Source organism: Salvelinus namaycush, chromosome 15 (assembly GCF_016432855.1).
Source record: "Salvelinus namaycush isolate Seneca chromosome 15, SaNama_1.0, whole genome shotgun sequence".
Taxonomy (NCBI): Eukaryota; Metazoa; Chordata; class Actinopteri; order Salmoniformes; family Salmonidae; genus Salvelinus; species Salvelinus namaycush.
In genome coordinates, this window is record NC_052321.1 from 5,673,341 (window position 1) to 5,817,519 (window position 144,179).

Sequence of the window (144,179 nt, forward strand, 5' to 3'; positions counted from 1 at the left end):
CTTGAAACATGTTGGTATTACAGACTCAATCAGGGACATGTTGAAAATGTCAGTGAAGGCACCTGCCAGTTGGTCAGCACATGCCTGGAGCACACGTCCTGGTAATCCGTCTCGCCCCGCAGCCTTGTGTATGTTGACTTTTTTAAAGGTCTTACGTCGGCTAAGGAGAGCGTGATCACACAGTCGTCCGGAACAGCTGAAGCTCTCATGCATGCCTCAGTGTTGCTTGCCTCAAAGTGAGCATAGAAGTGATTTAGCTCGTCTTGTAGGCTCGTGTCACTGGGCAGCTCGCGGCTGTGCTTCCCTTAGTCTGTAATAGTTTGCAAGCCCTGCCACATAAGACGAGCGTCGGAGCCGGTGTAGTATGATTCAATCTTAGCCCTGTATTGACGCTTTGCCTGTTTGATGGTTCGTCGCAGGGCATAGCAGGATTTCTTGTAAGCTTCCGGGTTAGAGTCCCGCACCTTGAAAGCGGCAGCTCTGCCCTTTAGCTCAGTGCGAATGTTGCCTGTAATCCATGGCTTCTGGTTGGGGTATGTAAGTACAGTCACTGTGGGGACGATGTCCTCGATGCACTTATTGATAAAGCCAGTGACTGATGGTGTACTCCTCAATGTCATCGGAAGAATCCCGGAACATGTTCCAGTCTGTGATAGCAAAACAGTCCTGTAGTTTAGCATCTGCTTCATCTGACCACTTTTTTATAGACCGAGTCACTGGTGCTTCCAGCTTTAATTTTTGCTTGTAAGCAGGAATCAGGAGGATAGAGTTGTGGTCGGATTTACCAAATGGAGGGCGAGGGAGAGCTCTGTGTGTGGAGTACAGGTGATCTAGATTTTTTTTCCCTCTGGTTGCACATTTAACATGTTGATAGAAATTTGGTAGAAGTGATTTAAGTTTCCCTGCATTAAGTTGAAGTTTCCCTGCATTCCCTGCATATAACCAAATTCCAGTGGCTTCTATTGTTTGTTTTCTTGCACAAGAGTTTGTTAATAACAGATTTTTACTAATAATATATACTGAACAAAAATATAAACGCAACATGCGACAATTTCAAAGATTTGACTGAGTTACAGTTTGTATAAGGAAATCAGTTAATTTACATAAATAGGCCCTAATCTATGGATTTCACATGAATACAGATATGCATCTGTTGGTCACAGGTACCTTTAAAAAAAAGTAGGGGGGAGTGGAACAGAAGACCAGTCAGTATCTGGTGTGACCATCATTTGCCTCATTCAGCACAAAATTGCTGGATATTGGCAGGAACTGGAACAGGTTGTCGTACACGTCGATCAAGAGCATCCCAAACATGCTCAATGGCTGACATGTCTTGTGAGTATGCAGGCGATGGAAGAACTGACACATTTCCAGCTTTCACGAATTGTGTACAAATTCTTGTGACATGGAGCCGTGCATTATCATCAGTGGCGACCCGTCATTGAGGGCAGGTGGGGCTCTGTTTTGAGCCCCACATATTTTACAGATTCTTTTTTTTTAAATGTTTTTTTTTGAGGGGTGGCTTGCCTGTTTTGCATGTTATTTTGTCATTAATATGTGTCACGTATTAGTTTGCAAACAATGTAAAACATTTTTAAAATGTAATTTAGTTAAGTAAAAATACTTTAAAGTACTACTTAAGTCGTTTCTTTGGGTATCTGTACTTTACTATTTATATTTTTGACTACTTTTACTTTTACTTCACTACATTCCTAAAGAAAATTATGTACTTTTTACTCCATACATTTTCCCTGGCACCCAAAAGTACTTGTTATATTTTGAATGCTTAGCAGGACAGTAAAATGGTCTGATTCAAACACTTAACAGAACATCTCTGGTCATCCCTACTGCCTCTGATCTGTAAATTATGTCTGAGTGTTGGCGATAGCCCCTGGCAATGCGTAAAATAAAAAAAATATGAAAATGGTGCCGTCTGCTTTATTTAATATAAGGAATTTGAAATTATTTCTACTTTTACTTTTGATACTTAAGTATATTTAAAACCAAATACTTTTAGACTTTTATTCAAGTTGAATTTTTACTGCAGGACTTTCACTTTTACTTGAGGCATTTTCTATTAAGGTATCTTTACTTTTACTCAACTATGACAATTAGGTACTTTTTCCACCACTGTGTAATAGCTACTGTAAATTGGACAGTGCAGTTAGTTTAACAAGAATTTAAGCTTTCTGCCCATATAAGACATGTCTATGTCCTGGGAAATGTTCTTGTTACTTACAATGTCATGCTAATCACATTAGCGCACGTTAACCGTCCCTTGGGAGGGGACACCGATCCCGTAGAGGTTTTAAGGGGTTCTTTTCCAAGTTTTAAATATTAAACATTCAACATTGGCCATGCTGTCAATGAAGCATGAGTTGTGCAGCGCTCAAAACAACTGTTAACTCAGAACTGCGAAAACTTCAGTGAGTTCAAGACAACTGTGAAGTCGGGAAAAAATTAGCTCCGACTGGGAAAATACATTTTGAACAGTTATTCAACTCGGAATTCCAAGTTGGGAACTCGGGCCTCCTCCTAGAGCTCCAAACTGAAGATCAATGACGTCATGATTCAACCATGTTTTTTCCCGAGTTCCCAGTTGTCTTGAAGACTTTGATGACAAAGTTTGATGACAACACTTTCCCACCTTCCTGTTCAAGTGAGCACAGGTGAGTCCAAAAATGTCTTGGAAGCTGCTGCATAAATTATGTAATATGCCAGGGAGATATGTATACTGTAGCTAAGAAAGTGATACTAAGTGTATGTTGTGTAGTAAGCTGTTAGTAGCCCATGTGCCTCACCCTAATAATTTTGTCCCTTTTCCTCTCCTAACTTAGCCTACTGTTCTGACTTACTGGTGCATATGTAGCCTATAGCCTGTTTTAGAGAAATGTCATCATTGAATATTGTAACAGCTTTCATTGTCTGCTTTTATGCCCCCTTTATTTATCCTATGGTTCTGACTTTGTGTACAGTGTTGAACAAGATACAGTAAAACTTTACTTTACTCCTCTGTTTGGGCTGAAATACCAGGAGGTGTGAGTACATTTGTGTCAGAGTCTTGGGCATCTCTTAACCCTCTGCTTCAACCAACAGTTTCTCTAGAACACTGTCCAAAATCCAACTGAAGACTGGTATGTGGCACATGATGTGGAGGCTCCTTGATGACTTAATGTGTGTGGTGATTCTGCTGGCCAGGTTCTCATCACTGATTCTATTCTTGAAGTACTCTTCCTTCTGTAGGTCGTTGAAACCTCATACCTCTGTCACCTGGTCCAAATACTCAGAAGGGATCTGATTGGCTGCTGCAGGTCAGGAAGTTATCCAGAGGAGAGCAGAGGGGAGCAGATTCCCCTTGATGAGGTTTGTCAGCAACATGTCCACTGAGGTTGACTGTGTGACATCACAGCAGCTATCGTTTTTCTTGAAGTCTAGGGGCAGTCGGCACTCATCCAGACCATCAAGGACAAACATAACTTTGTACTTGTCAAAGTTGGAGATTCCAGAATGCTTCACATACACAAAACAGTTTTCCACAACTTGAATCAAACCTTGTTTTTTTCTCTATCATCATGTTCAGCTCCCGAACAGGAAGTGGAAATATGAAGTGGATATCCTGATTAGCTCTTCCTTCGGCCCAGTCCAGAATGAACTTCTGCGCAGAGACTGTTTTTCCAATGCCAGCGATTCCCTTTGTCAGCACAGTTCTGATAGGTTTATCTTGTCCAGGTAAAGGCTTGAAGGTGTCATTGCATTTGATTGGAGTCTCTTGCGTAGTTTGTTTTTTGCATGCCATCTCAATCTGTCTCACCTCATGTTCATTACTGACCTCTCCACTTCCACCCTCTGGGATGTACAGCGCTGTAAAGATCTTATTGAGAAGACTTGGGTTTCCTAGGACAGCTATTCCTTCAAACACACACTGAAACTTCTTCTTCAGCTTGGATTTGAGTTTATGTTGTCAAGAAGCACATCTAAAGACAAAACCGTGTATAAAACATCAATAAACAGACTTCTGTTTCATGTTCCTCAGGAAGTGAAGTGTGATCTTCAGAGCCCCATTTCTGGCCCTGCTCTCCTGCTTCTCATCTTCAGCATCCTCTCTCTGACTCTCTAAGCATTCTGGGAGATCTGGACTCAGAATCCTCTTGAAACTCTTCAGTTCTTTCTTCACTAAAGTGATGAGAGTCTCTTCAAGTGACTGAGAAAGAGATGTTAAGATAAGTGTTCATTATTTTAAACATTTAGGTGTAATTCATTCTGCACAAGCAACTGAAACCAACCAATACAACAAATGTTAATTAAAAAATCATATTTGGCCTTCTTATCAACTGTTTTTACATTTAGGGAAACCCATTCAGACTAAAGATTTCAGTTCAATTATTTTTTTATGTAAGACAGCTCACCGCGAATTTTTTATTTTACCTTTATTTAACTAGGCAAGTCAGTTAAGAACAAATTCTTATTTTCAATGATGACCTAGGAACAGTGGGTTAACTGCCTTGTTCAGGGGCAGAACGACAGATTTCTTACCTTGTCAGCTCCAGGATTCGATCTTGCAACCTTTCAGTTACTAGTTCACTAGGCTACCTGCCGCCCCATGAGGAATATCGAGTCCAGGTCTGTTGTATGACTTTGGGAAGACTGACCGCTGGAAATATCTGCTTCTGATCTCTCCTGTTGGTCTCTGTAAGAAAAAGAATTTGACTACAACTGACTAACCAGCTTCCCCCCCAGAACAATGACACAATACTTCTGTTTAGTGGAGAAGTCTCCCTCTCTGATGTTTATTGGTTTTCCCAAAGACTGTTCACTCTTCATCAACAGACAGCTGGGTACAGGGGAGTCTGGGCTCTTGTGTCTGTGCATCAAAGCTGGGACCGAGAGACTGAAAAACAGCTTCTATCTCAAGGCCATCAGACTGTTTAACAGCCATCACTAACAATGAGTGGCTGCTGCCAACATACTGACGCAAATCTCTAGCCCCTTTAATAATACAAAAATGGATGTAATAAATGTATCACTAGTCACTTTAAACAATGCCACTTTATATAATGTTTACATACCCTACATTACTCATCTCACATGTATATACTGTACTCTATACCATCTACTGCATCTTGCCTATGCCGTTCGGCATCTTGCCTCATCCATATATTTATATGTACATATTCTTATTCATTCCTTTGTTGTTGTGAAATTGTTAGATTACTTGTTACATATTACTGCATGGTTGGAACTAGAAGCACAAGCATTTATGTAACGGCAGCCTTCCTCCTCTTCGTCTGAAGAGGAGGTGTAGCAGGGATCGGACTAAGACGCAGCGTAGTTAGTGCTCAACATGATTTAATGACAGACGATAACGTGAACACTTACAAAATACAAAAATAACAAACGTGGCAAACCGAAACAGTCCTCTCTGGTGAAATGAACACAAAGACAGGAAACAACCACCAACAAACCCCAACACAAAACAAGCCACCTAAATATGATTCCCAATCAGAGACAACACAAAACACCTGCCTCTGATTGAGAACCATATTAGGCCAAACATAGAAACAGAAAAACTAGACACACAACATAGAATGCCCACCCAGCTCACGTCCTGACCAACACTAAAACAAGTAAAACACACAAGAACTATGGTCAGAACGTGACAGTACCCCCCTCCTGAGGTGCGGACTCCGAACGCACCACCTAAAACTCTAGGGGAGGGTCTGGGTGGGCATCTGTCCGCGGTGGCGGCTCCGGCGCTGGACGAGGATCCCACTCCACCATTGTCTTTGTCCCCCTCCTTAGCGTCCTTTGAGTGGCGACCGTCGCCGCCGACCTTGGCCTAGGAACCTTCACAAAGGTCCCCACTAGACTGAGGAAACTCCTCCGGACTGAGGGACAGCTCATGACAGAGAGGTAGCTTAAGACAGAGAGGTAGCTTAAGACAGAGAGGTAGCTTAAGACAGAGAGGTAGCTCAGGACAGAGGGGCAGCTCCGGACTGAAGGGCAGCTCCGGACAGAGAGGCAGCTCCGGACAGAGAGGCAGCTCTGGACTGAATGGCAGCTCCGGACTGAATGGCAGCTCCTGACTGAATGGCAGCTCCTGACTGAATGGCAGCTCCGGACTGAATGGCAGCTCCTGACTGAATGGCAGCTCCGGACTGTAGGGCAGCTCATGACTGTAGGGCAGCTCATGACTGTAGGGCAGCTCATGACTGGAGGGCAGCTCATGACTGGCGGGCAGCTCATGACTGGCGGGCAGCTCATGACTGGCGGGCAACTCTGGCGGCTCCTGACTGGCGGGCGGCTCTGGCAGCTCCTGACTGGCTGGCGGCTCTGGCGGCTCCTGACTGGCGGGCGGCTCTGGCAGCTCCTGACTGGCGGACGGCTCTGGCGGCTCCTGACTGGCGGACGGATCTACCGGCTCCTGACTGACGGACGGCTCTAACGGCTCGGGACTGACGGTGCGGCTCTGACCGCTCGGGACAGACGGGCGGCTCTGACCGCTCGGGACAGACGGGCGGCTCTGACGGCGCTGGGCAGGCGGGCGGCTCAGACGGCGCTGGGCAGGCGGGCGGCTCAGACGGCGCTGGGCAGACGGGCAGCGCAGGCGGCGCTGGGCAGACGGCCGACTCTGACCTGCTGAGGCGCACAGTAGGCCTGGTGCGTGGTGCCGGAACTGGTGGTACCGGACTGGAGACACGCACCACGTGGCGAGTGCGGGGAGCAGGAACAGGGCACACTGGACTCTCAAGGCGCACTATAGGCCTGGTGCGTGGTGCCGGAACTGGTGGTACCGGGCTGTAGCTACGCACCTCAAGGCTAGTGCGTAGGAGGTGGCACCGGATATACCGGATCGTGAAGGCGTACTGGCTCCCTTGAGCACCGAGCCTGCCCAACCTTACCTGGTTGAATGCTCCCCGTAGCCCGACCAGTGCGGGGAGGTGGAATAACCCGCACTGGGCTGTGCTGGCGAACCGGGGACACCATGCGTAAGGCTGGTGCCATGTACACCGGCCCGAGGAGACGCACAGAAAGTATGAACATCCTTTTTAGTGTGCTATTGTTGTGTGCTATTGTTGTGTAAATGTCAGATTAGCCAACTTCACAAAATGTATTTCCTCCCTTTCTCTCTGTCTCTCTCTCTGTCTCTCTAGAACACAGCAGCCTAGCAACGTGTTAGTCTACACTCTACCCATTCTACCCATTCTATTCTCTAGAACACAGAAGCCTAGCAACGTGCTGGTCTACATTCTACCCATTCTATTATCTAGAACACAGCAGCCTAGCAACGTGCTGGTCTACATTCTACCCATTCTATTCTTTTGAACACAGCAGCCTAGCAACGTGCTGGTCTACATTCTACCCATTCTATTATCTAGAACACAGCAGCCTAGCAACGTGCTGGTCTACATTCTACCCATTCTATTCTCTAGAACACAGCAGCCTAGCAACGTGCTTGTCTACATTCTACCCATTCTATTCTCTAGAACACAGCAGCCTAGCAACGTGTTGGTCTACATTCTACCCATTCTATTCTCTAGAACACAGCAGCCTAGCAACATGCTGGTCTACATTCTACCCATTCTATTCTCTAGAACACAGCAGCCTAGCAACGTGTTGGTCTACATTCTACCCATTATATTCTCTAGAACACAGCAGCCTAGCAACATGCTGGTCTACATTCTACCCATTCTACTCTCTAGAACACAGCAGCCTAGCAACATGCTGGTCTACATTCTACCCATTCTACTCTCAAGAACACAGCAGCCTAGCAACGTGTTGGTCTACATTCTACCCATTCTATTCTCTAGAACACAGCAGCCTAGCAACGTGTTGGTCTACATTCTACCCATTTTATTCTCTAGAACACAGCAGCCTAGCAACATGCTGGTCTACATTCTATCCATTCCATTTATAGAAAAGCCCTAGATGGACTGGGAAATACATTACAATTCCAAGCACTATTACTGTACAAATTTGACAAAAATCTTTGCAAATTGCCATGCAAAATGTAAGAATTGTTGCCACAAAATCAAGCATTTTTGCCCCTAACTATAACAAAAAGATTCCGAAAATTCCTGGAGGGACTGACTTCATCATATTATCTACCTACCTTTGTTCTTAACATTTAGTCCTTCTTTTAAACAGTTACTGACAAATTAAGACTTTTCTATAAGAGCTTTTTATCTGAAGGAAACATTGTTCAATGTGATTGTATGTCTCCAGAATAGACAACCCCAACCCTGTCTGGTTGTCAGTCAAACCTTAACTCAAGTACAGTAAATCTGACCTCTTAATTCCCTTTCTAACTAAAGCGTTCTATGTAAGTACAGCACATGGATATACTGTATTACTCTGGTGTTACACAAACAGACACACACACCAGCAACTATCACACGTGTACACACACACACGTGTACACACACACGTGTACACACACACACACACACACACACACACACACACACACACACACACACACACATACACACACACACACACACACACACACACACACACACACACACACACACACACACACACACACACACACACACACACACACACACACACACACACACACACACACAATTTTACAGTTGTGATCTATTTGCACCCTCTGTGTTGAGGTCTGCTCTCTATCTTGTCTCCATCCTCCATCTGTTTCCAACTGAGTACACCAAGTTTGGTACATTTGACTCATTGCCAACCTTTCTAAAAATGAAGTTGTTAAAAAGGATAATCCGAGTTAACTTCAGAGAGTAGCCATTCCATAAGGGAAATATGCAAATACATGCTGAAACAGGCCAATAGAATCTGGTTTCCTTGTGCTTGGCTCTGCTCACCTTCTTCCTTGTTTGGCGCACTGTGTGAGAGTCGAGGTGTAGGAACCAGTTGGTCCACATTGTGTCACCACTGATACACTTCCTCCCTGTATGAACACAGATCAGACCTGCAGGGCTCAAATGCGACCACTTGGGCAGCCTGGTCTCATAGACTTGACGTAACATAGTAAATGTATATCTGGGACACTCAAATTAGTATGATATGTTATGTTTGGTATGGTTACATAAGACAGATGGTTATTTAAGGCAAAAATGAAAGAAGAGTGGTTTGGTTGGGGTAGATGGGTAGGTGTATAATGCGAATGTCTAGCAACCCAAAGGCTGTGAGTTTGAATCTCATCACAGACAACTTTAGCATTTTAGCTAATTAGCAACCCAAACTTTGTGAGTTCCAATCTCATCACGGACAACTTTAGCATTTCAGCTGATTATCAACTTATTAACTACTTAACCCCTAACCCTTAGCCAGCTAGCTAACATAAGCCACCTAGCTAGAATTCGTAACATATTGTATGTTTTTCAAATTCTTAACATATAAGACGAATCATAATTATTAACATATCATAAGAAATTGGTGATGGAAAACAACAAATTAATACATACCATATGAAACATAACATACAAAATAAATTGATTTCCAGATTTACGTAAAGAATAATACGAAATTCTCAGAGACCAGGTTGCAGCCAGCTAGTCAGCCAGTGGATGATACTATGGCAGTGCCAGAAAGCACAACACATTTCAATAATAATTCAAGAGCAGCCTTGTAACTTTGTCCTCCCTACGATCCTCATCCCTGCACACCTCTACCGTCTTGCTTTCTGCTAAAATAATAATATGCATTATGGAAAGATTATTGGAATTTGTTTCAGGATTTTCCATAAACAAAGTAAAATTATACAGTTTTAATATGAGCACAAGCATTTCAGAGGTACAGTTTTGTCCAGAATAAATTTGTTATGTCCAACTAATGATTTTACTCTTTATTATTTTACCAATTTAACCAAATTCCAGTGGCTTCTATTTTTGTGAACAAGTGTAACGGGCTTCCTCCTTCTCTTCATCCGAAGAGGAGTAGCAAGGATTCGACCAAAATGCAGCGTTGGAGTTATACATATTATTTATTACAAGGAACAGACGAAGACGGAAAAACTCTTGAACAACAATACAAAACAACAAACGAAGTAGACAGACCTGGACTACGAACTTACACGTAACGAAGAACGAACGAACCAGTACTGACTACAAACAAAACGAACGAACGATACAGTCCCGTATGGTGCAACAAACACAGATACAGGAAACAACCACCCACAACAAACAATGTGAAAACACCTACCTTAATATGGCTCTCAATCAGAGGAAATGAAAACCACCTGCCTCTAATTGAGAACCATATCAGGTCACCCATTAACCAACACGAAACACATAACATAGACTGCCCACCCAAACTCACGCCCTGACCGACTAACACATACAAAATAACAGAAAACAGGTCAGGAACGTGACATAACCCCCCCCCTCAAGGTGCGTACTCCGGACGCACCACCAAAAGTCTAGGGGAGGGTCTGGGTGGGCATCTGACCACGGTGGTGGCTCAGGCTCTGGGCGAGGTCCCCACCCCACCATAGTTAATCCCATCTTCCGTATTCCCCTCTGAATGACCACCCTCCTATTCCACCCACTTAATTTAAAGGGTACCGTCGAGATAAGGGGCAGCACCGGGATAAGGTAGCTCAGGACAGAGAGGTAGGTCAGGATAGAGAGGTAGGTCAAGATAGAGAGGTAGGTCAGGATAGAGGGGCAACTCCGGACTGAAGGGCAGCTCCGGACAGAGAGACAGCTCTGGACTGAGGGGCAGTTCTGGATGGCTGGCTCTGGCGGATCCTGGCTGGACGGCTCTGGCGGATCCTGGCTGGACGGCTCATGGCTGGCTGACGGATCTGGCTGCTCATGGCTGGCTGACGGATCTGGCTGCTCATGGCTGGCTGACGGATCTGGCTGCTCATGGCTGGCTGACGGATCTGGCTGCTCATGGCTGGCTGACGGATCTGGCTGCTCATGGCTGGCTGACGGATCTGGCTGCTCATGGCTGGCTGGCGGATCTGGCTGCTCATGGCTGGCTGGCGGCTCTGGCAGATCCTGTCTGGTTGGCGGCTCTGGCAGATCCTGTCTGGTTGGCGGCTCTGGCAGATCCTGTCTGGTTGGCGGCTCTGGCAGATCCTGACTGACGAATGGCTCTAGCGGCTCCTGACTGACTAACGGCTCTGACGGCTCGGGACAGACGGGCGGCTCTAATGGCTCGGGACAGACGGATGGCTCAGACGGCACTGGGCAGACGGATGGCTCAGATGGCGCTGGGGAGACGGATGGCTCAGATGGCGCTGGGGAGACGGATGGCTCAGATGGCGCTGGGGAGACGGATGGCTCAGATGGCGCTGGGGAGACGGATGGCTCTAATGGCACTGGGCAGACGGATGGCTCTGGCCGGATGAGGCGCACTGTAGGCCTGGTGCGTGGTGCCGGAACTGGAGGCACCGGGCTAAGGACACGCACCTTCAGGCTAGTGCGGGGAGCAGGGACAGGGCACACTGGACTCTCAAAACGCACTATGGACCTGGTGCGTGGTACCGGCACTGGTGGCACCGGGTTGAGGGCACGCACATCAGGACGAGTATGGGGAGAAGGAACAGTGTGTACAGGGCTCTGGAGACGCACAGGTGGCTTAGTGCGTGGTGCCGGAACTGGAGGCACTGGGCTGGAGACACGCACCATAGGGAGAGTGCGTGGAGGAGGAACAGGGCTCTGGAAACGCACTGGAAGCCTGGTGCGTGGAGTAGGCACTGGTGGTACTGGGTTGGGGCGGGGAGGTGGCGCCGGAAATACCGGACCGTGCAGGCGTACTGGCTCCCTTGAGCACCGAGCCTGCCCAACCTTACCTGGTTGAATGCTCCCCGTCGCCCGCCCAGTGCGGGGAGGTGGAATAACCCGCACCGGGCTATGAAGGCGAACCGGGGACACCATGCTTAAGGCTGGTGCCATGTAAGCCGGCCCAAGGAGACGTACTGGAGGCCATATATGAAGAGCCGGCTTCATGGCACTTGGCTCAATGCCCAATCTAGCCCTACCAGTGCGGGGAGGTGGAATAACCCGCACCGGGCTATGAACACGTACAGGAGACACCGTGCGCTCTACTGCGTAACACGGTGTCTGCCCGTACTCCCGCTCTCCACGGTTAGCCTGGGAAGTGGGCGCAGGTCTCCTACCTGCCCTCGGCCCACTACCTCTTAGCCCCCCCCCCCCAAGAAATTTTTGGGGTTTCTTCCCGGGCTTCCGTGCTAGCCGCGTACCTTCATATCTCCGCTCCTGGGCTGTGGCTGCCTCCTTCTCCTCCCCAGAGCGGCGATTCACTCCCACCTTAGCCCATGGTCCTTTTCCTTCTATGATTTCCTCCCAACTCCAGAAATCCTGCAATCCTTGTTTCGTGGACCACTGTTCGTGGTCCCGCTGCTTGATCCGGGTTTGGTGGGTGGTTCTGTAACGGGCTTCCTCCTTCTCTTCATCCGAAGAGGAGTAGCAAGGATTCGACCAAAATGCAGCGTTGGAGTTATACATATTATTTATTACAAGGAACAGACGAAGACGGAAAAACTCTTGAACAACAATACAAAACAACAAACGAAGTAGACAGACCTGGACTACGAACTTACACGTAACGAAGAACGAACGAACCAGTACTGACTACAAACAAAATGAACGAACGATACAGTCCCGTATGGTGCAACAAACACAGATACAGGAAACAACCACCCACAACAAACAATGTGAAAACACCTACCTTAATATGGCTCTCAATCAGAGGAAATGAAAACCACCTGCCTCTAATTGAGAACCATATCAGGTCACCCATTAACCAACACGAAACACATAACATAGACTGCCCACCCAAACTCACGCCCTGACCGACTAACACATACAAAATAACAGAAAACAGGTCAGGAACGTGACAACAAGTTTGTTCATGATTTTCACTAATAATATTCATTAACAATCGAAAAATGTCAGCAAATAAATTTATAGCGTTTTAAAAATAAACGTTTTTTTTATTGTAACGGTAGTATTTCCGTTTTTAATTACAACTGTCGGTTTTAATAACCTGTAATAAAGCTGAAAGAACAATATACCCAAACGAATATTATTATACATCAATTGTAGCTATACTAGATGTGTTTTAGTTTTATTTGTTCTAATAAAAATAATTTATGCATATCAAATTGAGAATAAAACTGATCTCACGAATAAGCTTGCATGTGATTGTATGTGACGCTCGGGGTCGCACATTGCATGAACAATGGCAAACAAAATTGCATCCTCTCCAACCCCATCACATCGTTTGCCTAGCCTAGTGTGCGTAAAGCAGGTCACACACCTGCCCCGAACCAACACCGAACTGTGATCTTTTCTTCCCACATCTAATTTTCGATTGGACAACTTTCTCCCACGTGTGTCGGCCGGAGATACTTAAATATGCCCCCAGAGAGCAGATGATTGTACTCGTGGTTTAGTATTATGAATTGCCTCTTGATACGGACCTATTAAAAGAACCAACTGCCTGCCACAGGATGACATCGTTAATCGGAGGACTCGTCTTTTGCATTTCCTTCCTTGCCCTGGAAGTCCAAGCAACATACCGACTTTATGGAGGATACCATCCTCGGCAGCATCAGGCAGACAGCCCCATCGTGCCACGGCAAACGTTTCAGCGGAGCTTCCAACAGCAACAACCATTTCAGAGTGTTCAGCAAGGTCAGCAACACATTTGGAATGTTCAGCAACCAGCTCAGTTATCTCAGAATCAAAGAACTATTGATTTGGGAGCTTGGTTAATTTTCATGCTTTGTCCATTATTCTGTAGAGAGGCCAATGTTTTCTGTCTATAGTGTGCAGACAGCGGTAGCCGATATTTGGAATAGTCAGCGCAGACTGCTGTTTATATTAAATTATATTTGAGATTATAATATATTTAAATTAATAATTTGCCATTAACGTCCATGTATGATGTGCATTAAAGTTTCGAATGTAATCAAATCTCCTGTATTGGCCAGTCGTCTGGAATTACAGAATAAAGAATTCTATAAATGATTTGATACTGTAAATATACATTCTTATCTTGCCAGACAATAACATACATTTAGAAATTCATTAGTAGAAACATGTTACCAAATAGCACATCAAAGGAAGGACTGTCAATGTGTAGGCTAACTTACTCAGTCCTTTGGGCTAAATTCATCCTTCCGGCTATTATATTTCAAAGTTAAAAGTTCAGAACCCATTAACGTTACATTGTGAGAAATGGAAAACAAGATACTGTATGATGTCGATTACTACTGTAGAAATTTTATTTTTAATCTTTATTTTTCATTTTTCATCAGCTTTTTTGCATCTGTACTCAATTGCTAGCAGACAGGACCGATTCTTAAGGCTAGCAGCCAGCCTCTTACTGATGCTTAAGGCTATACGCGTTTTTTTTGTACTTCACGTCATCACCATGTAAGCCATAGGCGCTGGACCAAAAACAATAACCATTGCTCTACTGCATCTTCCTCCCTGGTGGTGGCCCAAAGCACATGGCGATAATCACTAGTACTAGCAGCCACACAGGAAATGGCCACCAGTCATGTACCTCCAGCTCACCTCCTTGAGGGGTTCATTAAAAATGACTTTTTGTTCTTCTTATACCTGTGACAGCACTGATGATGGGGGTCATCATCAGTGCTGTCACAGGTATAAGAAGAACAAAAAGTCATTTTTAATGAACCCCTCAAGGACTGATTGATTGCTGGGAAGAAATCTGACACCCCTCCCTTCTGTTGGTGCTCTTATCCCTTTCTTTTTCCAGTCTCTTATCTTGTTCAATGATTGAGCAGGTGCTGTGGTAAAAGTCACTATTGTTTTTTTAATGTCCTCTGCAGGTGAATCTTGAGAGAAATAGGATAAACATGTGCTTACTATACTACATGGGATGAATTGACTTCCAAATTTAACCTTTATTTAGCTAGGCAAGTCAGTTAAGAACAAATTCTTATTTACAATGACGGCCTACCCGGGGAACAGTAAAGCGACAGATTTTTTTTTTTTACCTTGTCAGCTCAGGGATTCAATCCTGCAACCTTTCGGTTACTGGCCCAATGCTCTAACCGCTAGGCAATCTGCCGTCCCTAGTTACCATGTTTACTTCCCTCAGAAAAGGTCAGAAACGAAGCTTTGTTTCATCTCGTATCCATTCTTAATCCACTTTACTTCAGATTCCTTTATTACTTCAGATTCCTTTAGACTTTTATTTTTACTGCTTTTTTTTGTAGCATATCGTTGCTGTGTGTAAAGAAGCATGCACGATCACCCGCTTAAAAACTAACGTTCCCATCCAATCTTTTTTTAAATAGTAGCACATGTTAATAAGGTGACTTGCTAAAACCTTAAGCAACTCCAGGCCTGAATGTGAAGCCTGAATGTGTTTGATATATATACTGAATGTACAAAACATTAGGAACACCTGCTCTTTCCATAACACAGACTGACCAGGTGAATCCAGGTGAAAGCTATACATCCTTATTGATGTCACTTGTTAAACCCACTTCAATCAGTGTAGATGAAGACTTGAGACAATTGAGATATGGATTGTGTATGTGTGCCATTGAGAGGGTGAATGGGCAAGACAAAATATTTAAGTGCCTTTGAACAGGGTATGGTAGTAGGTGCCAGGCGCACCGGTTTGAGTGTGTCAAGAACTGCAACGTTGCTGGGTTTTTCCATGCTCAAAAGTTTCCAGTGTGTATCAAGAATGGTCCACCACCCAAAGGACATCCAGCCAACTTGACACAACTGTGTGAAGCATTGGAGTCAACATAGGCCAGCATCCCTGTGGAACACTTTCAACACCTTGTAGAGTCCATACCCCGATGAATTGAGCCTGTTTTAAGGGTGGTGCAACTCGATATTAGGAAGTTGTGCCTAATGTTTTGTACACTCAGTGTATATGACAGAGGATGTCTGGCTAGCAGTTCCCTGTCAAAGTGTGTAGAGCAAACCATTTCACCCTCTGTGGTAAAAACCTATGTCACGTTCTTTTCCCTCGCAGAAACCCACTGCAAAAGCCGCCCCCTAGATCTGGTGTTCATCATCGACAGCTCCCGTAGCGTACGCCCCCAAGAATTTGAGAAGGTCAAAATCTTCTTGGCTGACATGGTCGACACCCTCGAGATTGGCGCAGACGCCACACGTGTTGCCGTTGTGAACTACGCTAGCACAGTGAAGATTGAGTTCCTGCTCAAGACGCACTTCGACAAGCCGGGCCTGAAAGCAGCGTTGGCGCGCATCGAATCCTTAGCGGCTGGCACCATGACGGGGCTAGCCATCAAGACGGCCATGGAGGAGACCTTCACCGAGGGATCGGGCGCCCGGCTAACCAACAAGAACATCGCCAAGGTGGCCATCATCGTGACGGACGGGCGGCCCCAGGACACGGTGGAGGAGGTTGCCGCGGCGGCGAGGGCGGCAGGCATCGAGATCTACGCAGTCGGGGTGGACAGGGCGGACATGAAGTCCCTGCGTCTCATGGCCAGTCTGCCATTGGACGAACACGTGTTCTACGTGGAGACTTACGGCGTCATCGAGAAGCTCACGTCCAAGTTCAGGGAAACGCTGTGTGGTAAGAGAATGAGGCTAGTGCTCAGGCTTAGGTGAGAGATAAGTCATGTTTGCAAGTCCTCCTATAATAGCGATGCACAATTGAATAAGAGCCTCAGTCCTGCTGGTTTTAGTTTCTTTCAGTCCTTGACACCTACTAATGTTACTGACCACCCAGGAAACATACCTGGTTTCCCAGTTCTAAACTAGCTGTTCGATTCCCAGTTCAGTTCTAAACTAGTTGTAGGATTCCCAGGTCTATACTGGTTGTTGGATTCCCAGGTCTAAACTAGTTGTAGGATTCCCAGGTCTATACTATTTGTAGGATTCCCAGGTCTATACTAGTTGTTGGATTCCCAGGTCTAAACTAGTTGTAGGATTCCCAGTTCAGTTCTAAACTAGTTGTAGGATTCCCAGGTCTATACTAGTTGTTGGATTCCCAGGTCTAAACTAGTTGTAGGATTCCCAGGTCTATACTAGTTGTAGGATTCCCAGGTCTATACTAGTTGTTGGAATCCCAGGTCTAAACTAGTTGTAGGATTCCCAGGTCTAAACTAGTTGTAGGATTCCCAGGTCTAAACTAGTTGTTGGTTTCCCAGGTCTAAACTAGTTGTTGGATTCCCAGGTCTAAACTAGTTGTTGGTTTCCCAGGTCTAAACTAGTTGTTGGTTTCCCAGGTCTAAACTAGTTGTTGGTTTCCCAGGTCTATACTAGTTGTTGGATTCCCAGGTCTAAACTAGTTGTAGGATTCCCAGTTCAGTTCTAAACTAGTTGTAGGATTCCCAGGTCTAACCTAGTTGTTGGTTTCCCAGGTCTAAACTAGTTGTTGGTTTCCCAGGTCTAAACTATTTGTTGGATTCCCAGATCTAAACTAGTTGTTGGTTTCCCAGGTCTAAACTAGTTGTTGGTTTCCCAGGTCTAAACTAGTTGTTGGTTTCCCAGGTCTAAACTAGTTGTTGGTTTCCCAGGTCTAAACTAGTTGTTGGTTTCCCAGGTCTAAACTAGTTGTAGGATTCCCAGTTCAGTTCTAAACTAGTTGTAGGATTCCCAGGTCTAACCTAGTTGTTGGTTTCCCAGGTCTAAACTAGTTGTTGGTTTCCCAGGTCTAAACTATTTGTTGGATTCCCAGATCTAAACTAGTTGTTGGTTTCCCAGGTCTAAACTAGTTGTTGGTTTCCCAGGTCTAAACTAGTTGTTGGTTTCCCAGGTCTAAACTAGTTGTTGGTTTCCCAGGTCTAAACTAGTTGTTGGTTTCCCAGGTCTAAACTAGCTTTTGTTTAAAAATCAAGAATGGAAACCAGCAGATGCAGCTCCCGAGGACTGGTGTTGTGCACCTGTACCCAAAAAACATTGACTAATAGTAATAATTATTTCAACATTTAATGTGAAACAGTGATAAAAAAATAAATAATAGATTCCGTATGATAACCCTCAATTGACCAATTAGAAAGTAATTAATAATTTACCTGAATTAATTCTAACCTGATTAATCCTGTTCAAGGTGATGATGTTGTCAGACTAAACCAATCAGCTGTGAGGATGTTTGTTTACAGGTGTGGACGCCTGTGCCCTGGGACACGACTGCGACCACATATGTGTCAACAACAACAACAACAACTCGTACGCCTGCAAGTGTCGAGAAGGCTATACACTGAATGCAGACAAGAAAACATGCTCACGTAAGGACCACAAGCCTCTATCGGGAATGTGGATAGCACTTTGTTCGATAGGTACCTACATAAGGACTTCATAACACATTCATAACCCATGAATAACCCATATATAAGCAAGCATTTCCCAACAACCACAGGTTGATTTTTGTGATACTTATACTGCAGATTTCAACGATTGTTGACATAAGTATTTATGAAATGCTCATGTACTGCTTATGAAGGTGTTATGTCATGTATGAGTTATGAATGTATTATGAAGTACTTATGTAGGTAGCCTTCAAATAAAGTGTTACCGGAATGTTTTTGTGTGCAGGGGACATTTTTACTGTATTTATTGTGTAATACAGAAATGGGAGGGTAACAAAACAAGCCTCGTATTTAGGGGCAAAGGTCAATATTAATGTGAAAGATTTTGTCTTATGTTTACACTTGGCAGCAGGTTCTTTGCAAAACCAAAACCAGAACCAGAACCAAAACCAGAACCAGAACCAGAACCAAAACCAAAACCCAAACCAAAATGGATCAGGTTCCAACGGTTGGTGCACCTTTATTTCAGAATTCATAGGCTAGAAATCCTAAGTGCTGCTGTTATGGTATGCATGCCCAGTGCTTGAAGTGGACTGAAATAGATGCCACAGTCATTCTGGCTGCTGGTACTGTTATATTTATTATTCTACAAGAGGTGGAGAAACTCATGATGTCGAACATTTAAGGTGCTCCCGGAACTCAGTCCCTGTGTGTTCCTGCCAAAGTCAAGCACTGTGCATGCCACTATCCAATGCGTTTACGCCATCTTTGCTAGCTAACATTGCTTTGTCCCCTCTTCACCTTATATGGCTAATACATGGTGAGTTTGTTGTGATGCGTCGGCGTGGCTTATTTAGCATTAAAACCCACAGAGCTGCAGAGTAGCCCGGGCTGCAGGGCTAGAGCTCTCGACCTGCCTTGGTTATCGACGGTTCCAAGAGCGTCCGCCTGGACAACTTTGAGCTGGTGATGAGTCGGTGCTGGCACTGTCCAGTTTGACCTGATCCAGTACACCAGCTCAGTCCGGACCTAGTTCACCTTAAACCACCAAGAAGGCAGTGAGAGGTGTTCTGTACATGGGCTCCGTGTTGGTCCTGCTCCACCTGCTGGACAGGAGCTTCACACAGGGAGAAGGCACCAGGCCAAAGTGCCCCGGGTGGCCATCGTGCTGACGGATGGACAGTTGCAAAACGACATCTCGGAGCATGCCTGGAACCTTAAAGAGCAAGGTGAGAGACCTTTTTCTTAAACAGTATAATGTAACACCATTTTATTGAGTTGAACATATCTGAAATTGTAAGATGACAACTCCAAACTCTAAAATGACTCACTTTTTTTGTTTGTTCATCCAGTACATTTTTTGAGTTCATTATATGAATGTATGTTTCCTCCTACCGTAGCTGTGTAATAATTAAACATCCAACCCGATGTATATCATGCACCCTATCACAATTTTGAGTTTGTCTAAAGAGTGACCTTTGTCCTGTCCTGTCTTCCTTCTCTCTTTTCTCAGGTGTGGAGATGTACGCGGTGGGTTAAACGGAGGAGAGCGAGCTCCTGGAGATTGCCTCTGAGCCCCACAACCAGCATTACGTTCACTCGGCTGACTTTAGCACCGTGGACTCCATAAAGAGCAAGTTCTGCCACTGTAAGGAAGAAGGAAATGGATACGCATGGGAAGGTGCAGCATGAGCTAGCCGCTAGGGGAACAACAGCTAGATCCAGGAGAAGGACCCAAAGGAGGAGCCTGGTCGACTGACTTGTGTTTGGCCTCATACGTTTGTTGGACTGATGCCTGGGTATTTCAAATTGCATGCAGTCACCTGTGGTTTGTTTCACATCTACGGGAGACCTTGAAAAATCAAAGTATACATGATGGGTTTGTGTTATGATGAACAAGTGCTTGAATGAAGGGGCTTGTCTACTGCCTTGGTTAAAGCTTGAATTAATGGCTGACCTACTGCCTTGATTAAAGCTTGAATGAATGGCTGACCTACTGCCTTGGTTAAAGCTTGAATGAATGGCTGACCTACTGCCTTGATTAAAGCTTGAATGAATGGCTGACCTACTGCCTTGGTTAAAGCTTGAATGAATGGCTGGCCCTACTGCCTTGGTTAAAGCTTGAATTAATGGCTTGTCTACTGCCTTGATTAAAGCTTGAATGAATGGCTGACCTACTGCCTTGGTTAAAGCTTGAATGATTGGCTGACCTACTGCCTTGGTTAAAGCTTGAATTAATGGCTGACCTACTGCCTTGGTTAAAGCTTGAATGAATGGCTGGCCCTACTGCCTTGGTTAAAGCTTGAATGAATGGCTGGCCCTACTGCCTTGATTAAAGCTTTGAAGTGATTGTTAACCTTTTGCCAAACCCAATTGATTTACCATTGACTTCCCCTCGATGATCTAAAAAAACTTCACCTGATCTTTGACTAACTACTTGACATTACTTGACTGTATGCATTGTCTGTATTGGAAGTTTTGACTTTACATTAAGTGAACTAGTTGTAACACTTTACATTACGTTGCTCCAATAACCTCATAGTAACAGGGAAATGTAATATTTGATTGCATTGTGCAATTTGTAACTACACAATTCGTTTCCTTGTAACCACTATGGAAAATGATTTTAATAGATCCCTAGGTGTGAAAGAAGTGACACTTTATGTTTCTAGCTACTGTGTAACACAGGGGGCTGCTGAGGGGAGGACGGCTCATAATAATGGCTGGAATGGAGTGAATGGAATGGCATCAAACACACGGAAACCATGGAAACTATGTGTTTGCTGTATTTGATACCATTCCACCTATCCCGCTCCAGCCATTACCACGAGCCCATCCTACTCAACCAACCTCCTGTGCGTAATACTGAGTAGCCTATCATATTTAGATGACCAAAATAATACAGGAAAAGCTAAAAGATAAGTTGTTTATTGGTAACTGCAGTAACTTAATGTCAAGTTTTTCATAAAAAATGTAGCATTTATTCATTATTGCCATTGATGTCTTTTTCAGAGGACGCGAATGAGATGAGTGGGAATGAGCTGAGTGAAGACGCCTGTATGTGTGAGGCTCAGATTGCGTTCCAGATGAAGATGCAATCCACCATAAAGCAGCTGACCAACAAACATATCCTTTTAACCTCACCGGTCGTTTTTATAATGGGTAAGGGTGGTATTTATATAGGGCTTTACACAAGATCTCAAAGCCACTACCACCAGCTGCAATATTGTATGGCCATGTGCATATTAGTCTACTTTGAACTGTTACACTTCCCTATTACACTTCAGTATATGCATTGAAGAAGACAAGTTATTTCCTTGACTGTTATTTCCACTTGATGACCTATCGAGGAAAGTGACCCAGTTTGGAGGCAGGCGTTGATTCTAAAGAAGAGGACGCTGCAGAGAGACCATTCAGAGCTCACCCAGTTAACCTCAATCTAAAATGGCTGTATAGTTTTCCTATTTTTAGCGACCGTCATTATTGACAACAGTCCATTTTGGAGTTATCGTACTGTATACCCTCCTTCAATATATGTGTTTTTAGATCTAAAACAATGTATTTACCATTGAATGACATGGCCAATAATGTTTCATTTGCTCACAACAGATGTCCCCCATTTCATTTTTAAAACTAGGAACAAAGACCAAAGTTGACTTTTTTTTGCACAATATTTGTCTGCCCGTGGTGGCACCTTTCCAGTTTAACAACATTCCATCTTCCACCACATCACCTATAATAAAGAGGAAGCAATACAGGCTCCATCACTGACAAGTGATTTGTTTCCTTATTGTGGTGCAAGATAAATGACAGACACACGGAATATAATTTCTGTCAATATATGGTGTTCTATTGTTCTATTTTCTAGTGTTCTATTTTGGATATTTGTACAAATGTACACATTAAATACATATTTTGAACAAATCTCATATTAACATTGTTTCTGTCCATATTTTTTTGTCATAAAGATTAAAGTGCTACATGCATATACTGTATATACGTCAAGCACAATATAAAAAAACATAAGAAATACCTTTGCTGGCTGTCTCCAAGTCCACCAGCTACTAAACAATTTGTATCGAGAATAATTAACCCCCCCTAAAAAAGGAGAGACTGAAAAGGGATTGTCAAGTTCATATATGCCATTTCGCAGACACTTTTATCCAAAACAACTTTAGGTCATGCTTGCATACTTACATCCAAAGTGAATACAGTTGTAACTACAATTTCATGTATGGGTGGTCGTGTGAATCAAACCCTCAACCCTGGTGTTGCAAGCACCATGACCTACCAACTGAGAGCCATACATGACCAAGGAATTTTACAGACTAGCCCTAATGATAAAAAGTATGCACATAATGTTGCCAAACATTTCCCAGACTGAGCCATTCTGTAGATATTCTAATACATGGCTCTGGCATTTCCCATTTCAGAAGTGTTTACATACACAAATGGGAACAGTGCATGTGTAACGGATGTGAAATGGCTAGCTAGTTAGCGGGTATGGGCGAGGGGACGGACGTAAAGATAAACCGTTACACATGGAGATAATAAACTTGGAGTAAAGAGACAAACATGCAGAAGGGAGTGCAACGAACAAGGACTACAACACAGCACAGATATAAATAATGATGGACTACAATTACCGCAATGTTGAGAGCGGAAGCCTCGACAAAGAGCTTTCCGGTGTGTGGTTACCAGGGATACAGATGAATGCGAAGTCGAAGTGCTGCAAAAAAAATCTGGCTTGTGAATTTATTTTATGAAGGAAACCCATAGCTATGAGATGAAATAAATTCTCACCTATGAATGTATCTTGCGCGGAGTTTGCTAGCTATATTCTAGAATAGTTTGTTTGTAAACTGTTTGACAACGGTGACTGAATCTCCAGCTAGCTAACGTTACTTCCATAAGCTAGCTAGCAAGTTGCTAGCGTTAGCTCTCTAACATCGCTAGCTGGCTAATGTTAGCTTTAGCAAGCAAGTTCTAGTGAACGTGTGTTGAGTCACTTGGCAGCAACGATGTTTATTTATCTCAGTAAGAAGGTAGGCATCCATTTCGGTGACATTTAGCTGTCAGATAGTTTTGTTGATACGCGTGAAGCTTCCATACGTCTCTCACTTGTTGCCTATCAAGACGAGAGCCGCATCAACATGTCATTATGATTAGGCTAATATTGTATTCATCACCATCATGCACACAGTCTCTTGCATGCTTGAGCCAGCCATTTACTACTTGCTAGCTAGCTAGTTATGAGACCTGTAAACTAACGTTAGTCATACTGTGCATGTTACTAACTGGGATAGCAGGAACATTTGTCAGAGCCTGTTGGCATAAGCAATACAATCAATGTCCCTTTTGCCTACAACAGTAACAACCAGTTATAATCAATTTGATCTAAATGCACAATCCTCTTCCCCTCTCAGATTGCCATCCCCAACAACATACGGCTGAAGTGTGTGTCATGGAACAAAGACCAAGGCTTTATAGCCTGTGGAGGGGATGAGGGTCTTCTCAAAGTCCTGAAGCTGGAGACACAGACAGGTGAACAAGCTTTCCAACACAAGTTACCTCTATAAATTGAAATTTGCTGAGAGTACCATCTGAGCTATGTTATGCAATGTTTCCAAACCCATTTGATTCAGATTCATTTGAGTTATTTAGCAGACACTTTTATCCAGAGTGACTTACAGGAGCAATTAGGTTTAGTGGTTCAACGCTCTTAACCGTGATGCTACCTGCCTCCCTGATTCCAAATGTTTGTGAAACAGAGCTAGAGTAGCTAATTGTATGTGAAAAACAGTTTAAAACCAAAATCAGCTTGGCAACAGTAGACATATTCTGCCAGCAGTATTATGTCAATTAGAAAGTAGGATGGTGAGTTTCTATCTGAGCTTTACCCCAGTGTGTTACCTAAAGGGTTCAGACTTTTCTGTTTCCATTGGCACGCATGTCTCACGGGACCATGGCCCCGGCGGACTTGCTCTGACTTGGGGCTAAGGCCTGGCCACCGGTACTTTTCAGCTGGCATTTACAGAACAATGGCTAACTGTGGACTTGTAACACCTTGTCACAAAGCAACTGTCTTGATGATGCAGAGGCTGTTGATTCTGCTCACCCCAAGTCTCTAGTGTCACACTCCCGATGGAAACACAATTACACTAGAGCCTACATTAACATAAAACACTGGTGTGGGGTAAGTCTTAGGTGGAAGTGCAGTATAATGGTGTCAGGGACCTATTTGCTCGGGCTTCTCTGTATTAGGCTACTTTAGAGCTATGATATGATTCAAGAAGCGTGTGATGTTGACAGGCTTATTTAACTCACTATAGGCTAGATAATCAAATCAAATGTTATTGGTCACATACACGTGTTTAGCAGATGTTATTGTGGGTGTAGCGAAATGCTTGTGCTTCTAGTTCCGACAGTGCAGTAATATCTAACAAGTAATATCTAACAATTTCACGACAAATACCTAATGCACACAAATCTAAGTAAAGGAATGGAATTATAAATATATGGATTGGATATATAAATATATGGACGAGATTGGCTTGGTTTAGGCTTGAGCATTTCAAATCATGCAAAAATTGGCACTTTTTGTATCCAGAGAAGAAGAAACACTTAAGGAATAATTACTTAGTGTTAGGAATTACTGTACTAGTATCCTATAAAGAAATTAGGAGTGTCCTATATATGTAAGTAGCCTAACAATAGTGTTGCCGCTGTAATTGTAAAAACACACAAAAAAAAAACCATGACCTCTTGTTCTCTTTGGCGCTGTGAACTTTCAACAGACGATGCCAAACTCAAAGGACTTGCAGCACCCAGCAATTTGTCAATGAATCAGACACTTGAAGGCCACAGTGGTAAGTAAAGTGCTATTATGCCTCTTTCTGGGAGCCAGTGGGACCTCTGAACTCTGTTTGTTGTTTGGTATGACACAGGTGCAGTCCAGGTTGTGACGTGGAATGAGCAGTACCAGAAGCTTACCACGAGTGACCAGAATGGTCTCATTATTGTGTGGATGCTCTACAAAGGTAGGCTACACTGTATAGTCACATGTACTGATAATAATGTATGGGGGGGGTTGGTAAAACACAGGATCCATCAGGATGCCTGTGGTCAGAAAGACTGTAGGCGTATTACACTTGAAGGATATGTCAAGTCAGAGAAACACTTCAGCCATCTTGAAGCCATCTCAGTGTTGTCCATTTCTGTTGACTATTTAATGTATGACATAATGATATGGTGTGGGACTATGTGATGATTATAATGATATGGTGTGTGACTAGGTGATGATTATAATGATATGGTGTGGGACTATGTGATGATTATAATGATATGGTGTGTGACTAGGTGATGATTATAATGATATGGTGTGTGACTGTGATGATTATAATGATATGGTGTGTGACTATGTGATGATTATAATGATATGGTGTGTGACTATGTGATGATTATAATGATATGGTGTGTGACTATGTGATGATTATAATGATATGGTGTGTGACTATGTGATGATTATAATGATATGGTGTGTGACTATGTGATGATTATAATGATATGGTGTGTGACTATGTGATGATTATAATGATATGGTGTGTGACTATGTGATGATTATAATGATATGGTGTGTGACTAGGTGATGATTATAATGATATGGTGTGGGACTATGTGATGATTATAATGATATGGTGTGTGACTAGGTGATGATTATAATGATATGGTGTGTGACTAGGTGATGATTATAATGATATGGTGTGTGACTATGTGATGATTATAATGATATGGTGTGGGACTATGTGATGATTATAATGATATGGTGTGTGACTAGGTGATGATTATAATGATATGGTGTGTGAATAGGTGATGATTATAATGATATGGTGTGTGACTATGTGATGATTATAATGATATGGTGTGGGACTATGTGATGATTATAATGATATGGTGTGTGACTATGTGATGATTATAATGATATGATGTGTGACTATGTGATGATTATAATGATATGGTGTGTGACTAGGTGATGATTATAATGATATGGTGTGTGACTATGTGATGATTATAATGATATGGTGTGTGACTATGTGATGATTATAATGATATGGTGTGTGACTATGTGATGATTATAATGATATGGTGTGTGACTAGGTGATGATTATAATGATATGGTGTGGGACTATGTGATGATTATAATGATATGGTGTGGGACTATGTGATGATTATAATGATATGGTGTGTGACTATGTGATGATTATAATGATATGGTGTGGGACTATGTGATGATTATAATGATATGGTGTGTGACTATGTGATGATTATAATGAAATGGTGTGTGACTATGTGATGATTATAATGATATGGTGTGTGACTATGTGATGATTATAATGATATGGTGTGTGACTATGTGATGATTATAATGATATGGTGTGTGACTATGTGATGATTATAATGATATGGTGTGGGACTATGTGATGATTATAATGATATGGTGTGGGACTATGTGATGATTATAATGATATGGTGTGGGACTATGTGATGATTATAATGATATGGTGTGTGACTATGTGATGATTATAATGATATGGTGTGTGACTATGTGATGATTATAATGATATGGTGTGTGACTATGTGATGATTATAATGATATGGTGTGTGACTATGTGATGATTATAATGATATGGTGTGTGACTATGTGATGATTATAATGATATGGTGTGTGACTATGTGATGATTATAATGATATGGTGTGGGACTATGTGATGATTATAATGATATGGTGTGTGACTATGTGATGATTATAATGATATGGTGTGGGACTATGTGATGATTATAATGATATGGTGTGTGAATAGGTGATGATTATAATGATATGGTGTGTGACTATGTGATGATTATAATGATATGGTGTGGGACTATGTGATGATTATAATGATATGGTGTGTGACTATGTGATGATTATAATGAAATGGTGTGTGGCTATGTGATGATTATAATGATATGGTGTGTGACTATGTGATGATTATAATGATATGGTGTGTGACTATGTGATGATTATAATGATATGGTGTGTGACTATGTGATGATTATAATGATATGGTGTGTGACTATGTGATGATTATAATGATATGGTGTGGGACTATGTGATGATTATAATGATATGGTGTGGGACTATGTGATTATTATAATGATATGGTGTGTGACTATGTGATGATTATAATGATATGGTGTGTGACTATGTGATGATTATAATGATATGGTGTGTGACTATGTGATGATTATAATGATATGGTGTGGGACTATGTGATGATTATAATGATATGGTGTGTGACTATGTGATTATTATAATGATATGGTGTGGGACTATGTGATGATTATAATGATATGGTGTGTGAATAGGTGATGATTATAATGATATGGTGTGTGACTAGGTGATGATTATAATGATATGGTGTGTGACTAGGTGATGATTATAATGATATGGTGTGTGACTAGGTGATGATTATAATGATATGGTGTGTGACTAGGTGATGATTATAATGATATGGTGTGTGACTATGTGATGATTATAATGATATGGTGTGGGACTATGTGATGATTATAATGATATGGTGTGTGACTAGGTGATGATTATAATGATATGGTGTGGGACTATGTGATGATTATAATGATATGGTGTGGGACTATGTGAGGATTATAATGATATGGTGTGGGACTATGTGATGATTATAACGATATGGTGTGGGACTATGTGATGATTATAATGATATGGTGTGTGACTAGGTGATGATTATAATGATATGGTGTGTGACTAGGTGATGATTATAATGATATGGTGTGTGACTATGTGATGATTATAATGATATGGTGTGTGACTATGTGATGATTATAATCATATGGTGTGTGACTATGTGATGATTATAATGATATGGTGTGTGACTATGTGATGATTATAATGATATGGTGTGTGACTATGTGATGATTATAATGATATGGTGTGGGACTATGTGATGATTATAATGATATGGTGTGTGACTAGGTGATGATTATAATGATATGGTGTGTGACTAGGTGATGATTATAATGATATGGTGTGTGACTATGTGATGATTATAATGATATGGTGTGTGACTATGTGATGATTATAATGATATGGTGTGGGACTATGTGATGATTATAATGATATGGTGTGGGACTAGGTGATGATTATAATGATATGGTGTGGGACTATGTGATGATTATAATGATATGGTGTGTGACTATGTGATGATTATAATGATATGGTGTGTGACTATGTGATGATTATAATGATATGGTGTGTGACTATGTGATGATTATAATGATATGGTGTGTGACTATGTGATGATTATAATGATATGGTGTGTGACTATGTGATGATTATAATGATATGGTGTGTGACTATGTGATGATTATAATGATATGGTGTGTGACTATGTGATGATTATAATGATATGGTGTGTGACTATGTGATGATTATAATGATATGGTGTGTGACTAGGTGATGATTATAATGATATGGTGTGTGACTATGTGATGATTATAATGATATGGTGTGTGACTAGGTGAGGATTATAATGATATGGTGTGGGACTAGGTGATGATTATAATGATATGGTGTGTGACTATGTGATGATTATAATGATATGGTGTGGGACTATGTGATGATTATAATGATATGGTGTGTGACTATGTGATGATTATAATGATATGGTGTGGGACTATGTGATGATTATAATGATATGGTGTGTGACTATGTGATAATTATAATGATATGGTGTGTGACTATGTGATGATTATAATGATATGGTGTGGGACTATGTGATGATTATAATGATATGGTGTGTGACTAGGTGATGATTATAATGATATGGTGTGTGACTATGTGATGATTATAATGATATGGTGTGTGACTATGTGATGATTATAATGATATGGTGTGTGACTATGTGATGATTATAATGATATGGTGTGTGACTATGTGATGATTATAATGATATGGTGTGTGACTATGTGATGATTATAATGATATGGTGTGTGACTATGTGATGATTATAATGATATGGTGTGTGACTATGTGATGATTATAATGATATGGTGTGTGACTATGTGATGATTATAATGATATGGTGTGTGACTATGTGATGATTATAATGATATGGTGTGTGACTAGGTGATGATTATAATGATATGGTGTGTGACTAGGTGATGATTATAATGATATGGTGTGGGACTATGTGATGATTATAATGATATGGTGTGTGACTATGTGATGATTATAATGATATGGTGTGGGACTATGTGATGATTATAATGATATGGTGTGTGACTAGGTGATGATTATAATGATATGGTGTGTGACTAGGTGATGATTATAATGATATGGTGTGTGACTAGGTGATGATTATAATGATATGGTGTGGGACTATGTGATGATTATAATGATATGGTGTGGGACTATGTGATGATTATAATGATATGGTGTGTGAATAGGTGATGATTATAATGATATGGTGTGGGACTATGTGATGATTATAATGATATGGTGTGTGACTATGTGATGATTATAATGATATGGTGTGTGACTATGTGATGATTATAATGATATGGTGTGTGACTATGTGATGATTATAATGATATGGTGTGTGACTATGTGATGATTATAATGATATGGTGTGGGACTAGGTGATGATTATAATGATATGGTGTGTGACTATGTGATGATTATAATGATATGGTGTGTGACTATGTGATGATTATAATGATATGGTGTGTGACTATGTGATGATTATAATGATATGGTGTGTGACTAGGTGATGATTATAATGATATGGTGTGTGACTAGGTGATGATTATAATGATATGGTGTGGGACTATGTGATGATTATAATGATATGGTGTGGGACTATGTGATGATTATAATGATATGGTGTGTGACTATGTGATGATTATAATGATATGGTGTGTGACTATGTGATGATTATAATGATATGGTGTGTGACTATGTGATGATTATAATGATATGGTGTGTGACTATGTGATGATTATAATGATATGGTGTGTGACTAGGTGATGATTATAATGATATGGTGTGTGACTATGTGATGATTATAATGATATGGTGTGTGACTATGTGATGATTATAATGATATGGTGTGTGAATAGGTGATGATTATAATGATATGGTGTGTGACTAGGTGATGATTATAATGATATGGTGTGTGACTATGTGATGATTATAATGATATGGTGTGTGACTATGTGATGATTATAATGATATGGTGTGTGACTATGTGATGATTATAATGATATGGTGTGTGACTATGTGATGATTATAATGATATGGTGTGTGACTAGGCTGCTGGTACGAGGAGATGATTAACAACAGGAACAAGTCCGTGGTGAGGAGCATGAGTTGGAATGCAGATGGCCAGAAGATTTGTATTGTTTACGAGGACGGGGCAGTCATTGTTGGATCTGTAGATGGTAAGTGCTCCTCTCTTTAACACGTCTGTCTGGACAGTTTGGTTTGTTTTCCCAAACAGAGATTAAGCCTAGTCTTGGGCTAAGAAACACTTCCAAAAGAGGATACCCTAAGAATTGTTTTTCTAATTCATTCACTGGGTTCATCGGGTTATTTCAGTTTTTAACAGTCAGAACAAGTTGTCATTGCATAGCTATTGATTTCTCACACCCGTTGTATAGTATAATGGTAATGAGACAAGCATCATGACGAATATTCCACGTGGTTGTTTTATAATGGATGTGTTTTTTGTCTTTTTAGGTAACCGAATCTGGGGGAAAGAGCTCAAGGGAATTCAGCTCGCTCACGTGGCCTGGTCGCCAGATAGCAAGATCCTCCTTTTTGGGATGGCCAATGGGGAAATCCACATCTACGACAATCAGGGAAACTTCATTGTAAGTCTGGTAGCCTTTGAAAAAGATAGCAACACCCCAAAAGTAACAATGGATCGCACTTTTTGTACACTTAGTAAAGGTGCACGTTTCAATTGTTTTAGAGTGTTTAATGCAACCCCACTTCTGAAGAGTGGATAACTTAGTTCTAGGAGACTTTGAGATAATCATTATGTTGCAGATGAAGATGACTGTCAGCTGTCTGCATAACGTGACTGGAGCCATCAGTATCGCAGGGATCCACTGGTACGCAGGGTCAGAGGGCTACGTTGAGCCAGACTGCCCCTGCCTGGCCATCTGCTTCGATAACGGACGGTGTCAGGTCATGCGATACGAGAGTGATGAAAGTGAGTGAATTCGTTCAGAACTTTTGTGAAACAGCACAGTTAAAAATATATGGCAAATAGAAATCAAACTGGATGGAACATCAGAAAAAGATGGGTGAGGTTGAGGGTAGAGGAAGGATGAAATAGAACTATTGTAAAATAGATTGTGTTCATAAAATGTATATAGTATGTATAAGCTGGAAGTAGAAGCCTGGGTGTTGTTGTTCATTCGTTTGTTCCAATTAGTAGAAGGGTGGTTAAGTTAGTGGAAAATATAATAAATACGTTTAAAAAAAAATATATATGTATGTGTGTATGTAAAGTTGAAGTCGGAAGTTTACATACACTTAGGTTGGAGTCATTAAAACTTGTTTTTCAACCACTCCACAAATTTCTTGTTTTAACAAACGATAGTTTTGGCAAGTCGATTATGACATCTACTTTGTGCATGACACAAGTCATTTTTACAACAATTGTTTACAGACAGATTATTTCACTTCTAATTCACTGTATCACAATTCCAGTGGGTCAGAAGTTTACATACACTAAGTTGACTGTGCCTTTAAACAGCTTGGAAAATTCCAGAAAATGATGTCATGGCTTTAGAAGCTTCTGATAGGCTAATTGACATAATTTGAGTCAATTGGAGGTGTACCTGTGGATGTATTTCAAGGCCTACCTACAAACTCAGTGCCTCTTTGCTTGACATCATGGGAAAATCAAAAGAAATCAGCCAAGACCTCAGAAAAGAAATTGTAGATCTCCTGGTTCATCCTTGGGAGCAATTTCCAAACTCCTGAAGGTACCACGTTCATCTGTACAAACAATAGTACGCAAGTATAAACACCATTGGACCACACAGCCGTCATACCGCTCAGGAAAAAGACGCGTTCTGTCTCCTAGAGATGAACGTACTTTGGTGCGAAAAGTGCAAATCAATCCCAGAACAACAGCAAAGAACTTTGTGAAGATGCTGGAGGAAACGGGTACAAAAGTATCTATATCCACAGTAAATCGAGCCCTATATCGACATAACCTGAAAGGCCGCACAGCAAGGAAGAAGCCACTGCTCCAAAACCGCCATAAAAAAGCCAGACAATGCTTTCCACATGCACATGGGAAATCATGCACATGGGAAAGCAAAAGATTTTTGAGAAATGTCCTGTGGTCTGATGAAACAAAAATAGAACTGTTTGGCCATAATGACCATCATTATGTTTATAGGAAAAAGGGGGAGGCTTGCAAGCCGAAGAACACCATCCCAACCGTGAAGCCCCGGGGTGGCAGCATCATGTTGTGGGGGTGCTTTGCTGCAGGAGGGACTGGTGCACTTCACAAAATAGATGGCATCATGAGAAAGGAAAAGTATGTGGATATATTGAAGCAACATCTCAATACATCAGTCAGGAAGTTAAAGCTTGGTCGCAAATGGCTCTTCCAAATGGACAATGACTCCAAGCATACTTCCAAAGTTGTGGCAAAATGGCTAAAGGACAACAGAGTCAAGGTATTGGAGTGGCCATCACAAAGCCCTGACCTCAATCCTATAGAAAATTTGTCGGCAGAACTGAAAAAACGTGTGCGAGCAAGGAGGCCTAAACCTGACTTGGTTACACCAGCTCTGTCAGGAGGAATGGGCCAAAATTCATCCAACTTTTTGTGGGAAGCTTGTGGAAGGCTACCTGAAACGTTTGACCCAAGTTAAACAATTTAAAGGCAATGCTACCAAATACGAATTGAATGTATGTAAACTTCTGACCCATTGGGAATATGATGAAAGAAATAAAAGCTAAAATAAATCATTCTCTCTACAGTCGTGGCCAAAAGTTTTGAGAATGACACAAATATTAATTTCCACAAAGTTTGCTGCTTCAGTGTCTTTAGATATTTTTGTCAGATGTTACTATGGAATACTGAAGTATAATTATAAGCATTTCATACGTGTCAAAGGCTTTTATTGACAATTACATTAGGTTGATGCAAAGAGTCAATATTTGCAGTGTTGACCCTTCTTTTTCAAGACCTCTGCAATCCGCCCTGGCATGCTGTCAATTAACTTCTGGGCCACATCCTGACTGATGGCAGCCCATTCTTGCATATTCAATGCTTGGAGTTTGTCAGAATTTGTGGGTTTTTGTTTGTCCACCCGCCTCTTGAGGATTGACCACAAGTTCTCAATGGGATTAAGGTCTGAGGAGTTTCCTGGTCATGGACCCAAAATATCGATGTTTTGTTCCCCGAGCCAGTTAGTTATCACTTTTGCCTTATGACAAGGTGCTCCATCATGCTGGAAAAGGCATTGTTCGTCACCAAACTGTTCCTGGATGGTTGGGAGAAGTTGCTCTCGGAGGATGTGTTGGTACCATTCTTTATTCATGGCTGTGTTCTTAGGCAAAATTGTGAGGGAGCCCACTCCCTTGGCTGAGAAGCAACCCCACACATGAATGGTCTCAGGATGCTTTACTGTTGGCATGACACAGGACTGATGGTAGCGCTCACCTTGACTTCTCCGGACAAGCTTTTTTCCGGATGCCCCAAACAATCGGAAAGGGGATTCATCAGAGAAAATGACTGTACCCCAGTCCTCAGCAGTCCAATCCCTGTACCTTTTTCAGAATATCAGTCTGTCCCTGATGTTTTTCCTGGAGAGAAGTGGCTTCTTTGCTGCCCTTCTTGACACCAGGCCATCCCCCAAAAGTCTTTGCCTCACTGTGCGTGCAGATGCACTCACACCTGCCTGCTGCCATTCCTGAGCAAGCTCTGTACTGGTGGTGCCCCGATCCCGCAGCTGAATCAACTTTAGGAGACGGTCCTGGAGCTTGCTGGACTTTCTTGGGCGCCCTGAAGCCTTCTTCACAACAATTGATCCGCTCTCCTTGAAGTTCTTGGTGATCCGATAAATGGTTGATTTAGGTGCAATCTTACTGTCAGCAATATCCTTGCCTGTGAAGAATTTTGTGCAAAGCAATGATGACGGCAGGTGTTTCCTTGCGGGTAACCATGGTTGACAGAGGATGAACAATGATTCCAAGCACCACCCTCCTTTTCAAGCTTCCAGTCTGTTATTCGAACTCAATCAGCATGACAGAGTGATCTCCAGCCTTGTCCTCGTCAACACTCACACCTGTGTTAACGAGAGAATCACTGACATGGTGTCTGTTGGTCCTTTTGTGGCAGGGCTGAAATGCAGTGGAAATGTTTTTTGGGGGATTCAGTTCATTTGGATGGCATAGAGAGACTTTGCAATTAATTGTAATTCATCTGATCACTCTTCATAACATTCTAGAGTATATGCAAATTGCCATCATACAAACTGAGGCAGCAGACTTTGAAAATTAATATTTGTGTCATTCTCAAAACTTTTGGCCACCACTGTACTATTATTCTGACAGGATCACCACTTTATTTTAAGAATGTGAAATAACTGACCTAAGACAGGGAATTTTTACTGTGATTTAATATCAGGAATTGAGAAAAACGGAGTTTAAATGTATTTGGCTAAGGTGGATTTAAACTTCCGACTTCAACTGTATGTATATAAACTCAGCAGAAAAATAAACATCCTCTCACTGTCAACTGTGTTTATTTTCAGCAAACTTAACATGTGTACATATTTGTTTGAATATTTCAAGATTCAACAACTGAGACATGAACTGAATAAGTTCCACAGACATGTCCCTGAACAAAGGGGGGGTCAACATCCAAAGTAACAGTCAGTATCTGGTGTGGCCACCAGCTGCATTAAGTACTGCAGTGCATCTGCTCCTCATGGACTGCACCAGATTTGCCAGTTCTTGCTGTGAGATGTTACCCCACTCTTCCACCAAGGCACCTGCAAGTTCCCAGACATTTCTCGGGGGACTGGCCCTAGCCCTCACTCTCCGATCCAACAGGTCCCTGACGTGCTCAATGTGATTGAGATCCGGGCTCTTCGCTGGCCATGGCAGAACACTGACATTCCTTTCTTGCAGGAAATCACGCACAGAACGAGCAGTATGGCTGGTGGCATTGTCATGCTGGAGGGTCATGTCAGGATGAGCAGGGAAGGGTACCACATGAGGGAGGAGGATGTCTTCCCTGTAACGCACAGCGTTGAGATTGCCGGCAATAACAACAAGCTCAGTCCGATGATGCTGTGACACACCAGACCATGACGGACCCTCCACCTCCAAATCGATCCCGCTCTAGAGTACAGGCCTCGGTGTAACACTCATTCCTTCACCCATAAACGCGAATCCGACCATCACCCCTGGTGAGATAAAACCGCGACTCGTCAGTGGAGAGCACTTTTTGCCAGTCTTGTCTGGTCCAGCGACGGTGGGTTTGTGCCTATAGGCGACGTTGTTGCCGGTGATGTCTGGTGAGGACCTGCCTTACAACAGGCCTACAAGCCCTCAGTCAAGCCTCTCTCAGCCTATTGCAGACAGTCTGAGAACTGATGGAGGGATTGTTCGTTCCTGGTGTAACTCGGGCAGTTGTTGTTGCCATCCTGTACCTGTCCCGCAGGTGTGATGTTCGGATGTACCGATCCTGTGCAGGTATTGTTACACGTGGTCTGCCACTACGAGGACGATCAGCTGTCCGTCCTGTCTCCGTGTAGCGCTGTCTTAGGCATCTCACAGTACGGACATTGCAATTTATTGCCCTGGCCACATCTGCAGTCCTCATGCCTCCTTGCAGCATGTCTAAGGCATGTTCACGCAGATGAGCAGGGACCCTGTGCATCTTTCTTTTGGTGTTTTTCAGAGTCAGTAGAAAGGCCTCTTTAGTGTCCTAAGTTTTCATAACTGTGACCTTAATTGCCTACCGTCTGTAAGCTGTTAGTGTCTTAACGACCTTTCCACAGGTGCATGTTCATTAATTGTTTATGGTTCATTGAACAAGCATGGGAAACAGTGTTTAAACCCTTTACAATGAAGATCTGTGAAGGTATTTGGATTTTTACAAATTATTTTTGAAAGACAGGGTCCTGAAAAAGGGACGTTCCTTTTTTTGTTGAGTTTATATACAGTGCATTCGGAAGGTTTTCAGACCACTTGACCTTTTCCACATTTTGTTATGTTACAGTCGAAAATGGATTCAATAGTTTTTCCCCCTTATCAATCTACACACTTCATAATGACAAAGCAAAAACAGGTTTTAGAATTTTTTGAACATTTATTAAAAATAAAAACTAGAATATCACATTTACATAAGTATTCAGACCCATTACTCAGTACTTTTTTGAAGTACCTTTGGCAGCGATTGCAGCTTCAAGTTTTCTTGGGTATGACGTTACATGCTTGGCACACCTGTATTTGGGGATTCTCACATTCTTCTCTGCAGATCCTCTCAAGCTCTGTCAGGTGGGGAGCGTCGCAGCACAGCTATTTTCAGGTCTCTCCAGAGTTGTTTGATCGGGTTCAAGTCCGGGCTCTGGCTGGGCCACTCAAGGACATTCAGTGTGCTTAGGGTCATTGTCCTGTTGGAAGGTGAACCTTTGCCCCAGTCTGAGGTCCTGAGCAGGTTTTCATCAAGGATCTCTCTGTATTTTGCTCTGTTTATCTTCCCCCGATCCTGACTAGTCTCCCAGTCCCTGCCGCTGAAAAACATATCCACAGCATGATGGGGTAACTTAGAAATGTCCTTGTTTTTTAAAGAAGAACAAATTTTTTGTCAAATTCATCAGAAATACAGTGAAGACATTGTTAATGTTGTAAATGACTATTGTAGCTGGAAATGGCAGATTTTTTTATGGAATATAGGCGTACAGAGACCCATTATCAGCAACCATCACTCCTGTGTTCCAATGGCACGTTGTGTTAGCTAATCCAAGTTTATAATTTTAAAAGGCTAATTGATCATTAGAAAACCCGTTTGCAATTATGTTAGCACAGCTGAAAACTGTTGTTCTGATTAAAGAAGCAATAAAACTGGCCTTCTTTAGACTAGTTGAGTATCTGGACCATCAGCATTTGTGGGTTCGATTACAGGCTCAAAATGGCCAGAAACAACGTACTTTCTTCTGAAACTCGTCAGTCTATTGTTCTGAGAAAGGAAGGCTATTCCATGCGAGAAATTGCCAAGAAACTGACGATCTCGTACAACGCTGTGTACTACTTCCTACACAGAACAGCGCAAACTGTCTCTAACAAGAATAGAAAGAGGAGTGGGAGGCCCCGGTGCACAAATAAGTAAGAGGACAAGTACATTAGAGTGTCTAGTTTGAGAAACAGACGCCTCACAAGTCCTCAACTGGAGGCTTCATTAAATAGTACCCGCAAAACACCAGTCTCAACATCAACAGTGAAGAGGCGACTCCGGGATGCTGGCCTTCTAGGCAGAGTTGCAAATGAAAAGCCATATCTCAGACTGGCCAATAAAAAGAAAAGATTAAGATGGGCAAAATAACACAGACACTGAACTTTGCCTAGAAGGCCAGCATCCCGTAGTCGCCTCTTCACTTTTGACGTTGAGACTGGTGTTTTGTAAGTACAAGTAACAGACATATCTCAACATCAACTGTTCAGTGGAGACTGCATGAATCAGACTTTCATGGTCGAATTTCTGCAAAGAAACCACTACTAAAGGACACCAATAATAAGAAGAGACTTGCTTCGGCCAAGAAACACGAATAATGGACATTAGACCGGTGGAAATCTGTCCTTTGGTCTGTTGAGTCCAAATGTTGAGATTTTTGGTTCCAACCGCCATGTCTTTGTGAGATGCAGAGTAGGTGAATGAATGATCTCCGCATGTGTGGTTTCCACAGTGAAGCATGGAGGAGGAGGTGTGATGGTGTGCTCCATCCCATCTGGTTTGCGCTTAGTGGGACTATGATTTGTTTTTTAACAGGACAATGACCCTACACATCTCCAGGCTGTGTAAGGGCTATATTACCAAGACGGAGAGTGATTGGGTGCTGCATCAGATGACCTGGCCTCCACAATAACCCAACCTCAACCCAATTTAGATGGTCTGGGATGAGTTGGACCGCAGGAAAAGCAGCTAATTTATGCTTAGCATATGTGGTAGCTATTTTGTTTCAAAGCTGATAAATGAGTCACACAAAGTCAAAGAACTATGAGTCCTATATGGCCTATTTCACCTCGCGCTGCAACACTGCCTGGCTGGGTTTTCTGCGCACGTGAAGAGCTGAGTGAAAGATACATTTTTAGAAGAGCTGCGCACAGGCATAAAAGTTGGTCTAATTTACTTAACTAAAGTCTACTGAAGAGAGACTTTGTCCTTGTGTTTCTTGGCAATTTACATTGTTAACAAGCTCGGTTCTTTTTCTATGTTTAAGTTTCAACTGCTAGGGAAGTGAAGACCACGCTTCTACTAGTCAGACTCAATCTGATAGGCACAAACATGATTTGAGACACGCTACCACGGTAACCTCCCGCCCTTATTAAAGGGGCAGGTGACATTTTTTGTCTCATCTGTGATATTTTTGGTAATACAAATGTCATCATTCAATATATCACATTAGTTACTTCTTACTAGTAGTAATACATGTATTAGAAACATTACAAAGCATGCTCATCCGTTTCTTTGTTGTTTTTTGGTGTAATTTCTGCATCCCCAAAATATTTTGGCTGGTAAAAAATCTGAGTGACTGGTAGGACTGTTTTGCCAGCACAGACTGCAATATGTTCCGGGATGAATCAGCCACCGGCTTCATTAATAAGTGAATTGATGCCGTTGTCCTCACAGTGACCGTACGTACATATCCCAATCAGAAGCCGTGGATTACATGCAACATCTGAATTGATTTAAAGGCTGTCGTTATCAGGGAGCGGCACAATAATGCGGGCGCTTATAAAAAATCCCGCTGTCACCTCCGACAAATCATCAAACAGGAAAAGTGTCAATACAGGACTAAGATTGAGTCCTACTACACCGGCTCTGATGCTCGTCAGATGTGGCTGGGCTTGTAAACTATCATGGATTACAAAGGAAAACCCTGCCGTGAGCTGCCCAGCGACGCGAGCCTACCAGACAAGCTAAATACCTTCTATGCTCACTTCAAGGCAAGCAACACTGAACCATGCATGAAAGCACCAGTTGTTCCGGACAACTGTGTGATCTCGCTGTGTGATCTCGCTGTGAGCAAGACGTTTAAACAGGTTAACATTCACAAAGCCGCAGGGCCAAACAGATTACCAGTATGCGTACTCTGAGCATGCGCTGACCAACTGGCAGGTGTCTTCACTGACATTTTCAATTTCTCCCTGACCGAGTCTGTAATACCTACATGTTTCAAGCAGACCACCATAGTCCCTGTGCCCAAGAACGCCAAGGTAACCTGTCTAAATCATCCTGTAGTACTCACATCTGTAGCCATGAAATGCTTTGAAAGGCTGGTCATGGCTCACATCAACACCATCATCCCAGACACCCTGGATCCACTCCAATTCGCATAACGCCCCAACATAACACTATCTCTATTGCACTCCACACTGCCTTCTCCCACCTGGATAAGAGGAACATCTATGTGAGAATGCTGTTCATTGACTACAGTTCAGTTCAACACCATAGTGCCCTCCAAGCTTATCATAAAGCTCAGGACCCTGGGACCAAATACCTACCTCTGCAACTGGATCCTGGACTTCCTGATGGGCCACCCCCAGGTGGTAAGGGTAAGCAACGACACATCCGCCACGCTGACCCTCAACACGGGGGCCCATTAGGGGTGTGTGCTTAGTCCCCTCCTGTACTCCCTGTTCACCCTATACTGCATGTATAAGCGAATATGTACGACCCCAACACCATCATTAAGTTCACTGATGACATGACGGTGGTGATGACGGTGGTAGGCCTGATCCCTGACGACGATGAGAAAGCCAATAGGGAGGAGGTCAGTAGTACATGGCAGTGTGGTGCCAGGACAACAACCTCTCCCTCAACGTCAGCAAGACAAAGGAGCTGATCGTGGACTACAGTAAACGGCGGGCCGAGCACGCCCCCATCCACATCGACGAAGCCGTAGTAGAGCGATTTGAGAACTTTTAAGTTCCACATCATTAAGAAATTAACATGGTCTACACACACCAACACAGTCGTGAAGAAGGCACGACAATGCCTCTTCCCCCTCAGGAGGCTGAAAAGATGGGGTGGAATGGGGAGTTAGAAAGGGGTGTGGGGGGGTGGAATGGGGAGCGAGCGGAATGGGGGGGTGGAATGGGGACCGAGCGGAATGGGGGGGGGTGGAATGGGGAGTTAGAAAGGGGTGAGGGGAATGGGGAGCGAGCGGAATGGGGAGCGGAATGCGGCGGGGGAAAATGGGGCTTTGTGGAGATTGCACAATCCTTGACAGTTAAATGTCTGCTGTAATGTCTTATTGCCAAATTATGCCAGAACCTCAAGGTCTAAACAGTAAAAGAGATATTTACATGTTTTCATTTGAACATCATTCCAATCAGTTTTGCCTGCTGGGTGGAAACCCCTGGCTAAGTTGGTTACATTTGAGTAAGTTTGGGGTAATATCGTGATAATGACAATGAAGGTCCTTGCTCCACCGCCAATTCACCCTTCCCGTGTAACCCTTTCTCCTGTCCATCTCCAGGCCCAGTGTTCATAGACACATTGATGAACGTGGCCAGTATCCAGTGGAACCAGTGTGGCAGCGTGCTGGCTGTGGCAGGCTCCCTGAGGGGCATGGAGAAGGAGGTCAACGTGGTGCAGTTCTACACCCCATTCGGAGAGGTGAGAGAGCCAGGACATCCCAGACGACCTACCTCTCATAGCATAGCTTTCAGATGTTCCCTGTCAATGTGGAAAGTTGCAGGCAAACATGACTTGTTTTTAAGTTTCAGTCAACCGGCTTTCTGAGTTAGACTGAATCATACTAACCGAAATAAATGAAGTTTGTGTAAATAAAAAGTTATTTAATAAGTTGTATGAATACAAAGTTGTGGCAGATCGGCATTGATATCAAAAGGATTCTATGTGACTCCAGTTGCATAGATCTCCAGTTAGGATTCGGGCCCCTACAGAGTACACAATATTGTCATTAGGCTATATGGCATTTGACCAAAGCAATTTTTACTCCCTTTTGCATAGCATTTGCGAACTTTGAAGGTACCTGGCAAGCAGATGACAGAGGTTGCTTGGGAAGGGGGAGGACTGAGGATTGGACTGGCTGTGGACTCCTACATTTACTTTGCCAACATAAGGCCTGATTACAAGGTAAAACAATCATCTGGGGAATAATCGGCTCCGCTTGAAGGGGTAACAGGGTTTCTTGTACTTTGGTTAAATTCTCTGTGTTTAAAAACTGTTAACACAAGCTGTTTGTAAATGGAGATTAATATGAAATGAAAATGATTTTAGTGTGAGAGGTAAGCCATTTAGGGCCTCATAAAATCTGCGATGCGGAGAATGCAGATGGAATCACGGAATACAGACATTGAAACAGAATTCACCAGTTAAACCGTTTGATGCTTAGAACATAGTGTGGCTGTTTAAAACATTTATTAAACTTATTGCAACTTTTTATTTAAGTTTCTCATAATACATGAACAGAATGCATCAGTGATTTAGTATTTGATACAATTGAGGAAGCAACGAACATGCCATGAGAATGTGTTTGCGGTGCTCTCGTAGCCCTCATACTGCTATCTAACGATAATGTCTTCTGGTAGATGGAAAGGCTTTCATGAAAACCTTCTCAATTAAATGTTAACAAAAAAAAAAGCCTTCATGTCGGAATCATATCATGATTATTTGCATCAATCCGGTTGGCATTTACAGGAACACCTCTAGCCAAACACAACAGTCTACACACAGAATGATAGAGAAACGCCCACACCACACAGACAGAAATGGGAAATATTGCTGGAAATGAATTTGCAAATATTGTATTAGGTTTTGCTTTTTAAGCCAATAGTTGCTAACCAGGGGTGGGATAATGTCAATGTTGTGTTGATTAGATAGTAGCTGAGAGCTTGCGGTGTCTGATACTTTTGAGATTTGTTGATTTGTTGTTTGCGGTGGAACAAATGAAAATTGCATGAAGTTTCAGAATTGTTTGGGGAGCTACTCATAGGTGGTCTGCGAGCTGCTGGTAGCTATCGACCTGTTAGAGACCCCTGAGTTAAAGATCCTAACAAAATGAACACTAGCAGAGATGACACAGCTCTGTTGTAGCAGTACTTACTGTACCTACTGTAGTATTTTATTTAAAATGCTTTCATTCTGTCCAGTAGCAGTGCATGGGTACAATCACTGGGGAAGCCAAGCCATATTGCAACCTGTGTTGTGATAATTGTGTTGTTTGTTCTATAACCCGTTCGTTAATTTGTATTTTTTTACCTTTATTTAACTAGGCAAGTCAGCTTCTTGTCAATATGGGGGCGCTGTTTTCACTTTGTAAAAATTCGTTCCCAAATTAAACTGCCTCATACTCAATTCTTGCTCGTACAATATGCATATTATTATTACTATTGGATAGAAAACACTCTCTAGTTTCTAAAACCGTTTGAATTATATCTGTGAGTAAAACAGAACTCAAGTTGGAGCAAACTTCCTGTCAGGAAGTGAGAAATCTGAAATCGGGCACTCTGTTCCAGGGTCAGTTTATTAATTTGCATGTATTCTATTGGTCGACATGCACTGCATACGCCTTCCCCTAGATGTCAGCAAGCAGTGAGAATTGGAATGGAGTTGCTAGGTAGATCTGAGGCCATATAAAGGCTCTTGGAACCGGGTGTGCACTCTTTTCAACGTTCGCCATGACACGAGACAGACCTCAGGATGGCATTCTGGAAAGCTCTTGTTATAGGCCTTAGATATATCCGGCTCAGATTTTATTCGATATAGGTGTTAAAAACGTCATAATGTAGTTATTTTAAGCAGAGTTATATAATTTTATATCAGTATATTGCGATTTTCGGAATTTTCTTTGTGCTGCGTAATGAAGAGTTGGACACGTCTGGGCCACATAGCTAATGTTTGCTGCTAATTCCTAAGCTGAAGACTACATTCTACAGCCGGAGCAACGATTATTCTGGACAAAGGACAACTTGCCCAAGATTCTGATGGAAGCTCATCAAAAAGTAAGAACTATTTATGATGTTAATTCGTTGTTCTGTTGAAAAATGTTACACTACTATTCCGCCATTAATTTCGGTGCGGTCTCGCTTTAACGCACGCTGTATCTCGTAGTAACGTTAATTTTAAAAATCTAACACAGCGGTTGCATTAAGAACTAATGTATCTTTCATTTGCTGTCCAACCTGTATTTTTTAGTCAAGTTTATGATTAGTTATTGATTAGATTAGGTGCCTCTCCCAAGATTTCTCCCGACATTTTCTTTGCAGCTTGGCTACTATTCTCATTGTATAACCACGATTTGTGCCGCTAAATATGCATATTTTCGAACAAACAATATATGTATTGTGTAATATGATGTTATAGGACTGTCATCTGAAGTTTTGAGAAGGTTAGTGAAAAATGTAATATCTTTTGCTGGTTTATTCGCTATCGCTAACGTGCATGAATCAATGCTGCTGTGTGGTTGGCTATTGTAGTAAGCTAATATAATGCTAAATTGTGTTTTCGCTGTAAAACACTTAAAGAATCTGAAATATTGGCTGGATTCACAATATCTTTGTCTTTCATTTGCTGTACGCTGTGTATTTTTCATAAATGTTTTATGATGAGTATTTAGGTAATTCACGTTGCTCTCTAGTTATTCTAGTTGCTTTGGTTAGAGTTGTGATGGTGGCTGCAATGTAAAACTATGATTTATACCTGAAATATGCACATTTTTCGAACAAAACATATGCTATACAATAAATATGTTATCAGACTGTCATCTGATGAAGTTGTTTCTTGGTTAGTGACTACTTATATCTTTATTTGGTCGAATTTGTGATAGCTACCTATGCAGGAAAAAAATGGTGGGAAAAAAAAGTTGTGTCTTTTGCTATGGTGGTTAGCTAATAGAAATACATATTGTGTCTTCCCTGTAAAACATTTTAAAAATCAGAAATGATGGCTGGATTCACAAGATGTGTATCTTTCATTTGGTGTCTTGGACTTGTGATTTCATGAACATTTTATTATATGATATCCCTGTGGCTTTAGGCTAGGCTATGCTAGTCAGCTTTTTTGATGGGGGGGATCCCGGATCCGGGTTTGTGACTCGTTTAACCTTTCACGAGCCTCAACCCCGGATCCGGGATCACCCCCCACCCCCCCCCCACACTGATTAGCATCGCTAGCATAGCGTCACAATTAAATAGTAGCATCTAAATATCATTAAATCACAAGTCCAAGACACCAGATGAAAGATACAGATCTTGTGAATAAACCCATCATTTCTGTTTTTTAAAATGTTTTACAGGGAAGACACAATATGTAAATCTATTAGCTAACCACGTTAGCAAAATACACCATTTTTCTTTGTCCACCATTTTTTCTCTCCACCACTAGCTATCACCAATTCGGCCAAATAAAGATATTGATAGCCACTAACCAAGAAAAAACCTCATCAGATGACAGTCTGATAACATATTTATTGTATAGGATAGGTTTTGTTAGAAAAATGTGCATATTTCAGGTATAAATCATAGTTTACAATTGCACCCACCATCACAACTCGACTAGAATTACTATAGAGAGCAACGTGTATTACCAATTTACTCATCATAAAACATTTCATAAAAATAGACAAAGCATAGCAATGGAAAGACACAGATCTTGTGAATTCAGACAATATTTCAGATTTTCTAAGCGTTTTACAGCGAAAACACAATAAATCGTTATATTAGCATACCACATGTGCAAACGTTACCCCAGCATGAATTGAAGGCAAAGGGAGCGATAACGTTATCAACACCAAAATATATTAATTTTTTCACTAACCTTCTCAGAATTCTTCCGATGACACTCCTGTAACATCATATTACAACATACATATAGAGTTTGTTCGAAAATGTGCATATTTAGCCATAAAAAACCGTGGTTATACAATGAAAATAGTAGCAAAACAAGCCTGAAAATTTCGGCCGCCATCTTTCAGAGTGATCTAGTTTAATCAATAGCTAATCATATACTTGACTAAAAAATACAGGGTTGACAGGAATCGAAAGACAAATTAGTTCTTAATGCAATCGCTGAATTACATTTCTAAAATTATCCTTACTGTGCAATACAGGGTTCGCCAAGCGAAGCTATACCAAACAAAATGGCGGAATATACGTTTAACATTTTTCGACAGAACAACGATTTATCATCTTAAATATTTCTTACTATGAGCTGTTCTTCCATCAGAATCTTGGGCAATGTATCCTTTCTTGGGTCTAATCTTCTTTTGGTCGAAAGATGTCCTCTGTCCGTCGAAATGCCCACTAACGTTCGACCGGGACCCCGAAACGTGCCCGGCGCGTCAAAGAGCATCACATAGAAATGCCTCAAAATCGCACTAAACGGATATAAATTGCTATAAAACGGTTTAAATTAACTACCTTATGATGTTTTTAACACCTATAACGAGTAAAAACATGACCGGCGCTATATTACTGGCTAAACCAAGGCTTGGAAAAAGCCCAGTCCGACGTCCTTCTTGCGTTGAGCGCAGGGTCCAAAAGAACGCTACTTCCGGTATTTGGTGATTTATAGAGGCACTGATTGCGCAATCGACTCCATTCAAATTGTCACCACTTACTGACATCTAGAGGAAGGCGTGGGCAGTGTTTGTATCCTCATAGGATTTACAGGGGCTTTAAAACTGATCTGGAACCAGAGGCCAAGATTACTGAATTCTCACTCACTGGGAGGAAAAATGCTGTAGAATGAGTTCTGTTTCACTCAGAGACATAATTCAAACGGCTATAGAAACTAGAGAGTGTTTTCTATCCAATAATAACAATAATATGCATATTGTACGAGCAAGAATTGAGTACTAGGCAGTTTAATCTGTAGAGCAAATTATGCTAATGCAAAACAGCACCCCCTATAGTGGCAAGAAGTTATTAAGAACAAATTCTTATTTTCAATGACGGCCTAGGAATAGTGGGTTAACTGCCTTGTTCAGTGGCAGAACTCGGCCTCATTGTATATCACGGTAGCATATTGGGGCGGCAGGGTAGCGCGTTGGACTAGTAACCGAAAGGTTGCAATTTGTAGACAGATTTGTACCATGTCAGCTCGGGGATTTGAACTTGCAACCTTTCGGTTACTAGTCCAACGCGCTAACCACTAGGCTACTCTGCCGCCCCAATACGCCACCGTGATATACAATGAGGCCGAGACAACAAAAAGACAACAGTTACACAGCGGCAGAATAAATTCAACCACACATACATTTGTTTCATCACAAAACCGGAGAGTCCGGTCCACAAAGCAACTATAGCATGTAACAAATAGTTGCATGACCTGCAGTATGGGCAAGCAAGTGAATGTTTCCGTTAAATCAGTTAAACAACTGATTTACAACCCCAGAGAGTTATTGCAAGTCAGCACAAAGACAACAGGAGCACTACCTCCAGCACCGTTTCAACTTCAAACATTATTACATTTTTTAATCCTTTATTTAACCTTTATTTAACTAGGCAAGTCAGTTAAGAACAAATTCTTATTTACAATGACGGCCTACCGGGGAACAGTGGGTTAACTACCTTGTTCAGGGGCAGAACGACAGATTTTTACCTTGTCAGCTTGGTTACCTTTCGGTTACTGGCCCAATGCTATAACCACTAGGCTACCTGTTGCCCCAGGTTAAAGAGTGACTGCCTTTAAAAAGCAATGAATCCCTTTGAAAATGGGCTATGTGGCATCGATATGAGTCAGGAAAAAGTTATTCTAGTTGACTACAAAGTGTAAATAGGATAATTTAGGTCATAAAGTCAGTCTCGTCTAAACTCAGTAGTACACGCTTTTACTTTTTGTTGTGATAGGCTCCCTGGATAATATGCCTACTAGCCTAGCTTCCTTGCATGGGCAACAATGAACCAGCTAAGTTAGCTAGCTAGTTAACGTGAGTCTACTAGGCTACATATTGAACTTCAATCGTCTCAGGCCAGTGGCACAATATATTAATTTATAGTTAGATCAGAATCACCTTTGTAATCTTTGGCCTGTATGGAGAATGAAGTCCAAATCCCCATCTCCGTACATGGCTTAGGAAAGGGACCATTTAGCTAGCTAGCTACTGCAGAACATCAACACAAGCACACCAGAAACAATTACGTTTTGCTTTTGATGTGATTTGGTTGGTGTAGTGGTTAAATTGTCCAATACAATTGTCCCAATACAATTTCCGTTCTGAACCTTTAGCCACAATGGAGAGTGGTGAAATGTTTGTCTTGACGCAGACATATCCAATGTCCAGAGTTGGATTCAAGTTTAAAATAATAATACATCTATTGGTTGTTCTTCTGGATACAAAACATTTATAGAATTCTACCAAAACAAATTCTTATCATTAAACTAAAGAAACAAACAGCATGGTAAACATGATCTTGTATGGTGAAAAGACTGTGCTGCCATTCCAGTCACTTCCAGTAGGCCTTGGAGCAGGTATGCCTTTTAACTGTATTCCCTATTGGCCTGAAGAGGGGGTACACAGACTTGACAGGGGATCAATGGCAAACACACATACATACAACAGGAATGCATCATGAATTGGAAACATGCAAATATACAATATGATCTATTTGGCTCCTACAGTTGGTGTGACTCCAAATCCAAAATGGCCTCCCTTGGGGGTGTTTTGCATCACCAGGACTAACCACAGTTAAGCTAATTGGCTAATTGTTTATTTATTTCAGGTCAAATGCTTGCTGGCATCAATCAAATGTGACGACGGCAACATGTCATACTCTTTTTGTCCAGACAGCATCAGATACATGGTCTACACATACTGAGACAGAGAGGTGCTGTTTCACTGTCCAGACAGCATCAGATACATGGTCTACACATACTGAGACAGAGAGGTGCTGTTTCACTGTCCAGACAGCATCAGATACATGGTCTACACATACTGAGACAGAGAGGTGCTGTTTCACTGTCCAGACAGCATCAGATACATGGTCTACACATACTGAGACAGAGAGGTGCTGTTTCACTGTCCAGACAGCATCAGATACATGGTCTACACATACTTAGACAGAGAGGTGCTGTTTCCCTGTCCAGACAGCATCAGATACATGGTCTACACATACTGAGACAGAGAGGTGCTGTTTCACTGTCCAGACAGCATCAGATACATGGTCTACACATACTGAGACAGAGAGGTGCTGTTTCACTGTCCAGACAGCATCAGATACATAGTCTACACATACTGAGACAGAGAGGTGCTGTTTCACTGTCCAGACAGCATCAGATACATGGTCTACACATACTGAGACAGAGAGGTGCTGTTTCACTGTCCAGACAGCATCATATACATGGTCTACACATACTGAGACAGAGAGGTGCTGTTTCACTGTCCAGACAGCATCAGATACATGGTCTACACATACTGAGACAGAGAGGTGCTGTTTCACTGTCCAGACAGCATCAGATACATGGTCTACACATACTGAGACAGAGAGGTGCTGTTTCACTGTCCAGACAGCATCAGATACATGGTCTACACATACTGAGACAGAGAGGTGCTGTTTCCCTGTCCAGACAGCATCAGATACACGGTCTACACATACTGAGACAGAGAGGTGCTGTTTCCCTGTCCAGACAGCATCAGATACATGGTCTACACATACTGAGACAGAGAGGTGCTGTTTCCCTGTCCAGACAGCATCAGATACATGGTCTACACATACTGAGACAGAGAGGTGCTGTTTCACTGTCCAGACAGCATCAGGTACATGGTCTACACATACTGAGACAGAGAGGTGCTGTTTCCCTGTCCAGACAGCATCAGATACATGGTCTACACATACTGAGACAGAGAGGTGCTGTTTCCCTGTCCAGACAGCATCAGATACATGGTCTACACATACTGAGACAGAGAGGTGCTGTTTCCCTGTCCAGACAGCATCAGATACATGGTCTACACATACTGAGACAGAGAGGTGCTGTTTCCCTGTCCAGACAGCATCAGATACATGGTCTACACATACTGAGACAGAGAGGTGCTGTTTCCCTGTCCAGACAGCATCAGATACATGGTCTACACATACTGAGACAGAGAGGTGCTGTTTCCCTGTCCAGACAGCATCAGATACATGGTCTACACATACTGAGACAGAGAGCTGCTGTTTCCCTGTCCAGACAGCATCAGATACATGGTCTACACATACTGAGACAGAGAGGTGCTGTTTCACTGTCCAGACAGCATCAGATACACGGTCTACACATACTGAGACAGAGAGGTGCTGTTTCACTGTCCAGACAGCATCAGATACACGGTCTACACATACTGAGACAGAGAGGTGCTGTTTCACTGTCCAGACAGCATCAGATACATGGTCTACACATACTGAGACAGAGAGGTGCTGTTTCACTGTCCAGACAGCATCAGATACATGGTCTACACATACTGAGACAGAGAGGTGCTGTTTCCCTGTCCAGACAGCATCAGATACATGGTCTACACATACTTAGACAGAGAGGTGCTGTTTCCCTGTCCAGACAGCATCAGATACATGGTCTACACATACTGAGACAGAGAGGTGCTGTTTCCCTGTCCAGACAGCATCAGATACATGGTCTACACATACTGAGACAGAGAGGTGCTGTTTCCCTGTCCAGACAGCATCAGATACATGGTCTACACATACTGAGACAGAGAGGTGCTGTTTCCCTGTCCAGACAGCATCAGATACATGGTCTACACATACTGAGACAGAGAGGTGCTGTTTCCCTGTCCAGACAGCATCAGATACATGGTCTACACATACTGAGACAGAGAGCTGCTGTTTCCCTGTCCAGACAGCATCAGATACATGGTCTACACATACTGAGACAGAGAGCTGCTGTTTCCCTGTCCAGACAGCATCAGATACATGGTCTACACATACTGAGACAGAGAGGTGCTGTTTCACTGTCCAGACAGCATCAGATACATGGTCTACACATACTGAGACAGAGAGGTGCTGTTTCACTGTCCAGACAGCATCAGATACATGGTCTACACATACTGAGACAGAGAGGTGCTGTTTCACTGTCCAGACAGCATCAGATACATGGTCTACACATACTGAGACAGAGGGGTGCTGTTTCCCTGTCCAGACAGCATCAGATACATGGTCTACACATACTGAGACAGAGAGGTGCTGTTTCACTGTCCAGACAGCATCAGATACATGGTCTACACATACTGAGACAGAGGGGTGCTGTTTCCCTGTCCAGACAGCATCAGATACATGGTCTACACATACTGAGACAGAGAGGTGCTGTTTCACTGTCCAGACAGCATCAGATACATGGTCTACACATACTGAGACAGAGAGGTGCTGTTTCCCTGTCCAGACAGCATCAGATACATGGTCTACACATACTGAGACAGAGAGGTGCTGTTTCCCTGTCCAGACAGCATCAGATACATGGTCTACACATACTGAGACAGAGAGGTGCTGTTTCACTGTTTACAGCGAGATACTGTAGATTCAGCGAAATAATGAAAATAATGAAAACACACAAAAAAAAAAGATGATTAAAAAAAATATATATATATTTGTTTTATTGGTCAAGTATTTGGGGAAAGCCTGGCTTCCATTGGCATTCATGAATACACACCACTGATTTACTCTCCATCTCATCTCTCTATCTCTGTCTCTCTCTATCTCTGTCTCTCTCTATCTCTGTCTCTTTCTCTCTCTATCTCTGTCTCTTTCTCTCAACAGTGGGGCTACTGCTCCAACACAGTGGTGTATGCCTACACCAAGCCTGACCGGCTGGAGTACTGTGTGGTGTTCTGGGACACCAAGAACAACGAGAAGTTTGTCAAGTACGTCAAGAGCCTCATGTCCATCACCACGTCCGGAGACTTCTGCATCCTGGCCACCAAGGCAGATGACACACACCCACAGGTACATACACTGGTACACACACTGTCTGGTACACACACACTGGTACTGGTACACACACAGAAGTACATACACTGGTACACACACTAGTACTGGTACACACACACACACACACACACACACACACACACACACACACACACACACACACACACACACACACCCAGGTACACACACTGGTACACACACACTGTCTGGTACACACACTGGTACTGGTACACACACACATCCACAGGTACACACACTGTCTGACACACGCACACACACAGGCAGGCAGGCACATACACAGGTACACACACTGGTAGTGGTACACACACACCCACAGGTACACACACACTGGTACATACACTGGTAGTGGTACACACACACCCACAGGTACACACACACTGGTACATACACTGGTAGTGGTACACACACACCCACAGGTACACACACACTGGTACATACACAGGTACACACTGGTACAGGGCTCCCGAGTGGCACAGCGGTCTAAGGCACTGCATCTCAGTGCTAGAGGCGTCACTACAGACACCCTGTTTTGAATCCAGGCTGTATCACAACCGGCCGTGATTGGGAGTCCCATAAGGTGGCGCACAATTGGCCCAGCGTCGTCTGGGTTTGGCCGGTGTAGGCCGTCATTGTAAATAAGAATTTGTTCTCAACTGACTTGCCTAGTTAAATAAAAGTTACACATACACATGTACACACACAGACCTGGTACACACACTGACACAGGCAGAAGGACCGGCAGCCTCGCCGGGTCGCCAAGCACTGACTACAACTATGTCGAATGGAATCAAGACTACATTTTCAAAGGGAGTAGTTGTTGATATAGGAGAGGCCTAATACTTTACTTGAATGACACGTCATATTGAACTTGGCTTGACCAAACATCCATATTTATGTTCAAAGCATCAAACTGTTTAACAGTTCCAAGTAAAGTGTTACTCAAATGTGACAAGCAGTAAGAGAAAGTAGAACTTGGAAGTACTGTAAGAAACAACTTTGTAGCTTGATCAGTCTCATGTCAGTATCTCTCTGCGTGTCATGCCTTCTCTTGTTTTCAAATTCATTGCCACAAAGGAGGATGCTGACGTAGAGTCGGGAAATAATGCCATGGTAATGTACACCCTCTGAATATGACCCTGGATGGTAATGTACACCCTCTGAATATGACCCTGTGTGGTAATGTACACCCTCTAAATATGACCCTGTGTGGTAATGTACACCCTCTAAATATGACCCTGTGTGGTAATGTACACCCTCTGAATATGACCCTGTGTGGTAATGTACACCCTCTGAATATGACCCTGTGTGGTAATGTACACCCTCTAAATATGACCCTGTGTGGTAATGTACACCCTCTAAATATGACCCTGTGTGGTAATGTACACCCTCTAAATATGACCCTGTGTGGTAATGTACACCCTCTAAATATGACCCTGTGTGGTAATGTACACCCTCTAAATATGACCCTGTGGTAATGTACACCCTCTGAATATGACCCTGTGTGGTAATGTACACCTTCTATGGTAATGTACACCCTCTGAATATGACCCTGTGTGGTAATGTACACCTTCTAAATATGACCCTGTGTGGTAATGTACACCCTCTAAATATGACCCTGGATGGTAAAATACACCCTCTTGAGTTTGACCATATATGATGAAGGTGATTGAGTTTTGTATGACTGTTGAAGAAATTAATGACTTTGTCTTGTTTTCCCAGTATGTGCTGGTTCTCTGTAACTCCATTGGGACCCCGCTGGATTCAAAATACATTGACATTGGTGAGTAATTTTTTAGAAAGATATGAGAATATTCTGTTTAAAGCAGGTTTTAATAAACTGGAACAGTGTGTTGTTTCGCAATGTATCAACGATAGTTTCGTTCCATTTCCCTAATAACACTTCAAAAGTGGAGACGTCAGAAATGTCAAGAAGTCCACATCAGTGGAGAGACACCTTGCCGTTTTGGATAATGTGAATACTTTAAACACTTTGGCAGGCTTTGTACCAGATTCCTCTGGAATGAGAAAGCCCAACACTTCCTACCGCTGATCTGTCACCCAGTTTCAAAGAGCTGCTGTCTCGTCTGCGGTTCTACCCACCAACAATCCTTCCCTTTCATGGGCTTGTTCATGACATACACCCTGAAGATTCCCTCCCATCTATAGGTCTCCTACACATTCTGTAATATTCCTTCTGCCGCGTTGCAAGCCAAGTCTGTGCTACTGGCCAAACGTTTACCCAAGACCATAGCGGAGGCAGTTCAAAGTCTGTCAAAGTCAAAGCCTAAATGAGATCCACGTGTCAGAGCATGCTGAATCAACAGTGAATGATGTATACTTCCTCTTTGTGGTGTATCCTCCTCACTGTGACCTGAGTAGACCTCTTCGTGGGCCTGGAGCGTTGCATTGAAAGAATGTGCCTGTCACTGTTTTAGTTTCTGAAAATTATAATGTCATTGTTTATTTTAGTCAGAATATTATTTTAGCTGTGAAGTTTTTCCTTGTATCACTGATTTTATGAATGATATAATTACATTTTTGGTTTCTGTTGCTACGTTTTGCTCCGGTGTGTCCCACTGAACACGACCTTGGTTACAGATTTTGATTGAATTTAGGATCCTTAGTTTGCTGAAATAACCTTGGACCATGTCACCTCGACAGATCCTCTGTTCGTGACCATGACTAAGACCCATGTGATCGCTGCGTCCAAGGAGGCTTTCTACACCTGGCAGTACCGCGTGGCCAAGAAGCTAACTGCCATGGAGATCAACCAGGTGTCCAGACCCAGGAAGGAGGGTAGGGAGAGGTGAGTGCTGCCGGTACCGGGCCTGTTCAGAGGATAGATTATGGAATCATGTCAGCTCTATTGATTCTGTTTCTATCCAGGAAGTCCAGGTGGCACAGTTCAGACACCTTGCACAAGAGCAACAAACCAGAATAAGATCTTCTGTCATTTATGAGAAAATATCCAGAATGAAACCAAATAAACTGAACGGAACCACCCCTCGACATGACGTTATTCTGAACTGTTGATTTGGCCTGTGGCACTAATATCATGAAACAAGTGAGTTTTGCAGATTTTTGGGGGGGTCAGAAGATGTTTAAGATTTAGATCAATCAATCAAATGTATTTATAAAGCCCTTACATCAGCTGATGTCACAAAATGCTATACAGAAACCCAGCCTAAAACCCCAGACAGCAAGCAATGCTGGTGTAGAAAATCACTTTATTTGTGAATTGTACACAAGGTCCAACCAAATTTTGACTTCTGCTTAATCCCAACCCCTCTGAAAGACATACAGTGTCTTGCGAACGTATTCATCCCCCTTGACCTTTTTCCTATTTTGTTGCTTTACAACCTGGAATTAAAATAGATTTTTTTAGGGGTTTGTATCATTTGATTTATACAACATGATTTACACAATAAGCTTGGCACATCTAGCCACTGGGATTTTTGCGCATTCTTCAAGGCAAAACTGCTCCAGCTCCTTCAAGTTGGATGGGTTCCGCTGGCGTACAGCAATCTTTAAGTCATACCACAGATTCTCAATTGGATTGAGGTCTTTCATTGATGGCCAAAAAGCTACATTTTGGTCTCACTTGACCAGAGTACCTTGTTCCATATGTTTGGAGTGTCTCCCACATGCCCTTTGGCGAACACCACATTTTTTTTCTTTAAGCAATGGCTTTTTTCTAGCCACTCTTCTGTAAAGCCCAGCTCTGTGGAGTGTAGTGTTTAAAGTGGTCCTATGGACAGATACTCCAATCTCTGCTGTGGAGCTTTGCAGTTCCTTCAGGGTTATCTTTGGTCTCTTTGTTGCCTCTCTGATTAATGCCCTCCTTGCCTGGTCTGTGAGTTTTGGTGGGCGGCCTTCTCTTGGCAGGTTTGTTGTGGTGCCATATTCTTTCCATTTTTTAATAATGGATTTAATGGTGCTCCGTGGGATGTTCAACGTTTCTGATATTTTTTTATAACCCAACCCTGATCTGTACTTCTCCACAACTTTGTCCCTGACCTGTTTCGGGAGCTCCTTGGTCTTCATGGTACCCCTTGCTTAGTGGTGTTGCAGACTCTGGGGCCTTTCAGAACAGGTGTATATATACTGAGATCATGTGACACTTAGATTGCACACAGGTGGACTTTATTTAACTAATTATGTGACTTCTGAAGGTAATTGGTTGCACCAGATCTTATTTAGGGGCTTCATAGCAAAGGGGGTGAATACATATGCACAGACCACTTTTCCGTATGACATATTTTTTTACATTTATTTAAACAAGTCATTTCTTCCATTTCACTTCATCACTTTGGACTATTTTGTGGATGTCCATTACATGAAATCCAAATAAAAATCCATTTAAGTTACAGGTTGTAATGCAACAAAATAGGAAAAACGCCAAGGGGGATGAATACTTTTGCAAGGCTCTGTACAGGTCGGAGTGGAGGACTGCCGGACTGTGCACTCACGAAGAACTTGTTGTGGAGGTTAAGTACCTTTGCACGGCAGGCAATGGCATCTTGGATTTCCAGCTCACTTCCCGACAGATTTTTCTGGTCAGACCCGGGATTCGAACTGGTAACCCTCCGGTTGCTGGCTCCCCTCTCTAACCGCTAGGCTACCTGCCGCCCTAGTCTCTGGCTTGTTTGATCCTGTGCAAGGTGTTGACATTGATATGAAAAATGTCCATTCATCTGCCTGAACCAGTAGACAGCGGGTTGACCAGTGAGTCAGTGATACTGACCTCAGACAGACAGGCAAGAATAGGACCTACTGTCCTGCCAGGGATGTTCCTGTCTGCATGCCAACACATCAGCTTGAAGGAAAGTCTAATATGCTCTCTCTCTCTCACTCTCTGTCTCTCTCTCTTGCTGTCTGTCTCTGCCCACCCAACGCCCTCTCTCCCATCTCTGCACCACAATATCTTCCTGAACCCGCCCATTTCTGTCTGGCTGTTTCTCTCTTTCTCTCCCTGTCTGTCTGTCTCTCTGACCCTCCCCATCTCTGTCTATGTCTGTCTGGCAGTCTCTTTCGCAGTCTCTTTCGCATCCTGTCTGTCTCTGTCTAGCTGTCTTTCTTTGTCTGCCTTTCTCTTCCTGTCTGTCTCTCTTTCTCTCCCTTTCTGTCGGTCTCTCCCTGTCACTCACTCACTCACTCACTCACTCACTCACTCACTCACTCACTCACTCACTCACTCACTCACTCACTCACTCACTCACTCACTCACTCACTCACTCACTCACTCACTCACTCACTCACTCACTCACTCACTCACTCACTCTGTCTGACAGTCTCTGTCTGTCTGTCTGTCTGTCTGTCTGTCTCTCTCTTTCTTGACATGTCTGTCTGTCGATTAAATTCAAGGGGCTTTATTGGCATGGGAAACATATGTTAACATTGCCAAAGCAAGTGAAGTAGATAATATGCAAAAGTGAAATGAACAATAAAAATGAATGGTAAACATTACACTCACAGAGTTACAAAATAATAAAGACATTACAAATGTCATATTATGTATATACAGTGTTGTAACGATGTGCAAATGGTTAAAGTACAAAAGGGACAATAAATAAACCTATATATGGGTTGTATTTACAATGGTGCTTGTCCTTCACTGGTTGCACCTTTTCTTGTGGCAACAGGTCACAAATCTTGCTGCTGTGATGGCACACTGGTATTTCACCCAGTAGATTTGGGAGTTTATCAAAATTGGGTTAGTTTTCAAGTTCTTTGTGGATCTGTGTAATCTGAAGGAAATATGTGTCTCTGATATAGTCATACATTTGGCAAGAGGTTAGGAAGTGCAGCTCAGTTTCCACCTCAGGTCTGCCTACGGCAGCCTTTCTCAATAGCAAGGCTATGCTCACTGAGTCTGTACATAGTCACAAAGTTTTCCTTAAGTTTGGGTCAGTCACAGTGGTCAGGTATTCTGCCACTGTGTACTCTCTGTTTAGGGCCAAATAGCATTCTAGTTTGCTGTTTTTTTTGTAATTTTTTTCCAATGTGTCAAGTAATTATCTTTTTGTTTTATCATGATTTGGTTGGGTCTAATTGTGTTTCTGTCCTGGGGCTCTGTGGGGTCAGTTTGTGTTTGCTTAGGGTACTCTTCTCCGGGTTCATCTCTCTGTAGGTGATGGCTTTGTTATGGAAGGTTTGGGAATCACTTATTTTTAGGTGGTTGTAGAATTTAACGTCTCTTTTCTGGATTTTGATAATTAGCAGGTATCGGCCTAATTCTGCTCTACATGCATTATTTTGGGTTTTACGTTGTACGCAGAGGATATTTTTGCATGCAGAGTCTCAATTTGGTGTTTGTCCCATTTTGTGAATTCTTGGTTGGTGAGCGGACCCCAGACCTTACAACCATAAAGGGCAATGGGTTCTATAACGGATTCAAGTATTTTTAGCCAGATCCTAATTGGTATGTTGAATTTTATATTCCTTTTGATGGTATAGAAGGCCCTTCTTGCCTCTCTGAACGTTCACAGCTTTGTGGAAGTTACCTGTGGCGCTGATGTTTAGGCCAAGGTATGTATAGTTTTTTGTGTGCTCTAGGGCAACGATGTCTAGATGGAATTTGTACTTGTGGTCCTGGCGACTGGACTTTTTTTGGAACACCATTATTTTGGTCTTACTGAGATTTACTGTCAGGGCCCAGGTCTGTCAGAATCTGTGCAGAAGATCTAGCTGCTGCTGTAGGCCGTCCTTGGTTGGTGACAGAAGCACCAGATCATCAGCAAACAGTACACATTTCACTTCAGATTCTAGTAGGGTGAGGCCGGGTGGTGCAGACTGTTCTAGTGCCATCGCCAATTCGTTGATATATATGTTGAAGAGGGCGGGGCTTAAGCTGCATCTCTGTCTCACCCCACAGCCCTGTGGGAAGACATGTGTTTTTCCCCAATTTTAACCGCACACAGCTTTTATAATGTCGTATGTTTTACCCCCAACACCACTTTCCATCAATTTGTATAGCAGACCCTCATGCCAAATTAATTCGGCTTTTTTGAAATCAACAAAGCATGAGAAGACTTTGCCTTTGTTTTGGTTTGTTTGTTTGTTAATTAGGGTGTGCAGGGTGAATACGTGGTCTGTCGTACGATAATTTGTTAAAAAGCCAATTTGACATTTGCTCAGTACATTGTTTTCACTGAAGAAATGTATTTGTCTGCTGTTAATGTTAATACAGGGGATTTTCTCTGTCTCTCTCTGTAGGGTTTATCATATTGATGATAGTCCATCTGGGACCACTGAGGGCCCCCTGGACTTTGCCAAGGCCTTCACTGTGAGTTGCATTTTTAGAAGCACACAACACCCACTTTGTTAACACAAGCTGAATATGTCACCCTCGGTTACAATGCCTGTTAAAACTCCAAGATAGAGCTATCAAAAATACATTCAATAAAGTTGCATGGAAATCGTTAATTCTTATCCCATTGCCTCATATATTTTCCTTTTCTGTTTTAGGCAACACGAGACCCCATTTGTTGCACCACAGCAACAGACAAGACACTGATTGTGGTAGGTATTTCTCTCAGGATTTTAAATAAGTATTAAGTTCATCAGTTTATCAAGGGTCAGAAAAGTTCAGTTTGGAAATGTTTTTTTTTTTACCGTGTTTGTCTGTTTTTGATCAAAGGGCCGTGAGTCTGGTACCATCCACAAATACAGCCTCCCTAACGTCGCTCTGGTGCAGAAATACTCCTTAAACTACCGGGCCTACCAGCTCTCACTCAACTGTACCTCCAGGTCAGAACTGTTGGCTGGTTACTGTAATATTACACCATACGTGGTGTTTCAGTAGCAGATCTTGATAAGAGTTTATAACAATGAAGCTTATTGCTTGCAGTACAGAAGTACAACCGACATAGCATTGCTATGAACCATCTGAACAGTTATTACCTGGTCTGAAAGCTGTTTGGTGAACTTCATGCAGAAACAAAGTGACGTTATTTTAAAAAATATATATATATATTGTAAAATCTTGTATTGATAAAAACCCATGTTTTTCTTTAGCCGCCTGGCGATTATTGACATTTCGGGAGTGCTGACGTTTTTGGACCTGGAGGTGCGTTCGTCTTCGGATGATGACTCTGGAAGCCAGGCGGGGACAGGCGACCCCTCCAAGTTTGAGCGTAAGGACGTCTGGGACATGCAGTGGGCCAATGACAACCCTGATCTGTTTGCCATGATGGAAAAGACCAGGATGTACGTGTTCAGGAACCTGGACCCAGAGGTGTGTCCCTCTGACATACAGTACCAGTCAAAAGTTTGGACACACCTACTCATTCCAGGGTTTTTCTTTATTTTTACTATTTTCTACATTTGTAGAAGACATCAAAACTATGAAATAACACATATGGAATCATGTAGTAACCAAAACAGTGTTAAACAAATCAAAATATATTTTACATTTGAGATTCGTCAAAATAGCCACCCTTTGTCTTGATGAAAGCTTTGCACACTCTTGGCATTCTCTCAACCTGCTTCACCTGGAATGCTTTTCCAACAGTCTTGAAGGAGTTCCCACATAGGCTGAGCACTTGTTGGCTGCTTTTCCTTCACTCTGCTGTGTTTGTTTTTTTGACATACAATTTCTCATAATTTTAATATTCCATATGAATCAGGAACCCATTCAAACGTCTGGATACATTTGCAACTTTGAAGACCTGGAAATCAAATCGGTCCTGCTAGATGAAATCATGAAGGTAACCTTCTTTTCTTCATATGCAAAAGTCACACTTTTCGTAATACCGGTAATATGACAGCAAACAAAGTTAGGCAGTTAGCTGTATGGGAACATATGTTTACTATTGCTATTGGAATACATACAGGCTATTGGAATACATACATACAGCAGAACACAAATGAATGTGCACAACAACAGCAAAGACGTGTCTATTTCTGTTAGTTATGTAAAGTATACTTTGCTTAATGGAGTCGGATGCCAAAAGGTCCGTAATACCCATGATGCAATGGGAATGTGGAGTGATCCCAGATTTCCTCTTAGGATCCGGAGAGGCCGAACAAGGATTACCTCATCAACTTTGAGATCCGCTCCCTCCGCGACAGCCGCGCGCTGATCGAGAAAGTGGGCATCGAGGACGCCTCCCAGTTCATCGAAGACAACCCTCACCCCAGACTCTGGTAAATACATGGGACAGTCATCTTGTTCCCTGCCCCCTTTGGGCAAAAGCCTGCGGACAAGGTTACATAGACAGTAACCCTGCATGTCAATGAGCCACTTAAAGGGACAGTTCACTCCAAAATGATAGTTTGTCAGATGCTTTCAGAACACCTCATAAGTTGTCTTCTGTTGAGATAATTCCAGGTCCCTGGCCATCTGATGTGTACATCCAGCTATATGCTGACCTGGCCATCTGATGTGTACATCCAGCTATATGCCTCAATCCAAAATGGATGGAAAAGATAAACACAATATCCAGTTTTTTTTAAATGTGTTTAATTTGGTTCTGAGGCATGCAGCTCGATCTACACGATTGTTGGCTTGTGATTCTTCTTGACATTAGACTACTTTTAAAGTCTGAAAATGACTTATCATTTGATATTGGAGTGAACTGTCTCATTAAGGCCTTTCAAGAATCTATTCTGTCAGTCAGTCCTCCATTCTTACCCAGTTTGAATGGACTCTTGTATTGACATCAATGTCTACCCTGAGCCTTTGCAGCCTTTCCAGTAGGCGCTCACACCCAGCAAGCATCAGTTTGCTCAGAAAACGTGCCACAAAGACGGTTGGGTCGGGGGTCAAAAGATATTTGCAGGACCTAGTGACGTCAGAAGGTGGGAACTCAATGCTTTTTACAAGTTTATGGTCTCTTTAATGATGTTCTCCTCAAAGAACAAACAGAGGAGAAACTGTGGCATGTGGAATGTCTTACAACACAGAGATTTTACAGAAGGAGATTTGGCCTATTCTTAAAATATCAGTCCTAGTCACATTTTCAGTTTAGTTGTATGCTCGTATTTGAAGAACATAATTTGAGGTGAGCCTGGGCTTTCCATCCCTGATACAGGTTGAAAGCATCACTGTCCTTTTTTATCAAAGGCTAATATTCATCTGGTTATGTGGGAGAATCCCCACGCTGGCGCGACGGAGTATGGTTGATTTATCTCGCTGTTTTGGTAGTACTCAGCTAAAAGGATTCTGGTTGAAAGAGGACTTCGGCTCCCCGTGTCATTTTTCACACCGACTCGAGGAATTTGGGAACTTTGGGGAAGAAATGTCCCTTTCCGCCCCTTGGTGCTGAAACCAACCTGTCAGGGGTGAGAAGTCCCTTTGATTGACTGAACAAGGTGTAGTGGTAGAGACCTGATGTGCCACAGATATTTTGACATGCCTGTATTGCCCGCAAATGTTCCATTTCTAAGGTGCTCCGTGTACAAGACGCATACCAAAGGTAGCTAGTCATTTTCAGGATCAGAAGTTCAGGTGTAGCAAAAGTTGTAAGAACAACCTTCGTCACTCGCACGCACGCGCACGCACGCACGCACGCACGAACACACACACACGCACAAAAAAAAAATCCCACCCCGACACCCCCAGTCTGATTCAGAACACTGCACCCCAATATCCCCAGTCTGATTCACAACACTTCATCCCTGTCTGATTCACAACACTTCATCCCTGTCTGATTCAGAACACTCCACCCCAGTCTGATTCAGAACACTCCACCCCAGTCTGATTCAGAACACTCCACCCCAGTCTGATTCACAACACTCCACCCCAGTCTGATTCACAACACTCCACCCCAGTCTGATTCACAACACTCCACCCCAGTCTGATTCACAACACTCCACCCCAGTCTGATTCACAACACTTCATCCCTGTCTGATTCAGAACACTCCACCCCTGTCTGATTCAGAACACTCCACCCCTGTCTGATTCAGAACACTCCACCCCAGTCTGATTCACAACACTCCACCCCAGTCTGATTCACAACACTCCACCCCAGTCTGATTCACAACACTCCACCCCGACACTCCAGTCTGATTCAGAACACTCCACCCCGACACCCCAGTCTGATTCAGAACACTCCACCCCAGTCTGATTCAGAACACTCCACCCCGACACTTCAGTCTGATTCAGAACACTTCACCCCAATATCCCCAGTCTGATTCAGAACACTTCATCCCTGTCTGATTCACAACACTCCACCCCAATATCCCCAGTCTGATTCAGAACACTCCACCCCAACACTCCAGTCTGATTCAGAACACTCCACCCCAATATCCCCAGTCTGATTCAGAACACTCCACCCCAACACTCCAGTCTGATTCAGAACACTCCACCCCAATATCCCCAGTCTGATTCACAACACTCCACCCCAGTCTGATTCACAACACTCCACTCCAGTCTGATTCACAACACTCCACCCCAGTCTGATTCAGAACACTCCACCCCGACACTCCAGTCTGATTCAGAACACTCCACCCCAACACCCCCAGTCTGATTCAGAACACTCCACCCCGACACTCCAGTCTGATTCAGAACACTCCACCCCAACACCCCCAGTCTGATTCAGGACACTCCACCATTTTCCACCATTGTCATTTTTTATTTTTATTTTACATTTATTTAACTAGGCAAGTCAGTTAAGTACAAATTCTTATTTACAATGACGGCCTACACCGGCCAAACCCGGACGATGCTGGGCCAATTGTGCGCCGCCCTATGGGACTCCCAATCACGGACGGTTATTATACAGCCTGGAATCGAACCAGGTGTGATGCCTCTAGTACTGAGATTCAGTGCCTTACATGCTGACCAGACCGGACACGTCACGTGTGCGAGCAACGCAAAATAAATTTAGAAATCCATGTTATTCAATTATTGCACCCACACTGCTTGTGCGCGCCAACGAGCGCCTGCGATGCCAAGGGCTAAAATAGAACTCCTTTCTATTTCTGACGCAGATCGCGCTGAAAGTCCTGCCTCTCCCATCTCCTCATTGGTTTATAGAAGAAGGTACCCACGTGCCATCTCCTCATTGGTTATACCCACGTGGGTGATTGAAAGTCGAAATGTTTTGCCGGTTGTCGTGGTAAAAGTGTAGATCCCAATCACCATATAAGTTCAAAGATGAAAAAGCCTGGAAGGAGAAGAGATGACTAGAAACGATTCGTTTGGCCATTTTATGTGTGGATTAATTGTCGGAGTAGAATACCTTGTGCATTTCAGGTAAAATAACAACTCAATGTTTATATCCCAGGACAAATTAGCTAGCAACAGTAAGCTAGCTAAATAGGACAAATTAGCTAGCAAGTGCAAGCTAACTAGCTAAATTGCCATACATGTTTAATGCTTTCGACCTGTCCCAAAATTAATGTCATTGTTTCAGAGTTTGTTTTGATATTTTAACCTGCGTGTCGTGATCACATTTGGTGTAGGGGACAAAATAAATTTATGCACGATGACGCATGATGGCACACGTGCGCAGCCAGTTTTGGTTCCGTGTTAGACAGCTGCGCCACTCTGGAGCTAGAGTCTTATTGTGACATACAGTTGAATTCGGAAGTTTACATACAGTTAGATTGGAGTCATTAAAACTAGTTTTTCAACCACTCCACAAATTTCTTGTTAACAAACTAGTTTTGGCAAGTCAGTTAGGACATCTACTTTGTGCATGACACAAGTAATTTAGTAAAGTAAAAAAACAGATTATTTCACTTATAATTCACTGTATCACAATTCCAGTGGGTCCGAAGTTTACATACACTAAGTTGACTGTGCCTTTAAACAGATTGGAAAATTACCGAAAATTATGTCATGGCTTTAGAAGCTTCTGATAGGCTAATTGACATAATTTGAGTCAATTGGAGGTGTACCTGTGGATGTATTTCAAGGCCTACCTTCAAACTCTGTGCCTCTTTGCTTGACATCATGAGAAAATCAAAAGAAATCAGCCAAGACCTCAGAAAAATTGTAGACCTCCACAAGTCTGGTTCATCCTTGGGAGCAATTTCCAAACGCCTGAAGGTACCACGTTCATCTGTACAAACAATAGTACGCAAGTACCATGGGACCACGCAGCCGTCATACCGCTCAGGAAGGAGACGCGTTCTATCTCCTAGAGATGAACGTACTTTGGTGCGAAAAGTGAAAATCAATCCCAGAACAACAGCAAAGGACCTTGTGAAGATGCTGAAGGAAACAGGTACAAAAGTATCTATATCCACAGTAAAACAAGTCCTATATCGACATAACCTGAAAGGCCGCTCAGCAAGGAAGAAGCCACTGCTCCAAAACCGCCATAAAAAAGCCAGACTACGGTTTGCAACTTCACATGGGGACAAATATCATACTTTTTGGAGAAATGTCCTCTGTTGAAACAAAAATAGAACTATTTGGCCATAATGACCATCGTTAAGTTTGGAGGAAAAAGGGGACGCTTGCAAGCCGAAGAACACCATCCCAACCGTGAAACACGGGGGTGGCAGCATCATGTTGTGGGGGTGATTTGCTGCAGGAGGGACTGGTGCACTTCACAAAATAGATGGCATCACGAGAAAGGAAAAATATGTGGATATATTGAAGCAACATCTCAAGACTTCAGTCAGGAAGTTAATGCTTGGTCACAAATGGGTTTTCCAAATCCACAATGACCCCAAGCATACTTCCAAAGTTGTTGCAAAATGGCTTAAGGACAACAAAGTCAAGGTATTGGAGTGGCCATCACAAAGCTCTGACCTCATCCTATAGAAAATTTGTCGGCAGAACTGAAAAAGCGTGTGCGAGCAAGGATCCTACAAACCTGACTCTCTGTCAGGAGGATTGGGCCAAAATTCACCCAACTTATTGTGGGAAGCTTGTGGAAGGCAACCCGAAACATTTGACCCCAAGTTAAACAATTTAAAGGCAATGCTACCAAATACTAATTGAGTGTATGTAAACTTCTGACCCACTGGGAATGTGATGAAAGAAATAAAAGCTGAAATAAATCATTCTCTCTACTATTATTCTGACATTTCACATTCTAAAAATAAAGTGGTGATCCTAACTGACCTAAGACAATGAATTTTTACTATGAGTAAATGTCAGGAAATGTGAAAAACAGAGTTTAAATGTATTTAGCTAAGGTGTATGTAAACTTCCGACTTCAACTGTGTGACAACACTAAAGTGTGGACTATTTTCAAAATGTGTGTTTTTTCAGGAGGGGTTTTGTTGGTATACCACAGGTTATGATTGTATTGCATTTGCATGTAGGGTTGCAAAATTACAGTAATCGTGGTTGGAAGATTCCCAGAATCAGGAGCGAATTCGGATTCCTCTAACCACTATTTCTGGTGAACATGTGGATTTTGGGTGAGTTACTGAATTTTACAACCCTAATCACATATAGTGAGCCTGTATAAATGTTCTGAACCTTCTCAAGAGACATTTCACAAAATTATAGTCTTCATAGTCTTGCTATTGATCTACTCCCAGGCGCCTGTTGGCCGAGGCGGCCCTCCAGAAGCTGGACCTGAAGACGGCTGAGCAGGCTTTTGTCCGCTGTAAGGACTACCAGGGCATCGAGTTCGTCAAGAGCCTGGGCAACCTGCAGAGCGAAGCCATGAAACAGGCCGAGGTGGCGGCCTACTTCGGCAGGTTCGAGGAGGCCGAGAGAATGTACCTGGACATGGATCGCAGGTAGGGTGTTGGATGTCATGTAGGATGTTGTGCTTTACCTGTATGGCTTATGCTAAGTATTGAAGACACTAAACAATAAAGGATACCCTTGTTTTGCTGTTACTTTTTGTTATGTTTTAGAATGTTAACGCAATGTTCACAAGTTGGTAAAATGGTGTTGAAGTTTTTCACTATTGACTTAACTTCCATGGACGTGTGATGCTCTCCTAATATGGATGCCGTACCTTACAGCTAACGACAGATAACATCTCTTTCTCTTTAGAGACCTGGCTATCAGCCTGAGGATTAAGCTGGGGGACTGGTTCCGTGTCCTGCAGCTCCTGAAGACGGGATCAGGTGACTGTGATGATGCACTGCTGGAGCAGGCGTACAATGCCATCGGGGACTACTTTGCAGACCGACAGAAGTGGTACGGGCCTTTCAGTATTTATATTTCAAGATGGTGAATGATATTTTACCCCCTTTTTCTCCCCAATTTCATGATATCCAATTGCAATCTTGTCTCATCGCTGCAACTCCCCAACGGGCCTCTGGAGAGACAAAGGTTGGGTCATGCGTCCTCCGAAACATGACCCGCCAAACTGCATTTCTTAACACCCGCTCGCTTAACCTGGAAGCCATCTGTTGGGGGAAATACTGTTCAACTGACGACCTAAGTCAGCCTGCAGGCGCCCGGCGTCGCCACAAGGATTCACTAGAAACCCTCCCCTAACCCGGACGACGCTGAGCCAATTGTGCGCCGCCCTATGGGACTCCCGGTCACGGCCGGTTGTGACACAGCCTGGGATCCAACCCGGGTCTGTAGTGACGCTTCAAGCACTGTGATGCAGTGCCTCAGAACGCTGCACCACTCAGGAGGCCGTCCTTGCACCTGTGATTCTAGATAACAGAACATAGTCCAGTGGTCTGCCAGGATCCTTTCCCTCAGCATTTTGTCTCTCATGTTGACATTTAAAATTTGACACTTGTGGTTTCATAAAATCGTGTGAGTGTACTAGTATTGTAGTCTGCAAATGCTTTGTTGCCAATGTTCCTCTCCAGGGTGAATGCGGTCCAATACTACCTTCAGGGGCGCAACCAGGAGAGGCTGGCAGAGTGTTACTACATGCTGGAGGATTACGATGGACTGGAACGACTGGCTAGTTCTCTACCGGAGAACCACAAACTGCTACCGGTGAGGGCTGCCCTGTAGAAAAGAGAGGACATGAGATAAGTGTCCAGTAGTGCTTTATACCTACGTGACAGTTAAAAAGCTAGTGCAGGGGCCACTTCTTGTCGTCAGTATTCAATGAGGTCTGGAGGGCCGCACTGAAAATTGGTGATATTTCGTCGCCATCAAAATGTGCAAAACATAGTCCTCTATCCATTGTTTAATTGTTTTTGGGAATTTTTGAAATTTCTCTGATTGTTAACGAGCTGGATAGAGTGAAGAGACTGTAAATGTCGGTCTGCCACTCCTGAGCTAGTGTTTTGTGTTGGTTCTCCACTTTCTCTGACTCACCTCTCCTACCCGTCCGTCTGGCTGCCATCAGCATGTCAATAAATACAGTGTGTTTAGTAGGTTTCTACCACAGTTGGGGTCAATTTGGTTTTCATTTTCAACCCAATCAATTCAGGAAGTGATACCTGAAATTCACTTCATGAAATTAAAAGGAGAACAATGGGCAATTTTCAACTGATGAATTGAATTTCACTTCTTGACTAAATGGACTCAAATCCATAAATATCACCTTAACTTTAAAGGCTTCAATTGGTAATTTCCCCCATTCAGCCATTTCCACGTGAACAAAGAAAACCTTTCCCCTCATCTATCTTTTATGTTTGCACGTCGTAGGACATCGGCCAGATGTTTGTCACCGTAGGCATGTGTGAGCAGACGGTGAACGCCTACCTGAAGTGCAACCAGCCCAAAGCTGCTGTCGACGCCTGCGTTCATCTAAACCAGGTGAGAGACGGACAAACGAGACGGTCAGAGACCTCCAGAGGGGTTGTGGTTCTGAGCTTAGGACAGTTTATCTATTCAGTGCTGATTCCAAATTGGAAAGTGGAAACTGGCAGTCCCCACTGTCCTCCACCAACTAGGTTTTGACATCACTACACCAGATGATATCACTGCACCAGTGGCAGACCACAGTAGCACCTTCTGTTCTGAGGATTGCACTGTCAATTCTTTTGTCACTGCACTGTGAATGGTTTTGTCACTGCACTGTGAATGGTTTTGTCATTGCACTGTGAATGGTTTTGTCACTGCACTGTGAATGGTTTTTACTATTGAAGTGTGTTTTTTCAACTGTCTTCGGCATGAGCACGACAGACATGAGCAACACTATTTTCTTTAATGTGCCACGTTTCTTTTGAGGCATCGTACTACTTTGCTGATTTTGAGTGTAACTGAAGCTTGGCATCATACCAGAATTGCCCGATGTAAATGTGACCAGGAGAGAAGTGTTAGGGTATGTGATAGATCATTTAGCTCAAGGCAGTCTATTAAAAGCATGTTATTGTGGCCACAGTTTTCCTGATACACGTGCTTTAATCATGATACTTTTCTTCCATTTCCTGTTGTGCTGAAAACCACATATGGCCAGGACCTCCAGCATTAGGCTCACACCAATAGCTTTTAAATTATCTTTCGACTGGTTATTTTTTCCAAAGCCCTAACATATTGTTTTTTTCAATCTAATTTCTATATTTTCAAATATATAAGAAAATATACAGTACCAGTCAAAAGTTTGGACACACCTACTCATTCCAGGGTTTTTCTTTATTTTTTAGTATTTTTTACATTGTAGAATAATAGTGAAGACATCAAAACTATGAAATAACACATATGGAATCATGTACTAACCAAAAAAGTGTTAAACAAATCTAAATATATTTGAGATTCTTCAAAGTAGCCACCCTTTGCCTTGATGACAGCTTTGCACACTCTTGGCAGGCGTGTCCAAACTTTTGACTGGTACTGTGTATTAAAAAGTATTTATTCACAACACATACGAACATATCACAATTACCCAACAACAAAACACTACTTTCCACACCACATGTAAACACAAAGACACAACATTGTTCTGTCTCACACTTATACATTCATATCAGGTGCATTTTATTAGTTCATAACTGTTTTTGCTTTTTCACAGTGGAACAAAGCTGTGGAGCTGGCCAAAAACCACAACATGAAAGAGATCAACTCTCTTCTGGCCAAGTATGCCTCTCACCTGCTGGAGAAGAACAAGCCTTTGGAGGCCGTGGAGTTGTACCGTAAAGCCCACCATTTCCTAGAAGCAGCTAAACTCATGTTCAAGGTACTGCCAACGATTATGCCTTAACACCATGTAAAGTCACATTCTTGTTTTGAAGTGGCTTCTGGCTAAAGAAGGCAAATGTTGGAATGTAATTGGTAGGGCACACATAAGGGGACATGATCAACCAATAGAAAAATCTGCAGTGTATTCTGCAACACTTCCAATAATAAATACCACACTTCACCACTACAGTAAATACCACACTTCACCACTACAGTAAGTACCACACTTCACCAAATACCACATTTCACCACTTCAGTAAATACCACACTTCCCCACTACAGTAAATACCACACTTCCCCACTACAGTAAATACCACACTTCACCACTACAGTAAATACCACACTTCACCACTACAGTAAATACCACACTTCACCACTACAGTAAATACCACACTTCACCACTACAGTAAGTACCACACTTCACCAAATACCACATTTCACCACTTCAGTAAATACCACACTTCCCCACTACAGTAAATACCACACTTCCCCAAATACCACATTTCACCACTACAGTAAATACCACACTTCCCCACTACAGTAAATACCACACTTCACCACTACAGTAAATACCACACTTCCCCACTACAGTAAATACCACACTTCCCCACTACAGTAAATACCACACTTCCCCACTACAGTAAATACCACACTTCCCCACTACAGTAAATACCACACTTCCCCACTACAGTAAATACCACACTTCCCCACTACAGTAAATACCACACTTCCCCACTACAGTAAATACCACACTTCCCCACTACAGTAAATACCACACTTCACCACTACAGTAAATACCACACTTCACCACTACAGTAAGTACCACACTTCACCAAATACCACATTTCACCACTTCAGTAAATACCACATTACAGTAAATACCACACTTCCCCACTACAGTAAATACCACACTTCACCACTACAGTAAATACCACACTTCACCACTACAGTAAATACCACACTTCCCCAAATACCACATTTCACCACTACAGTAAATACCACACTTCCCCACTACAGTAAATACCACACTTCCCCACTACAGTAAATACCACACTTCCCCACTTCACCAAATATCACACTTCCCCACTACAGTAAATACCACACTTCCCCACTTCACCAAATATCACACTTCCCCACTACAGTAAATATCACACTTCCCCACTTCAGTAAATACCACACTTCTCCACTACAGTAAATACCACACTTCCCCACTACAGTAAATACCACACTTCCCCACTACAGTAAATACCACACTTCCCCACTACAGTAAATACCACACTTCACCACTACAGTAAATACCACACTTCACCACTACAGTAAGTACCACACTTCACCAAATACCACATTTCACCACTTCAGTAAATACCACACTTCCCCACTACAGTAAATACCACACTTCCCCACTACAGTAAATACCACACTTCACCACTACAGTAAATACCACACTTCACCACTACAGTAAATACCACACTTCACCACTACAGTAAATACCACACTTCACCACTACAGTAAGTACCACACTTCACCAAATACCACATTTCACCACTTCAGTAAATACCACACTTCCCCACTACAGTAAATACCACACTTCCCCAAATACCACACTTCCCCACTACAGTAAATACCACACTTCCCCACTACAGTAAATACCACACTTCACCACTACAGTAAATACCACACTTCCCCACTACAGTAAATACCACACTTCCCCACTACAGTAAATACCACATTTCACCACTTCAGTAAATACCACATTACAGTAAATACCACACTTCCCCACTACAGTAAATACCACACTTCACCACTACAGTAAATACCACACTTCACCACTACAGTAAATACCACACTTCCCCAAATACCACATTTCACCACTACAGTAAATACCACACTTCCCCACTACAGTAAATACCACACTTCCCCACTACAGTAAATACCACACTTCCCCACTTCACCAAATATCACACTTCCCCACTACAGTAAATACCACACTTCCCCACTTCACCAAATATCACACTTCCCCACTACAGTAAATATCACACTTCCCCACTTCAGTAAATACCACACTTCTCCACTACAGTAAATACCACACTTCCCCACTACAGTAAATACCACACTTCCCCACTACAGTAAATACCACACTTCCCCACTACAGTAAATACCACACTTCACCACTACAGTAAATACCACACTTCACCACTACAGTAAGTACCACACTTCACCAAATACCACATTTCACCACTTCAGTAAATACCACACTTCCCCACTACAGTAAATACCACACTTCCCCACTACAGTAAATACCACACTTCACCACTACAGTAAATACCACACTTCACCACTACAGTAAATACCACACTTCACCACTACAGTAAATACCACACTTCACCACTACAGTAAGTACCACACTTCACCAAATACCACATTTCACCACTTCAGTAAATACCACACTTCCCCACTACAGTAAATACCACACTTCCCCAAATACCACACTTCACCACTACAGTAAATACCACACTTCCCCACTACAGTAAATACCACACTTCACCACTACAGTAAATACCACACTTCACCACTACAGTAAATACCACACTTCCCCACTACAGTAAATACCACACTTCCCCACTACAGTAAATACCACACTTCCCCACTACAGTAAATACCACACTTCCCCACTACAGTAAATACCACACTTCCCCACTACAGTAAATACCACACTTCCCCACTACAGTAAATACCACACTTCCCCACTACAGTAAATACCACACTTCACCACTACAGTAAATACCACACTTCACCACTACAGTAAGTACCACACTTCACCAAATACCACATTTCACCACTTCAGTAAATACCACATTACAGTAAATACCACACTTCCCCACTACAGTAAATACCACACTTCACCACTACAGTAAATACCACACTTCACCACTACAGTAAATACCACACTTCCCCAAATACCACATTTCACCACTACAGTAAATACCACACTTCCCCACTACAGTAAATACCACACTTCCCCACTACAGTAAATACCACACTTCCCCACTTCACCAAATATCACACTTCCCCACTACAGTAAATACCACACTTCCCCACTTCACCAAATATCACACTTCCCCACTACAGTAAATATCACACTTCCCCACTTCAGTAAATACCACACTTCTCCACTACAGTAAATACCACACTTCCCCACTACAGTAAATACCACACTTCCCCACTACAGTAAATACCACACTTCCCCACTACAGTAAATACCACACTTCCCCACTACAGTAAATACCACACTTCCCCACTACAGTAAATACCACACTTCCCCACTACAGTAAATACCACACTTCCCCACTACAGTAAATACCACACTTCCCCACTACAGTAAATACCACACTTCCCCACTTCACCAAATATCACACTTCCCCACTACAGTAAATACCACACTTCCCCACTTCACCAAATATCACACTTCCCCACTACAGTAAATATCACACTTCCCCACTTCAGTAAATACCACACTTCTCCACTACAGTAAATACCACACTTCCCCACTACAGTAAATACCACACTTCCCCACTACAGTAAATACCACACTTCCCCACTACAGTAAATACCACACTTCACCACTACAGTAAATACCACACTTCACCACTACAGTAAATACCACACTTCACCACTACAGTAAATACCACACTTCCCCACTACAGTAAATACCACACTTCACCACTACAGTAAATACCACACTTCACCACTACAGTAAATACCACACTTCCCCACTACAGTAAATACCACACTTCACCAAATACCACACTTCACCACTTCACCAAATACCACACTTCACCACTTCAGTAAATACCACACTTCCCCACTACAGTAAATACCACACTTCACCACTACAGTAAATACCACACTTCACCAAATACCATATTTCACCACTACAGTAAATACCACACTTCACCAAATACCACACTTCACCACTTCAGTAAATACCACACTTCCCCAAATACCACACTTCACCACTAGAGTAAATACCGCACTTCACCACTACAGTAAATACCGCACTTCACCACTACAGTAAATACCACACTTCACCACTACAGTAAATACCACACTTCACCACTAGAGTAAATACCACACTTCACCACTAGAGTAAATACCACACTTCACCACTAGAGTAAATACCACACTTCACCACTAGAGTAAATACCACACTTCACCACTAGAGTAAATACCACACTTCACCACTAGAGTAAATACCACACTTCACCACTACAGTAAATACCACACTTCACCACTAGAGTAAATACCACACTTCCCCACTTCAGTAAATACCACACTTCCCCACTTCAGTAAATACCACACTTCCCCACTTCAGTAAATACCACACTTCCCCACTTCAGTAAATACCACACTTCCCCACTTCAGTAAATACCACACTTCCCCACTTCAGTAAATACCACACTTCCCCACTTCAGTAAATACCACACTTCCCCACTTCAGTAAATACCACACTTCCCCACTTCAGTAAATACCACACTTCCCCACTTCAGTAAATACCACTCTTCCCCACTACAGTAAATACCACACTTCCCCACTTCAGTAAATACCACACTTCCCCACTTCAGTAAATACCACACTTCCCCACTTCAGTAAATACCACACTTCCCCACTTCAGTAAATACCACACTTCCCCACTTCAGTAAATACCACTCTTCCCCACTACAGTAAATACCACACTTCCCCACTTCAGTAAATACCACACTTCCCCACTTCAGTAAATACCACACTTCCCCACTTCAGTAAATACCACACTTCCCCACTTCAGTAAATACCACACTTCCCCACTTCAGTAAATACCACTCTTCCCCACTTCAGTAAATACCATACTTCCCCACTACAGTAAATACCATACTTCCCCACTACAGTAAATACCACACTTCCCCACTTCAGTAAATACCACTCTTCCCCACTTCAGTAAATACCACACTTCCCCACTTCAGTAAATACCACTCTTCCCCACTTCAGTAAATACCACTCTTCCCCACTTCAGTAAATACCACACTTCCCCACTACAGTAAAATCTAATACTTATCATTCAATTCAGTCCTTAGATAATAACCTTCAGAGGTATTCAACTACATTGTGCCTCGGACCGGATTAGACAAAGACCCCTGGCTGAGCTCTTATTATTCTCCAGTACACTGGTGTCAGAGACACATCTGTCGTCTGCTCTGTTAACTTGTCAGATAGCGGATGAGGAGGCTAAGAGGAGGACCCGGCCATTGAGGGTGAAGAAGCTTTATGTGCTGGCAGCCCTGCTAGTGGAGAACTACCACAGCCAAGTGAAGACCTCCCAGCAGAACAAGGCCAAGGGGAAGACGTCAGAGGTACACAACCCACACAATCATTAAGACATGCAATCCTTTAGGTCCTATGTGTCATTGTGGTTTGTTGGCTGCTATCAAATCAAATGTTATTTGTCACACGCATTGTAAACAACAGGTGTAGACTAACAGTGAAAGGCTCACTTACGGTTGCTTTTCCAATAATGCAAAGTAAAAATAAAAAAAATTAGCTATTTAATGCTAACAGTAATGTCATTTACAATTTGTTGGAGTTGTTGGCTACAAGGGTCTCATATATATAGTGTTTACACCAGTGCAAAGGGAGCACTTGTTATTTTCCAAAAGTGAATACAGATTAAGCATATCAATAGTTTGGTGTTTAATTCCCCTCTGATAACAGATGTACTGATACCATAGCTTGGTCTTTAATTCCCTTCTAATAACAGATGTACTGATACCATAGTTTGGTCTTTAATTCCCCTCTGATAACAGATGTACTGATACCATAGCTTGGTGTTTAATTCCCCTCTGATAACAGATGTACTGATACCATAGCTTGGTCTTTAATTCCCTTCTAATAACAGATGTACTGATACCATAGTTTGGTCTTTAATTCCCCTCTGATAACAGATGTACTGATACCATAGCTTGGTCTTTAATTCCCTTCTAATAACAGATGTACTGATACCATAGTTTGGTCTTTAATTCCCCTCTGATAACAGATGTACTGATACCATAGCGTGGTCTTTAATTCCCCTCTGATAACAGATGTACTGATACCATAGCTTGGTCTTTAATTCCCTTCTAATAACAGATGTACTGATACCATAGTTTGGTCTTTAATTCCCCTCTGATAACAGATGTACTGATACCATAGCTTGGTCTTTAATTCCCCTCTAATAACAGATGTACTGATACCATAGCTTGGTGTTTAATTCCCCTCTGATAACAGATGTACTGATACCATAGCTTGGTCTTTAATTCCCCTCTAATAACAGATGTACTGATACCATAGCTTGGTGTTTAATTCCCCTCTGATAACAGATGTACTGATACCATAGCTTGGTCTTTAATTCCCCTCTAATAACAGATGTACTGATACCATAGTTTGGTCTTTAATTCCCCTCTGATAACAGATGTACTGATACCATAGCTTCGTGTTTAATTCCCCTCCGATAACAGATGTACTGATACCATAGCTTGGTCTTTAATTCCCCTCTAATAACAGGTGTACAACAGTGTTCATTCCCATGTCTTTTGAACCTGTCAGCTACTCCCTTCTCTTCCTTCAGGCTACATCTGCTCTAGCTGGCCTGCTGGAGGAGGACGCCACCTCGTCAGACAACCGCATGGTGGACAGCGCCTGGCGTGGGGCCGAGGCCTACCACTTCTTCCTGCTGGCTCAGAGGCAGCTGTACGAAGGCTACATGGTGAAAGCCATGAAGACAGGTACCCCCCTCTCTCTGTTACATTCTCTCTGCTGTTCCTGACAACCTTCTCACTTCACCAGGTATGAAAAGACACGGCAAATAACAAAGACAGCCCTCTCTTTTAACAAGGGTCTATAGGCCTATGCCTTCTCCGAGGTATGACTGTGCACGTAAACCTTTCTCATTCATCCTTGAGGGGGTGTTCTTTTTACTAGCCCTCTGTTCATACATTCAAACTGTTAAATCACTCTGTAGCACCATCAAATGAACTGGTCCGCTGTAGCTCAGTTGGTAGAGCGTGGTGCGTGCAACGCCAGCATAAGTGGGTTCGATTCCCGCGACCACCCGTACGTAAAATGCTTTGGATAAAAGCGTCTGTTAAATGACACATCACATTACTATCTTTCTGAAGGCAAACAGAGTTAGCAAACTAAATCTCAATGGAGACCATGACAAAAGCCTATACCGGAGTAAACGTCTGTATTTATCAAGACCACCTTGAAAGGTTTATTTTTTTATGAGCTTGGTTTAACTGAACAGGTTCCTGTATTCCCTACCAATAGGTGCAAGGCTTTGGAAAACCTCCCTGGTCTTTGTTTATTTTATTTAACTAGGCAAGTCAGTTAAGATCTGTTACGTACACCTCTTGGAGGAGGGAACGGACCGCCCTGCTACATCTCAACTCCCCGTGGAGTGAAAAAGTATGTGATCGTAGGTGCGGGGAATGACGACAGAGGCAGAGAAAAATACAGTTTACAGGGAATTTATTATTCCGTCACACAGTAAAAAGTGGAGGAAAAGGGATGGACGGAACCAAAGCAAAGAAAGTAAAAAGTTAGATTCCCCTTAGCTGCCGCCCCACTTCTTACCTAACCTTTAGCACCACCTGGCGCTCTAACCTGAATACAGGGGGTGGTCCGCCCAGGTCTTACCTAGTGTGCATAGACAGATTAAATACTACTGGTGATGTAGGCCTCTCACCTAAACACTCACAAGGTGCATTCCCCTTCCCCCCCTGGGAACAAATGAAACAGAATAATTACCAATAATTTACATGAACAATTTCAATTAACCAAAAACACTAAGTCCTATTGGCATACACATACCTCAGAAGGAGCGGCTACAAAATAATAGCCCCAAAACTTTTACTGACCGCCACAAGAATCAACACAGGACATAAAAATAAGCTATTTTCCCTGGGGAAGGAACACTGGCTTTTATCCAGCTGGAGAAGGAGTTGGTAATTGCAGAGACCGCTGTATCCCCTGACGAGAGGGAGGGGTCAGAGCTCCAATCAGCAATGGGCTGACCAATCAGCTGTTTCAGGAATCCAGGAAACCATTTCCTGAAATACACACGCATACAAACCCACAACAACACAGAAACTGGGGAACGTAACAAGAACAAATTCTTATTTACAATGACGGCCTAACAAAAGGCCTCCTGCGGGGACGCGGGCTGGGATTAAAAATAAAAATATATATAAATATAGGACAAAACACACATCACGACAAGAGAGACAACGCTACATAAAGAGAGACCTAAAGACAACGCTACATAAAGAGAGACCTAAAGACAACAACATAGCAAGGCAGCAACACATGACAACACAGCATGGTAGCAACACAGCATGGTAGCAACACAGCATGGTAGCAACACAGCATGGTAGCAACACAGCATGGTAGCAACACAACATAGCAGCAGCACAAAACATGGTACAAACATTATTGGGCACAGACAACAGCACAAAGGGCAAGAAGGTAGAGACAACAATACATCACGCAAAGCAGCCACAACTGTCAGGAAGAGTGTCCATGATTTGAGTCTTTGAATGAAGAGATTGAGATAAAATGAAGAGATTGTGATTAAATCTGTGTTTGAAATTAACCGCTCGACTGAGGGACCTTACAGATACTTGTATGTGAGGTTACAGAGATGAGGTAGTCATTCAAAAATCATATGCAACTCATTATGTGACTTAAGCACATTTTTACTCCTGAATTTATTTATGCTTGCCATAACAAAGGGGTTGAATACTTATTGACTCAAGACATTTCAGATTTTTATTTGTAAAAACTTTAAAAAAAAACATAATTCCACTTTGACATTATGGGATATTGTGCGTAGGCCAGTGACACAACATCTCAATTTAATTCATTTTAAATTCAGGCTGTAACACATAAAAAATTGGAAAGAGTCAAATGGTGTGAATACTTTCTGAAGGAACTGTATTCAGGGTGTGATTAGCTTGGTTTAACTGAACAGCTATATGTATTCAGGGTGTGATTAGCTTGGTTTAACTGAACAGCTGTATGTATTCAGGGTGTGATTAGCTTGGTTTAACTGAACAGCTATATGTATTCAGGGTGTGATTAGCTTGGTTTAACTGAACAGCTATATGTATTCAGGGTGTGATTAGCTTGGTTTAGCTGAACAGCTATATGTATTCAGGGTGTGATTAGCTTGGTTTAGCTGAACAGCTATATGTATTCAGGGTGTGATTAGCTTGGTTTAACTGAACAGCTATATGTATTCAGGGTGTGATTAGCTTGGTTTAGCTGAACAGCTATATGTATTCAGGGTGTGATTAGCTCGGTTTAACTGAACAGCTATATGTATTCAGGGTGTGATTAGCTCGGTTTAACTGAACAGGTAACTGTATTCAGGGTGTGATTAGCTCGGTTTAACTGAACAGGTAACTGTATTCAGGGTGTGATTAGCTTGGTTTAACTGAACAGGTAACTGTATTCAGGGTGTGATTAGCTCGGTTTAACTGAACAGCTATATGTATTCAGGGTGTGATTAGCTTGGTTTAACTGAACAGGTAACTGTATTCAGGGTGTGATTAGCTCGGTTTAACTGAACAGCTATATGTATTCAGGGTGTGATTAGCTCGGTTTAACTGAACAGCTATATGTATTCTAAGGGTGTTTGCGGAATGTGGTCACATGTCAGTTTCTTGGAAAATAGTTGTGTTGTAGAAATGTAGGTTACCTATTCATGTATAAATCGCTTGTACAATGTTTGACCAGCACTGACCTTAACCCTTGTGTTGTCTTAAGGGTCAAACATGACCCGCCACTATGTTTAACAGCAGAGAAATCCCCCTAAATTATATTTTTTCAACCAAAAAATTGATGACTTTTCCTAGAGTGACCCCAACATTAGAAAAAGTGAAACATCTCCTTTGTTCATATTTCCATGAAAGCTGTACACCACCAGGGTACAAAGATTATTTTTTGACCCGGTAGTTATAAAAAAATGGCCTGAGGTGGCACAATGTCACGTGTGACAATTTCTTCACCTCTTTTGAACTCATCAGCCAGCAGCTCCTGAAGAGGAAGATCACCATGGTTGGCACAGTTAGAAAGAACAAGCCTGAGCTCCCCCCTGCACCCCCACCACTACTCTAGTTTCTTACCTCCCAAAGAGGAACAAGAATGTGGTCCTCCTGAGCATACTGCACAAAACCGCTGAGATTGTTGATCGTGAGGACAGGAAGCCAGCCATCATCCTGGACTACATCCACAAGAAAGAAGGCGTGGACAACCTGGACAAGGTGATTGGAACTTACAGCTGCAGGAGGATGACTGCCCGCTGGCCCCTGGTCAGCTTCCATAACATCATTGATGTGTCCTCATACAATGCCTTCATGATATGGAACAAGATCAACCCTACCTGGATGCCTGAAAAGCGGAACAAGAGGAGGGTGTTCCTGGAACAGCTGGGAAAGGCACTTGTAACCCCACACATTCAAAGAAGGGAGCGCCTCCCCTGCACAGCAGCCTCTGCAGCGCTTGTGAAAGCTGTTCAGGGGGCTGAATCTTGTCCTGATCCACCTGAGGCTGCAGCTGATGCCAATTCTTCCACTCAAAGGACTGTAAAACAAATACTATGTGCTACACATGTGAGAAATACATCTGCAAAGTCCATGCACACACACTTGCATATTGTTCTACATGTGCTAATTAGAGTGGATTGATTTATTGTCTTCACGTTTTTGTTTTGTATCTATTATCTTATTTTATTCTTATTTATTGTTGTTGTTTATACACCATGTGGGTGGGGGCAATGGTTCATAAAATGGGAGAAGACTAGTATTTTGTAGTTGAATTCCTCATTGTACAGTATATAAGAATATATCACTATGTTGCCAAAAAATGTTAGACTGTTATTGTTTCCCTTCAATAAAATGCATTAAAAACTACTTTCTGCACATTTCTGCTACTTTTTTAGGCTGTACAAGTGCTGTCTCTTTCAACAAAAAAAAAATATGTTTACACCTATGCAGTACCTTTTAGCAATAATAATAATAATAAACCTCTACTCAACCAATCTCCACTCCTTACCAGCTCTCCACCTACGGGACTATGAGGACATCATCCCAGTGGTTGAGATCTACTCCCTGCTGGCCATCTGCTCGTCAGCCAACCGGGCTTTCAGTACGTGTTCCAGAGCCTTCATCAAGCTGGAGTCCCTGGAGAGCCTGAGCCCTGAGCAGAGACAGCTCTACGAAGACCTGGCCCTGGAGATCTTCACCAAACACAGCCCCAAGAACAACCACATGTCTGGACAGGACAACGCTCCTGAGGGGTGAGGGCCATGACCACTGCATTACAGGCCTGGGTTCAAATAGGATATATATAATTTTTATGAATATTTTAGCTGTGCTTGATTGAGCTTGCCTGCCGGCTGGCTTAATGGTTGAGTACTAAACCCTGTCCATCTTGTACCCTGGTCTGGACTGCTAAACCCTGTCCTTCTTGTACCCTGGTCTGGACTGCTAAACCCTGTCCTTCTTGTACCCTGGTCTGGACTGCTAAACCCTGTCCTTCTTGTACCCTGGTCTGGACTGCTAAACCCTGTCCTTCTTGTACCCTGGTCTGGACTGTTGTACCACTGATAGCTACAGTTACACTCTCCTTTTCTCTCTCTCTCCATTTCTCTCTCTTTATCAGTTACGCTCTCCTTTTCTCTCTCTCTCTCTCTCTGCGTCTCTCCTTTTCTCTCTCTGCTGATCATCAGGGATTACTAATATACATTGTGGTCATTTCCCCTTGTTGGAAAAAGCCCTACGCAGGTTCCAACTGTGGCTTGTGTAATTGCTCTGTCTATGTAATATAACAGGACTACGGCTGTCTCATTGTAGTACTTACTTAGTTAAATGGTAATTACCTGATCATTCTACACTTGGGTTTATTTTGAGCTTCAGTGACACAAGCATCCCCGGGTAACAATTGGTACTATGTAGATACTGATTGAGTTGAATCCTTTCAGGTAAGTACCAGATAGTATTTATTGTTGCCACATAGTTTCTTAGTTAGTACTATATACATACCAGGAAGGTACCAGCTTTAACCAGGCTGTAAAACAAAGTATTAGCAAAACGTCCACTGTTCCACGTGACAGGCCTGTAGTTAGTAAAGCTTCATCTTCTCCAACCATCACTCTGTTCTCTTCCAGGGCTGAGGGGAAGCTGCCCACCTGCATTGTGACCGGCTGGACCATCTCAGAGTACCAGTTCTGGATGTGCAGCGTGTGTAAGCACTGTGCACTGGAAAACGAGATTGGCAGCCACAACTTCTGCCCTCTGTGCCACAGCTCGCTGGCATAAAGTCCAAGATCTTTAAGTCAATCAGTACTGCAAACTTTTGAGTTTCCAAGGATAAGCCCCAAGAACAGGGCAGCTACGGCACATACATTGGCTCACACTACACTCAGGCTAACTAAATACAATGCCTTCAGAAAGAATTCATATCCCTTGATTTATTCCACATTTTGTTGTTACAGCCTGAAGTCAACATGGGTTAAAAAACATTTTTCTCACCCATCTACACACATCTACACACATAATGACAAAGTGAAAACAGTTTTTTAGAGATTTTTGCTAATTTATTGAAAATGAAAAACAGAAATATCTCATTTACATAGGTATTCACACCCCTGAGTCAATATTTTGTAGAAGCACCTTTGGCAGTGATTACAGCTGTGAGTCTTTCTGGGTACGTCTCTAAGAGCTTTCCACATCGGTACTGTGCAACATTTGGCAATTTTTTAAATTTTTATTCTTCAAGCTCTGTCAAATTGGTTGTTGATCATTGCTAGACAACAATTTTCAGGTCTTGCCATAGATTCTCAAGTAGATTGAAGTCAAAACTGTACCTCGGCCACTCAGGAACATTCAGTGTCTTCTTGGTGAGCAACTCTCGTTTAAATTTGGCCTTGTGTTTTAGGTTATCGTCCTGCTGAAAGATTCATTAATCTCCCAGTGTCTGGTGGAAAGCAGACTGGACCAGGTTTTCATCTAGGATTTTGCCTGTGCTTAGCTCCATTCTGTTTCTTTTTTATCCTGAAAAACTCCCCAGTCCTTAACGATTACAAGCATACCCATAACCTGATGCAGCCAGCACTATGCTTGAAAATATGGAGAGTGGAACTCAGTAATGTGTTGTATTGGATTTGCCCCAAACATAACACTTTGTATTCAGGACAAAAAGTTAATTGCTTTGCCACATTTTTTGCAGTGTTAGTGAAGTGCCTTGTTGCAAACAGGATGCATGTTTTGGAATATTTGAATTCCTTCTTTTCACTCCGTCAATTAGGTTAGTATTGTGGAGTAACTACCATGTTGTTGATCCATCCTTTTCTCCTATCACAGTCAATAAACTAACTGTTTTAAAGTCTCCATTGGACTTATGGTGAAATCCTTGAGCAGTTTCCTTGCTGTCCGTCAACTGAGTTAGGAAGGACACCTGTGTCTTTGTAGTGACTGGGTGTATTGATACACCATCCAAAGTGTAATTAATAACTTCACCATGTTGAAAGGGATATTCCATGTCTGCTTTTTTATTTTAAACCATCTACCAATAGGTGCCCTTCTTTGCGAGGCATTGGAAAACCTCCCTTGGTGCCTGGTCTTTGTGGTTGAATCTGTGTTTGAAATTCCCTGCTCGACTGATGGACCTTACACATAATTGTATGTGTGGGGTACAGAGATGAGGTAGTCTTTCAAAAGTCATGTTAAACACTATTATTGCACACAGAGTGAGTCTATGCAACTTATTATGTGACTTGTTAAGCAAAGTTTTTCTCCAGGACTTATTTAGGCTTGCCATAACAATGGGGTGAATACTTATTGACTCAAGACAGCTGTTCATTTTTTTATTGATTTGTAAAAATTTCGAAAACACAATTCCACTTTGACATGGGGTATTTTGTGTAGGCCAGTGACTAAAACAATCTCAGTTTAATCCATTTAAAATGCAAGCTGTTACACAACTAAATGTGGGAAAGTCAAGGGGTGTGAATACTTTCTGAAGGCTCTGTAATTCCGTCCTTATTGCAGAGATTATTATTATTTTATCGGAGATCTGTGAATCTGAAACACACCATGTCAGCCAGTCCAGTCATTACTTCATTTGTTTTGCATAACAAATGTATTGATTATGGATTGGCATGGGGTGTCAACATGATGGAGCTCTGTCTATTAGATGAAATACTTCACATAGTGATACAGAACTCAAAATGTTATTATAATGATCAATTTATTTAATCTTGTTTTCCATTTATCTAAGCACTAAGGTTTCCAGGGTGTTTTTGATGTTCATGTGGTTTGCTACATTTGTTTGTTGACAGTACATATTACACTTTTTTTTTTTAACTCTTATTAAGCAGTGATGTTCTCTTAATTTTAAAGACTAAAATGTTTTTGTGACGTGTCAACGCATATACATTTTGTGCAACTGGTTTCATAAAACTGTTACTCTTCATTTTTACTGAACAAAATATTGAAAAGGGACCCATTTTAGTATATTGTCTTTACATAATTACATGGAATGTCATTTTTATATTGATGAAAATGTATATTAAATGAAATAACATGAATTCTTTTGTTGCATGTTTTATTTGTTAATTGGAAAGAGGTTTATACTGGACTTACCAGGAGACTTTGAAATCCACCTTTACCTGCTGGTAGAGCACCTATGCTAATCAGAGAGATTGTCTTAATGTCTGAATGAAATGAACCACTGATGTAAACAATGTTGAAGGAATTTCATCTCCCGGAATGAGCTTGGTCTGAGTTTGCCAAACTTTCTTATAAATTTTGCTTAGGGTGGCAGGTAGCCTAGTGGTTAGAGCATTGGGCCAGTAACCGTAAAGGTTGCTGGATCGAATCCCCGAGCTGACAAGTTAAAAATCTGAACAAAGCAGTTAAAACACTGTTCCCCGGTAGGCTATCTTTGTAAATAAGAATTTGTTCTTAACTGACTTGCCTAGTTAAATAAATTATTTGGTCATGTAATTAATGTCAACAAGCACGCAATGGAAAATGATTGTTTCATACAGATACTCCCTCCCTGTTTTGTTTGTTGCCTTGGAAACACAGCCAACTTCAAATCAGGTTGATCAAGGTCAGGCTGGCAACAGGAGTGGGATCTTTGCCTAGTGTACAGTCTATTTCTGCCACCTATGGTCCCCAATTGGTATCACACAGAGAATACATTAAAAAAATTAAGAAGGGGACCTAGTCAGTTGTCCAACTGAATGTATTCAACTGAAATGGGTCTTCCGCATTTAACCCAACCCCTCTGAATCAGAGAGGTGCGGGGGGCTGCCTTAATCGACATCCACGTCGTCGGTGCTCGGGGAACAGCCTATATTTGAAGTGTATATTCACTAATGTAGAAGACTAGGTCAAGTCATTTTAATTGTTGAGTCCATTTTCCTCCAGGTCTCAAAAAGCAGAAATCAATCTCGTGAGTATTTCTGGTGAGAGATATATGATTTTCTTTATCCTACTGGGTTGATCCGGAGCTGAACGGTATTTTTACACACTTAAAAAGGCTCCTAGTGGCGAATGAGGAAAACATGAAATGCATAAAATATGGTTGATTGATATTTGATTGTGTGGGTAAATTTGATTTATTATTTACATGGGTAACAATATGAACAGGGTTATTCAATTCCACAGAACAGAGACCACACAAAAAGCTAGAATCAAACATGATTGCCCCATGCAGCACAAGAAGATATGGAATATCAAGTAAGTTAAACATAACATTATGACACAGACAATAATACTTTTAAAAGTGAAAAACATACATTTATACATACAATACTAGTCAAGTTTGAACACACCTACTCATCCAAGAGTTTTTCTTTATACTGTGTTCTACATTGTAGAATAATAGTGAAGACAAACTATGAAATAACACACATGGAATCATGTAGAAATCAAAAGAAGTGTGTTATACCAGTCATTAAAAGTATTCAACTAAATAGCTGATTGGCCAGCTCAGCCAATGAGCCAACGTGATGTCAAATTATATGAGGATATACTGTAGCTAGCATTTTTGAAAAAGTCTGAGATACTAATTTGAAGTGTGTTTTAAAGTGTTTTGTCTCCAATTTATGCTTTGGTAATAAATACGAGTATGGGATGTCAACAACATTATTTGGGTAGGAGTCAACAGAATATGAACTTTTAAACGTGAGATCTTCACTTGACAATTACTTTAAGTGCATCTTTTGCATGCTGAGATAATGGACACCATCTATCCTTATAAACAATCTTGTTACTGTGTGGTATGGGTGTAGTGTTGTGGTATTATTATTACAGTCGATGGGGAGATGATGCACCTGTTAAAAACAACCATCGCTTGTGGATACCAGAGTCTTTTTGGTGACTGTAGAAGGCTGTGGAAGATACCATTGCATGTCCCATGTTAAACCTGTAGATGGAGATAGAGGCTAATTTATGGAAGCTGCCTTCTCTAGAGGACAATACACTAACCGCTCTTGCCCTGCCCTCCACTCCTACCCTCTGTATTATCAAGGACCCCGGTCATAAACTGTTTTCAACAGACCAGAAGATGATGTTAGCGAATAGGCAAACAACAAACATGCTGCCCGCCACTTGTTTTGGTAAACAGCTGAGGGATAGTGCTAGAAAAATGTAACCACTCAAATTTATAGACGATGGAGTTTTTAAAAGCAAAGGCTGTCCATCCATGAGATAAAACGTATAGTTTGAACCATGTTTTGAAGCTATACAGTGTTTGTTTACACCACTACCGTTGTCATGGTTTCTGTTCCGGAGCTGTAGAGCATCTCGCGGCATGATAAAACCGCGTTGTGAAGCAGCACATATTGTGCTCTTCTGTCGGACATGCGATGATGTCCTTGGGGAGAAACAGTGTTCATTGTTTGCAGTAATTTCTTTGCTATTGTAATATCACAAATGGATGTGGCTTTTTCACCATTAAGAACTCCAGCTTTAATTAATAACCTCTACAGGATCGGCCCCCGTGGGACGGTTGAGCTAACGTAGGCTAATGTGATTTGCATGAGGTTGTAAGAAACAAAACAAAAATCCCTGTACAGAAAGCTTAAATTCTTGTTAATCTAACTGCACTGTCCAATTTACAGTAGCTATTACAGTGAAAGGATACCATGCTATTTTCTGAGGAGAGTGCACAATTATGAACTTGAAAATGTATGAATAAACCAATTAGGCACATTTGAGCAGTTTTGATACAACATTTTGAACAGATATGCAATGGTTAATTGGATCAGTCTAAAACTTTGCACATACACTGCTGCTATGTAGTGGCCAAAGTCTAAATTGCGCCAGGGCTGGAATAATACATTATGGCCTTTCTCTTGCATTTCAAAGATGATGGTACCATTTTTTTTTTTTTAAATGCATGTTTTTCCTTTTATTATCTTTTTACCAGATCTGATGTGTTATTTTCTCCTGCATTAATTTCACATTTTCACAAACTTCAAAGTGTTTCCTTTCAAATGGTATCAATAATATACATATCTTTTTTTTTATTACATTTTTATTTCACCTTTATTTAACCAGGTAGGCTAGTTGAGAACAAGTTCTCATTTACAACTGCGACCTGGCCAAGATAAAGCAAAGCAGTGCGACACAAACAACAACACAGAGTTACACATGGACTAAACAAGCGCACAGTCAATAACACAATAGAAAAAAAGAAAGTCTATATACAGTGTGTGCAAATGGCATGAGGAGGTAAGGCAATAAATAGGCCATAGTAGCGAAATAATTACAATTTAGCAGATTAAGACGGGTGTGATAAATGAGCAGATGATACTGTGCAAGTAGAGATACTGGTGTGCAAAAGAGCTTCAGGCTTCAGGTCCTGAGCTACAGGCAGTTAGATTTGGGTATGTTGTTTAAGGCAAAAATGTAAAAAAAAAATGGATGGATCCATAAGAGGTTTTAAGGCCCATGAGATAGTTTCTACCCACAGGCAGTGTGGATTCTAGCTGACTGAAAGTCTGATGATGCATAGGCCTGTTTCACTTTGCTACTTTATTTATCAGCTTGAAAAATATGTTCTTTACACATGACAAATGAACTGGAAACTTGATTCAACCAAAGATCCCATTTCTATTGGTTTACTTTTCCCAGTTGCCAGTTATCCCCAGTCTTGCCACGGTTAGTGCTGGCTTTGCTGTCAGTAGATTGTGGAAAGACCCCAGATGAGTCTATAATAGGCGATTCACTCATAAACAGAATATATTTCTATCGTAATGTTATGATAAAAACATAGGTAGGCTCATGTCATAAGAAATATGCGGAAAATAGGAGGGACTGGTAACGGTATAGCATTTAATATTATACAGCATAATAATTGTCCTATACTATGATATTGGTCATGTTTTTGGGGTGAATAAGCAGTCGAACATATAAGTAGCCTAAACATGAAAGATTTGTCAATGTCAACTAATAACAAGCCCTCGTGCAAAATACTTTGTCTTGTTTTTGGAGTTGTAAATTCAGCATATCTTGCACGTTACGAGTTTCAAATTGAATCTAAACCTTATATCCTTGAAATGCGAGATCTCACTTCGATTTCTACTCAGTTTATTTGCCGCGTGCGTCGGCTCATGGGACGCAGCGCGCACGCCACTAGAAAATGGACCAGAGAGTGACGCATTGATCCTGCCCTTGGCCACTGAATCACTTAGCTCCTCTTCTAAACGCCCGGAGCATCCCGGCTGAAACAGTGTGATGAGACATGGAAGAAACAGGAGCGCGAGGTGAAGCGCCTTTCAGCAAAATAAGTTTGCCAAAATGTATATATTGCCTCTGGAATAATGTCATTTAATATAAAGACAGGTAGGCTATGTGACTCTGTTGAGTTTTTGGTGTTTGTGGGGAGTCTACCATTAACTTTCTTAGATAGTGAACTGTGCTGTTGGTTTTATTATAGTTTGTATTGTGTCGCATTCACTTCAGATGCTCTTCTGAATATTTCGAAATATTCATTATTCAATTGATTTAGGTACGTTCTTGCTCTGAACTGTTTTTTATAATTTTCTCTCTGGGTCTGTTATATACATTTTTAAGATAAAATTAATAAATTAAGAAACTCAAAGAATTGATCTTTTATACTTTTTAAATCGGATTTAAAAAAAAAATGTTGGATAGCGTGCGTTTATGAAGCACAGTTATTGTAGCATGAATATGGGATATTTATTGTTTAAGATCGTCATTTTTTGTTGTTGCATGATATCTCAATTTGGGTTTAAATGAACCCAACACTGTGGAACAGATAATGTAAGCTCAATGATAAGACACAGTACTATTCTGAAAAAAAAGTATAAACGCAACATACAACAATTTCAACGATTTTACTGAGTTACAGTTCACATAAGGAAATCAGTCAATTTAATTAAATTCATTAAGCCCTAATCTATGGATTTCATGACTGGGCAGGGGCGCATACATGGGTGGGCCTTGGAGGACATAGGCTCACCCACAGGGGAGTCAGGCCCAGCCAATCAGAATACATTTTTCCCCACAAAAGGGCTTTATTACAGAGAGAAATACTCTTCAGTTTTATCAGCTGTCCGGGTGGCTGGTCTCAGACGATCCCGCAGATGAAGAAGCCGGATATGGAGGTCCTGGGCTGGCATGGTTACACGTGGTCTGCGATTGTGAGGCAGGTTGGACGTACTGCCAAATTCTCTAAAACAACTTTGGAAGTGGCTTATGGTAGAGAAATTAACATTAAATTAATCTGGCAACAGCTCTGGTGGACATGTTTGTAGTCAGCATGCCAATTGCATGGTCCCTTAAAACGTGAGACATCTGTGGCATTGTGTGTGACAAAACTGCACATTTTAGAGTGGCCTTTTATTGTCCTCAGCACCTGTTTAATGATCATGCTGTTTAATCAGTTTCTTGATATGCCACACCTGTCAGGTGGATGTGTTATCTTGACATAGGAGAAAGGCTCACTAACAGGGATGTAAACACATTTGTACACAACATTTCAGAGAAAAATTCTGAGATCTTTAATTTCAGCTCATGAAACATGGGACCAACACTTTACATAATGTGTTTATATTTTTGTTCAGTATATAATGTTTTATAAGATACAATTATTTCTGATACAGTACACCATTAATGTACTATTTGTTTGGTGAGTTTCAGAACCAAACTCTATTGTGCAAGAAGTATTCATTCACACAATGTATCAAACGAGGGTAGCTTTCTTATAAAAGTGTGCAAATAATTGTTTTCATCTTGATATCACGGTTTGAAACAGATATAGTTTAATAATGCTGTGATTTGTGTCGGTCACTGATGTCTACATCCTGTTTCCTTGTGTAGGTGATGGATCCTCAGCTGGGAAGTGACCTGAGCCAGCATTGAGCAGTGACCTCCTCTAGGCACCACCCATGCCACAGTTCCACCATGCAGTACGGCCAGATCCTTCACAGGCGCGGCCCGGACGATAGCTTCCTCAACCTGAACGTGGGTGGCTTTAAGCAGCGCGTGGAGCGCAGCATCCTGCAGCGCTTCCCCAGGACCCGCCTGGGACGCCTGCTGTGCTGCGTCTCTGAGGAGGCCATCCTGGAGCTCTGCGACGACTTCAGCCCCACCGACAGGGAATACTACTTTGACCGCAACCCGTGCTTCTTCCGCAATGTCCTGAACTTCTACCACACGGGCAAGATCCACCTGATGGAGGAGCTGTGCGTCTTCTCCTTCAGCCAGGAGATTGAGTACTGGGGCATCAAGGCGCTCCACCTGGACTCCTGCTGCAGCAACAAGTTTCAGGAGCAGAGACAGTTTGCAGAGGACAAGGACTGGGACCGGAGGAGTGGTGAGCAGCAGCAGCAGTTTGGGAGCATTGACTCGTCCATGGAGGAGCTCTCAACTATGGACAAGGACCTGGAGAAGTTCGAGGGTACCTGGTGCTCGGAGGTCCGCAAGAACATCTGGCTGCACCTGGAGAACCCGGGCTACTCGTGTTTGGCCAAGGGGATCGCCGTGGCCTCGCTGGCTGTGGTGCTGACGTCCATCGTGGCCATGTGCGTCCACAGCATGCCCGAGTTCCACCAGGTGGACCTCAACGACAAGGAGGTTGAAGACCCGGTGCTGGCCATCTTCGAGGCTGTGTGCGTCATCTGCTTCTCTGTGGAGTTCCTGGTGCGGCTGGCAGTGGCGCCGTGCGCCCGTAAATTCATGAGCAACGCTCTCAACATCATCGACTTTGTTTCCATCGTTCCCTTCTACGCCACACTGGCCTTTGAGACAGTGGACGAGGAGAACGAGGAACTGGAGAACGTGGGCAAGGTGGTTCAGATCCTGCGACTGATGCGAATCTTCCGCATCCTCAAGCTGGCGCGTCACTCGGTGGGGCTGCGCTCACTGGGTGCCACGCTAAGGCACAGCTACCACGAGGTGGGCCTCCTGATTCTCTTTCTCTCTGTGGGTATATCCATTTTCTCTGCGCTTATCTACTTTGTGGAGAAGGAGTCAGAAGAGTCGGACATAACGACCATCCCCGTAGGCTGGTGGTGGGCCACTATTAGCATGACAACAGTGGGCTACGGCGACACCTGCCCGGTGACGGTTGTAGGGAAGCTGGTGGCCACCATATGCATCGTCTGTGGGATACTAGTGGTGGCCCTGCCCATCACCATTATCTTCAACAAGTTCTCCATGTACTACCAGAGGCAAAAGGCCATGGATGCCAATCAGAGCAATAATGAGACCGACCAATGCAATAATAATAACGACATTAAGATCCCCGACCCCAGTCTAACATACTTTAATGTCGGCGACCAGTACACCTTAAAGATGAACTCATTCATCACCAATATCTCTGTCAGGAGCAGCGTCGGCAGTGAGGAAGACACGGACGCATCGAGCATCCAGGGTGGAGAGACGACTTGTATCCTGAGGGACACTTGAGAGCTTAACTTACTCGACTTAAACCTTTTTTACTCATTGAGGAGCATACTGTAGGTCATCCACAAATGATCTTATTATTTTTTTTGTTCCTTCCATGAGTAGTTCCATCTCTGCATTGCAGATCTTCTCCAGGTGTTCCTTAGTCTCCCACGGTTTCCTTTGCCTTGTGGGTTCCATGTCGGGGACTGGAACAGTGGATGCTGTCTTTCTTACAGTGTGGCCACAGTTGAGAGCAGGGAGGTGAAATAGGGCCACCCTGTTTTCACCTGAGGCTTCTTAAAATAAGCTGGACATGGCAATAGGCACTTTATGGTTCTCAGGGTGAAAGTGAGCTGTATCTCTTCAGGCTCTCCTCCTTAGACACTATGATCTCTCTACACTCTCCTCCTTAGAGACTATGATCCATTAGGCCTAAGAATTGGCCTGTTTTTCATCCATGACTTGAGAAGTTGAGCAGTTTCTGTTAACATTTCTTTTGAATCAATATTTTTTTTTTGTCCAATCATATGGAACTAAACAGCCATTGTTTGAAACAACCCACTGGGCACACCACGTCATTTCAACATGGATAATTAGGTCATATTTGGTTGAGACGTTGATCAATGAGATTACAAGCTATATTCACCCACTCAAAAGGACAGACAAAAATGTGTTGCATTTCCAATGGGTTAGCACTATGCTTTGAACCATCTAAATTCACAACCAAATTCCAATGGAAAAACAATGTATGTTTTTTGGTTTATTTGTCACCCAAATGTTTATCACTGCGCTTTCAACTATTTAAAAGCACAGCAAAGTTAAAATGGGAAAACAATGTCAGATATGTTGTTTATTTATACAACAGATTCATGTGTTGTCACTGTGCTTCATCTAATAGCAGAACCAAACAACCAGGACTGCATGGTGATCAATGGCGTTTGAGATTCTGACAGATTGTTACAGCAATGTGAAGTTCTCCACTGACCTGCAATGACCTTTGCATGCTATCCTGAACATGCACGCTATATATGATTACATAAGAAGACATGTATAGTTACAGTCACCTCTAAATGTGGCCATAGATGTTTTACTCATTTTAAGGTCGAATGTTACATTAGTTTGTAAAACAGCCTTAATCATTTTAGGCTATTTACTGTCTTAGAAAAGTGATATTAAATTGTGTTTGGTTGAGAACGCAACCAAATATCAACATTTGGAGGAGATTTATCTCAAATCAAATCTTATTTGTCACATGCGCCAAATACAACAGGTGTAGACCTTACAGTGAAATGCTTACTTACAAGTCCTTATCCAACAATGCCGTTTTAAGAAAAATAAGTGTTAAGTAAAAGATAGATAAAAATAATCCACTGCTGATGGTTCTATCTGAGCTACTGGTTTAGTCTGGCTTTAATTCCAATTTGTCTACAAATGAATAATGGATATGTTGGATTCTTGTCTCCATCTCAACCAAAAATCCAAGTTAAAGAATAGGACTAAATCAAATCAAACTTTAAATGTAACTTTGATTTGATTTAATTCTGTTCTTTAACTTATATTTTTGGTTGAGATGGTTGGAGTGAATGCGACATATCAATTATTAATTTGTAGAAAAACTAGAATTAAAGCCAGACTAAGTCAGTGGTACAGATGGAACCATCCAAGCAGAAGATAAATATCCTTGACAACCAAACACAATCCAATATCACTAAATATCATTACACTTGAAATCACCCAGAGCTTGAAACCTTAAGCCTATTGTGGGCTGGTAAGGTAGCCTAGTGGTTAGAGTGTTGGACTAGACACCAAAAGGTTGCAAGTTTGAATCCCCGAGCTGACAAGGTACAAAGCTGTCTTTCTGCCCCTGAACAATTTCAGGGGCGGAATGGCCAAGGATGGCCTAGGAACACTAGAAAATAAGAATTTGTTCTTAACTGACTTGCCTAATGAAAAAATAAATGGTATTGTCCATTTTTTAGTTACATTTTCTGTTGAATTGAAACAATTGCTGTTGATGACTTTGCAAATGCTATACAGTACAGACCTAACTAGCATAATTTATGATATGAGTATGCTCAGATTTAATTAAACTTACCCACTGGGGAGCCAGGCCCAGCCAATCAGATTGAGTTTTTCCCCCACAAAAAAGGGCTTTATTACAGACAGAAATACTCCTAAGCTTTTTGTGCGTATGGAACATATCTGGGATCTTTTATTTCAACTCATGAAACCATGGGATCAACACTTTACATGTTTATATTTTTGTTCAGTGTATTTTCCACATAGATTCCACGTCACAATACATTGACAAATGATGTTGAAACAACGCTGATTCAACCAGTGGGAAAGAAGAAAGTGACTGAAACAGAAGTACATTTTGTAATATCTGGCTAAATGTACTTCATGGCATGCTACTGCATTTGTGTTCTATGCTAATAGTTGAAAGAGACGACTGTATGTGTGCTTTAAGGATAAAGTCAGCATAGGGGGATTGCTGTAATAAAGTATGAGCTTTAATAAAGTAATATAAAGTATGACCTTTGAAATTGTACAGCTGTGGCTCGTCTTTAAGACACCATCGCATCAATCCAGAGTTCTCTACTTTGGCGTGCCACATACAGTGCATTTGAAAAGTATTCAGACCCCTTTACTTTTTTCCAAATTTTCTTACGTTATAGCCTTATTCTAAAATTGATTAAATATTTTTTTCCCTCATCAATCTACACACAATACCCCATAATGACAAAGCAAATACATTTTTTTTAAAAAGTTTTGCAAATAAATAAATAACAACCGAAATATCGCATTTACATAAGTATTCAGACCCTTTACTCAGTACTTTGTTGAAGCACCTTTGGCAGCAATTACAGCCTTGAGTCTTCTTGGCTATGACGCTACAAGCTTGGCACAACTCTATTTGTGGAGTTTCTCCCATTCTTCTTTGCAGATCCGGGTTCTGGCTGGGCCACTCAAGGACACTTCAGAGACTTGTCCCGAAGCCACTCCTGCGTTGTCTTGGCTGTGCTTAGTCATTGTCCTGTTGGAAGGTGAACCTTAGCACCAGTCTGAGGTCCTGAGCACTCTGGAGCAGATTTTCATCAAGGATCTCTCTGTACTTTGCTCCGTTCATCTTTCCCTTGATCCTGACTTGTCTCCCAGTCTCTGGCGCTGAAAAATATCCCCACAGCATGCTGCCACCACCATGCTTCACCGTAGGGATGGTGCCAGGTTTCCTCCAGACGTGACAGTTGCCATTCAGGCCAAAGAGTTCAATCTTGGTTTCATCAGACCAGAGAATCTTGTTTCTCATGGTCTGTAGAGTCTTTAGGGGCCGTTTGGCAAACTCCAAGTGGGCTGTCATGTGCCTTTTACTGAGAAGTGGTTTCCAACCGGCCACTCTACCATAAAGGCCTGATTGGTGGAGTGCTGCAGAGATGGTTGTCTTTCTCCCCCGATTGCTCAGTTTGGCCGGGCGGCCAGGTCTAGGAAGAGTCTTTGTGGATCCAAACTTCTTCCATTTAAGAATAATGGAGGCCACTGTGTTCTTGGGAACCTTCAATGCTGCATAATTTTTTTGGTACCCTTCCCCAGATCCGTGCCTCGACACAATCCTGTCTCGGGGCTCTAGGGACAATTCCTTCAACCTCATGGCTTGGTTTTTGCTCTGACATGCACTGTCACATGTTGGATCTGATATAGACAGGTGTGTGCCTTTCCAAATCATGTCCAATCAATTGAATTTACCACAGGTGGACTCCAATCAAGTTGTGGAAACATGTCAATTTCGAGTCCCATAGCAAAGGAGTACTTATGTAAATAAGGTATTTGTTTTTTTTATTTGTCATAAATGTGCAAAAATTTCAAAAAACCTGCTTTGACATTGTGGGGTATTGTGGGTAGAATGATGACAAAATGTATTTAATCCATTTTAGAATAAGGCAGTAACCTAACAGAATGTGGGAAAAGGGAAGGGGTCTGAATACTGTCTGGATGCACTGTAACAATCAGTTATGGCACGTTTACCTGTTTTAGGTCATAACATATTTCCCACATCAGTTAGCCATGCTAGAAAAGGCACTGCTCAGCAAATATGACAGGCACACATACAGCACAAACATACAGTCATACAGAACATTTGTTACACATGACTGTTTTCTACGCCATCTGTGAAGCTTAAAAGTTTTGAACACATTTTTCATTTAACGCAATTTCAACAACTTGATATTGTTCGTAGGTGCATAAAATGTGCTTTGCTTGTCTATTTCTCTCTCTCACTCTCTCGTTCTCTCTTTTTCACTTCTCCTCATCCCATCCATCTGATCTTCCTGAATGCACTCAGAGGGACGTCTCTCTCTTTTCTCAGATTAAGATGTGTATATCAGATCGATCAGAGAGAGAAAGGCCAAACATTGAGGCGGTCACCCAAGAGTTACAGTGTAATGACCCAGACAAAAGTGCTTTCCCAAGTGCCACTGTTAATCCAATTGATTTGATCTTATTTTGGAGGCGATCATTGATCAAAGTGTCTCTGTTCAAATCAAATTGAAAGTGTCTCAACTCAATTCCAATCGCACCTGTCGCAGCAGGTAACTCTCTACAAGTATAAAAGTAATCTGTGTTTACTAGTGTCGTCTGCCAATTATGTTTTTCTCTACGCTACTACTCTAAAACGTGGCAAAAGCGGAACCACTTAAAATATTGTAAATGAGGTTGGTTTGGTATAGGTACATCAAAATCTGTATTTCTTAGGATTTTTGACAATGCTTATCACCTTGAATAGTACATTATTAGTCCATCTGAGACTTTGTCTTCAGGTCTGCTCCCCAAAACACACAAACACAACTGTTGTAATGTCTGAAAGCTCTGGTCATCAGAGTAGCTGGGCTGTATTACCCAGACACACAGGTTATTTGTCTTTAAAATGGAAGTCTGGCAGTATTCCATGAATGCAACAAAGATGGGACTTTGAAAGAAAAAGCAGTAAAAGGGTTACTGTTTAGTAGACACACGTATTCACATATAGAATGTCTATGTTTTCTGTTAGCAGATGTTTTCATATTTATTATCCACCACAGCAAACGGTGAATACAGACCATGAGAAGCATCTACTGAAATGAGGACAAGCTAAGGCAAGCACAGACTGTTCTACTAATGTGAACGTATATTGAAATGACATTGGCCTTTTTTGGCAGCAAGCTGCAATTGTCAGAGATGGCTAAGTAGCCTGGTGGTGAAACTGACATTCAAACAAACGTTTACATCAGCACTGCAGAGTGTGTGTCATTCCCCTTTCGCGATATCCATGACGTGACCTTTTATTGTAGGCCCAGAGGTTGGTTGATGATTGAATATCACAGTTGTAGTAGACAGCTGTAGTAAACCGTTATTGTCGTCCACAATATTATAAGCCTAATCTATTTACCAATATATGTATGTAGCAGAGCAATATAATTGACAATGTCCTCATACCAGCAATACTATGTCTACTGAAACATGTTACATTTTTACTCCTGAACTTATTTAGGCTTGCCATAACAAAGGGGTTGAATACTTATTGACTCAAGAAATGTTAGATTTAATGTTTTAATTAATTTGTGAACATTTCTTAAAAACATAATTCCACTTTGACATTATTGGGTATTTGGGTGTATGCAAGTGACAAAAATCTCAATTGAATCCAGTTCAAATTCAGGCTGTAACACAACAAAATGTGGGGGGAAAAATCAACGGGTATGAATACCTTCTGAAGGCACTTGCCATGTCCGAATACCCATACTAGCGTACTACATACTTCAACTGCATACTATATACTCGTCGTCACATAATATTTAGCAGGTAATGTTTAGTAAACAGTATGCAGTGCGCCACAGTCGCAATGCAGTAGCGGCTCCTGGTTGGCTGAGGAGGTGGGTCGGGGCCGAAGTGAGGGTGGATTTTTACAAATTCAACAGACATGCATGCATTAACCATCCTGATAACAGCTCATTTCCAATGTGATTAGTTTCTTTAAACTCTGAATAGAATAGGAATGGAGTGATAGGTCTACTCAGGCTGGTTATAGGCAGACTTTCACATTAGACCTATACCTTAGTAGACGATATAGCAGAGGTGGGACCAAGTCATTGTTTTACAAGTCACACATAAGTCTCAAGTCTTAACACTCAAGTCCGAGTCAAGTCTCAAGTCAAGACCGTCAAGTATCAATTCAAGTCTCAAGTCCTTAACTTTGAGTTTTGAGTCCTAAACAAGTCATAATGTGCTCTTCACCAAATGTAATAGCATTTCATATTTTTAACAAGAGTAATAATATATTACATTTACACAAATCATGAATGCTTTTAAAAATATCTATATATTTATTACTTTCCAAATAAATGTTATATTTCCATGGAAATACATGGGTAGCCATGAGAAAGACACACCCCTCCAATAGTGATGACTATTGAGGATCGCAATCGGGCAATGTAGGCTTGTACACAATCGCCCAACCTTAACACAAACACACACTGTGTGGTTACAGTAGGCTAACGTATGTCAATGGTTTTAGGAACAGCAGTAACATCAGACAGGATTTAGGCTACCAACTGCCTAGCCAGTTGTAGCTCAATCTTGGGTGCAATGATCACGTTCCCACACTGACTGACTGTGTGGAGGCTCATTGATTTAACGTTACGTTAGCCTACATTATACACTAGTAAAGTAATAAAATATATAGCTGTTGGCTATATTAGCCACGACTTACTGTTCTTTGTGCAGCTTCAAATGTCGAACAAAGTTGGAAATTGTTGCGCCAGTGTAACGGATGTGAAATGGCTAGCTAGTTAGCAGTGGTACGCGCTAATTGCGTTTCAATCGGTTACGTCACTCGCTTTGAGACCTTGAAGTAGTGGTTCCCCTTGCTCTGCAAGGGCAGCGGCTTTTGTGGAGCGATGGGTAACGATGCTTCGTGGGTGACTGTTGTTGATGTGTGCAGAGGGTCCCTGGTTCGCGCCCGGGTCGGGGCGAGGGGACGGACTAAAGTTAAACTGTTACACCTCCATCTGTAATTTTCTTCCCGCAAGTTGCAATCCGTTTTGTTGATACAGCTTCGTCTTTATATCCGAAAATAATAATTTTAGGTATCATCTTTCCAAGGGCTCCATCTGAATTCACCCGCCTATGTTCCTCTGCACTGCCACGCGCAACCTTTTCTCAGCTGGCACAATTTAATTGGCTGCTGTCCGATTCAAACTGTAATCCGTTAAATGAAGAGTTGATGCGCTGCACACTTTTTTTAATAGCATCATTTTTTATATTTGGGCTTGGGGAGGGTATCAAGTCAGGTCGAGTCATAAGGCTCAAGTCCAAGTAAAGTCACGAGTCATTGGTGCTAAAGTCAAAGTCGAGTTGCAAGTCATCATATTTGTGACTCGAGTCTGACTCGAGTCCAAGTCATGTGACTCGAGTCCACACCTCTGCCATATAGCCCATCTATCCTATTTGAAAAGGACTGAAGAAAGAAACAGATAATTTGGTTCCATTTCAACATATTTATTAGTGAAACCAAAGTGCTGTAACATATATAAATTATATCAAAAATAAAAACACTAAAACTTTTCAAATGTTCAAATCAAAAGGCTATTGCACAGAAAAACGTGGAACAGTTAGCTATTTAGCTATTAATTAAAGCCATGGAACTGTAGCAATGATGCATCATCATAAAAATAGTTTGTTCATTTCTAACGCAGAATAATCTTTATACTCATTGAGGTATATATATATATATATATATATATATATATATACATACATAGATAGATACATAGATTTGGAATCACTGGCCACTTTAATAATGGAACACTAGTCATTATAATAATGTTTAAATAATGTTTACATTCTGCTTTACTCATCTCATACGTATATACTATATTCCATTCTACCGTATTTTAGTCAATACTCCTCTGACATTGCTCAATATTTATATATTTCTAAATGCCATTCTTTTACTTTTAGATTACTGTGTATTGTTGTGAATTGTTAGATACTACTGCATTGTTGGAGCTAGGAACACAAGCATTTCACTACACCAGCAATAACCTCTGCTAAATATGTGTATGTGACCAATACCATTTGATTTGATTTGATTGCACTGCAGCCAGGCTCAAATGACAAAATGTCAATAAACGACTAGCAATGTCTTGAAAGAAAAACCCATGAGAGGTCATTTTTGGCACACGAGCAACCAGAGCCCTTTTCAGCTGACTCATACCACTGCGTCTAAGTGTTCTATGTAGTCAGTCAGTCTTTTTCAAACTTCCATTACCCTAGAATTACTGTTTTAGATTGCCCAGTTATCTCCATTCTAAATGTTTTAGCAAATCCATGAAATTGGGCCCTGCTGCAAATAGTTATAACACATGCAAGTAATGTGTAACTATGTGTATCTATTACTGTCTAATGTAGCCACCATTCAAATACGCAGTTTTTCCAAATACCACTTGGTGTACAGTGGGACCACAGATACACCTGGAAGAAGAACCACCGGGTTTGTCATGTACTACTAAATGACAGGTTCTTAAAGCGGCTTAAAAAGGACGCCAAGTGACATGTTCACAGAGACAAATGTCTAGGTTAGTGCCTCCGAGGCGTTCCCTCTAGCTAAAGAGATATTGATTTTGTGTCCACTGTTAATGTCGGGCGATTCTGACGCCCCACAGCATTGGAAACATCTGTGCCATTTTGCTTGCAGTGGAGACGAGCGTGAGCAACAGACTTTGGACAAACGAAGAAGTGTGTTTGAGATGCACTAATAGTTCAGACATCTTTCACTGAGGATGGGGGAGGGGACATGTCCTCCCTCCCATTCTGAAATTGCATTTTTTGTCCCACCCTCCGTTTTATCATTGGAATGTGATACCAAACGAGCCAACGGTGTGCTTTATGCCCGTGCAGATGACTCGGAGCCGTCAGTTAGGCTGTTTGGAGTGTTTATCCATATATATTCACTCCCCCCCCCCACTTCTAAAACCAAAGTTGCGCCCCTGAGTTCAGATGTCAAGTTGACAGCCTCTCAAAGATGCTTCCATGTAGTGCTAAGGATAGCAGAAATAAATCAAGTTCAGATAAAGTTGACAATCAAAATTCACTATACTACTTACTCCCTTATACTTCTTCCTGAAATTCACATGTTTAGTGAATCAGGGCTAAAGAGTGCAGACAGCTGGAGGAGAAGATACTCCATGGCAACATGCTCTCCTGTGTGGTACAGTTGAAATAACTTCTAGATCCCGGCTGTTCAACTCCGGTCCTGGAGGGCCGAAACACTTCTGTTTTTTGTTTCTACCCAGCCTGGTCTCATAGACTAGACGTAACATAGATGACGGAACATAGATAGACGTAACATAAATGTAAATCCGAGGACACTCAAATTAGTATGATATGTTACGTTTGGTATGTTTACATAAGATAGATGGTTATTTAAAGGAAACCTTCACCCACAAGTTATCTTTTGATATTTGTTTCATTAGTCCATTGTTGACATAGTCCCAAAATGTTTTGCTTGTCAACACTCAAGGTATGTAACTTACATAATACAGAAATCATCCCAGGTATAATACAAAACACAGCATCATAGGATACAAAACACAGCCTCGTATGATACAAAACGCATCATCGTATGATACAAAACACAGCATTGTATGATACAAAACACAGCATCGTATGATGCAAAACACAGCATCGTCTGATACAAAACACAGCATCGTCTGATACAAAACACAGCATCGTATGATACAAAACTCAGCATCGTATGATGCAAAACACAGCATCGTCTGATACAAAACACAGCATCGTATGATACAAAACGCAGCATTGTATGATGCAAAACACAGCCTCGTATGATACAAAACGCATCATCGTATGATACAAAACACAGCATCGTATGATACAAAACGCAGCATCGTATGATGCAAAACACAGCATCGTCTGATACAAAACACAGCATCGTATGATACAAATCGCAGCATTGTATGATGCAAAACACAGCCTCGTATGATACAAAACGCATCATCGTATGATACAAAACACAGCATCGTATGATACAAAACGCAGCATCGTATGATGCAAAACACAGCATCGTCTGATACAAAACGCAGCATCTTACGATGTAAAACACAGCATCATATGATACAAAACGCATCATACAGGTTACATAACTTGAAAACAGGGAATTGTATTGATTTATTGCCATCTCATTCGCTGACATCCCTTTTTATCATGTCAGGTATTTCCCCACTTTTACAAGCAGCATGCTTGAGATATCCCCCGAATGAAATAGATTAGATATCTGGAGGGATGGCTCACATGGTTAAAGGTTGTGTGGTTTTATGGTTATTGGTTACCGGTTATGTCACTGAATCCAGAGGCACTAAAGAGATTCCTAAGTGTGTTAGCTAAGACCCAAGCAGCAAATACGTCAAATGACACTGAATGGCATCAATTACTTTGTCTATTACGATTGTTTGAATTGCTGAAGAATCTTAAGGCACTATTCCTCCTATTCTTACTGATCAAGGAAAAATGTAGTTTAATCATCAAATTGAATCTGGAATCAAATGCTACCTGACTGATTACACATGCAGATGTACAGTGAGGTGTGACTGTCCTAATATGGATACCACACAGCTGCACACATTTCTTGTCTGTGTGTCTACCGTTACCAGAGATCTGTATATAATGATGAGATGCTCATGTCTCCGCCCTAACAATGGGAGTCATTGTCCCAAAGGCAGGAAGACAGGCGATAAGCTTAGGTTTAAAATAAGCCCATAGAAGCACATTGGGCTTATTTTTGACATATTTTTGGCGAAAGTGAAACCTCTCGCTTCGCCTCTTCCTTTCTGCCTTTACTCTTGCTGTACAGATGTAGAATCTTAATTTGATCACCTTGTTGTTGCAGGATTTCTGCCCAGCAGAAAATGCAAACTTGTAGTATATTCAAGGTTTTAAAAGGCTTCTAAAGTTTGTAATTTCCACTTTAACATAACCCATCTTGGTTTGCTCTAATGAAAAATGTTTCAACCCTTACAATTATAATCCACACAACAATTCAAATGTTTTATTGCTGCAGGATTATTTTTACTTCTGTGAGAAACTGGTCAAATTAAGATCCTATATCTGTAGGTCCATTTGCAGTTGTCGAAAGACAACAGCCACAGAGATTTCTTCAACAATTCCAGACCTTCAAGGTCACGAGAACAATACGGACACCTCTGATTTATCCCTTGGTGGATAAAGATATCTGTCAACAAACCTTGTGAGTGGAAATAGGCCATCGTGGGCTGAGAATATGATTTGGATTTCATACGACACAAAATTCACACCATAAATGGAAAGTTAGCTCCAACGAGGGATCATAGCCTGGTGTCATGCTGTGAGCTAGATCTCCTGTATCTATTTTCTCAAATCGCAAAACAAAAGGCAATGTGAAAAGCAGCTTCTTATCTCTGCACCTAATATAACACATTTTAGAGGATCATTGGTGATGGGAATGTCTCTGACTTGATCATGTGAAAACAATGTAATACTTTTGACAGGTCCGTCTGAAACAGAGCAGTGATCTGGTTGCCCTTGAATGGTAACTCTGTGATGAAAGTGCCCTATTATAGGCCTGCGTGAGTTCAGTGGAAGTGTTCTTTCGATTGGCAAAACACTGTCATTCAAGTCTATGAATATTGATTGAAATTGAGCATAAGAGGTGCATCCCTTTATTGAGTGCTGTACAAAAAAGAACCTCATGAATTCAATCACGTTTGACAATTTACATATGAGAAAATTGGTTAAAGTCTAAAAATCTGAATTAATGTAGGGAGACCAGGCCAGCTGCTGCTCCCCTACCACTTAGCCCCATTGAGGGATCACCATCACTGTCTGGCATCCATCTTTATTTACATGGGCGTCACATCACCCCCCCCCCCCCATTCAACTCAAACCAACATACAGAGGTAGCGTGCAGAGAAATGTTGTTATAGAATGAAAACAAAAGTTAGTTTTTTCTATTGAAAGAAAGTTTGGGAAATCATTGGTTGAAGTCATCTGTGGAAATCCAGACACTCTTAAATAACTATAGGATTATATAAAAAGACTGGCAGTCCATCTGTGAAATGGCATGGTTTAACTCTACACGCCCTGACAGATATTGGATATGTAACAAAATGATAAATATATTATTACACAGTTTTATACAAAGAGCATGTTGTCCACTGTTGTTACATGCTCAAGTGAGGGAAAGGGTGTAGAACTGACCACTATCTGGGATAATAACAGACGGAAATAGTTAAACTGCTCAACCATTATATGGCACAAACATGTAACTACACCCACAGATGGGCTATTCAAAGACGGTTGCACACCAGCCCGGCTGAATCTAATTGCCGAAAGATGTTGGCTAGCTTGCAAGCTAGTCTCGGCTAATTCCAGACACAAGACCTGGTTAGACTGTTTCAAGTTATCAAGAATGGTGAGTGACTAACTGTGTACTGTTCCCTTTCAGTCGATCACTCAGTATAACAAACCATGGGGAGTCAACGACCAATCATATTCACCTGAAAACTGGAATCCCGCCCGACGGGACAACGGATGCTGAGCCGACCTCGGAGGCACTGCCTTCCTGGCTATAATACCAGGGCTTGTATTCATTTTCTAAATTATTTGATCTTCAGCTGGCCTGAAGGAAGAACGTGTCACGTAATTTACAAACTTTTCAAGCACACGAAGACTACGACAGTCAACTCTGACTTAGGTGTCTGTTAGTGGGGAGAGAGTACTAGTCCCCCTAGATGTTGCAAGTTTTGGGTCTTGGTTTTTGTGTCTGCTAAAAGCTAATTACATTCTGCTCTGCTTGAGTACTGTAGCTAATGCTTCTTTGCTTGGGTAGGATTAAGAATAAGTGTCCAGTGGTAAGAGTAAATTCAAAAAGGCTAACCAGCCAAGTTTGAACCTCCAACCGTGCCCTAGGATGCCAAGAGTGTGAAAAGCTGTCGTCAAGGCAAAGGGTGGCTACTTTGAAGAACCTCAAATATAAAATATATTTTGATTTGTTTAACACTTTTTATGGTTACTACATGATTCCATATGTGGTATTTCAGAGTTTATGTTTTCACTATTTTCCTACAATGTAGAAAATAGTAAAAAATAAAGAAAAACCTAGAAACTTTTCACTATTACTGTACGTGGATAGGACCAAGGATATCTGCGTTTATGACCAGCTTTTGTTTCGCTAATCCAGCTCAGGGTAGGGCGCTTTCTGAGCAGTGTCTTACTCATTTCTCCCTGGCGTATGACAGCAAAGGACAAGGGTTTCCAACAAGTCAATTCGTCAAATTTCTTCCCTGCTAGAGTTGCCCCGGTCAAATTTAAGTGCTGTTATTGTGAAGTGGAAATGTCTAGGAGCAACAGCGGCTCAGCCATGAAGTGGTAGGCCACACAAGCTCACAGAACGGGACCGCAGAGTGCTGAAGCGAGTAAAAATCCTCAGTCTTGGTTGCAACACTCACTACCGAGATTCAGACTGCCTCTGGAAGCAACGTCAGCACAAGAACTGTTCGTCATTGAGTTTCATGAAATGGGTTTCCATGGCTGAGCAGCTGCACACAAGCCTAACATCACCATGCGCAATGCCAAGTGTCGGCTGGAGTGGTGTATGACAATGCCCCCGTGCACAAAGCAAGGTCCATACAGAAATGGTTTGTCGAGATCGGTGTAGAAGAACTTGACTAGCCTCCACAGAGTCCTGACCTCAACACCATCGAACACCTTTGGAATGAATTGGGAAGCCGATTGCGAGCCAGGCCTAATCGCCGAACCTGACCTCTGCCGCGGGGACTTGCTTCCATTCAGCCACAAGAGCATACTGTACATTTTACAACATCTAGTGGAAAGCCTTCCCTGAAGAGTTGAGGCTGTTATAGCAGCAAAGGGGGACCAACTCCAATTTTAATGCCCATGATTTTGGAATTTTCAACGAGCGGATGTCCACATACTTGTAGTGTATTTGGGCTGCAGTTGCAGCGTGTCAGTGCGCATAGCCAAGTATCAGCAGGTTCTGGTCATCTATATGCGGTTCTGACAGTTCAGGCCTCAGGAGGCTAAGACAGTTCAAGCTTCTTGGCAAAGTATTTGAGAAAAAGGTGGCTTCTTTAACCCCTTTTTGGAGCCGGTGGAACCTGTATGTGCTTGGGCTGCTGTGGGGCTCCTACTGTAGTTTGGTATCCTCTGAGCCGGCTTGGGGCGTGATTGCATGTCCCTCATAGTATGTTATACAGAGTGAAATGGAACGTACAGTTATTCATTTAACTACTGTTCCCTGAAGAAGGGACTGAGGTATAACATGTTTTGGCTACACCTAGTCAGAATTAAGGAAATTAATGTGAGCCCCGGTATTATAGACAGGAAGGCGGGGCAGGAAGGCAGGGCTTCGCCATCCATTGGACCGTTTGCCGTGATTTCAGTTTTCAGGTGAATACGATTGGTCGTTGACTCCCCATAGTATGTTATACCTCCTTCAGGGAACAGTAGTTATATTCATAGCTGTACGTGTTAGCAGAGTGAAAGTACAAACGCTTCCCACGTTCAAACACACACACAAGAGACACCCACATCAAAGCACGCCTCCAAAACACAAATCTCGTTCTAGGTCGCATTTCCTAAAGAGGATAATTGAAACCGTTCAGCCCTCCTTTAATTACAGATTGTGCACCAATATTACATTTTAAATTCCTGTTTTATTAAATTAAGTGCCCTTTAATATGTACCACATGGAGAATTCAATAAATCCACATTTTTTTCAATGAATTAAGACATGCTAAAGTGCCAGATTTCAGCATTTTGACATGTCCCTCCGTGCACCCTTTGACTTCTAGGAAGATTTAAACCCACTTAACTCCCAACATTTCTCAAAGTTTTCACCATCATAGTTATTTTGTTGCTTTGACAAAGTAATTTTAAGGTCAACCCTGTTACGTGAATATGAAAAATGTAACATCTAATAGTCAAATCACAGTGTAAAAGCCGGTGAGCTGCTTCTATTCTCTTATGCCATTTTCTGTTGTTTTGAGCGGGTGGAGAATAACAAGTCAACCCTGTTACCCATAGATAGACAGGCTAGAAATGGTTTTTGTGAAGCTTCAATTGACTCTCCCTGTTGCGTACAACAAGCTTCCATTTCCCCCGTCATGAAGGGATTTATGGCTGATTTAAGATGAAAACGTCAACCCTGATACGGTCAACCCTGATACGGTCAACCCTGTTATGGTCAACCCTGTTATGGTCAACCCTGTTACGGTCAACCCTGTTACGGTCAACCCTGTTATGGTCAACCCTGTTACGGTCAACTCTGTTATGGTCAACCCTGATACGGTCAACTCTGTTATGGTCAACCCTGATACGGTCAACCCTGTTACGGTCAACCCTGTTACGGTCAAACCTGATACGGTCAACCCTGTTATGGTCAACCCTGATACGGTCAACCCTGATACGGTCAACCCTGATACGGTCAACCCTGTTACGGTCATCCCTGATACGGTCAACCCTGTTACGGTCAACCCTGTTACGGTCATCCCTGATACGGTCAACCCTGATACGGTCAACCCTGTTACGGTCAACCCTGTTACGGTCAACCCTGATACGGTCAACCCTGTTACGGTCAACCCTGTTACGGTCAACCCTGTTACGGTCAACCCTGTTACGGTCAACTCTGTTACGGTCAACCCTGATACGGTCAACTCTGTTACGGTCAACCCTGATACGGTCAACCCTGTTACGGTCAAACCTGATACGGTCAAACCTGTTACGGTCAACCCTGATACGGTCAACCCTGTTACGGTCAACCCTGTTACGGTCAACCCTGTTACGGTCAACCCTGTTACGGTCAAACCTGATACGGTCAAACCTGATACGGTCAAACCTGATACGGTCAAACCTGATACGGTCAAACCTGTTACGGTCAACCCTGATACGGTCAACCCTGTTACGGTCAAACCTGTTACTTTATTTGGCACTTAATAGGGACTTACTATAGTCACTTTTTATTTAACCTTCAGATGGGAAATGTGTTTTTTATTGAGTTGGAAATGTCCTATTTATGACTGAATGTAAAAAGTAGGTGAAATCATGCGGGTTTTTTTTAACCAAGTTACATTTCTCAAAGGACACCGAATTTGTGGAACGACCCAAAATACTAATGACATTTTTCACAATAATGACAGATGGAAAACGTCATTGACTTCAGAACATGAGGAAAGCATATCGGAAAGCATATCGTGGCTATTGTTCCCCATGCTGTGTTTGCTGTAAAAGCGCGTAGGACGTTCATCCATGCAACACCAAAATCAATTTCTCTCTAATTATCTTCCAATATCGACTACCTTTCTGCGCGTTTTTTTTTTAGCACTCCATAAGATTGAGTGAGGACTTGTAAAGATACGTGTTCATATTAGGACAGGACGTCTGTCGTAATATGGACCCGTACAGTGAGAGGCACAGTTTATGGCTTGTTGAGTACCAAGGTCAGAGAATTCTCATTGCCACTCTTCTTTGTCTAATGCTGGTCTAAACACTTGAGTCAGCACTGACAGTTGACATAATCTCTATTACTAAACAGGATTTATTGTTTTTTACTGAAATCCTATTGGGTCTTCCATTCTACCACTTTTGTTGTTTTGCCCTCGTGGCGTTTTATCATTATGCATTTTTGATTCTTTCCACTTAGGCAGCGTAATGCATCTCTCTAGCACTTTAAGGTTTATCAAATACTATAAATGTCTTGGCTAATGTGTTTCTCTGGGTTGCGGTTCTCTGCCATAATGTCTCAAAGGGCAGAGGATATTGTCTGGACAGAGATGAAAGCGCCATAGAATGTGAGGCTTTCAGCTGGAGAACATGCCACATGGCCCTAAAAGCATTGTCAGAGGCTAGTGCCCTTCTAGAATCAATATTTGAAATGTAAGGTTATCCACTATTCAGGAAATTAGTGCTGCTCAATTTCTGGGATCCTTGTAAGCTGTAGTCAATGTTGAGAAAGTTTTGTAATTGAATAGCGACATATAAATTACAGCTTGGCTTTCAAAGATTGAATGTCAATTTGAGAATTGGACAAGGACCAAATCCATCACTCGTGCACAGCAGATTCATATGTATATTGTGCATATGAAGATTTCCTTGTAGCGTGTCATCATAACATTCTATTTACACCTGGATAGGTGTGCCTTGATGGATTCAGACTTTAGCAGGTAATAAAATAATATATAGTTACATTTCTTTTCTTTTTTTTAACATGCATGGATTGATTTTGGAATGTAGACCAAAGTAAACTGTGTTGTCATTTTTATAACTACTGACAGTTGAGATATAGCATCTCTCAGTTTCAAAGAAGAATTGTGAAAGACATTGATTATTATCAACAACATCCATATCTATCATACATGTGCACAAACTTTGGCTTTTATAGACACATTCCTATCTTATTTAAATCTCCAATGAATCAATTAAATTAATTTGGACCTTACGTCGCCAGCTACACTATTTTATTGTGTAATTCGTTTTTATAGGAAATGTCACATTACAGCTATATTAAATTATTGCTGCTCTTAACATAGGGGTTGGTTAAGGTTAGGCATTAACCCCTATGTGGTTAAGGTCAGGGTATTGGTTAAGGTTAGGCATTAACCCCTATGTGGTTAAGGTCAGGGTATTGGTTAGGGCTAGTTTGTCGGTCGAGTGAGCATGTGAGAGAAGCCATGGAGAGCAAACCAAAATGTGACTGTGGGCTTTGTCCTAAGCAGAACGTTGGGCGAACAGACCCAGAACATTGGGCGAATAGACCATCATTTTAAACTTGCCCACCAACTTGTACTATCAAATAGAAACACGCTATGCTTGCGAGCCGGCTCTCGGCCGAGAGACGACAGCAGACTAAGCAGACGACGCAGAAGATACAGGCCGAACCGGAACAGTCGACGGACAGTGGTGAGGGTACCCAGCCGAATCCGACGGAGAGTGGTGAGGGTACCCAGCCAAATCCGACGGAGAAACCCGCCGCACATTGGACTGTGCGATAGCATGTCTGTTTCACCAGTGCTGTGGTCTGGACTGGAAGAGGTAACTCACAATACAAAAGGTCATAGTTGACAGTGGAAAATAAATATATAAAAAACGACCATAAGATTTCAAATACACTACATTGCTAATCCACTCCTCGTCAAACATTTCATTCCAAAATAATGTGCATTAATATGTAGTTGGTCCCCCCTGTGCTGCTAGCCTCTACTCTTCTGGAAAGGTGTTCCACTAGATGTTGGACCATTGCTGCATGGCAGTGTTACAGTATGTTCGAGACAACCTAAAGCGAGACCAAGTCAAGACCGAGACCAGAAAAATCTATTCAAGACCATGATTGTAATTGTCAAATCACCAACATAACAAGAGTTCAAAATGTCCAATATTTCTGTGTTCATGTTTCAGAACAACATACGGATTCTTTAGACATTCAGAATAGTGAAAAAATGCATGCTGGGGGAAAATAGAGCCGCCCAACAAATGATTACTAACCCAAACACAGTGGGGAACAATGGGTCTTCTACACCTTCAGAGAAGTGCTAAGGAATTAAAAAACAAATGATTCTAATAATATAATATTAATGATAATTATATTATTATTTTCAATGATGTTCTGATGTAATCTCGTCAGTGTATGTTGGAAAGGAAAAGGTTAACACTGAAGTGAGAAAAAAAGATCAAATTAGTATTTTTCACTTTGAACTGGACTGTGTGTTTACAGGCAGTTGTAAAAGCACGACTTTATCTCATCAGAACGCATTCGCCAAAAGCCACTAAAGCCACCTGAATGGATTTCTGCAAATATGTAAATACCACGGGAGTCCTCTTACATTTTAGAACTTTACAGTCCTATTGATCAAACAACCATGAAAAGGCTTTCTCTCCATCAGTTATGCACATCATCAACAACAAGATCAACAAATAATGCTAGCCAGAGCAAAATGAGCTCAAATCTAACGAACGCACATCAGGTAAACTCTCTGAAACTGTTTCAGCTAGTTGGCCGTCAAAGTTGCACTGATAAACAAATGGGGAATTTGTAGCCTCCTCCTCCTTCTACAGCTTGCCTGCCAATGCATTCTTGTCCCAACCAAGCACCCTAGCTAACTGGTTAAAGTTGTCTAGCTACTTCCAGACACAAATGAGAGAACACCTCACTCTGAGCATTTTATTTGCCGTAGCAGAGCTGGTTAGGGTGTTTACATGTTATCTAGAGCGTTCTTGACTAACTATTGACTTTCTTTGCCTTCGTTTACTGACACCGGTCATATTAAGCAGGTGTTGCGCGGTAGTAAATTCTTCAGTTGCTCTGGCAAACTCAGACGAGAGTGCTCTGAAATTAGAATAAATAGCACGAGTGAATTTGTGAACGCAAGAGATATGCTAACTGGATAACAGTCATTCAAGTTCTTACTAGCTAACCAAATGACACCTGCATCTCTAGCTGTGTATATCCACCGAAAAACGATATGAGGGAAGAAAGTCAGTCACTCACCCACTCCTCAAATGACATGACATCCTCCTAGCAACTAGCTAGCTAACGTTAGGCTCTGTGTGTTTAGCTTGCTACATAAATAGATACGCTAGCCTATTAGCCACGTTCTGACTGACCTGTGATAATAGCCTTCGCTAGTTTGACTGTATTGACATTCCAAGCCTTAGTTGCGTTTGTCAGTTTTTGTCCAGAATATTATGTAAATGAAACTGAAACAGTGCATCCTGACTGGAGACAGAAAACAACGTACCAGGCCAGCTGTGATTTACAACCTGATATCAATATGTGTTGGATTACCAAGAAATGTATTGGTGAATTATATTAATCATGCAGTGAACTGCATCCATCTATTCTGCCAACAATGCCTTAGTGTACGTCATGGAACGCTGAGTCAAATATAACCTATTTTTAAAACCTCTTATCAAGTCGCTTCTATTGTATAAACTGGGAATTTAATATTTTTTGTTTCAAATCTGTTTCAAATCTGCAAAGAAGTTAAAATGCTGTCAGTTCCACTTTAAACTTTAGGTCACTTTGTGTGCTAAACGTGAAATCTTTTTTGCAATTGGAAGTAATAGATGTACATTTCGATTGGGAAATGCTTAATAGTTGTGTTTTTCTATTTTTTATGATTGGGACCTACTGGCTTATTACTGTATGTCCGAGTTCATGGATTGCTTATCCTTTAACATCATGTTGTGTGTGACTGCTGTCTTTCCATCGGTCCTATGCAGTGGTGTAGTGGTGCTTTACCATCATGTTGTGTGTGACTGCTGTCTTTCCATCGGCCCTATGCAGTGGTGTAGTGGTACCTGGAGAAGTGGGTATACTCTAATGTTGCCTGAAAGTTCCCAAACGGCCCGCCTAGCGAAGGAAAGATCCTATGTTTTCCTATGTTTTTTATGTGTTTATAAAAATTATTTTTAATTGAAAGAAATACAAAAATATCCACAACAAAGCTTAAACCACATCAATCTAATTGGTTGGGCCTGTCAGGGCCTGGCTCCCCAGTGGGTGGGCCTCTGTTGGGCGATTAGGCCTGGCTCACAGTTGGCGTTCCAATTTATCGCAAAGGTTTTCGATGACGTTGAGGTCAGGGCTCTGTGCAGGCCAGTCAAGTTCTTCCACAACAATCTCGACAAACCATTTCTGTATGGACATTGCTTTGTGTACGGGGGCATTATCATGCTAAAACAGGAAGGGCCTTCCCCAAACTGTTGCCACAAAGTTTGAAACACAGAATCGTTTAAAATGTCATTGTATCCCGTAGCGTGAAGATTTCCCTTCACTGGAACTATTAATTTCTCCAGAGAACGTGTTTCCACTGCTCCAGAGTCTAATAGGGGCGAGCTTTACACCGATCCAGCCGACGCTTGTTATTGCGCATGGTGATCTTAGGCTTGTGTGCGGCTGCTCAGCCATGGAATCCCATTTCATGAAGTTCCCGAATGACCAGTTCTTGTGCTGAAGTTGCTTCCACAGGCAGTTTGGAACTCGGTAGTGAGTGTTGCAACCGAGGACAGACGATTTTTACGCGCTTCAGCACTCGGCGGTCCCGTTCTGTGAGCTTGTGTGACCTACCATTTCGCGGCTGAGCTGTTGTTGCTCCTATACATTTCCACTTCAGAACAACAGCACTTACAATTGACCTGTGGCGGCTCTAGCAGGGCAGAAATTTTACAAACTGACGTGTTGGAAAGGTGGCATCCTATGACGGTGCTATGTTGTAAGTCACTGAGCTCTTCAGTACGGGCCGTTCTACTGCAAATGTTTGTCTATGGAGATTGCATGGGTTTGTGCTCGATTTTATACACCTTTCAGCAATTTGAAGGCATGTCCACATACTTAAGCCACGTAGTGTACTCACCACTGCATTTAACTCAGAAACAAGTTTGGAATAATGCAGAAGGCAATCACCTTGTGTAGCTACATCACATAACTTTTCCCCACCCTCTGGTGGACATAGGAAAAAGAGATGTTGTATAATAAATGTCACTCTAGGTATGGTGAACAATACATTACGTTTTGGTAACCTCTCTGCACTTTCCAAACGGGACGCAAGGTGTGAGCGGTAAATAATCCTTGTCCACCTGGCTGTAGTCTCTCCAGTAAGGCCATAGTTCAGTCCCCCTCCTGCCAAGTGGCTGCCTTGTCAGCATTCCTCCAGGGCCATCATGGTCACATGCTGAAACATTGAGGCGCAATCTCCCTGATTAAGAGGCACGCTATATGACAATAACAATGGGGAAATTCATCAGACAACCTCTGACTGAGGAAAAATCTAACTCCATGCAAGGTTTTTCCAACCAGCATATACACTGAGTGTACAAAACATTAAGAACACCTGCTCTTTCCATGACAGACTGACCAGGTGAAAGCTATGATCCTTATTGATGTCACTTGTTAAACTCACTTCAAATCAGTGTAGATGAAGGGGATGAGACAGGTTAAAGGATTTTTAAGCATTGAGACAAGGATTGTGTATGTGTGCCATTCAGAGGATGAATGGACAAGACAAAATATTTAAGGCCCTTTGAACGGGTTATGGTAGTAGGTGCCAGGCGCACCGGTTTGTGTCAACAACTGCAACACTGCTGAGATTTTCACGCTCAACAGTTTCCCGTGTGTATCAAGAATGGTCCACCACCCAACAGATATCCAGCCAACTTGACACAACTGTGGGAAGCATTGGAGTCAAAATGGGCCAGCATCCCTATTGAACGCTTTGACACCTTGTAGAGTCCATGCACCGATCAATTGAGGCTGTTCTGAGTGTAAAACGGGGTGTGCAACTCAATATTAATCTACAGTAAATTCTTAACAGACTGTAAGCAAATAGTGCATTTACATAAGTGTGGTTACTGTGGACTGCTTCAAACAGTGTCATTATGGCAGACAACACCTGTTTCTCACACAACTCTATTCAAAGCCGAACGTCCTCATGTAAATATATCCTGCATACTCCTCAAAACAACATATTGTAGGCTAGCCTACAAGTACATGATTATTATCATGTGGCTAACCTACGCCCCACCGTTCATTGTCGAAAGCAGCAGCAGGTTCGACGAGGCCACCATCCTTCTGGAGTGCAACAAAGGTTCCAAGATGCTCTTTGGTGCCACGTTACATTGCCCTGCTGGCAGTGGTCTGTTTCCTGTTTGCGTTCAAAGGGAAGCAGTTGCCAGATTTCTATAAGAACGCCAGTTTCATCTCCATCCGCATTTTGATTTTCCTGGTGGTTTGGATCGTCTTCATCCCTGTCTACATCAACATGTCGGGGAAGTACCAGCAGGCCATCGAGGCGGCGGCCATATTGGTGTCCAATTACAGCGTCCTCTGCTGTCACTTTGCTCCCAAGTGCTACATCATGCTCTTCAGGAAGGAGCTCAACAACGAGAATGCCATCACAAATTACATCCGGAAACACTATGAAAAGGGCATGGCTGTTGTCAATGGTTTGCTGATAGTTAAGACCATATGTCAAATTGTATTTGTCACATGCGCCGAATAAAACTAGTGTAGACTTAAATAGTAAAATGAGGAATAAAATAAACAACACAAGAATGGAGCTCTATACAGGAAATACCAGTGTATTAAATACTTGTTCTCCCCACTGTACAGGAAGTACCAGTGTATCAAATACTTGTTCTCCCCACTGTACAGGAAGTACCAGTGTATCAAATACTTGTTCTCCCCACTGTACAAGAAGTACCAGTGTATCAAATACTTGTTCTCCCCACTGTACAGGAAGTACCAGTGTATCAAATACTTGTTCTCCCCACTGTACAGGAAGTACCAGTGCTCATAGCCGCGGTAAATAGGGGTGCCGAAGGTGCTGTCCCTGAAAAATCTACGAACTCCTGTATTAGCGGACCGATATACAGTAGCCATCTGTAGCGCAGGAAACATCAGGAAGGTGTTCTTCATGTTTCATCCACTCAGTCATATCACTTATAGGATGACGGAGTGCATTGTGCACGCATTCTAATCACAGGAGGTTGGCGGCACCTTAAAATGGGGAGGATGGGCTTTTGGTGAAGGCTTCAACCTTTTATACAGGTTGAACGGTATAAAATACATCAAACATATGGTTTCCTTGTGTTTGATGCCATGAGGCGTCCTCCCCTCAGCAGCCTCCAAAAATTGGTCTTATCTCAAGTTAAATGCCAAATAGGCAGTAGTAGCTCACAGGCGAGACATTGGGGCAACAGGAAGTTTGCAGTGAGACCAGCCTCTCTCCTCTAGTACTCCGGTGATACTAAGGGGATATTGGAATTTTCTTTCTTCCTGCATTTCCTTGTAGAAGCATCTATTGGGCATCTTTGGATCATCCACAGGGGACTGTCTAAAAAGACTCATGTTTTCATCTGTGTACTTTTACTAAATACATCTGTATAGTAAATCTATACATCTAGGAATTAACATATTGAGATAAAGTACGTGACATGACAAATGAGCAGGTTGGCATTTATTGTCACGAATCTTGTTCTGGAGGCAGCTCTGCAGAGTCAGTAGATGTGCGTGGGTAAAATTACAGGGAAAGCCAAGCCAGAAAAAAAGGCCATATTGTAACCTGTGTTGTGATAATTTCATTGTTTGCTCTCTAGCCTGTTAGGTTATATGCCTTGATATCGTGACACAGTGCATTGGAAAAGTATTCAGACCCCTTGACTTTTCCCACATTTTGTTACGTTACAACCTCATTCTAAAATGGATTGAATATTTTTTTCCCCTACTCAATCTACACACAATACCACATAATGACAAAGCAGAAACTGGTGTTTAGACATTTTTGCAAATTGTATATAAAAAAACCTGAAATATCACATTTACATTACTATTCAGACCCTTTACTCAGTATTTTGTTGAAGCATCTTTGGCAGCGATTACAGCCTCAAGTCTTCTTGGGTATGACGCTACAAGCTTGGCACACCTGTATTTGGAGAGTTTCTCCCATTCTTCTCAGCAGATCCTCTCAAGCTCTGTCAGGTTGGATGGGGTGCGATCGGGTTCAGGTCCGGGCTCTGGCTGGGCCACTCAAGGACATTCAGAGACTTGTCCTGAAGACACTCCTACATTGTCTTGGCTGTGTGCTTAGGGTCGTTGTCCTGTCTGAAGGTGATCCTTCGTCCCAGTCTCAGGTCCTGAGTACTCTGGAGCAGGTTTTCATCAAGGATCTCTTTGTACTTTGCTATGTTCATCTTTCTCTCGATCCTGACTAGTCTCCCAGTCCATGCCGCTGAAAAACATCCCCACTCCAAGATGCTGCCACCACTATGCGTCACCGTAGGGATGGTGCCAGGTTTTCTCCAGACGTGACGCTTGGCATTCAGGCCAAAGAGTTCAATCTTGGTTTCATCAGACCAGAGAATCTTGTTTCTCATGGTCTGAGAGTCTTTAGGTGCCTTTTGGCAAACTCCAAGCAGGTTGTCATGTGCCTTTTACTGAGGAGTGGCTTCCATCTGGCCACTCTACCATAAAGGCCAGATTGGTGGAGCGCTGCAGAGATGTTTGTCCTTCTGGAAGGTTCTTGCATCTCCACAGAGGAACTGTGGAGCTCTGTCAAAGTGACCATCTGTCTCGAAGCTCTACGGACAATTCTTTTGACCTCAGTGCTTGGTTTTTGCTCTGACTTGCACTGTCAACTGGGGGACCTTATGTAGACAGGTGTGTGCCTTTCCAAATCATGTCCAATCAATTGAATTTACTACAGGTGACCTCCAATCAAGTTGTAGAAACATCTCAAGGATGATCACTGGAAACAGGATGCCATTTTGAGTCTCATAGGAAAGGGTCTGAATACTTACGTAAATATGGTATTTAAGTTTTTTTATTTGATAAATGAATGTCTAAAAACCTGTTTTCACTTCGTCATTATGGGGTGTTATGTGTAGATTGATGGGAAAAAAATATTTAATCCTTTTTAGAATAAGGCTGTAATGTTACAAATGTGGAAACAGTCAAGCGGTCTGAATGTTTTCCGAATGCACCGTATATAGGCCTAAAGTCTGAGACAATAAGAAGACACAGTGGCTGGATAAATTCAACCACACATTTGTTTCATTGCAAAACCGGAGAGTAACATCTGTCCGGTGAAGTCCACAAAACATATTGCATGTAACAGTTACATGACCTACAGTAGGGATCTTCAACTAGATTCAGCCCCGGGCTGATCTTTCTTGTTGAGCGGATGGTCGCGGGGCCAGAAAAATAATTACAAATCATTTGTAGACTACAAATTGACCACAAGAAGCTCAAACAGATATGTTTGACTAAAACATAATAATTTCAAACCTGGATTACATTTGTATACGATCACGTGTCTCGTGTACACGATCACGTGTATTATTGGTGCGAATACTTGGGAACAGATTTCTTAAATTCAAATAATTTGGAGCTGATTTCATGGTGTTTTTACAGTCTTTTATGTCCAACAATTTATTAAAAAACATTTTGCTCAGAAAACTTGGGGGGGCAAGTTAAACCCACGAGCCGCCAGGTGGGGAACCCTAACCTACAGCATGGTCAAGCAAGGTAATGGACTTCTAAACAGCTATTGATTTACAACCACAGAGAGTTACCACAAGTCGCAAAGTAAAGCTGCCTCCACTATTGCTGCACCATTTCAATATCATCTAATCACCTATGTTTTGTCTAACACAGTGACAACTAAAAGATACCAAAAACAATTTAGTCCAATCAACATAGGCTAAATATGCTGTGGCTGTCCATGATACTGATTTCTGTGTGCGTGCAAGTAGAAAAAACATGTTGACTCACCCTACCTGTAGAGAAACACCAATGACATCCTCCTCTCGTTCATGTTGCCTAAACGGTCTGTCACTCTGTCATACAGTAAACACGCTTTTAGTTTTTGTTGTCCTAGACTACCTGGCTAAAATTCTTGCTCGCTAGCCTAACTTTCTTTCATAGGCAAAGATACGCCAGGCCAGCTAGTTAAAATTAGCATATTACATCTAGCTACATGTTGAACTTACATCCTCTCAGGCCAGGGGCACAATGTATGAATTTATGGTTGGATCAGAATCGGCGTTATAATCATTGGCCAGTACGGAGCATTATGTAAAACTACAAAGCCAAATCCATATCTCCATCCATGGCTAATTTAGGAAAGGGATGATTTTAGCTAGCTAGCTAGCCACCGGAGGACAACAACACAACAACTAGATACAACAATTCAAGTATTTTTCAGTCAATGACAGAAAAATGTAATTTGATTGGTCTGAAGATGTCATTTGATTGGTCTGAAGCCAAATCCAAACTGGCTTCTCTTGACATTTTTCTGTTTGTTGGTGCGACAGGACCATTCACAGCTGAGCTCACTCAGTTTAGCTCAACGCTGATTGGCTATTGTTTTATATTTGGAGGCCAAATGCTCGCTGGCTTCCCTTGCATTCTACTAAGCAAACATATGGAATTGTTTTAAGGTGGTCATACCAAGGATCATTTAGCTATTTGATTTAGAATTGTAGAACCCCTTTAGGTATAAAAAATATATATATTTAACCAATTACTTGATAAAATATTGATTTTGGCCTTTACTACTATAGGCCATGGAAAAGCATTGAATAACATATTCATAAATGGTGGGGAAAAAATGAAGGAAATTCATCATAAACAACAAGGTTTTGAAGTGTCTGTCCTAAACCTAGGAGATATAAGAAAACTCAGGAAATATTTTAGTTTATTTGGACATATATTTAATCCCTTATTTTTGTTGGCACAAAACTACTTCCATTCATTTGTATGGGTTACCTTCAGACGAGTCCTGTGACACTTGTGGGAGTCGTAAAGCAAAACAGAAAAAAACATTGTGTTCGTAAGTGTCATATTAGTTTGTAGCCCAAACGGTTCGGACTCTACAAACAAAAGTTGGCACATCAGCATTACTGACTTCAGATGAGTCCCGTGGGGCTTGTGAAATAAATAATCCAGAAAATCGGTCTTCTCAGGAAGACCTCTGTAGCGTCCGGACGGTTTTGAGTCCCGTGGGGCTTGTGGGGGGCCACAGAGCAAAAGGAGAACACCATTCGTGTTTGTGAGAGTCTCATCTTTCCATGTTAGTTTGTAGGCAAAACCGTCCGGACGCTACAGAGGTCTTCCTGAGAAGACCGATTTTCTGGATTATTTATTTCACCTTTATTTAACCAGGTAGGCTAGTTGAGAACAAGTTCTCATTTACAACTACGACCTGGCTGTCTCATGTTCAGACAAACACCGCTGCAGCTCGGCCACCTTCCTTTACAGATGCTGAAGGCCGACGTCGGCGGATGCGGTGGATTGAGACACAGCCCGTGCAAAAATGTATAATTTCTCTCATTTATAAAAATTGCATAGAAACTATTCTAAAATACTACTTGCGAATGGAATGTAAAATGTTTGTACTCACAGAAAAAGTGTGATTTATCAAACAATCTCACGATCGTCATACACACACCAGTAGGAGATAACCATTGTTCTCAGCCTCAGTGCTCGTGCATGACCATGGCTATTAGCATTTCAAAACATATATGGTCAAAATCATCTCTTTAAACCCTGTGGGGAATATACAACATGGTATACAATGGTGCAACCGGGGGGAAAAAAGAAACGTATCCGAGACTGAAATAGAGGTGATAGTGTCAGAGGTTGAGTGCAACTAAAAAGTTTTACTTGGCTCAGTTGTGGCTTGTAAAAAATAAAACCATAGTATGGAGGGGGAAGTAGGAATTGCAGTGAATTCTGCCTCTTCTGAATGCCAGTTAGTGGCGGAGATAAAGAAAAATTGGTCTGATCTCAAGTTAAATGCCAAATAGGCAGTAGTAGCTCACAGGCAAGACGTTGGGGCAACAGGAAGGGGGCAGAGTAAGACCAGACTCTCTCCTCTAGTACTAAGAATTGCCGGCATCATTGGAGATACGGCACTGTCAGGGATACTACGGGGCGGTAGTATGGATGCCAGTGCCATCCAGGTGGAGTCAACTCATGCCAGTCCCATACAGGGGGAGTCAACTCATGCCAGTCCCATCCAGGGGGAGTGAACTCATGCCAGTCCCATCCAGGGGGAGTCAACTCATGCCAGTCCCATCCAGGGGGAGTCAACTCATGCCAGTCCCATCCAGGGGGAGTCAACTCATGCCAGTCCCATCCAGGGGGAGTCAACTCATGCCAGTCCCATCCAGGGGGAGTCAACTCATGCCAGTCCCATCCAGGGGGAGTCAACTCATGCCAGTCCCATCCAGGGGGAGTCAACTCATGCCAGTCCCATCCAGGGGGAGTCAACTCATGCCAGTGCCACCCAGGGGGAGTCAACTCATGCCAGTCCCACCCAGGGGGAGTCAACTCATGCCAGTGCCACCCAGGGGGAGTCAACTCATGCCAGTCCCACCCAGGGGGAGTCAACTCATGCCAGTCCCACCCAGGGGGAGTCAACTCATGCCAGTCCCACCCAGGGGGAGTCAACTCATGCCAGTGCCACCCAGGGGGAGTCAACTCATGCCAGTGCCACCCAGGGGGAGTCAACTCATGCCAGTGCCACCCAGGGGGAGTCAACTCATGCCAGTGCCACCCAGGGGGAGTCAACTCATGCCAATCCCACCCAGGGGGAGTCAACTCATGCCAGTGCCACCCAGGGGGAGTCAACTCATGCCAGTGCCACATCAAGTAGGGAGCCAAGGGTGCTGACTGACATGGTCCTGAAAAAACAAGATGACATCAATAACTCCATCCTCGAAATGAACAATAAATTGAATGTGATTTGCATCCCATTAAATAACACAAAGGATTCGCTAAAGCAACTAGTCACATGTGCAAATCAAATGTTCTCTTGGATGAATTATCTAAACTACAATCAAGTTTGCGCTTTTTAATTAATTCCTTACTTTACAGAATTAAATGATATGCTAAATGGACTTGCGGCCAATGCATTGGGAGGTGGGAGAGGTCGTAGGGTCGTCAGGTCTGTCCTACTATAGCGGGATGCCATGTTTTGGAGCACACTGCAAGTCATTACAATATGGCAAGCCTTTTCAGGTCGATATTGCAATGCGCCCCCATCAGAAGACAAGCACATCCACCGACGCTTGAGCGTGCGCTCCACGATGGACCTTGTGAGCGCATGGGCCGCATTATAGGCCCTCTCTTGTGCCTTCACAGGATTTGTCACAGGAGTCATCAGCCAGGGTTTTAGCGGATAACCTCTGTCTTCTACAAAAATAAACAATTGTGACAATTCAAGTTGCTTCAGCAATGGCAAATACATTTCAAATGTGTAGGCAACACTCACCAATAAGCCATCGTCAAGAGCTCCCACCTGCAGGCAAAGGCCAACATTTCTGTTCTGCAGAATGAACAAGTTCTATGTTCCACCTGGCCACCACATTCAGCAGCTTCACATTGATTGGAAGCCTAGTTGAACTCATTTTGGGATAGTGGTTTTATGGCGATGTGGTAGACGTCTATTGCTCTGATCGTATTTGGGAACCCATTGATGGCGAAGAAACCCATCTTGACTTCAACTTGTTGTGCGATGGAGAAATTGGATGCAACTATTGATTTTGCCGGTGATTGCATCCAAAACAGTATCAATCGGCTCATCAAGGGTTGTGATACAAATACAAGGAAACAATTGAATTATTAATTTCACAATTTAACACATTTTCAACATATATTTTTCCCATTCTACCTTATTCCACCACTTGGCACTGTGCGTAGGCCTATGGTTATGGCTGTGCTGTAAAATGTAAATTTACGTACACTCTCATATTTTATAAATCTCACATTATTCTGCTGAGCATGGGTGTATTTAGTCTTTTAGGGCAACATATAGGCCTAGTGCTTCTACACCTGCATTGCTTGCTGTTTGGGGTTTTAGGCTGGGTTTCTGTATAGCACTTTGAGATATCAGCTGATGTACGAAGGGCTATATAAATACATTTGATTTGATGAAGCTGCATGTATCTAATTATAGACAAGTTGACAAAAAAGTAGTCTACTGAAATGTCAGAAATTATAAGCAGAAACTTATCTAAATCAGGCAACAAAACCCCCAAAACTTGCACCCCTTCAAATCCTTCCCGCAGTCTGACTAGCCTACAGCGCATTTTCTATATTAGCGGGTTAGAGTCTGGTACGGACCTCAGATTTTCACTTAATCATGTATTGTTGGGCAGGTACGGGTGGGTTATTAGCAATTGCATGCAGGCGCCAGTGAACAAACATCTGACCTGAGCACCACTAGTGGTTACTAAAATCAGATTTTAAACCTAAACCTAACCACACTGCTAACCCAAATTGGTATAGACAATTTTTTACTTTGCAGCCAGCCTATTATTTCCTGGGATTGGCATTTAAAACGTGCTACCCTGGATTTATTTTAAAGCAAGCTCCTTGTTTCTCCAAGTTTGTCCCTTTTCAGTGCAAATCTGTTTGTCCTCTCTCTGAAGAAGCAGTGTATTCATCTGACTACAAAAGGAAAATGAGGTTATCTTTTGCTGATGTAGGAAGATGAATGATAGGCTCATTTTCTAACTTTGTCTGAACCATAGGTGGGGGTTGTCCTGCCAGCCACAGTGAGGTTGTCCTTCCAGCCACAGTGAGGTTGTCCTGCCAGCCACAGTGAGGTTGTCCTTCCAGCCACAGTGAGGTTGTCCTTCCAGCCACAGTGAGGTTGTCCTGCCAGCCACAGTGAGGTTGTCCTGCCAGCCACAGTGAGATTGTCCTTCCAGCCACAGTGAGGTTGTCCTTCCAGCCACAGTGAGGTTGTCCTTCCAGCCACAGTGAGGTTGTCCTTCCAGCCACAGTGAGGTTGTCCTTCCAGCCACAGTGAGGTTGTCCTTCCAGCCACAGTGAGGTTGTCCTGCCAGCCACAGTGAGGTTGTCCTGCCAGCCACAGTGAGGTTGTCCTGCCAGCCACAGTGAGGTTGTCCTTCCAGCCACAGTGAGGTTGTCCTGCCAGCCACAGTGAGGTTGTCCTCCAGCCACAGTGAGGTTGTCCTGCCAGCCACAGTGAGGTTGTCCTGCCAGCCACAGTGAGGTTGTCCTTCCAGCCACAGTGAGGTTGTCCCTCAGCCACAGTGAGGTTGTCCTTCCAGCCACAGTGAGGTTGTCCTGCCAGCCACAGTGAGGTTGTCCTGCCAGCCACAGTGAGGTTGTCCTTCCAGCCACAGTGAGGTTGTCCTTCCAGCCACAGTGAGGTTGTCCTGCCAGCCACAGTGAGGTTGTCCTGCCAGCCACAGTGAGGTTGTCCTGCCAGCCACAGTGAGGTTGTCCTGCCAGCCACAGTGAGGTTGTCCTGCCAGCCACAGTGAGGTTGTCCTTCCAGCCACAGTGAGGTTGTCCTTCCAGCCACAGTGAGGTTGTCCTTCCAGCCACAGTGAGGTTGTCCTCCAGCCACAGTGAGGTTGTCCTTCAAGCCACAGTGAGGTTGTCCTTCCAGCCACAGTGAGGTTGTCCTTCCAGCCACAGTGAGGTTGTCCTTCCAGCCACAGTGAGGTTGTCCTGCCAGCCACAGTGAGGTTGTCCTCCAGCCACAGTGAGGTTGTCCTGCCAGCCACAGTGAGGTTGTCCTGCCAGCCACAGTGAGGTTGTCCTGCCAGCCACAGTGAGGTTGTCCTGCCAGCCACAGTGAGGTTGTCCTGCCAGCCACAGTGAGGTTGTCCTGCCAGCCACAGTGAGGTTGTCCTGCCAGCCACAGTGAGGTTGTCCTGCCAGCCACAGTGAGGTTGTCCTGCCAGCCACAGTCAAAGTGAAAATCATTCCAGGGAGGCAGTAATGATTAATTTAGCATGATAACTGACTTCATGGAGCAGCGCTTGGTTAGCGATTTGTTTGCAATTGAGATGAGTTACGAGCAGTGTGAATGGCCGGAGCTACTACCCACTCTAATGACCCAGTGAGAGATGTGGATCTAGTTTTTCTTCATAATTATTGTTGGTTAAGTATGCAGTATGACAAATGCATTAATCCTATAGTTAGAGAATAATCATACTGCGTCTACCGGTCTCCAGTCCCCTGAATGTACCACATCAACACTATGCAAGCCGGTTGATGTCTAGAAATCCTTCCCTGTTCCTTCATTTTGTTTTTTAAGATCATTTTTATTGGGGTTTTCACAATTATTGAGACACATGAGAGGGAGAGCAGGGCGGACTGCCGAAGCCGTGTTCTTTCATTATTATCCCATTATGGTGCGCCGCTGGGACATAAAACACTGCTGTAATTTGAAGTGGACTGCCGAGATGCACACCAATTCTGTGAAATAATGTCCATTAGTGTCTTTATATGATCTGTAGCTATTGAATCAAATGAAACGTCTTGCATTTTAAAATAGGTTAGGCTGGAAAAATGGAAGACCACGAAAAAATGGTTCAGGTGAAGTATGGTCTATCATTAAAAGTAGTTATATGTACCTGTGTAGTAACCTAGTAACCATGTAATTACTCCATTAACAAATTAACACATCATCCATATATTCTTCCTGTGTGTCTACCTGGTTAATAATTATCCTGTCTGACTCTGGCGTTCCGCCAGCGGAACTCCTCCCACATTCCACTGAAAAGGCAGAGCGCGAAATTCAAAATATATTTTTTAGAAATATTTAACTTTCACACATTAACAAGTCCAATACAGCAAATGAAAGGTACACATCTTGTGAATCCAGCCAACATGTCCGATTTTTAAAATGTTTTACAGCGAAAACAGCACGTATATTTATGTTAGCTCACCACCAAATACAAAAAAGGACAGACATTTTTCACAGCACAGGTAGCATGCACAAAGCCAACCTAACTAACCAAGAACCAACCAAACTAACCAACAAACAACTTCATCAGATGACAGTCTTATAACATGTTATTCAATAAATCTATGTTTTGTTCGAAAAATGTGCATATTTCAGGTATAAATCATAGTTTACATTGCAGCTACAATCAGAAATTGCACCGAAAGCAGCCATAATAATTACAGACACCAACGTCAAATACCTAAATACTCATCATAAAACATTTCTGAAAAATACATGGTGTACAGCAAATGAAAGACAGGCATCTTGTGATTCCAGCCAATATTTCCGATTTCTTAAGTGTTTTACAGCGAAAACACAATATAGCGTTATATTAGCTTACCACAATAGCCAGAAACACAAGCCATTTCCCAGTAGTAAAAGTTAGCGATCGTGACAAACCAGCAAAAGATATATAATTTTTGACTAACCTTGATAAGCTTCATCAGATGACAGTCCTATAACATCAGGTTATACATACACTTATTGTGCTGCCATCCTGTTAGAAGGTAACAATGGTTAAGATGGATTTTCATTGTGTTCCATGGTGTTATTTGCCCCCTAGTGGAGCTTTCTGGTACTTAGACTGTACGCAAACAGGAAGTAGAGAATTCGTTCTGCACGCATAGAAGCAGCTAAAAACAACGCTACGGTGCAGGTCTTTCAGCGTAGTTATTTCTTGTCACGCTTCAGCCTTGTAAAATATTTGTTTGTAAGTTCGATTCAAGCATTTAGCTAATGATGATAATCTTGTTATTGATAGAGTTTCTTACATATCAATGTTGGTTGGTTGCATTTACTCAAACAAATTGCAATGCCTTTCGTGTATGATGTTAGCTGTATTACTTTGCTCGTGCGTCATGCAAACGAATTGTAAAATATACAATACTCTATTGTTACTGTTTCTAGTGTAATATGCTTTGTTATTCTACATAGATGGTTGTACATTATTAGAGTAATGAAAGGAGTTAGTCAATTACCATATGAGAAAGCAATTAGCTATATGGTTTGGCATCATGCCAGATGCATGGTACCTTAGCACGTGCTTTGTATTCATGCAACTTCAAATGTATAACGTACAGCTACAGTATGTCGGTGTGAATTGAATACTAAAGTATATTCTTTTCTGTGTTTTGCAGTTTTACAACATAAATGTTTTCAATATATTCATTCAAGAAAAGTCACGCCTTGGGAGTTTTATTGAAGACTTAGTTGTTAGCTATCTGTCTAGTTTTGCATGGGAACGCAACTCAAGGGCAGAATACTTATGTTTTGTTCGAAAATGTGCATATTTAGAGCTGAAATCAGTGGTTATACATTGTGCTAACGTAGCATCTTTTTCCCACAACGTCCGGATATTTTTCTGACACTTTTTCTGACACACATATTCTGACCAAATGACTATTCATAAACATAACTAAAAAATACATGTTGTATAGGAAATGATAGATACACTAGTTCTTAATGCAATCGCCGTGTTAGAATTCTAAAAATAACTTCATTACGACATCCAGCTTAGGTATAGCGAGAGAGTACCCAAAATCTGGGCGCAAACGACTAGCACAACATGTTCGACAGATATATGAAATAGCATCATAAAATGGGTCCTACTTTTGCTGATCTTTCATCAGAATGTTGTACAAGGGGTCCTTTGTCGGGAACAATCATTGTTTGGATTTAGAACGGCCTTTTTCCCTCTCGATTTAGCAAGCACACTTGCCAAGTGGCGCGAATCTCTCCATGTCAACAAACGGAAGAGAACGGAACACGGCAAAACTCCCGAAAAAATTTCAATAATCTGATTAAACTATATTGAAAAAACATACTTTACGATGATATTGTCACATGTATCAAATAAAATCAAAGCCGGAGATATTAGTCGTCCATAACGGCAGCTTATCAGAAGGCAAATCCAGGTCCCTGCTCGCGCTCTCCAGAAAACAGGAAACTGGTGACACGTCATGCCAAGAGCTATGATTCGAGTCCAGATCAAGTTACACACTCAATTTCTTCTCTCACTGCTTGTCGACATCTAGTGGAAGACGTATGAAGTGCATCTAAACTAATAAATATCAAGGACTTTAATAGGCAGCCCCTAGAAGAGTGCATCGATTTCAGATTTTCCACTTCCTGTCAGGAAGTTTGCTGCAAAAGGAGTTCTGTTTTACTCACAGATATAATTCAAACGGTTTTAGAAACTAGAGAGTGTTTTCTATCCAATAGTAATAATAATATGCATATTGTACGAGCAAGAATTGAGTACGAGGCCGTTTAAATTGGGCACGATTTTCCCCCAAAGTGAAAACAGCGCCCTCTGTCCTCAACAGGTTGCATATCCAACAGTAACAGCTCCCATTGCTGACCATTTAAGATACAACCAGTGTATGTATTTTCCTCCAATCCAAACCACTGTTATTTACACAGTCTGCTTAAGTTAATGGGACTTTGTAACCTGTGGCTATGACCACTTGTTAGTCTTAAAGTTGCAACGGGTCAGTTGCACTGACATTGAACAGTTCTCTCTGTGTCATAACAAAAGTCTTCCATGTAAGAAGCTGTGCGTTGTTGCAGATGACATCATATGTGTCTCGTTTCAGGAAACTAGGCGTATGTCGTACGTCACTACTTCACAGGAGAGGCATTTGAACACAATTTGTTTTTTTTAATCAAAATTCGTTTTTTTTGTTGCAGAAATGCCTTCTTGAACGTGTGAATTTTCATGCGAGTGACTTGACACAACGCTGGTCAAACAAGTTGTAGCTACAAACAAAACTAAGTTAAATGGTTCAACTCAGTCGGGAAGCATTCATCCATGTATACGAGTCTAGCTGCATTTTCAGATACTATACGTTTCTAATTTTGTCAGAAAGTCATTTTCATTGCAAGTTAAATTGTACTGTTCGCTAGGTAGCGAACGTTAACTTGCTGGCCTGCTAGCTAATGTTACGTGTATGATCTGTGTAGTAATGTTATTCTAATCAGAAATCCACTAGCATTACTAGTTATAGCCCAATGTTAGCTAGCGAACATTGAACCTAGTTGGTTATCTCTTTAACTACCTGCAGATTCATACTACAGCGATGACAATGTTTGTATTGGTAGTAGTATGAGTTGGGATTATGCCGGTTCATTGTTTGGCTAGCTAGCTACACTGTCACGCCCTGGCCTTAGTTATCTTTGTTTTCTTTATTATTTTAGTTAGGTCAGGGTGTGACATGGGGGATGTTTGTGTGTGTTTGTCTCGTTTAGGGTGTTTGTATTGTCTAGTTTTTTTTTGTAGAGTTCATGGGGTTGTGTTCAGTGTAGGTGTTTATGTAAGTCTATGGTTGCCTAGATTGGTTCTCAATTAGAGACAGCTGTCTATCGTTGTCTCTGATTGGGAGCCATATTTAGGCAGCCATAGTCATTAGGTAGGTTGTGGGTAATTGTCTATGTGTAAGTTGCCAGTGTCTGCACTTATTTGTTTTGTATAGCTTCACGGTCGTCGGTTTGTTGTTTTTGTTTAGTTTGTTTTAGTGTTCTTCGTCTTTCTTAAATAAATACAAATATGTATTTATATCACGCTGCGCCTTGGTCCTCTCTTTCACCCGAAGACGATCGTGACATACACGCCTAAACAAAATACTGATTATATGACCGATCAAGTTAGCCAGGTGTGTCTGGGGGTGATTACGGCCATCTATTGTATTTCAAGAACATGTGTACATGTCTGGACAACAGTGACCCATCCACTTAGCTAGATGTATCTGGGGGTGGTTACAGCATTTCCTTCACATGACCCATCCATTTAGACCAGTGTGTCGGGTACTGTACACGTCATCTAATATTTATGAAATATTTTTATCTGGACACTTCCTGTTTTTGATATTGCTACTATGCAAGTAACCACTTCACTGTACCGTTTCCACCTTCTGTATCATATGCATGTGACACATATATTTAGATTTTATTACATATAGTGTGTGTTTACGAGAGACTGTAATGTGAAGAACATGACCTGTACCAAAGTCAGATTGGGATATAGGCCAAGGACTAGATAAAGTATATTTTTACCTGGAGATTTTCCTTATTGAAATCTTTGGTTGCTTACTACACTACTCACTCTGTTTAGCACATGGCCTCATGTGAATCCTTAAAGAGATGGGTGGGGCTAAAGCTTAAAAGGGTGTGAACGATGCTGAATGGGTGTAGACAACGAAGAGCTCTCCAGTAGGTACCAAAACTTTCAAGGGCCATTACAAAGCTACAAGTTTCTCATCTTTCAAAGCAGAATTACTTTCCCATTGTTCCTCAACTGCAGTGTACGATACACAATTTTCTAGCTCTAGGTCTCTACTTTTATCGACTGTAAAAAAAAAACATTGTAAAAATGTTGCTACATGAGACCGAATCGAGTCGGTCACATATATATGAATGTAAAACAGTGATGTTTTGGGATGCATCTCTGGACTGTTCAACTGTACCAGCCATGTGTCTGAGGATCCCAGTGGGCCCCCTCCGCCCAAAAGCCCATTTGGAAGGCCGAAGGGGTCAACGATATCTGCCAATATGTAGGTAAGTCGGATGTGGCAGGAGTTGCAAACTATTACGGACTACAAAGGGATAGAAAGCCGTGAGCAGCTCAGTGACGCAAACCTACCAGACGAGCTAAATGCCTCTTATGCATGCTTCGAGGCAAACAACACTGACGCATGCATGAGAGCACCACCTGTTCCGGATGACTGTGTGATCACGCTCTCCGTAGCCGATGTGAGCAAGACCTTTAAACAGGTCAACATTCACAAGGCTGCGGGGCCAGATGGATTACCAGGACGTGTTCCTCAGAGCATGCGCGGACCAACTGGCAAGTGTCTTCACTGACATTTTCAACCTCTCCCTGACCGAGTCTCTACTACCTACATGTTTCAAGCAGACATCCATAGTTGCTGTGCCCAAGAAAGCAAAGGTAATCTGCTGAAATGACTTCCTTCCCGTAACACTCACGTCGGTAGCGATGAAGTGCTTTGAAAGGCTGGTCATGGCTCAAATCAACACCATCATCCCGGAAACCCTAGACTCACTCCAATTCGCATACAGCCCCAACAGATCCACAGATGACGCAATCTCAATTGCACGCCACACTGCCCTTTCCCACCAGGACAAAAGGAACCTCTATGTGAGAATGCTGTTCATTGACAACAGCTCAGCATTCAATACCATAGTGCCCACAAAGCTCATCACTAAGCTAAGGACCCAGGAAATAAACATTTCCCTCTGCAACTGGATCCTGGACTTCCTGACAGGCCGCCCCCAGTTGGTAAGGGTAGGCAACAACACATCTACCACGTTGATCCTCAAGACTGGGGCCCCTCGGGAGCCTGTTTAGCACAGTGTGATGCCAGGACAACAACCTCTCCCAAAATGTGAGCAAGACAAAGGACCTGATCGTGGACTACAGGAAAATGAGTGCCGAACAGGCCCCCATTCACATCGACGGGGCTGTAGTGGAGCGGGTCGAGAGTTTCAAGTTCCTTGGTGTCCACGTCACCACAAACTATCATGGTCCAAACACACTAAGACAGTCGTGAATAGGACATGACATCTTTTCCCCCTCAGGAGACTGAAAAGATTTGGCATGGGTCCCAAGATCCTCAAAAAGTTATATAGCTGCACCGAGGGCATCCTGAGCAGTTGCATCACCGCCTGGTATGGCAACTGCTCGGCATCCGACCGTAAGGCACTACAGAGGGTACTGCGTACGGCCCAATACATTACTGGGGCAAAGCTTCCTGCCATCCTGGACCTATATACTAGGCGGTGACAGAGGAAGGCCCCAAAAATTGTCAAAGACTCCAGTCACCCAAGTCGTAGACGGTTCTCTCTGCTACCGCACGGCAAGCGATACCGGAGCGCCAAGTCTTGGTCCAAGAGGCTTCTAAACAGCTTCTACCCCCAAGCCATCAGACTCTTAAGCATCTAATCAAATGGCTTCCCAGACTATTGCATTGCCCCCATCCTCTTTTACGCTGCTGCTACTCTGTTATTATCTATGCATAGTCACTTTAATTAACTCTACCTACATGCACATATTACCTCAATTAACTTGACTAACCGGTGCCCCCGCACATTGACTCTGTACCGGTACCCCCTGTATATAGCCTCGCTATTATTATTTTACTGCTGCTCTTTAATTATTTGTTACTTTCATTTTTTCTTTTTTATTCTTCTTAAAACTGCATTGTTAAGGGCTTGTAAGTTAGCGTTTCACTGTAAAGTCTACACATGTTGTATTCGGCGCATGTGACAAATAAAATTTGATTTGATTTAAAGACAAGTACACTGAATATAGACTACCAAACGCCAATTTAGACCCAATCACCATCTCTTCAAAGTAAGATACTAATGTAACGGCTGTCATATTCTTCCTCCTCTTCGGACGAGGAGAGGCGAGAAGGATCGGACCAATATGCGGAGTGGTTAGTGCTCATGATGATTTATTATAACGAACAATGAACACTGAAATACAAAACAAATAAACGAAGTGCAGAAACCTAATACAGTACCGTGTGGTGAAAACACTAACACGGAAACAATCACCCACAAACAAACAGTGAGAACAGCCTACCTTAATATGGTTCTCAATCAGAGGAAACGTAAAACACCTGCCCCTGATTGAGAACCATATCAGGCAAATACAATTAACCCAACATAGAAACACATAACATAGAATGCCCACCCAGCTCATGTCCTGACCACTTAAACACATACTAAACAAAGGAAATAAGGTCAGGAACGTGACAACTAAATATAGTCCAGTTTAACGTTCTCTTTTTGAAATGTGCTTTTAAATTGTGTAATTTAACGTATTGAGATTTGACATTATTGATGCATGTTCATTTTAATACTAATATTATTGGAACAAAATACTAACAAATCTCAAAATTGATAGGTAGAGGAAACAATATAATTTCAGCCTGTGATCCCCAAATTAGCTACAGCAACAGTGCCCTCAGCCTCATAGCCATGTTGCTCTTCCTAATGACCTCAAAAAAAGAAAAGAAAAACAAAACAAAAAAAAGGTAGGAGCTGAGAGCAGCAGTCCGTAAAATAGAATGACTTCACTCTCCAGAGAGTTTCTCAGTTGAGGTGAGCAGTTGCATTAAAAATGTATTGGCCAAAACTTCTGCTGTCTCAGAATTGTTTTGTTTGTCACCTACAGCTGTGTCAAGGGAATTGAGGATTTAATGTTTTAACACCATTGATTTCTTGCCAAAGTTTTTGGGGAAAAAACATCATGGTACTTACCGTATATTGAGCTGGGTCTGTTTTCCAATAAGGAGTTTTATCAACAGGAGGAGGTGCAGACCTAACCAATACCCGATTCAATTCAAATGTACACTGAATTGGTGGAAGAAGAGCTTTTAGTTTTAACTGGTTAACTGGAATTCAATCAAACCTGTACTACAGGTCAATACCAAACAGGAGCTGAACTGCAGAGTAATTTTATAGTTCTGTATGTATGACTTTCACCTTTACATGCAAATGCAGCCTTTTTCTTAAATAATATACATTTGTGGTTTTATGTTTTCTAAAGACCAACCTAGATGTCATCACTAAACAGAAAAGGGAACTAACAAAGGAGTCACTGACAACCAAACCAAAACGGAAGGGGTTTCAAACGGTTTCTGAAAGACACCCATGGGGATGTCCACTGAATGTTGGCAAAGCAACTACACTAAACCAAAATATAAATGTAACATGTAAAGTGTTGGTCCCATGATTCATGAGCTGAAATAAAATATCCCAGAAATGTTCCATACACACGAAATGCTTATTTCTCTCAAAATGTGTGCACAAATTTGTTTACATCTCTGTTAGTGAGTATTTCGCCGTTGTCAAGATAATCTATCCACCTGACAGGTTTGGCATACCAAGAAGCTGATTAATCAGCATGATCATTACACAGGTGCACCTTGTGCTGAGGACAATAAAAGGCCACTCTAAAATTTGTCACACAACACAATGCCACTAATGTCTCTAGTTTTGAGGGAGTGTGCAATCGGCATGCGGACCGCAGGAACGTCCACCAGAGCTGTTGCCAGAGAAATTAATGTTAATTTCTCTACCATAAGCAGCATCCAACATTGTTTTAGAGAATTTGGCAGTACGTCCAACCGGCCTCACAACCTCAGACCTCGTCTATGGAGTCATATGGGCGTTGTGAACAGATTGCCCCATGGTGGCGGTGAGGTTATGGTATGGGCAGGTATAAGCTACAGACAACAAACACAATTGCCTTTTATCAACGGCAATTTGAATGCACAGATACCGTGATGAGATCCTGAGGCACATTGTCATGCCATTCATCCGCTGGTATCAACTCATGTTTCAGTACGATAATGCACAGCCCCATGTCGCAAGGATCTGTACACAATTCCCGGAAGCTGAAAATGTCCCAGTTCTTCCATGGTCTGCATACTCACCAGACAGGTTACCCATTGAGTATGTTCGGGATGCTCTGGATCAACGTGTACGACATGTAAAAGACCTAAAAGACACCCACCGTGGATACCCACTAGAATTGCCTTTAGAAAAGACAAACTAATAGAAACACACCACAGAAGTTACAAAGAATACAGATCAAACTAAACAGAGAAGACCAGATTCAGGTTTAGTTGGCTACCTAAAGTGGAAGCGCTGAGGAGTAGCTCTCCTAACATCTGTTTTTCCAAGTGGTGCACTGGGACAGCAGGTCTTAAATACAAGCTGGGCAAGCACAGGTGAAACACATCCTGACTAATGAGGTGACTCCAATCAGTGCGTGCCTCAGCTCACATGCTAACGTGCTAACCAACCTCGAAATGGAGAGAGAACCCAAAGCCTGTAACAATGTTTAGGTATACACATTCCACTTCAGTGTGGGAAAATGAGTCAACCCTTAGCATAAAGACTAATTCATAATCTTCATGAAATATTTGTCATCCCATCATGTCATGACAGCTTCATGAATATTTCATTGGCAAATGTCAAGCTCCTTGACATTAGGGCAGGGGTGTCAAACTCTTGCCATGGACGCCTAGTGTCTGCTGGTTTTCGGTTCTTCTTTTCAATTAAGACCTAGACAACCATGTGAAGGGAGTTCCTTACTAATCTGTGACCTTAATTCAACAATCAAGTACAAGGAAGGGACAAAAATCCGCAGACACTCTGCCCTCCGTGGAGTTTGACATGTGCATTAGGGTGACAGTGCACATACTTTTGTATAGTGTATGTGGACACCCCTTCAAATTAGTTTATTCGACTATTTCAGCCACACCCGTTGCTGACAGGTGTATAAAATCGAGCAAACAGCCATGCAATCTCCATAGAGAAACATTGGCAGTAGAATGGCCTTACTGAAGAGCTCAGTGACTTTCAACATGGCACCGTCATAGGATGCCACCTTTCCCACAAGTCATTTTGTCAAATTTCTGCCCTGCTAGAGCTGGCCACAGGTCAAATGTAAGTGCTGTAAATGTGAAGAGGAAACGTCTAGGAGTAACAACGGCTCAGCTGTGACCTGGTAGGCCACACAAGCTCACAGAATGGGACCGCCGAGTGCTGAAGCGCTTAAAAAGCGTCTGTTCTCGGTCGCAACACTCAATACTGAGTTCCAAATCGCTTCTGGAAGCAACGTCAGCACAATAACTGTTCGTCTGGAACTTCATGAAATTAGTTTCTATGGCCAAGCCTAAGATCACCATGCGCAATGCCAAGTGTCGGCTGGAGTGGTGTAAAGCCCGCCGCCATTGGACTATAGAACAGTTCTCTGGAGTGATAAATTACGATTTACCATCTGGCAGTCTGACGGTCAAATCTGGGTTTTGCGGATGCCAGGAAAATGCTACCTGCCCCAATAAATAGTGCCAACTGTAAAGTTTGGTCTGGGGCTGTTTTTCATGGTTTGGGCTAGGCCCCTTAGTTCCAGTGAAGGGAAATCTTAATGCTACAGCATACAATGACATTCTAGATGATTCTGTGCTTCCAACTTTGTTGCAACAGTTTGGGGAAGTCTCTTTCCTGTTTCAGCATGAAAATTTCACCGGGCACAAAGTGACATCCATACAGAAATGGTTTGCCAAGATCGGTGTGGAAGAACTGGACTGGCTTGCACATAGCCCTGACCTAAACCCCATCGAACACCTTTGGGATGAATTGGAACGCCGATTGCGAGCCAGGCCTAATCGTCCAACATCAGTCCCCGCAGGAATGTTCCAACATCTAGCGGAAAGACATCCCAGGAGAGTGGGAGCTGTTATAGTAGCAAAGAGGGGACCAACTCCATATTAATGCCCATGGTTTTGCAATGAGGTGTTTGACGAGCACGTGCCCACATATTTCTGGTCATGTAGTGTAGTTATGTAATATGTTCCAGACCTGCCACTTGACAAATGGACACTAGTGAATTAAGAGAATGAGATGGTTTATGACATGGTATCTAGTCCATTGGCTAGAAAACCCGCCCAAACAAATTTTCAGTCTGAACATTTTGGTCAATAAAAGGGAATGAAATTATTCCAATTTGAGACATTACCCTTATATATTATTACCCTGACATTACCCTGATATATTATCAGCCTGATATATTATTACCCTGATATTACATTACCCTGATATATTATCACCCTAAAATAGTATTACTCTGATATTATCACCCTGATATTACATTACCCTGATATTACATTACCCTGATATTACATTACCCTGATATATTATCACCCCGAAATATTATTACTCGGATATTATCACCCTGATATTACATTACCCTGATATATTATCACCCTAAAATATTATTACTCTGATATTATCACCCTGATATTACATTACCCTGATATATTATCACCCTAAAATATTATTACTTGGATATTATCACCCTGATATATTATCACCCTGATATATTATCACCCTAAACTATTATTACTCTGATATTATTACCCTGATATTACATTACCCTGATATATTATCACCCTAAAATATTATTACTCTGATATTATTACCCTGATATTACATTTGTAACGGCTTTCGTTGGTGGAAGGAGAGGAGGACCAAAATGCAGCGTGGTACGTACCCATAATATCGTTTAATCGAGAATGAATACAAAATACAAAAAGAACAAGAGAATAAATACCGCCGCCGCTCAGCTTTCGCTGCCTCCAGTTCTTCCTTGGGGCGGCGATATTCCCCAGCCTTCCCCAGCCGATATTCCCCAGCCCAGGGTCCCTTACCGTCTAGTATCTCCTCCCAAGTCCAGGAGTCCAGCACGCTGCTTGGTCCTTGGTTGGTGGGTAGTTCTGTAGCGGTACTCCTCTTCGTCTGAGGAGGAAATATCGGACCAATGTGCAGCGTGGTACGTATCCATAATATCGTTTAATCGAGAATGAATACAAAATACAAAAAGAACAAGAGAATAAATGAAAACCGACACAGTCCCGTATGGTGCAAACACTGAAACGGAAAATAACTACCCACAACCCATAGTGGGAAAACAGGCTACCTAAGTATGATTCTCAATCAGAGACAACGATCGACACCTGCCTCTGATTGAGAACCATACTAGGCCAAACACATAGAAATATAACATGCAGAACAAAACATAGAAAAACAACATAGAATGCCCACCCCAACTCACGCCCTGACCAAACTAAAATAGACATAAAAAAGGAACTAAGGTCAGAACGTGACAACATTACCCTGATATATTATTACTTTAAAATGTTATTACCCTGATATTATCACCCTGATATATTATCACCCTAAAATAGTATTACCCTGATATTATCACCCTGATATTACATTACCCTGATATTATCACCCTGATATATTATCACCCTAAAATAGTATTACCCTGATATTATCACCCTGATATTACATTACCCTGATATTATCACCCTGATATATTATCACCCTAAAATATTATTACCCTGATATTATCACCCTGATATATTATCACCCTAAAATATTATTACCCTGATATTATCACCCTGATATTACATTACCCTGATATATTATCACCCTAAAATATTGTTACTCTGATATTACCCTAATTTTATCCAGGGGTGCTGTACTACTATGACATTTTACTGCACCTCTCCGGTGTGTGACAATAAAGCATGCATTTTTTATTTATTACCCTGTATATTATTACCCGGATATACACTTAAGGTATACCAATATAGTACCAGGTCGGGACCCCCGATTTGCCTCCAGAACAGCCTGAATTCTTCAGGGCATAGAAACATTGCTCAAATTGGTATCAAGGGACCTAACGTGCGCCAGGAACATCACAGGAACCAACATCACAGCTCTGTTGAGGAGCAATCTCCTCTGCAATGTGTTCAAGATGAGACCATGCTCTTGCAGTCTCTGGAGTAGGAATATGATCTCTGTTTGCAGGAATAAACTCTCTCGAGTAGGTCGTTGGCAGAGGGATTTTCTTCTCCAAGTAAAACCCTCTAACCTGCAAACCAGACAGCTTCTGGCAGGGCACGATGGTATTCCTTGAAGCCATTGTAGAGAGTTTCAGTTGGACTGGCTCCTTCCTTGACCCCCTTCCAGATGACCTACGTTTCCAGTGGGAATTCTGGCTCCAATGTCTACAAATCTTGTCTGAAGTAAGGATTCAACGAGCCTACTTGCCATCAAGTTTCAAGGAGGTGCAGAGTTATGAGCTCCATCACTTCTCCAACGCTAGTACCTCAGGTTATGGAGAGTGTTCATACCTCAGAACAATCAACACAGACAGAAATGGAATAAAGACAGAAGAAACGCAAGGATTAATGACATTGTCATCTTGCAAGATGATACTGCACCACGCAACCAGTGGAAATTGGCAAAAGTTACAGAAGTGTACCCGAGACAGGATGGCCGGGTGAGAAGATTCAAGTTACTGATCAGCGACTCAACCCTGGATGAGAGAGGTAAACGCATCACCAAACCCACCTATCTGGAGAGGCCCATCCATAAGACAGTCACCCTCCTGGAAGCCGATCAAGAAACCTGCAGACCCCTTTCACAGAAATCACCGGTGATTGGTGGGAGTGTAACTGACAGTTAGACTTACAGGTTATGTCATTGTTTTGTGTTTGAATTGTTTACGTGTCCGCTGTGGGGGTGTGAGTCATGTGGACGGTAAGACCTCATCACCCATAAAATATCACGAGCTTAAGTCTTAACTGAGACCAAAACAGTGGTGTGCCCCTTTTACTGTTCAATGAGATCATTTATGTCCATTTAGAGGACCCCTTTTGGCTCAAGAGCCCCCGCAGAGGTATTTGTCCCATATAGCCTCAACTGAGGACCAAAACAGTTGTCCCTGTGCAATTGAAGTGGCACAAAAATACATTGGTGTACTGAAAACAGCAGGAAGCAATCTTTCATTTGTCTTGCTCACGTTGAGGGAGAGGTTGTTGTCCTGGGACCACACTGCCAGGTCTCTGACCTCCTGCCTATAGGCTGTCTCATCGTTGTCGGTAAACAGTTGTCCGTGTACAATTGAAGTGGCACAAAAATACATCGGTGCACTGAGAACAGCAGGAAGCAATCTATCTTTTCTGTGTCATGTTTATCCGTACACTACATTTGTAGCGCTGCATATATCAATCAGACATGTGAATGGGATAAAAATATGACAATCCACTTCATATTTATCTGAAGAAGTACGGGTTGCCAGATCTGTAACATTACGTTGCCATTTGCACTCCAGAAACATACAGATCACCAAGACTCAGTCAGTTTGTCTCAAGGGCAACCAGGCACAAATACTACTGACTGATAGTCTGTTTCAACTCCTACTGTGTTATGACCAATGAATTCTGTATATTCTCAAGGAATGTATCTACTGGGCGATCAGATTGAGAGTTGTTATCAGAAATAGAAGGGCAGTTAAAACAATTATAATAGACTGGGAAATGTGTCAAGGTCCCTCGGGTCATCTCTCTGATAGATTGTCCCTCTCCTGTGCATATAGATATGAGTCTTCCCTCTGCTTCACTACCTGCTGTCCTCCCAATAACCATCTGCTCTTCCCGTAACAAAAGCACACCCCGCACAAAAGGGATCCATTTAAACAACTGGAATGAAACTACCTAACCAAAAGGAGATGGAGAATGGTCCCTTGTGATGTATAGGGTCATCCACCCCTATTGAAACTCTGATCACAGTAGAGATTGCAGTAGCGTTAGAGATGGATAATGCTGAAATGACAATTCATTTGCTGAGACTTTTCTTGTGGTGAGGAAAGAAGTTTAGAATAGAAGATATTTAGATCAGGCTACAATAGAAGATATTTAGATCAGGCTACAATAGAAGATAGTTAGATCAGGCTACAATAGAAGATAGTTAGATCAGGCTACAATAGAAGATAGTTAGATCAGGCTACAATAGAAGACAGTTAGATCAGGCTACAATAGAAGACAGTTAGATCAGAGTACAATAGAAGACAGTTAAATCAGGCTACAATAGAAGACAGTTAGATCAGGCTACACTAGAAGACAGTTAGATCAGGCTACAATAGAAGACAGTTAGATCAGGCTACAATAGAAGACAGTTAGATCAGGCTAGAATAGAAGACAGTTAGATCAGGCTACAATAGAAGACAGTTAGATCAGGCTACAATAGAAGACAGTTAGATCAGGCTACAATAGAAGACAGTTAGATCAGGCTACAATAGAAGACAGTTAGATCAGGCTACAATAGAAGACAGTTAGATCAGGCTACAATAGAAGACAGTTAGATCAGGCTACAATAGAAGATAGTTAGATCAGACTGCAGTAGAAGAGAGTTAGATCAGGCTACAATAGCTTCTGATTCAATTAATTGCAAGTCAGTCTGCCACAGCTCCCCATTCACTCCTTTAAATCGAAAAACTACCATTCTAGAATACCAAATAAATTAAGCTGTGCACAATACCCAGCTTTCCTAAGGCACTATTGTGCTATTGTTTTTACTAGATAACCACACCATGTCCAGACAATCCAACTTATAGCAACAAAAAAAAATCATATCACTGCCTTAATCACTTTGAGGAAAACAAATTGTAAACCAAAATGAAAGCATTGTGCTATTTGGACTGTTCATATTTGTAACGGCTTTCTTCCTGGGATGAAGGAGAGGACCAAAATGCAGCGCAGTTAGTGTTCAACATGTTTAATCAGACGAAAACGGTGAACATTAACAAATAACAAAATAACAAAACGTGAAAGCCGAGACAGTCCTCTCTGGTGCAGAACACAAACACAGAGACAGGAAACAACCACCCACAATCCCCAACACAAAACAAGCCACCTATATATGATTCTCAATCAGGGACAACGATTGACAGCTGTCTCTGATTGAGAACCATATTAGGCTGAACACAGAAACAGACGAACTAGACACACAACATAGAATTCCCACCCAGCTCACGTCCTGACCAACACTAAACAAGCAAAACACATAAGAACTCTGGTCAGGACGTTACAGTACCCCCCCTGAGGTGCGGACTCCGAACGCACCCCTAAAACTCAAGGGGAGGGTCTGGGTGGGCATCTGTCCGGGGTGGCGGCTCCGGCGGTGGATGAGGACATCACTCCACCACTGTCTTTGTCCCCCTCCTTAGCGTCCTTTGAGTGGCGACCCTCGCCCACGACCTTGGCCTAAGAATCCTCCCCAAGGCCCCCACATGATTTAGGAGGTAGCTCAGGACAGAGAGGTAGCTCAGGACAGAGAGGTAGCTCAGGACAGAGAGGTAGCTCAGGACAGAGAGGTAGCTCAGGACAGAGGGGTAGCTCAGGACAGAGGGGCAGCTCAGGACAGAGGGGCAACTCCGGACAGAGAGGCAGCTCCGGACTGAATGGCAGCTCCGGACTGAATGGCAGCTCCGGACTGAGTGGCAGCTCCGGACTGAGTGGCAGCTCATGACTGAGTGGCAGCTCATGACTGGAGGGCAGCTCATGACTGGAGGGCAGCTCATGACTGGAGGGCAGCTCATGACTGGAGGGCAGCTCATGACTGGAGGGCAGCTCATGACTGTAAGGCAGCTCATGACTGTAAGGCAGCTCATGACTGGAGGGCAGCTCTGGCAGCTCCTGACTGGCTGGCGGCTCTGGCGGCTCCTGACTGGCTGGCGGCTCTGGCGGCTCCTGACTGGCTGGCGGCTCTGGCGGCTCCTGACTGGCTGGAGGCTCTAGCGGCTCCTGACTGACGGACGGCTCTAGCAGCTCCTGACTGACGGACGGCTCTAGCAGCTTGGGACAGATGGGCGGCTCTGAAGGCTCGTGGCAGATGGGCGGCTCTGAAGGCTCGTGGCAGACGGATGGCTCAGACGGCGCTGGGCAGACGGATGGCTCAGACGGCGCTGGGCCGACGGATGGCTCAGATGGTGCTGGGCAGGCAGGCAGCTCAGACGGTGCTGGGCAGACGAGCAGTGCAGGCAGCTCAGACGGCGATGGGCAGACGAGCAGTGCAGGCGGCGTTGGGCAGGCAGGCAGTACAGACGGTGCTGGGCAGACGAGCAGTGCAGGCGGGGTTGGGCAGACGGCCGACTCTGACCTGCTGAGGCGCACAGTAGGCCTGGTGCGTGGTGCCGGAACTGGTGGTACCGGACTGGAGACACGCACCTTAAGGCTAGTGCGGGGAACAGGAATAGGGCACACTGGACTCTCGATGCGCACTATAGGCCTGGTGCGTGGTATAGGCACTGGTGGTACTGGACAGACCGGACCGTGAAGGCGTACTGGAGGTCTTGAGAGCAGGGCTGGCACCATCCGCCCTGGCTGGATCTTCACCCTAGCCCGGCAGATGTGGGGAGCTGAGATGTTGCGCACCGGGCTAAGCACACGCACCGGGGACACCGTGCGCTCCACCGCATAACACAGTGCCTGCCCGGTACGACGCCCTCTCTCTCCACTGGAAGCACGGCTGGGAGAGCTGTAGCGCCGAGCTGGCAGAGGACGTGCAGGGCTAGGGAGGCGCACAGGAGGCCTGGTGCGTGAGGCTGGCACAGTCTTAACCAGACGGCTAGCACGCACCTCAGGACGAGTATGGAGAGCTGTTCCCGGTGACATCAACTCCCCGACACGTTCAGTCGGGCGGATGTCGTGCCTTATGCACCAAACCAGTACATCCCTCATAACTCTCTCCTCCAATTTCCCCATTAACTCCTTCACTGTCTCTGCGTCGCTCACCTCCAATACCGCCCTGACCGGCTCCTTACGGTAAGCAAGGGGAGTTGGCTCAAGTCTACAACTTGACCCAGCTACACTCCCTTTTAGCCTCCCCCCAAGAAATTTTTGGGTGAGCCTCTCGGGCTTCCAGCCGCTCTGCCTTGCTAACGCCTCATAATGCCGCCTCTCCGCTTCAGATGCCTCCAGCTCCGCTTTGGGGCGGCGACACTCCTCTGGCTCTGCCCAGGGTCCTTCTCCGTCCAGAATCTCCTCCCATGTCCATTCCTCCTTGTACCACTGCTGCTGTCGCTGCTGCCCGTTGCCACGCTGCTTGGTCCGGGTAAGGTGGGTGGTTCTGTAACGGCTTTCTTCCTGGGATGAAGGAGAGGACCAAAATGCAGCGCAGTTAGTGTTCAACATGTTTAATCAGACAATAAACGGTGAACATTAACAAATAACAAAATAACAAAACGTGAAAGCCGAGACAGTCCTCTCTGGTGCAGAACACAAACACAGAGACAGGAAACAACCACCCACAATCCCCAACACAAAACAAGCCACCTATATATGATTCTCAATCAGGGACAACGATTGACAGCTGTCTCTGATTGAGAACCATATTAGGCTGAACACAGAAACAGACGAACTAGACACACAACATAGAATTCCCACCCAGCTCACGTCCTGACCAACACTAAACAAGCAAAACACATAAGAACTCTGGTCAGGACGTTACAATATTAAGTATGGAGACCACGATGTAGTAATGCATTTACCAAACCTACTCTAAATCTGCCTTGATCGGGCTCATTGGAGAACTATAATATTGGGGAGCCGTTGGTTTGGTTAATTCCAGGATGTTTATAAGATAATAAAGCCCTATTCGGACTGGATCAGTTTTACTGGGGGAGCTCAGGTAATGTTATTATGTGCACGAGCACAAATCACCACATCCGTCATTTTAGTCCTGTCCGAATCTGCCATGTCAGTCATTTTTACTTGGCAGGAAGGTTATTATCCCAGCCGTAAAAACCTACTGTTTTTTCAGGCAAACTCCCAGGTCCTCTGATAATTCTTAACCCTTTAGAATCGTCATAGCTGTGTTTTTTGAGGGATATTACAGAGTTAAGCAGGTACTACACTCAGTCTGGGTAAAAACATAGGAATAAATTGATGCTTAAAACAAATTGCTATACACATTGCCTACAGATTACTGAACAGTTTTTTCACATATGAACTTTCCTAGTGACATACATACATGAAGTGGACGATATTGTGCCAATGAATTGATAAATTGCCAAATCCGTCAGGTAATTAAATGTCTGCAGGTTACAGTTCATGGTGCTCACTGATATGCATTATTATTTAGCCTTTCTCAGAACTGGAGGTCATTAGGTCAATATTAGACTATCCCTAGACATTTGAACTGAAGGCCATTAGGTCAATATTAGACTATCCCTAGACATTTGAACTGAAGGCCATTAGGTCAATATTAGACTATCCCTAGACATTTGAACTGAAGGCCATTAGGTCAATATTAGACTATCCCTAGACATTTGAACTGGAGGTCATTAGGTCAATATTAGACTATCCCTAGACATTTGAACTGAAGGCCATTAGGTCAATATTAGACTATCCCTAGATATTTGAACTGAAGGCCATTAGGTCAATATTAGACTATCCCTAGACATTTGAACTGAAGGCCATTAGGTCAATATTAGACTATCCCTAGACATTTGAACTGAAGGTCATTAGGTCAATATTAGACTATCCCTAGACATTTGAACTGAAGGCCATTAGGTCAATATTAGACTATCCCTAGACATTTGAACTGAAGGCCATTAGGTCAATATTAGACTATCCCTAGACATTTGAACTGGAGGTCATTAGGTCAATATTAGACTATCCCTAGACATTTGAACTAGAGGTCATTAGGTCAATATTAGACTATCCCTAGACATGTGAACTGAATGTCATTAGGTCAATATTAGACTATCCCTAGACATGTGAACTGAATGTCATTAGCTCAATATTAGACTAAACCTAGACATTTGAAATACCTTCACACCTAGAAGGGCCTCCAGGCTTCCGTCAAAACGGTCAATTTTGAAAAATATTACAGGGGCAGTTTGTAGAACTATTCCCGTCCAAATCGTCCACTGGAAAACGGACATGCTGGGGTTATAATTACATAGCCGATGTTCTAGTAATACTTGTCCCATGTGAATAGGGCTTTTAAG

At 42.4% G+C, this 144,179-nt stretch overlaps 3 protein-coding genes across 3 annotated transcripts; all 3 read left to right on the forward strand.

Moving 5' to 3' along the window:
* Positions 1-14,599: 14,599 nt before the first annotated feature.
* LOC120059739 (matrilin-3-like) lies at positions 14,600-21,610 on the forward strand. The gene is made up of 5 exons (XM_039008793.1): positions 14,600-14,627; positions 15,982-16,551; positions 18,083-18,208; positions 21,242-21,355; positions 21,564-21,610. The coding sequence occupies exons 1-5, from the start codon at positions 14,600-14,602 to the stop codon at positions 21,608-21,610; spliced, it is 885 nt and encodes a 294-aa protein (XP_038864721.1).
* A 1,333-nt stretch (positions 21,611-22,943) lies between these two features.
* On the forward strand, positions 22,944-82,088 carry wdr35 (WD repeat domain 35). Its single transcript, XM_039009250.1, has 27 exons — positions 22,944-23,274; positions 23,656-23,773; positions 25,027-25,098; positions 25,177-25,269; positions 30,611-30,739; positions 31,038-31,171; positions 31,350-31,515; positions 41,042-41,181; positions 41,539-41,664; positions 51,270-51,455; positions 53,181-53,241; positions 54,123-54,267; positions 58,677-58,746; positions 58,929-58,982; positions 59,101-59,210; positions 59,478-59,697; positions 60,089-60,169; positions 60,472-60,608; positions 65,910-66,113; positions 66,376-66,522; positions 67,155-67,287; positions 67,948-68,058; positions 69,254-69,418; positions 74,664-74,804; positions 76,055-76,211; positions 80,545-80,785; positions 81,656-82,088. The coding sequence occupies exons 1-27, from the start codon at positions 23,251-23,253 to the stop codon at positions 81,804-81,806; spliced, it is 3,516 nt and encodes a 1,171-aa protein (XP_038865178.1). The 5' UTR covers positions 22,944-23,250; the 3' UTR covers positions 81,807-82,088.
* Positions 82,089-89,930: 7,842 nt separating this feature from the next.
* On the forward strand, positions 89,931-91,436 carry LOC120059740 (potassium voltage-gated channel subfamily S member 3-like). The gene has a single exon (XM_039008794.1). The coding sequence runs from the start codon at positions 89,931-89,933 to the stop codon at positions 91,434-91,436; it is 1,506 nt and encodes a 501-aa protein (XP_038864722.1).
* The last annotated feature ends 52,743 nt before the right edge of the window (positions 91,437-144,179 follow it).

Bases quoted from the DNA above. Each gene is read 5' to 3' on its own strand.
- LOC120059739 (XM_039008793.1), top strand. From the start codon at position 14,600: ATGGGGGTCATCATCAGTGCTGTCACAG. The intron at 14,628-15,981 runs GTATAAGAAGAA...TTTCCCTCGCAG, and splicing joins CATCATCAGTGCTGTCACAG to AAACCCACTGCAAAAGCCGC. The intron at 21,356-21,563 runs ATATCCTTTTAA...TGTTATTTCCAC, and splicing joins AAAGCAGCTGACCAACAAAC to TTGATGACCTATCGAGGAAA.
- wdr35 (XM_039009250.1), top strand. From the start codon at position 23,251: ATGTTTATTTATCTCAGTAAGAAG. The intron at 58,983-59,100 runs GTAGGTATTTCT...TTTTGATCAAAG, and splicing joins CAGACAAGACACTGATTGTG to GGCCGTGAGTCTGGTACCAT. The intron at 60,170-60,471 runs GTAACCTTCTTT...ATTTCCTCTTAG, and splicing joins TGCTAGATGAAATCATGAAG to GATCCGGAGAGGCCGAACAA.
- LOC120059740 (XM_039008794.1), top strand. From the start codon at position 89,931: ATGCAGTACGGCCAGATCCTTCACAGGCGCGGCCCGGACGATAGCTTC.